At 37.5% G+C, this 123881-nt stretch overlaps 8 protein-coding genes across 11 annotated transcripts in view; 4 read left to right on the top strand and 4 right to left on the bottom strand.

Annotated features, from left to right (window-relative positions):
- The window catches only part of LOC121504476 (complement C1q-like protein 2), a 2783-nt gene extending 1723 nt beyond the window's left edge, over nt 1-1060 (bottom strand). The window contains exons 1-2 of the mRNA XM_041779277.1: nt 713-1060; nt 425-556 (exon numbers count right to left, since the gene is read on the bottom strand). Of these exons, the coding sequence (XP_041635211.1) occupies nt 425-556; nt 713-1013 (433 nt within the window). The 5' untranslated portion in view covers nt 1014-1060. The remainder of the gene's footprint in view (nt 1-424; nt 557-712) is intronic.
- Nucleotides 1061-3773: 2713 nt separating this feature from the next.
- LOC121504474 (complement C1q-like protein 2) lies at nt 3774-7304 on the bottom strand. 2 transcript variants are annotated; one of them, XM_041779275.1, is made up of 3 exons: nt 6895-7304; nt 4753-4884; nt 3774-4639 (listed from the first exon to the last, which is right to left on the bottom strand). In XM_041779275.1, exons 1-3 carry the CDS (start codon nt 7289-7291, stop codon nt 4383-4385), a joined length of 786 nt encoding a protein of 261 aa, XP_041635209.1. In that variant the 5' UTR covers nt 7292-7304; the 3' UTR covers nt 3774-4382. The 2 variants fall into 2 exon arrangements, with proteins under 2 accessions (XP_041635209.1, XP_041635207.1); XM_041779273.1 differs by having other exon boundaries at nt 3774-4663.
- A 1264-nt stretch (nt 7305-8568) lies between these two features.
- LOC121504308 lies at nt 8569-16197 on the bottom strand. Its single transcript, XM_041779021.1, has 5 exons — nt 16167-16197; nt 15135-15296; nt 10175-10327; nt 9871-9999; nt 8569-9703 (listed from the first exon to the last, which is right to left on the bottom strand). Exons 1-5 carry the CDS (start codon nt 16195-16197, stop codon nt 9423-9425), a joined length of 756 nt encoding a protein of 251 aa, XP_041634955.1. The 3' UTR covers nt 8569-9422.
- A 10230-nt stretch (nt 16198-26427) lies between these two features.
- On the top strand, nt 26428-33435 carry LOC121504309 (E3 ubiquitin-protein ligase TRIM21-like). Its single transcript, XM_041779022.1, has 9 exons — nt 26428-26695; nt 26789-27114; nt 27234-27329; nt 27441-27674; nt 27803-27950; nt 29589-29615; nt 29743-29807; nt 32778-32894; nt 33049-33435. The coding sequence occupies exons 1-9, from the start codon at nt 26428-26430 to the stop codon at nt 33433-33435; spliced, it is 1668 nt and encodes a 555-aa protein (XP_041634956.1).
- A 29729-nt stretch (nt 33436-63164) lies between these two features.
- LOC121504310 (E3 ubiquitin-protein ligase TRIM21-like) lies at nt 63165-68668 on the top strand. Its single transcript, XM_041779023.1, has 9 exons — nt 63165-63403; nt 63477-63822; nt 63915-64010; nt 64105-64338; nt 65536-65683; nt 65779-65805; nt 65914-65978; nt 66277-66393; nt 67986-68668. Exons 1-9 carry the CDS (start codon nt 63165-63167, stop codon nt 68385-68387), a joined length of 1674 nt encoding a protein of 557 aa, XP_041634957.1. The 3' UTR covers nt 68388-68668.
- Nucleotides 68669-72442: 3774 nt separating this feature from the next.
- On the top strand, nt 72443-81984 carry si:dkeyp-74b6.2 (cerebellin-1). The gene is made up of 4 exons (XM_041779882.1): nt 72443-72578; nt 77048-77790; nt 81075-81194; nt 81477-81984. Exons 2-4 carry the CDS (start codon nt 77485-77487, stop codon nt 81672-81674), a joined length of 624 nt encoding a protein of 207 aa, XP_041635816.1. The 5' UTR covers nt 72443-72578; nt 77048-77484; the 3' UTR covers nt 81675-81984.
- Nucleotides 81985-85970: 3986 nt separating this feature from the next.
- ripk3 (receptor-interacting serine-threonine kinase 3) lies at nt 85971-100851 on the bottom strand. The gene is made up of 13 exons (XM_041780185.1): nt 100684-100851; nt 97410-97573; nt 97171-97333; nt 95841-95996; nt 93753-93901; nt 93331-93380; nt 93067-93225; nt 91142-91224; nt 90965-91022; nt 90527-90588; nt 88659-88710; nt 88405-88574; nt 85971-88264 (listed from the first exon to the last, which is right to left on the bottom strand). The coding sequence occupies exons 2-13, from the start codon at nt 97565-97567 to the stop codon at nt 88028-88030; spliced, it is 1497 nt and encodes a 498-aa protein (XP_041636119.1). The 5' UTR covers nt 97568-97573; nt 100684-100851; the 3' UTR covers nt 85971-88027.
- A 2999-nt stretch (nt 100852-103850) lies between these two features.
- Nucleotides 103851-120442, top strand: khnyn (KH and NYN domain containing). Of its 3 annotated transcripts, none has more exons than XM_041779426.1 (9): nt 103851-104365; nt 106322-106577; nt 109028-109162; nt 112285-114101; nt 114236-114366; nt 115092-115188; nt 116567-116674; nt 116827-116928; nt 117045-120442. In XM_041779426.1, the coding sequence occupies exons 2-9, from the start codon at nt 106359-106361 to the stop codon at nt 117403-117405; spliced, it is 2970 nt and encodes a 989-aa protein (XP_041635360.1). In that variant the 5' UTR covers nt 103851-104365; nt 106322-106358; the 3' UTR covers nt 117406-120442. The 3 variants fall into 3 exon arrangements, with proteins under 3 accessions (XP_041635360.1, XP_041635361.1, XP_041635362.1); XM_041779427.1 differs by lacking the exon at nt 103851-104365 and adding an exon at nt 104420-104542; XM_041779428.1 differs by lacking the exon at nt 103851-104365 and adding an exon at nt 108332-108380 and having other exon boundaries at nt 106526-106577.
- The last annotated feature ends 3439 nt before the right edge of the window (nt 120443-123881 follow it).

Genomic DNA, 123881 nt, shown 5'->3' on the forward strand with positions numbered 1-123881 from the left:
AATAATAGCTGAGCACACTTTTCAGCTGTAGAATATGGTGACTGGTAGTCTGTATGCTAGTGCCAATGCTACTGATCCAGGATTTTTTTTATTTGCTCAAAGTTTCATCATACAGTCATGGACGAAAGTGGCACACCTGGAATTTTTCCAGAAAATACACTATTTCTCCCAGAAATTGTTGCAAATACAAATGTTTTTGGCATACATGTGTTTATTGTCTTTATGTACATTGGAACAACACAAAAAATCCAAAGAAAAAAGACAAAATTGACATAATTTTACAGAAAACTCAAAAAATTGGCTGCTGGACATGTTTCTGCCTCTGGAGAATTAGTTTCACATTTTAAAGAAGTTCAAGTCAAAGAAGTTAAAATTAAGTTGCAAATGTGGTGCAAAAGCAAGAATGTAGGTTACTAGGTTCTACCTGTGGTTGAATTGTAGGCGTTGCCGATGTTTGTAATTACTCTTTTGTAGATTAAAGTTGTGGCTGTGTCGAAAGGTCCGACCGCTGCATTCGGTGTTCCGGATGCTGCGCTGAACATCACCCTGGTATTTTCTGTTTGAAAAAAGATATAACAGCAACAAATGTGAGATATTTCTCTATTCCTGAATACATTTCAGTGTTGTTTGTTTTTAATGTTATATTGATAAAAGCCTAGAAACATTTGAAGCCACATTATTGGGTGAAGACACTAATAAAACCTGAGTTTACCTTTGTTCTTGAGCTCCAGGATCTTTGCCTCGCTGGCCTGTAGTCTATTCTCACTGTCCCTCAGCCTGGCCTCGCTGTTCTGTAGTCTATTCTCACTGTCCCTCAGCCTGGTGTCACTGTCCTGTAGCTTTGTCTCCATAGCGCTGAGTTTCTCTGACATGGCACCAAACTGTTTCAGGAGATCACACATGTCAGGACTACATCTCTCCACTACAGTCCCGATGGTGACATCCTGGGCTAAAGCGGCGCTGCAGAAGAGCAAAACAAGCCACATCATGATGAAATGAAGAGTCTCAGTCATCTGCTTATGATGATGATTTGATTCTTTCAACTGCTGGACTTATATTTGTTACCTGTAAATTTTTAACATCCTCTTTGAGTCAAGGATGATTATGTAAGAAGAAATCAATGCTAGATCTGTTTACAGGCTCTGAGTTAACCTTTGATAGAGCAGAGAAATGTTCACCTGTGCTTCATTAATCGTCTTCCTAGAAATCTTGTTGTAAATCCTGTCATGAATGAAATGATTCTTAAAGACACTACAGCTTATAATAATATAACAGCTGCTACTAATGACCTTGTCTACACAGAAATGAACCAAAGAAACATCAACAACATAAAGAAACATCCAGTCTCTGAGCAAACCAGGATTCAGTTCCCAGCAATGACATAACAGTCAATTCAACAATCATGTCCTCAAATGATCTCATCAACATCGTGTTTGGCCCTCATGTGCTTTCAAATTCTTACTTACAGAAAATGTTAAGTTGCATTACGCAGTGGTTCATGTTGGGTCATGGGCGTCATCTTTAAGGTACAAGTATGGAGATGATTTCATTTATTAAAGGGAATAACATCCAAACCTACCTGGCCTTATGTGAAAAAGTCATTGCCTCCTGATCCTAATAACTGGCTGTGCCACCCTGGGCAATTTTTGCCCTGTCTCTTACTTATTGTTGAATCATGAACTCTGACCTTCATTGAGCCAAGTGAGGCCGGCAGGTCTTTAGATGATGCTCTTGGCTCTTTATGGCCAATCTTAGGAAGGTTTACTGCTATTCCAAGTTTTCCCCCTGTGTGGATAATGGCTCTCACCTTAGAAAAGCCTTAAAAATGGCTGTTTAACCTTTCCAGATTTATAGATGTCGATGACTTTTTCTCATCTGTTCTTGATTTTTTTAGATGGCACCATGATTCTAAGATCTTTTTTAAACTGAATGCTGCTTTCCAAAAACTGTGGTTAATAACAGGTCATTCATGATTTATCAAGGAGGCAAGGACGCCCACAAGAAGGGATAAAGAAAAGAGCTTTCTGGAGCACGGTCAGACTGATCAGTGAAATCATAGTCCACTGTAAATAGATGTAAAATATAATAAAATAAATAAAGTAAAATAAAATATAATAAATAAATAAATATAATAAAATAAATATAGTAAAATAAATAAAGATAACTGAAAGAATGTTGTCATTTATTACTTTTTATTCAGTTCTGTCTGCCAGGAAAAAAAAACGTAAACATTTACATTAAAAATTGGAATCCATTCACATCCATTGTTCTCCCCTTCTTTATCAAATAAAGAGCAACTTTAACTTTTTTTAAATCAGTCTTAACAAAACCATGGGACCAGGCTTTTAAACAGTCAAACAAACACATTCATGAAAGAAGGCCTCTGTTGCAGTCTTCTGATGCTTTCAATATTTGTCTTTGATGCCATTAAATGCTATTTAATACTGTCTGTGATGTTTTAACTTACAAACTTAATGGAGCCATGGCCAAATCATATTCAAGTTAAAATCTGATGCAACACCAACACCAAAATGACTGTTTAGCAATGTTGCATAGAAATATCCAGGCAGATTTGTATTTGGAGACTCTACATCAGGGGTGTCAAAGTCCACATCAGGCCTATGGAACCGTTATAGCCAGCCAGCAAGATCACGTTTTTATTATAACTGGCCCACCGGGATGAAGTCTGCAGATTTCCTCCACTATGATGAAACTGTAAACTTAACCTTGATGATTTGAAATATCCCTGTTAAAACTTGAAAAAGTTAAATGATAAAATAATAAAAAGCCCAGAATGCAGGAAAAGAAATAATCTGCTGGAGGGAGTTTTATTTGTGTCTAGTAAATTTTTAACATCCCCTGTGAATCACGGATGATTATACAACGAAAAATAAATACAGCTAACCTTTGATATCCTGGAGGAAGGTAAATAACAGTGATCAGTTTTTTCCTCTGTCGCTGTTACGCAGATAGCTTATGAAGCTATAGTGCATAACAGATAAATGTGATATAGCTACAGTAACAGGTTGCTTTGTTCAATGCTCATACAATGCTTACTTTCCAATTTAACTGGATATGCTATTCCTGTTTTACTTAGTATTTTGCAAGATGCATTAGTATTTCATGTTTTACTTTGTCATTGAGTATCCTCCTGTAGTTTAAAGCTACAGTGTGTAATATTTATACTTGTAGCACTGAGCAGAATAAAGCTGGTAAAAAATGACTCACAAGTTATATGTAGGCCTATCAAAATAAGTGTTTAATCACCTGAATATATAAAAGTACTGATAATCAGCCTTTTTTCAAACATAGAGAGGGTCCCTCCCATACCATAGGCACTAATACAACCCCAAACCATCAGAAATGCAGGCTTTTGAGCATTGATAGCACACTGGATGGTCCTTTCCTTTTAAGTCCTCAGGACATGGTGTCAAAGGTTTTCTAAAATTCAAAATTTTGATTCATCTGACCACAGAACAGTTGTCCATTTTACCTCAGCCCATTTTAAATGAGCTCTCACAAGAAAATCATTTCAAATATGAGAAATGCCTGCAGAGCTCGGGACAACACCGACTCACATGCTGATCGTCAGACTGGAAGTCCTCAAGTGTTACCAAGCTTTTAAGATAAAGCTCAAGGAAGGACAGTAAGAAAATACTGACACATTTACTGGAAGTTTTTATCAAGAAAGTTTGGATTCCAGCCCAAAACAGCTCAAATAATGGCGTTAATGGAGTTTTCAACAAAGGCCAATAAAAACTCAGGCAGGCTTTCATGTTTTTTTTATTAAAAGTAAATTTAATTCATCCATAGTAAAAAATAAAATAAAATAAAAAACAAAAACAGGTTCATTGATAAAGGGAAATTTAGTTAAAAAAACACATAGATCTTGGTAAAATGGTGCTGGCTAAGGGGGGCCTGGGTAAAGAGACATAAGTGAAATAAGAAGAAATTCATTCAGCCACAAAGGAGAAGGCATGGTTGTTAAAGGCTTCCCCAGAAAACAGCAGAAAATCAGTGACAGTAACACGACGTCATTCATACAGTTATCTCACAATAACAAATCAGCACTTTAGCATGTCTTTAACACTGTTCTGTCACATAACTGTCTATTTTTTTAATAACGTAACGTCTTTTATCACAAACACACCAAAGAAAAACAAATAAATGACAAACAGTGATGGGCTTTGCTAGATCATGTAGCTTGAATACAATATAGAATAATGCACACAAATATCAATACATGCTTTAAAACATTTTTTTTGCCTTACCATTCAAATATTCATATTATTATTTTTAAGAACTTCCAAAATGTAGAGGCAATACATACATTTATGTAAGGACATTCATGTACGTAGGGGAGAACGACAGAGTGCTGATTCTCACATTTGAGTGACCAAAAATCCACTAAAAGTGGTACTGTAGTCTGATCCCCAAACCCACGTACTTGCAGCCAAACACACGTACACATGGTCTCCTGGTTGCAGCTGCAGAAACACAGAGTTTCCTCCATTATCATTACGATCAGGGCTTGATCCATGTTCACTTGTCACGACCATCAGCTGGGAGTTCTTGTAGAGTGACAGATATGCTCCATGTAGCCCTCCAGTATGATAGAAAATGTTGAAGTAGTAGACACCTGAAACAGGTGCAGTGAAGATACCTGTTTAAACAGCAGATGAGAGACTTTCAAGGTTTCAGAGTTTCACACAGAGGTCAGATTCATGAGCACAGACTTTTATTTAATTATACCTGTTGCTTTATTGTAGGCATTGCCGATGTTCTCAATCACCCTTCTGTAGATTAGTGTTGTATGTATGTTGAAAGGTCCAATGTCAATGCTTCCTTCTCCAATTGCTGCACTGAAAATCACCTTGGTTCCTTCTGTTTAGAAAAATAAACCAATAGAATTGATTTGTAAATAAGTAATTAAAAAAGTCTCAACTCATCTGATAAAATGACAGCATGTGGAGTTTTGTTGTTGATCTATGAAGGCATTCTGTTTTTCCCCACATTCTCTGTGTGTCATTTAGAGACACCTAGTGGTGTAAACATGTACTGCACTTTATTTCTAATTATTTGTTTGCCATAGGCAGTTCACTTAAGTCTCGCTTGCTGTTGAGAGCACATGCAGCAGTCTCCGACCACTTTTCAACCTTTTCTTACATGAAGGTCAAAGTCTGTGAGTACTATTGTGTATATATCATGTAACTTCACACTGCTGTGTAGATTTTGTAAATGCTACTTTTCGTTTTGTGTTCTTTTGTGCAGAATTGTTAAAGATGCTAACCGCAATTAGCATTTGCCTTTTAAAAACAATGTGAACCTTAATTTAGATGCTAGCTAGATCTGTGTGGCCAGATAGATTTACACTCCCTACCACAAGGGGCAGTGTGGCTGCTAATTACTGGGTGGTTGCCTCTCCCTCTGTCTTTTAGCTTCCTCTTCCTCCCTCACGGAGCCAACAGTGGTGTGTGTTGGCGTCTGACGTTGCATCTCTGCAGCACATGTCAGGTTTCACATTAAAGTATGCATGCTGTTATCCTGCCTGATTCATTAAGTTCCCTGTGCTTGGTGTTTACTCCGGTTTCGCTCCGTTGCAGCAGTGTGGTGTGACTGGGAGCTGGTCTGTCTCTTGGGGTCTATGTGGGCACGGTACGCTTCCTATGGGTAAGACACTAAGTTGTCTGTTTTGTTACCTTTAGCTGTTGATGGTCTGGTGCCGCTTGACGTGTCTACCCTGCTCTCTGGTACAAAACGTTCAATTGGTAGCTTTGGTTAATTTGTAAATTTTTCAGAATTAGATTCTGATTAGTTTACTGGTTTATTTTACAGTGTGCGGCCGTCATCTGCCGCTGCTTCTCAGTCACGCTGCTGTCTTGGCTCTTTGTTGGTTCTTTGTGGACTCCCTTTTATTGTACTCCCTAATGGCTATATTATTAGTGGATTGCCTGGGTTCTCATGCTCTGCTAATGAACTGTAGGTTCAGTGGTTCTACCCTCTCTGGTTAAAGCGTTGGGGGCTGATACTGCTTTGACAAACTGCCAAAGTGGGCTAGACGACGGTGTCTGGACCATGGACACTGGGCCGGCTGTTTCCGGGCCCTGGTATTATGATAGTGCAGACACTTATTTGATTAATCTGTTTAGCTTATTTTTTGTTTGTTATTTCTTCGTTGGATTATTATTAAGTTTGTTTTTCGATTGTATTTGACTTATTGTTTATACATTGTTTTTGGTTTCTAATTTTGATAATTTGTTGGTAAGTAACTGTTTCTTTTGGTTTGGGGTAAGGGTGTTTTACATTCTGTCTGTCATGGTAAGCCCCAGCCCTGTCCTTGTTTTCTTTTCTGGTAGGCCCCATACCACTGTTTATTCTTTGTTTAGTTTGCTACCCATTTTTAACTATAATTGTTTAATGAAGTATTTTAATATTTTGGAAATCACGCTCTCTGGCCCTGTGAATTTTATCATTCAAACTGTGTGTCTGTGTTATTGTTGGGTTGTATATTTATATCCTGGGGTGCGAGTCCCTATGTGTTGTTGTCTGGTACATTCCACTGCTCACCTTGCCACACCTGTATGGCTCTTATTTAAAGTTGTTTAATTTCGTATTTGACAACTGCAGGCTATATTGAGTTATTTTACCATGTATGTGTGCATTAGCACTTTGTGATGACATTATTTCACATTTTTCAGTGTAACAGAATACACGAAGAATCCACACTAAGGCCCTTAACACAGCTCTGGTTTCTTGGGCCTTTTGTCTACAGATATTTGCTATCTGCTAAGTTGTTTTGTTAAGCAAGAGCAGAATACATTCATTTTAAAAGAATTGTCTTGTTAGCTGTACGGCCAATTGCTGATGCATAATTGATCAGAATGCAATTTGTACCTTTGCTCATTAGGTCAAGAATCTGGTTTTCACTGTTGTTCAGTCTTTTTTCACTGTCCCGTAGCCTGGCCTCACTGTCCTGTAGCCTGGTCTCACTGTCCCGTAGCCTGGTCTCACTCTCCCGTAGCCTGGCCTCACTGTCCTGTAGCCTGGCCTCACTGTCCTGTAGCCTGGTCTCACTGTCCCGTAGCCTGGTCTCACTGTCCCGTAGCCTGGCCTCACTGTCCTCCAGCCTCCTTTCCATGGCTTTTACTTTTTCTGTCATGGCACCAAAGTCTCTCAGGAGGTCACACATATCTGGAAAGCATGATCTTGTTTCAACAGCGTTGGTATCATCCTGGGCTGAAGTCATTCCACTAAACAGCAAAAAGAAACCCCACAAAAAGACAGAAGTCATCACTGAAGTTGATTCAAGAACAGCTCACCTGAACAATAATGGAAATGATCTCTTATTCTTGGTTATATTCATGACTTTATGACAACCTGTTAATGTTAAACAGACCATCTGAAACGTGACTTTAATAGGTCCGAGTGTTATCAAGCTTTTAAGACAAAGCTCAAGGAAGCATATTAAAAAAAAATACTGGCACATTTACTGGAAGTCTTTATGAAACTTTGGCAGTCAGCAGTTTTGGATTTCAGCCCTAAACAGTTTAAAAAATGGTGATAATAGAGTTTTCAACAAAGGCCAAATAAAAAGCCAAGCAGGCTTTCATGTGTTTCGCACTGAGAGCCTTCTGTCTAGCCACTCTAGACCAATTGGTGGAGGGCTGTAGTGATGGTTGACCTTCTAAACTTTGCAGGATCTCTGGAGCTCAGTCAGAGTGACTATCAGGTTCTTTGTCAACTCTCTTACTAAGGCCTTCTCCCAGATTGCTCAGTTTGGATGGGTGACCAGCTCTTGGAAGAGTCCTGGTTGTGCCAAACTTCTTCCATTTGAGAATTATGGAGGCCGCTGTGCTCTTGGAAACCTTCAGCACAGCAGACATATTTTGTAGCCTTCCCCAGATCTGTGCCTTGCAACAATCCTGTCTCTGAGCTGAGGTTTTTGCTCTGATGTACACTGTCAGCTCTGAGGCCTCCTACAGAGAGGTGATTGCCTTTCCAAATCAATTTAATTCACCACAGGTGGACTCCAGTCAAGGTGCAGAATCATCTCAGTAGAGATCCAGAGAAATGGGGGGAACCGTTGCTAAATTTCAAGGGTTTGAATTCTTATGTGAATGTGATATTTCAGTTTTTTATTCTTAATTAATTTGCTACAAAATCTAAAAGACACTGTGTCATTATGGAGTACAGAGTGTGAATAATGTGAATATCTTTTATTTGGCTGTAGCGTCCGGAAACAACAAAACTGAAAAAAGTGAAAGGGGTCTGAATACTTTTTGAATGGACTGTACATAGTCAGCAGGAATATAGTGTAAAATGTGAGATGTGGAATTATTGATTAAAAAAGAACTTGAAAAGGCAACATAGGTGATTTCAGAAAAGATTTATTTGAGAAAATGCAGGAAATGCTCATATTTAATAATTGATAAAAGTATTATTATTCTGCAGTCTGTCTATGATTTATCTATGATATATTTTGATAATTCTACTGTTCACGTTTTAGATTGAAACAATATGCTTGAGCAAGGAAATATAAAGAGCTGGCTCTTCTAAAAAAATGTCCTTTCAGAGATATAAGATAAAAGTTGTGACATTTACATGATTGTCAGTCCTAATCAGTCTTCAAAACGAAGCTAAAATTAAATCACTGTCATTCACTGATTGTTTTACAAGGAGTCAGAAAAAACATTTTTCCATCCTAGCCACCGGATTATCCTTTATAACACACCATAAACACGTATTCATCATGTATTCATTCATTTGCATGAGATACAACACTTAATGTGAATTTCCTATGTGAACACATTGCATTAGTTCACTAGTTCACTTGATTTTATATTGCATAATCAACACAGCAGGAAGTGCTGTAATTTGCAAGTACAGCCTAAACAAAATAGAGAATGAGGTCAGAGGTCAAATCTGAAATAAAAATTTTGAATAGACCCATTTTTTTTAGTACACAGACATTAGCTCACTTTACTTTCATTAGCTTTAGCTAAAGCCAACATAGCTAAAGCTAATGGTAGCTATTTCATTAACAATAATACATAAGTCACTGTAGCCAAGTTAGCTTTAGCAACATGAGCTTTGGCAATTTAAGCTTTCGCACAAATTAATATCTATGTGTTTAGCAAACACATAGTTGTTAATTTGTGAGTTTAGCTTTAGCCTGTTAGCTCCATAGCGCCCCTATCTATGTAGGTTACACAGTTAACAGAGCTATGTAAGCTATGCTTGCTGTGTTCAAAAGTTTTCATGGAGGACAAACTTTTCTTCTGTAAGCAGACTGTTTACTCTGCTTTATTTAATGTTTTTATTTCAGTGCTGTGGGTCAGGTTTTTTACCTTTACCCTTTTTTAAAAGTACCTGAAAGTTGGCAGCATTTTTAGTTTATTTTAAGGAAAATAGTGAAATAATGCTCACATCTGAGTGACTAGAAACCCACTAAAAGTCGTACTAACTTCGTTTCTCCAAACATGTGAATTTGCTAACATTTGCACAAACACCTGGTCTCCCCGCTGCAGCCGCAGGAACGCTGCATTTCCTCCATTATCAGCACCGTCTGCACCAGTAACCTGATCATGGGTCATGACCACAGTTTGGGAGTTCTTGAACAGAGCCAGAAGCATCAGACGTGTTCCTTCAGCGTGAACGAAGAAGGTAAAGTAATAAACACCAGCAACAGGTGCAGTGAAAATACCTACGAATAACAGAAAATGATACACGTTAGCAAACGAAGCTCAAACATATAAAACACACAGACAAACTTTATTCTATATACTAATGTTCAGAGATACTGAATTTGGGGTTTTCATTAGCTGTAATGATCATCAAAACTAAACAGGGTCATGACTGATATGAGAGTACCTGTGGCTGAATTGTAGGCGTTGCCGATGTTTGTAATCACTACTGTGTATTTCAAAGTGGTGGCGGCGTTAAAAGGTCCAAAGGCTCCGGTCCCTCCTAATGCTGCACTGAAGATCACCTTGGTTCTTTCTGTACCAGTAAAACATTACAACAACATATTTGAGAATAAAGTCTGGAATCGTGATAAAAGGATGTAAGCATCCACCGTTTCTATGACATAGACATTGATTTCTGTCATTAACTTCAGAGAATTTGTTTGGTTTGCTTAAATAATCACACATAAAGGAAACAAACTTCACTTTACCTTTGTCCTGCAGTTCTGTGATCTGGTTTTGATTCTTCCTCACTGTATTTTTCAGGGCTTTGAGTTTCGCTGCCATGGCATCAAGCTCTCTCAGGAGCTCACACATGTCAGGATAGCATGGGTGTTTTTCCAGAGCGTTGCCTTCTTTCTGGGCTGAAATCACGCCAAAGAACAGCAAGACAGCACACAGACTTATGCAGTTCATGATGGAAGTTGATTCAGTCACTCTGATGAGTTCTGGTCTGTCTGCTTTTATATCATTTAATGAGGATGAGGGTTTTTTTTTTTTCATTTTTAACAGCCATTATAATGTCATGCAATGAATCCATTGTCAAACTCTTTCAACAGAACAGTAAGCAATAAGGAATTAATTCAATGGAAACCACATGTTATCATATGTTTGTTAAGGGTTAACCCAAGAAAATTAAACAGATGATATTTGTCCTCTCCTCCAGGGTGTCATGTGAAGCTCTGTCTGTTTATGATGACAGCAACCAGCTGTCGGTCATCAAATCTGACTGTGCCTTCATCCTGCTTAGTTGTTTTACCCTTCCACTTATTTAATAAATCAATAATGGTCAATATAATTTGGCTTTTTGGACAACAAAACTCTTTAATGTCGAAGTGAAACACATGTTGGCAGAGTAATGCCAATTAAACAAAAAAAAAAGTGATACAAAATAAGTGATTGTGTAAATATTCACCCCCTTTAAAGTGACTGGCCTCATTCAACAGAGGTCCAGCCAACTGGTGCTGGTAGTCTCAGAATTAGTGAAATGGGGATCACCTAAGTGCAGTTAATGTCTGTCAAGTGATTGTAGAATAAAGACACCTGTGTCTGGAAGGTCCACTCATTGGTTAATCAGTCTTCCTGGCTAGCATTGCACCATGAAAACAAAAGAACACTCCAAGCAACTCAGAGAAAAGGTTATGAAAAGCAAAGTCAGGGGATGGATACTTCTCCAAGCCTTTTTTATGGAATCAATCCATAAGGTACTTATACAACCAGGGAATCTTAGTATGAAGTTTAGGACATTAATTAAGACCATAAGAGAGGGATGGCACTTTGGTAGGTGGTACTGAAAAACAGTAGCATGGTGCAGCAAAATAAGTAAATGTAAAGTAGCTCATTTTTTCAGCACTTTCCTCAAAGTTATGAACATATTCATCAGCTTTGTTACTGGAAGTGTGTTTTCTGAAACACATCGACTCTCACTTCAATTACAATCTTATCAAAAACGTCTTCGTCAGAAGTTCCAGAACTTCTCTTCCTTGGAGTCTCCTCCATACTACTCCAAAAGTTATGAGAGTAAAACAGGTCTCGTGCACCAAAAGTTACGGTGAAAAAAGCATGTGGTACACACAGAAAGTTAAGGTGCAAGACAGCTTAGCGTACATCTATCAAAATGATAGTGAAATAGCTACCATTACTCTGAATGTAATGGTAGTCAAAGCATGTCTTATAGTACAAAAGTTCTGGTAGAAAAAGCTGGTCTCATACACTGAAAGGCATGGTAGTAGACGTGCATTTCATTTATCCATTAAAATAAAAGTAAAAAAAAAAAAAAAAAAACACCCATTACACTGAATGTCAGGGTTGTAAAAGCATGTCTCATTCACCAAATGTTCTGGTCATAAAAGCATGCAAACTAAACATAAAGTTATAGTAATAAACTTATCTCTGGCAATTAAAACTTAAGGGTAGTAAAAGCGTGTGTCATAAACCCCAAGATATGGTAATAAAAGCGTTTCTACAGCTCTGAAACTTCTGGTATTAAAAGTGGGTCTAATACAACAAAAGTTTTGGTAGTAAAAGCATGTCTACTAAACAGAAAGTTATGGTAGAAAAACTTAGAAAATGAAAATTATAGGATAGTGAAACTGTGTGTCATAAACTAAGGAAAAGCGTGGGTACTACTCTGAAACTTACAGTAGTGAGAGGAACTTTCGTACGCCAAAAGTTCTGATGGTAGAAACATGTTGTATACGTGGAAAGTAATGGGGGTAAAAGGCTTCTATAAAATCCATTAAAACGACAGTAAAATGGCTACCATTACTCTGAATGCATGATAGGAAAAGCATATCTCATAGTCCAAAAGTTATAGTAGCAAAAAGTTCCTCTCATACATCCAATGACATAGGAGTTAAAGTGTGTCCATTTTTGCCACTCTCCTTGCTTTTTCAACCTGTTCTTTTTTGTTTGTTTTTTTGCAGCTAATTTTTTGCAACTTTTCACCTATTTTTAAAAATTCCAACCTATTTTAGCCACTTTTAGCATTTTGCCATTTTTGTGTGAGGACCTTCACTTTAAACCGGAAGTCGGACGAGTGCTGCCATATCTCGTCTTCTAATACCGGAATTCCCTTGAACTGAACGTCTTCTTCGTTGTTTCTTCATGCATCACCGTCATAGTAATAGAGGCAGGTCTGCCACATGTGGAAATACAAGTAGACAAAATATATGCGAGATTTCGGACTAACAAGCACAAGGATTACATAACATTAATTCTAATAAATCAATTTATGATCCAAATCCAAGTATCACTGCACTGACTTAATATGCGGCGGGAGATTGGATGGCTGGTCGGTTGTCGATGTTGCCACCATGTTGCCAGAGGCAAGTCTGCTACGTCATTTAATACAGTAGACAAGGATTGTGCAAGTTTCCAAAATAAAAAGGTAAAATGACGAGATTACATGGATTTTAATGAATAACCCATGATAACCCATTTTTACCACTCACTGTCTTGTAACTGTAACACCTTTCTGATCCTTTGCACCCACTTTTTTCAATTTTTTGCCTTCTTAGCCCATTTTTCACAGCTTTTTTGCAACTTTAAGCCTATTTTTCGTCCAATTTTGTACTTCCAAACTATTTTAGCCATTTTTAGCTCTTTTTTTTTTTTTTTGACACTTTTAGTCTGTACTGTAACTGTACTTTCTTTGTATTTCTGAAAGTTGATAGCTTAAATAGTTGAAAATGTAGGATAGGCTTTTATAAGCAGTTTGCTTCTTCCTATGCCTGTTCAGTCATTACTCAACACATGATTATTGATTTTGTTTGAAATGTCTATACTGTGCAAAATGTTTGGAGTTGTTTTATGATTGAATAAACTAAACTAACTACTTTCCAACACTGGCCACCTTGGACTCATTTTTACCACTGTCTTGCAACTCTTAACATCTTTCTGCCACTTAACACCATTTGTTTGCATTTTTAACCTATATTTTCAGCTCCTTTTTCCATTTTCACTACTTTTTTTTTAACCAAGTTTTTCCCCTCCAAACCTATTTGAGCCACTTTTTGGCCATTTTGCCTTTTTTTTCACTTTAACTTTTTCTGCCATTTTCTTTGCAAATTTTGGCCCATTTCTGCCACATTTTTCCCAAGTTTTGCCACTTTAACCCATATTTGCTACTTGCAACCTTTTTTAGTCACCTTTTGGCCATTTCTGCCTCATTTTGCCATTGATAACCCATTTCTATCTTTCTTGCAATTAATGACACCTTTCTGCCACTTTTAACCCATTTTTGCCAGTTCAAATCTATTTTTACCATCTTGCCTACCTTTCTGGTCCATGCATTACTGTTTGTTGTTTCAAGCAGGTGTTGGATGGCGTATGGATAACTGCATCCTGTTTGAGGCAGATAATGGCCTGGATTATTGCTATATGTTTAAACAAGAGGTTGATCAGTGTGTAGTTTATGGCTTCTTTTTTACATCAAGATTTAACATGTTTTGGATTGTTTGGAACATCTTGTCAACTTTTTTGCACTTTAAAGCAGGTTTTGCAGATTTTTTTTTTCCTACCTTTAACCCATGTTGCCACCTCTTACCCATTTTTGCCACTTTTACACCTTTTTGCCTCCTTAAAGTACTTTAGCTTCTTGTTGCCATTATTTTGCTTCATCATGCTTTTTACCCCTCCAAACCCATTTTTACAACTTTTTTGCCACTTTAGAACAGGTTTTGCCAGTTACAACCCCCCCACCACCACCCACACACACACACACACACACACACACACATTGCAAATTTTTGCATCATTTCCCAATTGCTCACCTATTCACCGACAAAAACTTTCAGTTCACTTTATTTTATTATTATTATTTTTAATTAATTTATTTATTTTTTGCATTCTGACATCTGACATTGCTTCCTAAATGGACTAGGTCATCCATATTGTTATCACTTTGGTAATTCTGGGTAAAAAAGGGGGGGTTACATCTTGAAAAAGGCTATACTGTGCACAGCATTAATAGATAATATTCATTTTTGTTGCTCTGATTAGAGTGGTTATTATTCAGGCTAAGAATAAAACATGGTTATCACAACAATTTAACTTTTGGATGGACCATGACTTTGCTCCATTGGCCCCCATTTGGCAGGGCCCCAGAAAGCTCGCCCCTTCATCCCTCCATCCCACCTTGAACCTATCTATACCAGTGTGATATCTTTTCATGGAATCAATGGTTCAAACCCTGGTCGATGTCACCATCACATGACAACACAAATGTTTTTAGCCCTCAGGGGTTCCTTTAAAAACCAACTTAATTTGTTCCTTCGGGCAGAAATCAGCCACCTCACAAAAACTGCTGTTAAAATATGATACATATATTTTTTTTCCACTTTAAACGCATCAGTCTTCTAGAACTACTTCAGCCTGAAATATACATATCAAATAATAATGATATTTTGGAAATTTTAATCCTTTAAATGCCAGTACAGTTCAATAACCCCCCTGTTTTTTCATTGAAAAAAAACTAAAAAAATGAAATGATTTCCAAAATATAAATTTCAATAAATATTTGTTTATTTTTATTTTTAGGTCCTGAGATAGGATAATGATTGGCAGCCTAAAAGGCCTAAAATAAATAAATATCATAAATAAAATAGATAAATATTAATCAAAAGCTAAGCTAAAAAGGTGTGTCTTGAGCCTGCTCTTAAAAACATGAACGTTCTCTGCGGCCCTGAGGTCCTCTGGCAGGCTGTTCCAGGCGAGGGCCGTAGTTCTGGAAAGACGCCTCGCCGTGAGTGTGTGTCCTGACTTTGGGAATGACTAAGAGCCCGCTGCCAGAGGAGCGCAGGGTCCGCGAGGGTTCATAAGGTAAAAGCAGTTCTGAAAGATAAGAAGGCCCAAGATCATTAAGACATTTAAAAACCAGTAAAAGAACTTTAAAATTGATCCTAAAACACACGGGGAGCCAATGCAGTGATTCTAAAACCTGTGTAATGTGGGCCCACCCTCTGGTCTTAGTCAGGACATGTGCTGCTGAATTTTGGAGTAACTGTAGACCTGAAATATTCTTTTTGGGATGACCAGAGCGCAGGGCATTACAGTAGTCTATACGACTGGTGATAAAAGCATGCACCAGCGTCTCTGTGTTGGCAAGAGAGAGAGAATGGGGCGGACTCTGGTGATGTTCTTTAGATGATAAAAACCTATTTTTGTTACATTCTTAATGTGTGGAATAAAAGTCAGCTCAGAGTCAAAAATTACACCCAGGTTTTTCACCTGTGATGATGGATTAAAAGACAGTGCTTGTAGTTTGGGTAAAATTTTCTCTCTCAGGGCCTCAGGATCAGGTGTGTAAATGACCTAAGTCTCTAGTGCGTAAACAGGTCTTTTAAAGTGTTTGACCAGTGGTTCGGAAGGTGACATTGATGATAATAGGACACAGCTTGATGACTCAGTTATATTTAAATTCATTTGTACTGTGCACTCCACCCATGTCAATATGGTCATTAACTTAATAGATCAGTATTCAGTGACTGCCAAGACAACCAAGCCCAGGAAGACTTGCAGCTTAGGGTGTATTCACACCTCTGGCTAGTTTGCTTTGTTCCCATTCAGGGGCAAAAATGATACATTTGTTTCAGTTGTCACTTGGTTCGTTTGTGTTCACATGGCAAAAGTCTCTTGCAGTCCAAAGTTGTAAACAAATGCCACGTGCAATCCAGTTCGTCTCTCATCGGTCAGAAATCTTACCTGGAAGGCGGGGGAGTTTCCTTATCTTCATTCATTCATTCAGGTTCTTAACAGCTTTCCATGGGGAAAAACAACAGCCATGGAGCATCATCAGCGTGTGTGGCTAGTTTTTTTTTTTATAGCGTTCATCTGGCTAATGAACCAGTGTTCGCTAAATCAACAAAACATGCATTTTTTTCGACAGTCAAGAAAGTCTGGAAAATAATGTGCTGATGCACTTGTTAAGACAAAGAAGTGCTGCCTCACAGAGCCCACGACTCATTTCGCTCAGCTAGTTCTGTTGTTCTTCTTCTATTGTTTTAACTGAACAATTGGCAACCCGGTGCATGACTGCCCCCACGACTACAGTGTGTACTACAGTTATGAGTCAGCTGTGCCGGTTGCTTAGTGATTGTGTCCTCACTGCAAAGGAACCGCTACAGGGTTCGAGTGGAAGGGAGCCGAGACTACCCTATTTTGGCGATCTCGACCCGCTTGTTTTTTCCCGCATCCGAGTGCGATTGCTGTGTTCACATATGTCCAAATGAACCGGACATTGGGGGGGGCGCTCACTGTTTCGGAACAACTGCCCCAAACGAGCCAGGTGTGAATACACCCTTAAATTCAAAGCTGGCTGACAAACTAGAATGATGATAAACCTAAATCTAGAGTTTGCAGCAAAAAAGACCTCAAACTAATAGATTTATGTGTCTGCTGTTGATTTTGTGGAGAGATATTTATATCAAGAGGGTGGTGCTGCTGTTGCGACTGCTTTTGTTAAAGCCTATTAAACAACTCTTTCCTGAATTTCTGAGCACACTACGTCCATGACTAATTGTACTGGTTTAGATTATTTTATGTAGAAATCAGTTGCCTTTTACTTGATTTTTAACATTATCAACACCTTGGTTTTGTTTCTATCTTCTTTTTGGGTGCGTACTTGAACCCAAAAGCAACATAGAGTGGTTTGAATGATTCTAAATTTAAACCACAGCAAACAGTCTTGGCCAAACACTTCTCACAGACAAAAGTCAGAAAAGGTACTTCAAAATAAAGAGAGGGAGGAGCAGGGTGTCTGATGAGCTTTGCATTCCAACTGTAAAAAGAAGTGGATGATTGAATTCAGTCATATTTAGCTGAGACAAAACAGACACTGCTATTGTCAGAAGACTGGTGACACACCTGCCCAGTATTGTGCTGGACTTACAGTATTGCTTGGGTTATAAGAACACAGAGACAGAGAGCATTTATTGAGAGGGTGGTGCATGTCAACAGGTAAAGCAGGCAACTTCTTTGGGCCCCAGGCCAAAACCACTGTAGTGGGAAAATATGCAAAATTCGCAATGACAGTAGGAACCCCTCTAAGGAGGCCCCATCAGACATCTACTGTGTAAGATGAGCAAAGAAACTGCACAGTATTGTGCCATACAGACACTACTGCTTGGCTTACATGAGAATACAAGAGGCTTTATGTAGCATTCACCATGGCTGGACCCACTTGGTTGATTCCATTTGCTTTTGGTTAGTTTTACTGGTTTGAGCCTCCCCATAATGCAAGTGGGCACTACCAGAGGTGGTGCATGTCAACAAGTACAGCAGGTGACTGCTTTGGGCCCCAGGCCAGTAGGATACCTGTGAGGGCTGACAAACTTAAACCACTGTGGTGGGAAAAATGTACAAAATTTGCAATGACAGTAGGAAACCCCTCTAGGGGGGCCCCAACAGACATCAGTCACCCAGTATTTTGCTGAACAGACACTACTGCTTTGGTTACATGAGAACACAGGAGGCCCTATGCAGCTTTCATTCAGAGGGAACTGTGGCGTTGAATCTATCTGTGTCTTGACCTGGGCTTCCCCATAATGCAGGTGGGCACTACCAGAGGTGTTGCCTTTCACAACATAAAAAGCAGACAACTGCTTGGAGACCCAGGCCAGCTGGAGGCCTACACAAAACCAACGCAGTGGGAAAATGTACAAAAATTGCAAGGAGAAAAGTCAATGCAATTCACCTAAGTAAAATAAAGAAGCAATGCTCATCAAAGGCCCTGACCGGGAAGCGAACCAGTAACCGTCTTGCCACAACAGTGCTAACCCTGCGTCGCCGTGCAGCCCACATTTTATTCACTGTCAGTGTGTTGTAATAACCTATCCTATATTACATAAACACTCCGATTTAGCAAACTAGTCACAGCAGGGAATCTTCCTGCAATGTGATAGGAGGTGCATCTGCCAAGGCAAGAAAGAGATAAGATTACAGACTTGTTTTTTTCTTTTGCTATATCTTCCTGGTACACACCTAGAACAGTCGGACAAGTTTAAATGAGACAAATATATATGTATGTTTATAATATGATAAGCAATCATTTCTTTCCCCTTGTTCTATAAAATGTTTTGTAGTGTAGTAGCTGATTGTTAGTTTTGTAGCTAAATAAACTATTGCTGGCCTTGTTTTTCCCCTGCAACAATGTCCATGTTATTGGCATCCTGGATACATTTTAGCCCAAAAAAGGGGTGTAAATTCAGATTTTTGGCTAGATATCACAAAGTGTTAATTGTACACTGTAAATTTCAAACTACAAATACCAGAGCAAACTAGTCACAACTACAAATGAACAGATTAGACAAAGCATCCATATTGGGTGGCACCACTCCTTAAACTTCATGCTTTTTTCTTTAAATCACTGCAAGCAGTAGTCATCTCTTCAATGCAAAGTAAAGCTTTGATTGGTTCTGTCTGAGTGTTGACTGTAAGACAAAAGACACCATACTGAAAGCCTTTCCCATTACCACATTGCAGATTCCATGTGTATGATGTTGAAATAGTTATAATACTCTGTACCTGTAAAATACAGAGAAAGCCCCTGATGAACAGGGGATCATGAAGAATCCATCTGGGGAAAAACCTGGGGGTTTGAGGCCCTCCACAAATAAATACAGCAAGTATCACTGTTGAGGTCACTGGTAATTTGTAGTTCTCTGTCTCAGTACCCAGGTGAGCTCAACATTTTATAAAGTAGGACTAGAACATGTCTGCCACATTTAAAATTAATACAGATCTTTGTTGTGTTTTGCTGCTTTGGCTCAAACTGAACAACATAAACACATAATATGGACAGAAATCTCTATCTATGAAGGAGGAAGACACCGAGTAATGATTGATTACGAGTGGAAAATAGTCTGATTTTTCCGAGGTGGATCTAGTGCCAACAAGGAACTTTAATTTATCACTATGAAGTTCAAAGAAGTATGAGAACTAGGACTTGATTTCCTGTAACAATTCAGAGAAGGAGGTGGGTGGAGGCATAGGGTTAGGCTTGGTAGACAGGTAAAGCTAGGTGTGATTTGCATTTGATGTTAAATTTTAAGGAGAGAAGAACCAAAGGGAAGTAAAAAGATGCTAAAAAGAAGGGGGGAACCAGGACAGAGCCCTGGGGAACACCAGCAGAGACTGGGAAATGGTGGGAGTTTAACAATTTGTATTTGGAATAAGGTTTGATAGACAGGTAGAGCTGGGTGTCATCTGCATAGCAGTGAAATTTATGTTAATTTTTCATAGGAAAAGACCAAGGGGCAGTAAATGGTTAACAAACAGAAAGGGAACCAAGACAGAATCCTAGGGGAACACTGGAAGGGGCTGGTAAATTATGGAATATGAATAATTTGAATTTGGAGCAAGGTTAAATAAACAGGTAGAGATGGTTGTTATCTGAATAGCAATACATTTTGATGATAGGTTAATAAACAGAAGGGGAGCCACAGCAGAACCTTGCTTTTAAAAACTTATTATTGCTTTGCTTGGCATCATGTTGTTGACATTTTAAATAATAATTCTGTTTGTAGAGAGTCTTTGTGGGAATACGTCATACTCCACACAATAGACAATACATGCGGTAACTACTTATTAGGCACGAGAAAGAAACACCTGTAGTGAAAGGCTTTGTACATTTTGGTTAAGGCGAAGAGGAAGAACCAGATTTACTGGTTTTACGCTTTGACAGCTCTAACTCTGTGTGTTTGAGGTAGTCGATGTTTTGACAAGAGTTCCTTCAGTGCCTGACAGCACATCTGTAAAGGAGTATTCGTCTGGTAAACAACACAGGTAAGACATTATTTTTTTAAGGCAGCCAGTCCAGAATGTAAGACACAAAGTATGAACTCAAGCACTGAAAGCCTCTATGTCTTGATAGTCTGACTTTACTTGGTGTGTGTGTCACTTATGTAGTTTTCACAAAAGAAGGGTAAAGCAGACAAATCTGAAATACAAGTAAAATGTGCCAAAAGACAAATAATGTCATATTTTTTTGTTGGTGCCAATTGTACTTTTTACTACTTGTACTCTTGCTTTTCCTTAATATAACGTACGATTGTTTTTCACCATAGCCTAACACGCCCTCAAATGTGACTGTATCTATTATAATGTCTAGCACGTGATCGACACTTTGAACTTCAGTTGACGTTTAGTCCGGGCTAGACATCCTAACTTCTCTTTTCTGCTTCATAAAAGATCATGACTGAATTTAACCTTCAAATTTGACTTGTAGTTTTCACTTGAGTCAAGTTTCACTTTAGGACATGCCTTCTTTAAAGTCTTCCTTCTTTGCAGATTACCTCTGCAGAATATCTTTTAACTTCACTCATCTGTGGGGCCGATCTGATTTCACTTGAACAGCAACATTCCTTCAACTTGCGTCAAGTTTTATCTCAGCAAACCATCCAGGCTTTAAAGCACCAACATGTCAATACTCATAGATTGCAATACTCAGAGTGCCCAAAATTTCAAGATACCAACATTTTAACTCCGATACTGATACCAAGTTTAGTATCACGATGCTGAATACTAAGACAATACTTGTGGCAACTCAGGTTTAAATGCTTGATCACAGATTTGATCTGTAACATCTTGTCCATCATTTAATGGCATTTAAAATTTAGCTTTTAGCCTCATTGACTGAGCAGAGGACCAAATGTTGCCCCTCTAGTGCCAGTGCCCCACCACTGACATAAAGTAAGCTGTGTAAAATCATTGCACCTGCAGTTTATTAAAGCTTTTTACCTCCGCCAAGGAGGTTATGTGATCGGGTGGGTTTGTTCGTTTGTTTGTTTGTCTGTTAGCAACATAACTCAAAAAGTCATGGACCAATTTTCATGAAATTTTCATGAAATGTCAGAAATGGTATAAGGAAGAACTGATTAGATTTTGGGACTGATCCAGATCACCGTCTGGATCCAGGAATGTTTTTAAAGGATTCTTCACTATTGGGAGATAGGTCTAATGGCAGAGGTCTGCACTCTCTGAGCTTGTCTATGTAAAGCACATAGCTTCCCTGTTATTGTTTTTGGGGTAACATACTGATGAATTATAAATTATGAATCTGTCCTGCAACCAACCATAATTTTATCAACATGTGATTTTCATTATAACCACATTTCATTAACCCAATCACATCGTCTTATACTTAACCGGGAGTATTATGTTACTGTGGGCACTGTTATTAATCATCATTAATTAGAAATCATCAATCATTGCAGCTTTAAAACATGTGTTGGTAATGTGCTTGCCATGTTTTTTTATGCAGGGTGGGCATGATACTGGTGTGTCACTACTACGTTGAAGTTATGTTGATCATGTGGCACAATTTAGCAGCTAATTATATCCCACTACTAGCGGGCTAACCCGGTAGCTTACGTGCTGACCTTGTACTCCTTTGCGAGGTCTGAAGGTCTGTCATTGCTTGGCGAGGTTTGAAGTATTTCTTCCCTTGAACAACACTGTTTTGTATTCATTGCACACAGGCTTGGTTAAGTCACGTGCAGGAAAATGCATTATTAAAAGTAGACCAAACTAATTGAGAGGATAATTACACCATAATTAAAGTCATCATTTACTGCATCATTAACAACTTTTGTTAATTGGTTTAGTACTATCAGAACCTGTTTTGGTTCTTCTCTGAGAGTGAAGACAACAAACCATTCTGGAAAAAGGTTAGTCATCTAAAGGAGTCACAACTACTTTTACGATGACCTACATTATGGAGGGCATTGTTGTATGCATATTTCATATCAAATCGGTGACCTAGTTTATATTGATGGTAAATAAGACAGAGGAAAACATGTGAGATTGTTTGAAAGAAAGCACTGTAATTATAAGAAACAGTTATGAAGTTTGTCATTTTTAATGTCCTAATTTAATGTTTTTGTCTACAAGGCTGGTATTGTAATGTAAAATAAAACTGGTATATTTAGAAAGTATTCAGCTCCCATTCACCTGTTTCAGTTATGTTGCAGCCTGATACTAGAGTAAAAAATAAATCCTTTTAATTCTCATTTATCTACACTCAGTACCCCAACATGACGAAGTGAAAACAGATACTTTTTTTGGATATGTTGTGGAAATAAAAAACGAAAAATCACATAACCATAAGTATTCAGACACATAGCAATAACGTTTGAAATTTAGCTCAATATATAAATATATATTATATATATACAGTTGAAACCAGAAGTTTACATACACTATATAAAAAGGCACATAAATTTTTTTTTCTCACCGTCTAACATTAAATCAGATTAAACTTTTCCTGTTTTTGGTCAATTAGGATTACCAAAATTATTTCTATTTGCTAAATACCAGAATAATGAGAAAATGATTTTTTTAGACAATTTTTTATTATTTTCTTGAGAGTCAGAAGTTTACATACACTAAGATTACTATGCCTTTAAACAATTTGGGAAAGCGCAGATGATGATGTCATGTCTTTGGAAGCCTCTGATAGGTTTATTGACAACATCTGAGTTAATTAGAGGCACACCTGTGGATGTATTTTAAGGCACACCTGAAACACACTGCTTCTTTGTGTAGCATCATGGGAAAATCAAAAGAAATCAGCCAAGATATCAGGAAGAGAATTGTGGACTTGCACAAGTCTGGTTCATCCTTGGGTGCAATTTCCAGATGCCTGAAGGTGCCACGTTCATCTGTTCAAACAATTATATGCAAGTATAAACACCATGGGAATGTCCAGCCATCATACCGCTCAGGAAGGAGACGGGTTCTGTGTCCCAGAGATGAACGTGCTTTGGTCTGAAAAGTGCATCTCAACCCAAGAACAAAAGCAAAAGACCTTGTGAAGACGCTGGCTGAAGCTGGTAAGAGTGTGTCATTATCAACAAACGAGTCCTGTACAGACATGGGCTGAAAGGCCACTCTCCCAGGAAGAAGCCATTACTCCAAAAGAAACATCAAAAAGCTAGATTACAGTTTGCAAATGCACACAGGGACAAAGACCTTAATTTTTGGAGACATGTTCTGTGGTCTGACGAAACTAAAATTGAACTTTTTGGCCATAATGACCATCGTTACATTTGGAGAAAAAAGGGGGAAGCTTGCAAGCCTGAGAACAACATCCCAACTGTGAAACATGGGGGTGGCAGTATCATGTTGTGGGGTTGTTTTGCTGCAGGAGGGACTGGTGCACTTCACAAAATAGATGGCATCATGAGGAAAGAACATTATGTGGAAACACTGAAGTAACATCTCAAGACATCAGCCAGGAAGTTAAAGCTTGGGCGCAAATGGGTTTTCCAAATGGACAATGACCCTAAGCACACTGCCAAACTGGTTACAAAGTGGCTTGAGGATAATGAAGTCAGTGTTTTGGAGTGGCCATCACAAAGCCCTGATCTCAATCCCATTGAAAATTTATGGGCAGAGCTGAAAAGGCATGTGCGAGCAAGGCGGCCTACAAACTTGGCTCAGTTACACCAGTTCTGCCAGGAGGAATGACCCAAAATTCCTGCAAACTATTGTGAGAAGCTTGTGGAAGAATATCCAAAACATTTGACCCAAGTCATACAGTTTAAAGGCAATGCTACCAAATACTAATGAAATGTATGTAAACTTCTGACTCTCAAGAAAATAATAAAAAATTGTCTAAAAAAATCATTTTCTCATTATTCTGGTATTTAGCAAATAGAAATAATTTTGGTAATCCTAATTGACCAAAAACAGGAAAAGTTTAATCTGATTTAATGTTAGACAGTGAGAAAAAAAAGTTTATTTGCCTTTTTATATAGTGTATGTAAACTTCTGGTTTCAACTGTATATATATATATACACATATATATATATATATATATATATATATATATATATATATATATATATATAAAATTCATCATTGTTTATTAATGCCAATTCTGTTGAACAGCAACATTCCTTCAACTTGCGTCAAAGTTTAATCTCAGCAAATCATCGAGGTCCTAGAACAGTTCAATTAAGTAAAGTGATAATTCAAAAAGCCCTCAGGGTAATGCATTCAATTGGTTGCTTCTGGAAAGTATGTTCATACGTCCTAAAAACACTCAATTTAAAGCACCGACATGTGGAATCCCATAGACTGAGAGTGCCCAAAATTTCTTTTGCATTTGGGTGGAATGTGCATAAATCTACAATGAACAAAAAAATATGAAACTGACAGAAATCAAATGGTTTTAATAGAATATTAAATACTGAGAGTAAAATTTTGTAGAAGGTGAGAACCTGAAGGTGTCTGTTGTCTGTTTAGGCTCTCAAGGAAGTCAATTATTAAAATCAGCTCAAATTATAACCGCACCATAATTAAAGTTGTTAACAGCAGAGTCATTAACGCCTTTGATTAACTGGTTTTGTGATATCAAAAGCCAAATATATCAAACCATTCTGGAAAAAAGTGAATCATCTGAAAGGATGACGACGACTCTAACGATGACCAACATTAGTCCTTTTTTATTGACCTAATTTAATATAGTTGTCTATAAAGCTGGTGTTGTAAATATATTAAATGACCAGTGCATTTAGGAAGTATTCAGCTACCGCTCACTTATTTCATTTTTGTAACATTGCAGCCTGATACTGTAGTCACAAAAAAAAGGCTTTTACTCTCCAGTTCTCTCTCTCTGTCTGTAATAAATGTTTCAATAATAAACTGTTATAAACTGTTATATTTATATTTTTAATTGACATCTTAAAAAAATAAACATCAATTTCATCATTTTTTATAAATGCCAACTCTTTTCCATCTGTATAAAAATATCTCAGATGTTTATAGTTTGTTTCAAGTAAAATGAAAAAGACAAAATAACAGGAAGATTTTTTTTTTTCGCAAGTCTATTCCTCAAGTCTATTATATTCATTACATATTTGTTGTAATTTTGTGTATGTGTGTGTGTGTGTGTATGTGTGTGGGTGTGTGTGGGGTGGGGGTGGGTGTGCGTGGGTGTGTGGGTGTGTGGGTGGGTGTGTGTGTGTGTGTACTTTTTCTTTGGAAACTGGATTATGTTTGAGCTTCCTGAAAAAAAAATTACATTAAAAAAATTACCTGCTTTAAATAAAATAAATATCTCGTCTAGAATAAAGTGTGATAAAATGAAGCAATTTTTAGTAAATTTACAAAATAAGTTCTGTTGCCTGTGGCATTTAAACTGGCATTTAAAGGGCTAAATCAATTGAAATGATTGAATTTTCTTTTTTTTAAACACAACTAAAGCTGATGAAAAGATAAGAGTCTGTTATAGTGGAAAACACCCATTTATTTTGATTTTTTTTTTTTTTGGCATTTTTTATGATTTTTTTGGTCACTTAACAGTTCATAAGGAACTTTTTGTCACTGAGGCCTGAGTGCTGACGTAGATGTTTTTTCATTTCTATCAATGATAAATTGGCCTTCTTCAAGGAAATAAAACACCTGTTGGCCCTTCTGAATGATTTCCTAATTGTAATTGTAGACCCTCACAAATCAGTTCACCCAAATTAGCGAATATAACTGCTGAAGCTGTTGTTATTCAATACAATTCAATTTAATTCAAAACTTTATTACAGACTCTAGGTCCAGAGAATAAAAATGAACAAAAACAAAACAAAACAATACAAAACACATAAAAAGGACAGAACAATACATGCAATTTGTTATTGTTGTGTCCGTCCCATGTATTTTGGAACCCAATCAAATAGTTTGTTAGCCTTTCAAAACAAACTAAAAGAAGATTTCAGTAATTAATGTCAACATTTAATGTTGGCAATTTAAAGTGTCATCTGCATACAATGGCATTTGTAATGTTATTAAGTATTATTTCTTTCATGAATATTTTATTGAACTTATTTACCAATCCTTGAAACTTGCATAATCATGAAGTTTTCTCGTCTCTATTTTTAATGTTATATTATTTGGTTCCTATCCTGATAAAGTGAAGACAATTTTGCGTATGAGTGTGAGTCAAAACTGTTCTTTTCTTTCATCAGAAACATGTCCCTCACACTGTCTGAGGAGCAATTTCGATGCAGCATCTGTCTGGACATCTTCAAAAACCCAGTCTCCATCCCATGTGGCCACAACTTCTGCTTTGGATGCATCAAACGCTTCTGGGCTACCAGACATAGGTCTGAGTGTCCACTCTGCAAGGAGGCTTTCAGAAACTGTCCAGAGCTCCGGATCAACTTCATGTTAAAAGAAATCACCGAAGAATTCAAGAAGTCAGTTGTAGTTAACATTTTTCAATCTAGACTCTTCTACCATGCTCGAGTTAAATTAACTTGACTGGTTTTTTTTTTTTTTTAAAGATCTCTAAAGGGCAAACCAAATTACAAGATACCACCACGAAAGAGACCAATCCCGAAAAAGCCATCCTTGTCCAATGAAGTTCCCTGTGACATCTGCCAGGACAACCAGGTAATGGCGGTCAAGTCGTGCCTCGTCTGCAGGAAGTCTTACTGTGAAGTTCACCTGATGCCTCATTTGAGGGATCAAGTGATGTTGAAGCACACACTGACAGATCCGGCCACCTTCATCATGACTCACCTCTGCAAAAATCACAACATGCTCCTGGAAATGTTCTGCGAGAGCGAGCAGGTGCCTGTGTGCATGAAGTGTACAGAGAGGGAGCACAGACACCACAAGATCGTTTCTCTGGAGAAGGAGACGAGGAAGATCAGGGTGAGGGAAAGACGCTATTTAATTGGTTGATTCTGATCTATGTGTTCTGCCTTTTACAGACAAATTACTAGAACCTTTTCTTACAGTGTTTCTTAGTAATCTCTGTCCAACTTTTTCAGTCTCAAATGAGGAACATCAACGCGGAGTTTGAACAAGAGATCCACGCCAGACTCAGAAAGTTTGACGAGATCAAGGCTTCAATGGACTTGGGCAAGGTTTGTGATTTTATTTCTTTAAAGGTATAATATGCAGCATTATAACAGGAATATACACTGTATAGACATTTACTTTACATAATAACTATAAGAGACATATGCACTCCACAGGTAAATAAAGAGAGAGAGATACAGAAGAGTGTTCAGGTTGCAACCATGGCGATGAGCGCCATAGAAACAAACCAGGCTATGCTCACCAAGCGCATCGAGGAGAAGCAGAAAGCAAGTGAGAGATCAGCAGAGGGGTTTCTCAAAGAGCTGGAGCAGGAGATCAATGAGCTGCAGATTAGATGCACTGAGCTGCAGCAGCTGGAGCACACGGAGGAGCCTCTTCATCTTATACAGGTACAATAGTGATCAGGTGCTGAGTGTGCTAAATCTATACTTACTTCTATTATGTAAATACACCTACAATTTCAGGTCAATATGTGCTAACGAGGGACTTGTACTGCTGTTAACCTGTTTTGATTCAGAGTTTCTCATCACTGACCACTCCAATGGGAAAAAGGGATTGGTCAGGGGTCAGACTCCACTCAGAAGATTATCTTGGGATAGTTCGGACAGCTTTCTCCAAGCTGGTGGAGGTCTGCCATGAACTGGAAAAGAAGCTGTCTGCAGACGGTCAGTAAAGCAAGTGTGGATGATGCTGCATTTTTACGATAAGCCCCTCGAAGATGCTTTAAGACAGTGTTACTCAACCCTGCTCAACCAAAGTGCCAAACTGTTGGAAAAAAAAAAAACCTTTACAAGAGTCACAATCTAAGTGGTGAAAAGTGGCAAAAATGTCTTGAAGAAGCATTAAAAATAAGTTTAAGGGGGCAAAAATGGTCCAAAAGTGGCAAAAACATGGAAAAAAATGAGAGAAAAGTGACTAAAATGGGCAAAAGAGTGGCAAAATAGGGCAAAAAAGGAAACAAGTTGTTTTTAATTTAATTTAAAGGTAGATGAGATGAGCAAAAACCTGTGAAAAAGGGCAAGAAAGGGATTAAAAGTGGCTAAAAGAAGTTTCAGAAATGGGCAAAAAAGAGGAAACAAGTGGTATTTATTGGCAAAAGGTAGCTTATATTGGCAAAAAGTGGTGAAAAATGCTGGAAAGAGGCAAAAATGGGACAAAAGTGTCAAAAATGGGGGGAAAAAGTGTATGAAAGAAGTGGCAAAAATGGGCAAAAAAAATGGGGAAAAAGGGGTACCTAATGGCTTAAATGGGCAAAAAGTGGCAAAAAAATGTGAAAAGGGGCAAAATGGGGAAAAAGTGGCAAAACAAGTGGTAAAAATAGGCAAAAAAGTAGGGAAAAGGTGTTTTTTAATAGCAAAGGTAGCTCAATTGGGTGAAAAGTGGCACAAAATGGTGTAAAAGGGCAAAAATGGGATAAATGTGGCAAAAATGTGAAAAATATGTTTGACAATTAAAGCTTTCTGTATAAGTCTAGGAATCAAACTGATTAATGTAATTAACTTCTGAGGTCAAAGTTTCCCTTTTCCAAGGTTTTCTGGGGGAATAATATTTGAAATTAAGACATAAAAGAGCCACAAATAATCACAAAAGAGCCCCATGAGGCTCCAGAGCCACACATTGAGTAACACTGCTTTAACAGAAGATTAATCCAACAGTGCTCCAAAAGTATACCCAAAAACCCTAATTATTACCCACGCCAATGAAATCGGCAGGGGGTTATGTAAAGGGTTGCGTATCTTTGTTCGTTTCTTTGTTTGTTTGTATGTGTACAAGATAACTCGAGAACGGAAAGTCGGATCTTCACCAAACTTTCAGGGAATATTGGGATAGTGACAGGGAAGAATTGATCAGATTTTGGTGATGATCGGTGCACCCATTCGGTTTTTGTCGGACTTCGAAATTTTGAACACCATAGTAATCAATGGGAGTGTAAGTTCCTCGGCGCTGCTTAGGCGTGGGTCTGCCGCCTCAGACGACCATTCTAGTTACAAATGACTTAGTTACTACAGAAGCTCTAATAGGACATGCATTGATAGTTTTTCTTCAGCTTTCTTTTTTCTCAGCATAACACGGCTCTATGTTGTCATAATGGGTACATTTGAGATATTTTCTCAAGGTCTCAAGAAATTAACTTGATACTGTATGAAAACCAGTGTTGTTAACCCCAATTACAAGATAATATGTTAAAATCTTGAGAAAATAACAGACATACACGGTTTCACAGTACAATTGAGTTAAATAAAATTAATGGATATTAAACTGAATAACCATCTGACAAAGTGTGTTTTTCTTTTCTTTCATAGAAGTCAACCAGCTCACTCTATATGCAGGTATGTGTCTGAATATGAGGTTTATTTATCACTTTAAATCTTGCAAATTTGAACTTAGTTAGCTGATGTCTGTGATGTAGGTGAAGAATGCTAAATATCTCATCTGTTCATTTCTTTTTGTTTCCAGTTGATATAACTCTGGATCCTGCAACTGCTGCCGGCTGGCTGATTCTGACCCCCAATGGAAAAAAGGTAAAGTATGACTACCACAACACTATGGTCTCTAGTCTAGGTTTTCTCTTTAAATCCTTTCATAACTGATATTTATATTACAATGATGCTGTGTACTGTATCCATATGCAGATGACACCATCTTTACCTCTGCTAAGGAGGTTATGTGATCGTCAGGGTTTGTTACTTAGTTTGTTTGTTTGTAAGTTTGTTAGCAACATATCTCAAAAAGTTATGGACGGATTTTGATGAAATTTTCAGGAAGAGCCAGAAATGGCATGAGGAAGAACTGATTAGATTTTGGGACTGATCTGGATCACCCTCTGGATCCAGGAATTTTTTTTAAAGGATTCATTACTATCGGGAGATAGGGCTAATGGTGGAGGTCTGCGCTCTCCAAGGGCTTTTCTAGTTTATTTCTTGGAACAAGAACCCTCTAGATGCCCCTTTGCTTTATCCTGTACATAAATAATGTGTATTTTACAATGCCATGGTGAATTATTTCTTCATACCCAGTTGACACCATCTTATATTTCTTGAAACAAGACCCCTCTAGTTGACCCATTTCTCGATGTTTTTACTCCTGACATACTGTTTTTGTATACGGTCATGGTGTATTATTTGGTGTATTACTTCTACATACCCAGATGACACCATCTTTTATTTTTCCCCAAAAAACATCCCCTTCAGGTTACCCTGTGGCTCCATGTTTACCTCCTTAACCCCTTAAAGCCTATTGTATCATATTTGATACATACTTTTATGATCCCTTTATCTGGTCAATATGCTCAATAAATTACTAAAAAACAAACTTCTGAATACTAAAAACACCTATTGAATGAAATTAGATACAAAAAATATATATGTTAAATTTTATGGAAATTTGGATTTTGTGGAATTTCAGTAGAAAGTTAAAGAAACCTTTCAGTTACAAAAAAAAAGAGAATTTTCTGGCTCTTATCTGTGTTTTCAGACTTTAAGAGGTTAAATATTAAACATGTGTCCATATGCAGATGACACCATTGTATTTTCCACAAACACAACTGATAAAAATGACTCTTTCATTGCCCTTTTACTCTGTCCTGAATCAATGGTTTTTTTAACATTGTATAAGTGAAATATCTGTTTATATGCAGATGACACCACCTTATATTTCCTGAAACAAGATCACTCTTGATAAGCCTTTTCTTTATGCTATTAATCCTTCCACAAGTAATGTTTATTCGACATTGTTCTGGTGTAGTATTTGTTCATACCCAGATGACACCATCTTTTATTTTCACAAAAAAAATTCCCCATCAGGTTACCCTCTGGCTTCCTGTTTTACTCCTCAAATATTATAAATCTGTTTGTATGCAGATGACATCGTCGTATTTTCCACAAACAAAACTATTTAAAACTATATAAATATTACTTTTATCGACCTTTTACGCCATCCTTAAATATACTCTTAACATAAATAATGTTTATCGTTTTTAACTGTTGTGGTTTGGTAGTTTACACAGTTAACCCATCCCATATTTTTACAAACATAACCTCTTCAGATCAGCCTTTAATACTCCTTTTTATGCCTTTGATATGTGTTTCATACATCTCTGAAATGTCATATCTGTTCATATGCAGATGACACTCTTATATTTTCACAAAAATTAACCTTATAGATGACCCTCGAGTTTCCTTTGTTATTCTTTTCATTGATTGTAGTCATTATCATGTTGGAGTGTAATACTTTATATAGATGGTGCCACATTATATTTTCTCAAGTATGACACTTTGAGACCCTCTTTTGGTTCTCCTTTTCACTCCTTATATAAATCAACAGCTGTGCAGTGTACAAGCACATGGCCCCTCTAGATGCCCTTTTTTCTTCTTACATCAGTAATATTTACATAAAAAGCATAATATCTGTTGATATGCAGATGACGCCATATTATATATTTCAATAGCATTACCCTTTTGAAAGACCATTGTAATGCCCACTAATTTAAATCTTAATATTGACTGAGAAAAGTTTAAATAAGTGGATTTTACAGCACAAGGGCATAATTGCAGATGCTTATTGTTCTGGTTATATTTGAAAGAGAAATGTAATGTTATCAAACATTCTCTTACATATCTAAGAATTGGTTTAGACAGCATTTTGGCCTCTGTATACAGTCAAATAAATTTTTTCCTCTAATGTATAAAAAGTCTTAAACTGATCGCTTTGCCTCCAAGCAAGAAAAACCCATTATGTAATCCATCATGCTGTCCAAAGGCAGTGGTAACATACCAGTGGTAACACCTGACAGCTATCGCATTCATCACTGTGAGTTAGATAAAGATGTTGAAGGAAACATGCTGGCCTCTTTGTGTATACAATGCCCTCAAGTTGCCAAGTCATCCTTTCAAAAAATCCCAGTGATACCTGATCCTATGTTATTTTGACTTTAAAAGTTCCTCATGCCACCCCAAAGACAATGCCTTTTTCATTAAAAAATGACCCGCAACACAGCGTGATGTTTCAGACTTTAAAGCATCATTAGCTTATATAAACAGTCATATGAATGACTCTATTAGTGTTTTGTTGTCTTAATGGTTTTATTGAAATAGTTGTCTCAGGTCATTTATTTTATTCAACATCTTTGGTAAATACAGACAGAACAGTTCAAGTTATATAGGCCTAAGACTTCAATTTTAGTCTCCATTGCACCAAAAAAAGTGATATTAATTAAGTAGTTTTCACTAGTATCATATCAAAGTTTAAAAACAAGGTATGGCAACCCTGGGATTGAAAGTAGTAAGATTTTCTTGGTAAATGAAGACTGATTAACTCACCAGTCTTGGCAAGAAGTCTACCATAGAAAATGTCTTTGAATAGGCAAAGAATTTGGTGAATTGAACAAACACAAATAACACAATGCTGATGAGTGACAGTAACTTGGCAATTATGGACACTGAGTGAGCAAGGCCTCTTGTTTTTGACAGTGCTCATTGTATGAAAACCCACAGGTCAGCCTCGGCTGCCAGAAACTGTCCCTCCCAGACGATCCTCGAAGGTTTGACTCGTGCGTCTCTGTTCTGGGAAAGCAGAGCTTCACCTCCGGAAGAAGCTACTGGGAGGTTCAGGTAGGAATTCTCCCCACCCAGCGGGGTGTGGCAACTTACCAAAGAAGTGAACATCACAGTCTATCGCTGCCACCACTGCACTTTTAAGGAACAGCTGTTAAAGGTTGGTATCACTAATTTGTTGGTCTAATCCGTGTTTTTTCTTGTGTTTCAGGTTGGTGATAAAACCGACTGGGATCTTGGCGTGGCGAAGGAGTCCATCAACAGGAAGGGGGCCATCACAGTGCGTCCCGACAGCGGTTACTGGGCGATCTGTCGGAGGAAAGGCGGCAGTCTCAGCGCCTGCGCCGGCCCCTCCGTCACCCTCCACCTCCAGGAACTCCCTAACAAAGTGGGCGTGTTCCTGGACTACGACGCAGGGTCTGTGTCCTTCTACGACGCTGAAGCAAAGACTCACATCTACACCTACAGCGGATGTTCCTTCTCTGAGCCTGTCTACCCATATTTAAACCCCTGTCTCCATGATAATGGCAAAAACACTGCCCCGCTGGTTATCTGTCCAGTGGAGGTTGAGTTCCCTGATGGGGCCGCAATATTTTAAACAGGAGACTCTGGGATCTGTCTCTAAATATCGAGCACTATAAGACAGTTTTACATGTATTCACTCCATGCACCAGTCTTTATGGTTAATCCAGCTTTGAATCTAGCCGGTCACTGATTATGAATGTGCACATTCACAGCTGTTCCACCAGGTTTTCTTTGACCCATCTTTGATTTCTAACCACTGTATCAGAACAGTTATGAAGGATTTTCTCAAAAGATTCACTTTCAGCTTCACAACCTTCAGAGCACTGGTAGTAAAAGTTATAAGAAGGGAGAGTCTGACAGATTGTAAATACATTTTTGAACATTTTAAATGATCTGTGGCCTTTTACACCAACTCTACTTTAAGTTTGGGTGGTATGTTCACCATAAACCCTTCGTTAACACTGAAATATTTCACTTAAGTTGTATCACTTTTTGGTTACCACACAAGGTTAATACAGAGCTCAACAGTGTGTTTCTGGAAATCTCGTTAAATTTCTAGAAAGTGGATTAGATTATTAGATTAATGTTGAACCATCCTAGGTGGATTTACCGCGGAATATCAGCAACTGTTTCAGAGTTGGTGAGTGTTTGCTGCATAACAGCTGCGGCATGTGTGCACGCTGGCTGAAATACCAGGTACATGTACATACGCTGGTATTTTTGGAGGGTGTCTTGCCTTTATTTGGACAGGACAGTTGAAGAAAGAAAGGAAGTACAGAGCGAGAGAGTGGGGGAAAATGTGCACCAAATCTGGCCAAGACGGGAAATCGATCCTACAACCAGAGCATCAAAGGCTACATCTTCTGTATTTGGGTGACTAATCTACCAACTGAGCTAAACCGACGCCTTTTCTTCGTATTTTTTTACCTCAAAAAATGTCCATTAGGTTTGGAAAAAATTGAAAATATCATTCTGTAATAATGAAGTGGATGCAATTTTTCAAATCCCTTATCCAAAAGTAAAAAAAAAAAAAAAAAAACATCTTGCGTTCGGACTTTGCACACTGAGTCAATTTTTTTTTTTGGAAGTGTTTTTTTTTTTAATCTCTAATCAAAAAAAAAAAAATCTTACATTCAAACTTTGCACACTAAGTCCATTATTTTTCAATGCATTTTTTTTTAATCCCTAATCCCCCCCCCCCAAAAAAAAAACATCCTGCGTTCAAACTTTGCATATTGAGTCAACTATTTCTGTCTGCTTTTTTTCAGATCCCCAATCCAAAAAAAAGAAGAAGAAGAAAAAAAAAAAAAACGTCTAGCATTTGAACTGAGTTTGCTATTTTTGGATGCACTTTTACGGATTCCCAATCCAAAAAAACACGATGCATTTGAACTTGCACACTGAGTTTGTTGTGTTTTTATTTGCATGCACCGTAGAATGTGGTGAATTGTTTCGTACTGCATTGAAAATAAGCAGTGAAGAGGAGCTCCTTGAAAAACACTGGATCCGTCCAGACAGGGAGCTTCATAGGGCACCAGCTCGTACATCAATGCTGTGCTGAGTTGAAGACATGGAGAGCAGCTTTTTGATTCAGTCTCTGTTCAAACTTCTGCCTGGATCTTTTTATTTCCATGGTTGATAGACACATAAATCAAAACACAGTGTTTAAAGTAAAGTTATGGTGTGAGAGAGAAGGGGGGTAAGCGAGGGAGAGAATCCCCATCTTAATGAATTGGACTGATGAGAAAATTTGCATAAAATAGAACCTGTTCCAAAAAAAAAAAAAAAACAATGACAGACCAGAGTTTTGAATTAGTGTGCAAACATGATCAGAATATAATGAACTTGTCTTTTTTTAACATGCTAAAAATTCAGAGGAAAAATCAAGTCAGCGTGCAAAGGCCTTTACTCCACAGGAACGCGAAACCAGGCTTTTACTTTGAAAAGCATGAACTGAACATATTCAACCAACGTGGACATACATATCTGCTAAAACAATATGACGCGCTCCTGTCTTCAGAAAAAAAAAGCCTTCGTCAGCTCCTTCATCAGGATCAGTTTCTACCAAAGTGAGGCCTCTGACCCCATTTTTTTTTTGTGTGTGGGGACTTCCTGGTAAATTTAGGGAACATTGCATCTACACCCAACAGCACAACTTATGTAGGCGTCAAGCTAATGATTCACACCTGACATGAATCTTAATCAGATCGCATGACTCACATCCTCCTAAGTGAGTGGCCCAATTACACTGCCAGATTTCCACTCTCTTCCTCAGCTCTGCCCTAAATCAGCACTGCACTCTCGCTTTCGACCCTCCTCCACCCCAGCATCCACCTGTAGGTTATCTCATCACTCCTCAAATTCTGCTTGTAAATAAATCTGTGAGGAATGAAGTCGGGGAGCATAGCTAATTTAATCCCTAAACACATGTACGTTCTATACTTATTGCATTTTATTTAATATTTGTCTCTCTTGATAAGGCTTTATGTCTGTAGTCATCTGTATTAGAGCTGTTAAAGTTGAAAATAAGCAGTCAGCAACACCTCTGAAAGGGCATTTATAATTTTGAAATATGTGACTTTCCATAAGGTATTTTTACGACTAAGTTTAAACCTTATATGCTTGGAAAAATATTGTTTTCACAGAAATATCTTACACTCATTTAAAAAGTGGCACCATGGGTTAATTTTGCATTTATTTCATTACAGCACATCTTTTTTAGGGCTAGAGTATCAGTTTTTATCACAGTTTTATTTTCCTTGTAATATAAGTGTACTGATCTGATTTATCTCTGCATTTTTGAAGAAAAGGGAAATTTCAATAAGAAAAGACTCATTTTCTGAGGATGTAATGTACAAAAACTGTCAATACTCTTGTAAATATGAATACAATAAACATGTTAAAATAATGGTCAAGCTTTCATATCAGATTTTTATGAAAATATGTGCCTTGTTTTCACATTTAGAGAGTTTTCACATGAAATATACAAGCAGCCACTAGAGGGCTCTAAAGGCAGAGATTAGAAGGCAGTGATGCTTGTGTTTGGCTCGCTGCAGCAGTGACGTTATTTGGCTTCATGCTTTATCTGGAGTCTCCTTTAATCAATTCGGCCACCAGGGGGCGCCTGATATTCACAGAAACATGAAATAATCAGAGACCTAGAGCATGAAGCTGTGTGGCTGCATTCCCTCTCACTCTGCCTTGAGTTTAAAGCCCTGCTAGTGTCTGCACACAAACCGGTTCTCCAGCGTTTTAACACACTGGTGCCCTTTGATTCATCTCGCTGTCTGGTACTCACCGAAGACAAAGCCTCACTTGTCAACACATCAGAGATATGCAGCATGTTGGGTTAGATGCTTCAGTGACAGGTCTGTTGATGGTTTTCTTCTGGTTCCCATGTTCCACGCTCCTCATGCAGGTAATCCAGGTCGCTTTAGTCCATTCTGCTCATCCTGTCTCATGAAGTCGACAGGGATCAGCTCACTGTCAACATATTTTTGGGGCAGGTTGTGATAAATTTGGACAAATGTAGGCTGTGTTTGGACAAGCCTTTGAAACAGGAAAAGGCCTCAGGAGACTCTGAACTGGGATGCATCAACTACGTCCCGACTGGCCAGGAAAAGAGTCCAGACTGGCATCACTGATGAAAGAGTTTGTGTTGTACCGGAGCTGTTCAGGTTCAAAGCACAGACATACAGAACTATAAATATGCTCCCTTTTTAGCCAGTCTATCCAAGAACCTCCAGAGAGGACGGTGACAACAGGAACTGGTCCACACATCATTATCACAATGTCCACAGTAGCCTACATAAAGAAGTGGTACAGACTCAAAGACTGAGATTCATGCATCACTGTCTCAGTTAATCTGCACTAAAGGAAGAAGGGGAAGATTACTGGAGAATTCACTCCAAGTTCAAACAAATTTAAAAAGAATATTTGAAAACTGTCAACATTTCCCAAAGACAGTTTCTGAAATTCTTCACACTTTTAGATATGTCCAAAATTTCCAGAAAATTCCTGGGGAAAAAAAGTCAGGCATATATTTCTAAAAATTTACTAAAAAATTTGAAAACATTTTTTAAATTTCCTAAGATAGAAAAATGGCAAACAAAGGTTTGCTTTAACAAGTTTGAAAGTGCAGAATATCAAAGGAAAATTCCCTGAAAGTTTAGACAAAATGTATAAAAAAAACAAGATTTTTGACAAAACCTCAAGAATTTCCCAAAGACAGTTTATGAATTTTCCCAACACTTTCCACTAGAAAAGTCCAGTTTGCTGGAAAAAAAAAAAAAAAATCTTTAAAAAAATCAGACATATGATTGGTCATATGTTTTCTTACATTTCCTGGGATTCCAGAAACTTCTAACAAAGCTCTGCTTTAACAGGTTTGAAAGTGCAGAATGAAATTCCCAACACTTTTCCACTTGAAGTTCCCATATTTCCTGAAAATTCCTCAAAAACGGAAAAAAAGATGAGACACATTTCTGAAAATCTATCTCAAAAAATTGTGGAGATATTTAGATTTCCTGAGATTCCAAAAAATTCTTTCAAAGGTTCCTGAAATCTCAAATGTTATTAAAGAAAATCGTCTCAAAATTACAATTTACTTTTCCAACAATTCTTCAAAGAATAAAATAAAATAAAAATAAGTTTCATTTTTTTGGTGGTTTAAGATTATTCTCAAGGAAAAGTTCCAAAATATTCAGAGAAAAGCAATGGCTTATTTTCCGTAGTTACCAGCATGGGCGTAACACAGGGGGGAAAAGGCTACTGATTACCCGGGCCCACTGTATGGAGGGGCCCTTGAAAAGCCTGCAGTGAAAAGTGTGTTTTTATTTAATTTTTCTTAGTAATTAGTGTCGTTATTGAATCAAAAGTGATTAAATGAATCAGTCAGCGAACTGAAATTAGTATCAGACACAGTAAAATAAAATACTGGGGCCCCCTGCTCCTCCCTTTAAAAATCTCCAAATGGTGTCGTCCAGCGCTGCGAAATAATGCAAGTAAATTTAATCCAACCATAGTAAAAATATAAATGGGGAAATTATGGTTCAAAATACATTAAAATGCATAAGCATTGTTAAAATGAAGCAGCATTTGTTGCTTGGCTAGCTGGTTAAGGGGGGCCCTGTGTAATGTTATTTCTGGGAGCCCAAAATCCCTAGCTACACCCCTGGTTGCTACACATTTACAAAAACATTTCTAGTAAAAGTGTCAAATGAAAATAAAAATTAAATGTATAATTAGAATTTTACAACAAAAGTTTTCCAGAAGTGCAAAAGTGTGTGGATATTAATGTCAATTTTCCCTAAAAGTGTCACAAATTTTCAGTGAAAGTTTAAAGGTATTGTCAAGGAAAATCGTCCGATATTTCTTATGTCAGATCATGGAAGTTTTTCTTTTTTTTTTTTTTACAAGAGTTGGTGGAAAAAATTCAGGGGGAAATTTTCATAACATATACTGAACATATTCTGAATATTTGAACATTTTCAACACAAGTAACAGTTAAATGAAAGAAAAATGGAAATTTCAAGTGAAACTTGAATGAAAGTTTATGTGAGCCAAAACCTTTAATTACGACAATTTCTGAAAGACATTTGAAACATTCAAAAACTTTAGCTAAATGAGTATTTTTTTTACATTCTACAAAAATAAAAACAAAAATCCAAAGATGTCTGAATATTTTCAACAAATTTTCTGAAAGTGTCCCATAAATTTCCACTGAAGTTTCAAGGACATCTTTAGAGTTTCTAACAGAAATTTTCAGTGTATTCCTGATAAAGTAACCAAAAATTTCAAATGAAAATTTCCCCCAAAATAACTTAAAAACCACAACTACAACAACTGGAAATTCATGAAGAATTTTTTGATGTATGTTCCCAGGGACTTTCAAAAGTTTACAACTGAATTTTTCCAAACCACTTGCCAAACCACTTTGGTCTGACAGGTTGTTCAACATCCCATCAAGCATCTTTGCTTCACTGTGCACTTGTTACATAAGGTATTAGATAAGATCCATAAACAGCTGGATTAAAGCCAGGATGAGAATAATGTTTCTCTGAAATCAGTGCCACCTTTCACCCTTCACCTTCCTCCAGCATGTTTGAATGTCTTTTGCTCACCTAGAGTGAGATGTTGGCACGTAAAGTGACACTATGAAACAAACGTCCTCTTAAAGCGCTGATTCTGTACAAATGGCACCAAGACATTTCAAAAGAAAAAGCTGGCAAGTATCTGTGCTAACACATTTAAATACCAAAGAATTATCAGGTCACACTTAATAAGAATTGAAAACAAAGAAACTGCGAACAAAATCCTCAGATTACAAGCCTGAACTATTTCTGTTGTGTAACCACAATTCCAAAAAAGTTGGGTCACTGTGTAAAATGTAAATAAAGACAGAATGCAATGATTGTCAAATCTCATAAACCCATATTTTAGTCACAATAGAGCATAAACAACACAGTTGAAAGTCAGACATTTTACCATTCCATGAAAAATATTAGCTCATTTTGAATTTGATGACGGCAACAAATCTCAAAAAGTTGGGACTGGGCAACAAAACTGGCAACAGTTTAGACACATGACTGGATATAACAGGAGCATTTTAGGGAGTAAGAGTAAGAAATGCTCCTCAGTGTAAAACTGTGAGGACTTTGAATATCTCACCATCAACAGCACATAATATATTCAAAATATTCAGAGAATCTGTAGAAATCTCTGTGCACAAGTGACAAGGCTGAAGGTCGAGACTGGATGCTTATGTTTTGTTTTGTTTTTTTGGCCCTAGCACTGCACTTAAAAGCTGGCATGATTTTGTACTGGAAATCACTGCTCAGGCTCAGAGACACTTCCAGAAATCACTGTCTGTCTACACAGTTGGGAGTGCAATCCACAAACTGAGTTAAAGCTGTATGATTCAAAGAAGAGGCCGTATGTGAACACAGTCCAGGAACGCTGCTGTCTTCTTCGGACCAAAGCTCATTTCAAATGGACTTAAAAATTTTAATGGAAAACTGTTCTGTGGTCATACAAATTTGACACTGTCAACCACAACATTCTTCTGTCCAAACTGTCATCTTTACATTTCTCTAAAAACACGGTTGATTGGTTCAAGTCCTACCTTCTAAATAGAGAGCAGTGTGTAAAAGTTGACAGACAAACATCATCCTTTTTAAAAAACACTATGGGTATCTCCCAAGGGTCAATTCTTGGCCCTTTGCTTTTTAGTCTTTTATAAATGATATGCCCAAAACGTGTCCAGACATTGGTATCCAGCTCTATGCTGATGATGCAGTCATCTAAGCTCTTGCTAAGTCACCTACCAAGGCAGCAGAGATCTTGACTGACCACATCTATGGAGTCCAACAGTGGCTGGAACTCAATCGTCTTGTTTTAAATCTAAATAAGACTGTGTTCATGTGCTTCACCATAAGGAAATGGTGTCCACTCAAAAGTTTTTGTGTTAAGTTAAAGACTAAAAAAATACAAGAAGTTGATGAATTCAAATTCTTGGGAGTAATTTTAGATCCACAGCTCAGGTTTGACAAATGTGAAGAAAATCACTAAATCAGTAAAGAGCAACATAAATTGTTTTAAATTAATTAGGCAGTACATACCAACTCAGGCAGCTCAGATATTTATGCACTCCATGATCTTCTCTCATTTCTCATATTGTATGAAAGTTTGGGCTCAGGGTTCATCTTCAACAATCAGAAATCTTTCATCCTTGTACAATAAAGCCCTAAAAATCATGGGGAAAAACTCCCATCTGTTGGCATCACTGCCACATTTTGAAAAAATACAATTTACTGAGCTTTGAGAGCTTCATGCGCCTCTCTTTCCTTAAATTAGTTTTTAAATGTATGAATAATCTTGCCCCTGACCCTTATCCAAATTTGTTCAAAGACAGAACAGCAGCAGAGTAACAAGAAGCACAGTGAACGGAAACTGTAACATACAAAAACGTAGGTCAACATTTGGACAGTCAGCTTCCTCTGTTAAAGGCAGTAAACTCCTGAATTCATTACCAACTGAAATCAAATTAATCACAGATTTAAGATCCTTCACTACAAAGGTCAAATCCTGAGGGCACCTGCCCCTCCCTTTGAAAATGTCTAAATGGTGTCATCCAGTGCTTTGAAATAATGCAAGTAAATTTAATCCAACCATAGTAAAAATATTACTCATAAATGGGGAAATTATGGTTCAAAAATACATTAAAATGCATAAGCATTTGTAAAAATGACACATTTGTTGCTTGGCTAGCTGGTTAAGGGGGGCCCTGTGTAATGTTATTTCTGGAAGCCCATAATCCCTAGCTACACCCCTGGTTACTACACATTTACAAAAACATTTCTAGTAAAAGTGTCAAATGAAAATAAAAATAAAATGTATAATTAGAATTTTACAACAAAAGTTTTCCAGAAGTGCAAAAGTGTGTGGATATTAATGTCAATTTTCCCTAAAAGTGTCACAAATTTTCAGTGAAAGTTTAAAGGTATTGTCAAGGAAAATCGTCCGATATTTCTTATGTCAGATTATGGAAGGTTTTTTTTTTTTTTTTACAGGAGTTGGTGGAAAAAAAGTTAGGGGGATATTTTCATAACATATACTGAACATATTCTGAATATTTGAACATTTTCAAGACAAGTAACAGTTAAATGAAAGAAAAATGGAAATTCCCAGTGAAACTTGAATGAAAGTTTATGTGAGCCAAAACCTTTAATTACGACAATTTCTGAAAGACATTTGAAAAATTCAAAAACTTTAGCTTAATGAGTATTTTTTACATTCTACAAAAAAAAAAAAAAAAAAAAATCCAAAGATGCCTGAATATTTTCAACAAATTTTCTGAAAGTGTCCCATAAATTTCCACTGAAGTTTCAAGGACATCTTTAGAGTTTCTAACAGAAATTTTCAGTGTATTCCTGATAAAGTAACCAAAAATTTCAAATGAAAATTTCCCCCAAAATAACTTAAAAACCACAACTACAACAACTGGAAATTCATGAAGAATTTTTGATGTATGTTCCCAGGGACTTTCAAAAGTTTACAACTGATTTTTTCCAAACCACTTTGGTCTGACAGGTTGTTCAACATCCCATCAGGCATCTTTGCTTCACTGTGCACTTGTTACATAAGGTATTAGATAAGCTGCATAAACAGCTGGATTAAAGCCAGGATGAGAATACTGTTTCTCTGAAATCAGTGCCACCTTTCACCCTTCACCTTCCTCCAGCATGTTTGAATGTCTTTTGCTCACCTAGAGTGAGATGTTGGCACGTAAAGTGACACTATGAAACAAACGTCCTCTTAAAGCGCTGATTCTGTACAAATGGCACCAAGACATTTCAAAAGAAAAAGCTGGCAAGTATCTGTGCTAACACATTTAACTACCAAAGAATTATCAGGTCACACTTAATAAGAATTGAAAACAAAGAAACTGCGAACAAAATCCTCAGATTACAAGCCTGAACTGTTTCTGTTGTGTAACCACAATTCCAAAAAAGTTGGGTCACTGTGTAAAATGTAAATAAAGACAGAATGCAATGATTGTCAAATCTCATAAACCCATATTTTAGTCACAATAGAGCATAAACAACACAGTTGAAAGTCAGACATTTTACCATTCCATGAAAAATATTAGCTCATTTTGAATTTGATGACAGCAACAATTCTAAAAAAAAGGTTGGGACTGGGCAACAAAACTGGCAACAGTTTAGACACATGACTGGATATAACAGGAGCATTTTAGGGAGTAAGAGTAAGAAATGCTCCTCAGTGTAAAACTGTGAGGACTTTGAATATCTCACCATCAACAGCACATAATATATTCAAAATATTCAGAGAATCTGTAGAAATCTCTGTGTACAAGTGACAAGGCTGAAGGTCGAGACTGGATGCTTATGTTTTTTTGTTTGTTTGGTTTTTGTTTTGGCTATAGTACTGCACTTAAAAGCTGGCATGATTTTGTACTGGAAATCACTGCCCGGGCTCAGAGACACTTCCAGAAATCACTGTCTACACAGTTGGGAGTGCAATCCAAAAACTGAGTTAAAGCTGTATGATACAAAGAAGAGGCCGTATGTGAACACAGTCCAGGAACGCTGCTGTCTTCTTCGGACCAAAGCTCATTTAAAATGGACTTAAAATTTTAATGGAAAACTGTTCTGTGGTCATACAAATTAAAATTTGAAATTCTTTTTGGAAAACACAGATGCTGTGTCCTGCGGACAAAAGAGGAGTGAGACCATCTAGTCTCTGATGGTATGGGGGTGCAGCAGTGTCTATAGCATTGGCAGCATACACATCTGGAAATACGCTATCAATGCTGAGAAATAGATGAGGTTTTAGAGCAACATATCCACCCATCCAGACGTCTCTTTCAGGGAAGGCCTTGCATATTTCAGCAAGACAATGCTTAACCACATCTATCATAACAGCATGGCTTCACAATAGAGGAGTCCAGGTGCTGAACTGGCCTGCCTGCAATCCAGACCTTTCACCAATAGAAAGCATGAAAACAAAAATTCTAACAAAGACAACGGAGGACTGTTGAGCAGCTAGAATCCTACATCAGACAAGAATGGGACAACATTTCTCCCCCAAAACTCCAGCAATTGGTCTTCTCACTTCTCTGAAGTTCACAGATTGTGCTTAAGAGAAGACTAACATGGCCTTGTCCCAACTTTTTTGAGATGGGTTACTGGAATCAAATTCAAAATGAGCTAATATTTTACATGAAATGGTAAAATGTCTCAGTTTCAACATTTGATATGTCGTTTCTGTTCTATTGTGAATAAGATATGGGTTTATATGGTTTGAAAGTAATTGCTTTCTGTTTGTACTTTCATTTTACATAGCGCCCCAACTTTTTTGGAATTAGGGTTGTATAAAGTTGTAATTTAACCGTGTGTTTTGTTCAAGTTTAAATGTTTGATTTATAACATATTATTTGCACTTTGATGTAGATGTGTGTTATTGACCTGTACACCAAATCCTGCCATTTAATAATAAATCTATACAGAAGGAAAACTGAAGCTACATGGTTTAGATTTAAAGCTCATGCTGTTGTTTTCTGCTGCTCGAACACCCAAAGGTGTACAGAAATAGCACACATCACTGTTTCGGTGGGACAGGTTGTTCAAGACAACATCAAACATCTTTTCCGGTGTTTAATGGTTACATAAGGTTCTGAATAAGAGTGTTTAGCAGTTGGTGTAAGGCCAGCTGGAGCACATTGTTACCTATTATTCCAGCCACTTAACTTCTCGTCAAACCAATCTTACCTGATTATAGTGACAAATCCTTGGTGCTTTTACCAAGTGTTAGCTGTAGCTGCCCTAAAAATGAAGCACTGCAAAGTGCTGTCTCAACTCTAGTTCACTCCTAAGTTCCGAGATAAATAGGACGCCTCCTGGCAAATAGGTACATCATCAGTTCTTTGTGAAATTCCTCAAGCTCTGTCAGGTTACACAGGGAATCAGCATAAGCAGCCATTTTCAAGTCCAGCCACATTCTCTATTGGATTGAGGTTTGGGCTTTGACTCAGCTACTCCAGAACGTTCACCTTGTTGACTTTAAACCATTTCTGTGCAGCTTTGGCTGCATGCTTTGGGTCATTGTCTTGTTGGAAAATAAATCTTCTCCTAAGCCGTACTTCTCATGAATACTGTATAAGTTTGTCCTCCAGGATTTTTCTACATTATGCTGTATTCATTTTACCCTCTACCTTTACCAGCCTTCCAGAGCTGCTGAGAAGCATCCCCACAGCATGACACTGCTACTACTATGCTTCACAGTGGGGATGGTGTGTTTGTTGTCATAGAGTCTTATCTGATGGCCTAAAAGCTCCATTTTGGTCTCATCAGACCAAAGAACTTTCTTCCACTTGACCACAGAGTCTCCCACATGTCTTTTGGTGAACTCTAGTCCAGATCTAATCTGAGTTCTCTTCAACAGTGTCTTTCTCTTTGCCACTCTCCCATAATACTTTCGCAACAGTTGTTGTCTGCAGAGTCTCTCCCATCTCAGCTGCTGAAGCTTGTAACTCCTTCAGAGTAGTCATAGATGTCTTGGTGTCCTCTCTCACTAGTCTCCTTCTTGCACGCTTACTTAGTTTGTGAGGACGGTCTGATCTAGGCAGATTTACACACATGACGTATTCCTTCCATTTCTTCATGTTTGATTTAGCTGAACTGTGGGTAATGTTCAGTGCCTTGGATTTTTTTGTCTCCATCCCCTGACTTATACTTTCAATAACCTTTTCTCTTTTATTTCATGGCGTAATGGTAGCCAGGAACACTGATTAATCAGTGACTGGTTGAGTGTCTTTATACTTAGATGTGGTGAATATCTATGCAGTGACTTTTTTTACCTGATATATTTTTATTTAATTGACACTGATTTGTAGAAATCTGTTTTCACTTTTACATTAACCTCCTAAGGCCTGCGTTTTTGTTTGTTATGCATCTTTTGTTTCACTCGCTTATTTAGGATCAGTAGGACCTGATAATTATAAAACATAAGCCCTGTCTTTGAACAGGAAATAGTTTTTACCTAAATATGATGTCTGCATATGCAGACAACAGGCTCATCTTACCATACAACACACAACATTTATTTATTTATTTTTCATTTTGCATGTGTAGGACCTGTTGATAGAGGGGCGATCAGTCAGTAAGGCCAAATGTGAGGTGAAATTTTCACAAAAAAATTCTGGAGGTCTTGGAAAATTACCTTTAAATGATGAGTGGCCCAAAACATTAAAATCCCTCTAAATTCCCCCCAAAAAACCTTCAAAAATGTCCAAAAATGTCCTCAAAAATTCCTGAAACATTTCAGTTACGTTTTCTGGAAAAAGCCTTAATATAATCATGAAATTTTCAGCAAAAATTCAGTGAAAGTTCTTGAAAATTTTCATGCAAATTCCCCAAAATTTCCAAGCAAATTTCACTTAAAATACTAATCAAATTCCCCTGAATTAACAAATAAATTCTGCCTAAATTCAGTGAAAAATTTTGTGCAAAAATTCCCCAGATCATACAAACCAAGTTCCTTAAAAAAAACATAAAATTTCAGGCAAATTTGAAGGAAATTCCATGAACAAATTTTCAATCAAATTCCAAGAACTTAAAAAAAAAATGAAAATTTAAAATTTTCTCCATTAGCTCTCTAAAAAATCTCAAAGATCGCTTCAAAAATTTCCCAAATGTTTTCAATCATTCCCCCAACATTTCAGTAAATTTTTCTGGGAAATAAAAGATTTTCACCTAAATTTGTAGCACCACAGTACCAGGATAGAAACTACATTTTCAAACCAACCCCAAGAAAATTTTGGAAAATTTCTAAGTAAATTCTGGAAACATTCTGACCAAATTACTTAAACTCTCATGAAATTTTAGTTCAATCTTTTAAAAAAATGTAACAGCAGGATTTATTACTATATTGTAGGAAAGCCAAGATGTAACAGTGTCCTCATATGTGCACACAGGGACTCACGAGGTTTAAGGGTTTTTTAATTTTGTCAAAAAAGCCAAATTGTATGGACTAGATTGATTTATCAAATCAGTAAAAGAGGAAAACAACCAAGGGGGTGAGTACTTTTTATTGGCGCTGTCGTTTGGACACTGGTGGCAGGTCGAGTCTCGATCCTGGAGCTGTTTGGTGCATGTCTTCTTCCACTCTCTCTCCCCGTTTCCTGTTTCTCCTCAGCTGTCTCATCCACTAAAGGCAAAAAGCACCTACTCCATGTGAAATCCATTTCACAACATGGAAAACAGTATGGCTGTCAATCCTAATCACTAAAATCTGATTTTTCTGAACCAGCAGTCCATGAACAAAAGTGTTATAGTTTGAGAAACATGTCTCTAAAGGAGTCGATGACTCCCTCTCCTCATGACCTCAACGGGACAGATAAGGACAATCTGTTAAGGACAATCTGATAAGAACGTCCTGTTCTGCTGACCTGATTTTCTTGTGAAATGTTCAGTTCAAACACTTGTGTGTGACAAAGACAGGCATCATTGCACAATAGTGAGGATGATACGTCTGCATTGTTAACAAAGGTTTCAGCTGTCAAGGTGTTGTTTCAGTAAGAGCGTTCTCTTCATGACATTGTGAAACGCCTTTTCATGGCTTTGCTTGAACAAAGAAGCGTCTCACTGGCTGAGAATGTGTGAGAATTGATTCTCAGGCTGTCATATGAAAAAGTACTTGTTTGCTCTGACAGGTGCTTGCGTTTTTTGGCAGATGTCATTTGCAACTTCAGAAACATCAGAACTCAATGTTCAATTGCTGCCAAGGAATTCATACCTGTTCACTGTTTACATGTACCATATTTATCAGTTTTATCTTCCTCACATCGAGTTTCTTTTTTTTATCTGTGCTGATTAATGCTTTTCTATGACGGAGTATATGGGTCAAATAAAAGAAGACGTCAAAGTCAAAATATGTAAAAATGTCATATATTTGTATGAAAAAATAAGTTTTCATTTGACAAGATTGATGTCATCCATTCAGAAGATGTCTGCTGGTGATTACCAAGGTTAGTCTGGTTCCTGAGCCTGTCACTTCCACTACTAAAAACTTGGTGATGTCTTCCTAGGCTGCCTATAAGGGGGATAAAGGGGAGAGCATTCTGGGGCCCAGCCAAATTAGGGACTCATGCAGGTTAACAAAATCATGGTCCACTGTAAAGTTAAACTGTGATAACTATATTTTATTCTTAACCTGAAAAATGACCTCTCCTATCAAAGCAAAACAAAAAGAAAATTTAATTTATTTATGCTGTAGTACAAATATGGCCTTTCAAAATGTAAAGCTTTTTTTCTTGATACAGATGCTGACAATGTAGATGGGCATATTGAACTAAACTATTTAGAAAATAATGTCAGACTTTAAAACTAAGCTATGATGTGCACAAACATCAGGATGCCAGAAAATAAAGCAAAAGAAAAACTATGGAGAATTTTTACATAGTTGTGAAAAGAGGCAAAAAATCAAGGGAAAAGTTGCAAAAATGGGTGATAACTGGCAAAAAAAAATCATCCAAAAATGGCCAAAAAGTGGCAAAATTGGTGATAACTTGCAAAAAAAAAGTTAAAAAATTGTGAAAACATATGTTCGAATTGGCAAAAAAGTGCAAAAATGGCCCAAAAAAACCCCAAAATTTTAAAAAATATGTTCAAACGAGATAAATGTAGCAAAACTATGTCAAATATGGGCAAAAATTGGCAAACAGAAGTGGCAAAAAGGATAAAAAGTTGTGAAAGTGGGTAAAAAGCTGCAAAAATGTGTTTAACGTGACAAAAAAGTGGCAAAATGGGCAAAAAGAAGTAGCAAAAATGAGTGTAAATTGGCAAAATGGGATAAAATGGGTGCTGTTTTCTTAATCCCTCTATTGTTTTTTTTTTTCTTTTTGTGTCCCACTTTTCCACAGTTGTGACATTAGTCATTGACAGACCTGCAGTCTTTGGCAGGGTAATTTTTTTCCACCGCATCTGTAGCATTCTCTGATGTACAGCTGGGGCTTTGGTTGTGTGTCGCTGACCGTGTTCACCAACTCTGCCACTTCACTAAAGTCAATATTTTTAGTTTGTTTAAACTAACAAGATGAAAGTGTAAATTTACAGAATTAAAAGTGCAATAGAAGACAGTCGTAATTCAACAAGATTATTTGTGAAATCAAACAGACTCATATTTATTTTTTAAACAACAAAGGAAAAGTTGAGCTCACAGATTAATGATAAGAAATTAAATACTAAGATGATAACTGTTATGACTCAAAGGTTAAATTTTCCATTATAAAAGTTGCAAAAGATCATTAGAGAAAACATAGTTATTCAACAAGATTAATACTGCAAAGTTAATTGGTGGGTATATTTTATCATTTGTGTTGAAAATTAAGATACATTTTATCATTCATATTGTAAAAGAGAAAACATTTATTTGAGAAATGCTGTGATTTTACAGAATTATAAGTTTTAAGATCTAGCAAGATATTAGCAAGATAAAGGTTACTTAAAGTCAACAAAGGTTTTGTATTTGTTGACTGAAGTCCTAAATTACAAACAAAACTTTGATGATTTAGAAGATTGTTGAATTTAATCTTTTTTTTCTCTATAATACTCTGTCAGAATCTGTGCCTCAGTAAAGCAACTTTCATTTAAGACTGGGTCACAGCTGACATCTGCCAAAGGCTGAGCCCTACAGAGGAAAAATACACCCACATTTTCATGTCACCAAACTCCTGCCAAACAAACCAAGCTAAAGTCCACTCCTTAACCTCGTCACAAGTTGTCTTGCAGGTTTTTTCTTGCACATAAAAAGTTGGAACGACAGTATTTGTACAACTCGGTCAATCATGAGACACGTGAGGGAATATTTTCCTTAAGAATGTGTTTGTACTTTGAAGGCATGTGAGGGTAGCTTCATGTCCCAGTTGTTAAACTGCATTACAGTTTTTCAAGCTCATTGTAACCACTCCTGAATCGTCCACGCTGAACACCAGGTTTTGTTGTAGTGCATTCACATGAGATAGGCAAAGTCTATGATAGCAGAAGCAGGCATTTCCTTCATGTAGCCTATCCCACACGTACTGTTAACCAGAGTTTACATTAGACCACATGGGCCAAAGCGTTATATTTTAATTATTACATTTTTATAACCAGTAGTAGGCTGTCCATGATCAATAAACAAGCAAACAACCACCCCTAGCTCTCCCAGTACACATTGAGGCCTCATCTTTCACCCGTGCATAACACCATTATCACTCTAAATGACAGACATGCCAGTTCGCACAGGAGTAGTATCACCCATGGACCTATGTGTGCACTTAAATATGGTCAGTAATTTCCCCTGGAATTTACTCCTCAAATTACAGACATGATCGATTCACAAGGGATTGAAAACAGAGACCAACAGCACAATTCTTACAAATTACCAGACGCCCTTAGGTGATACTAACTCTGTGCGAATCGGGCTAAAGAAAATAAAATGATAGAAATCAATTTTCAAAATTCTTTACAATATCCAAAAACAAGCAGCCAAAAAACAAAACCTGTTGTAAACTTCAATGTGCAGTCTAATCAGCAATCTAAAGCCATATTCGCATGGGATTAGTTTTACCCAGGTACCTATAACTAGTTGTAGTAATGGAACAGGATGTCTGCATTTTTAATCCCATGTGAATCGATCATGTCTGTAATTTAGGACTATACCCTATTATAATAAAGACCAGTGTTCATCATTAATGTTTTAAAAAAGACCATACCCTATTATACAAGGCCAGGATAATCATCAATATTATAATAAAGACCATACCCTATTATACAAGGCCAGGATAATCATCAATATTATAATAAAGACCATACCCTATTATACTAGGCCAGGATTAATCATCAATATTATAATAAGACCATACCCTATTATACTAGGCCAGGATTAAGGATCAGGTCTGAGTTTATCCTCCAACACTCTAAAACTTTTTCCCTAAACAGATAGAAGCCTTCAGTCTAAATCACCAACACGCCAGCGCGAGTGTGTGTCCGTATATGTGTGTGAGTGTCATGTTTATGTGTGTCATACAGCATCAAAGCCCTTGGCACTGTGTAAAAATGCACAAATGGATGAAGAGACCAGCAACTTTTCAGTTGTTTTGGGGGAAATTTGAGGCTTGTATGTGCCAAAAACACCTCTCTGTAACAAGTCTAAATCATAAGGCCTAACTGACAAGCACTTTCAGAGTGAGGCATAAGTTGTGACACTGATAAATTCAACCTGCCATCGTGGCTAGTTAGAGTCACGCTGCTACCCGCCACGGCCGAAATCCACCCGCATTTGGCTAGTTGGCGGGTGTAAATGTCAAGCCCTGGTTAGGTTGCTGGACACAATACAAGGAGATCAATTTGTCAGAGTAAATCAGTGGCTTTGAGGTGTTCCTGTTAATATGACAGGCTAACGTGTAACAACCAGATTTGTGGCTTTAGGTTTTGACATTTACTGACAGCTGGGAGCTGAATTTGAAGGGTGGACCTATAAGAAGTGTTACAGGTTTGTGTCATTTAGTCAAAGGCAGCCTTCAGGTAAATTAGGTCAGAGACATGTCGGCTGTAAGGCCTGCGAGGTTCAGCACCTAGTTCTCGTAAACTCCCAAAGCCATAATTATGAAAACTCTGTCACAACACTAAGCATTATACAGAGTGCTGCTCCAAGGCTTTAACAAAAACAACATTTGATACTCAGAGCAAGCAGGCTATTAAAGTCTGATGGTAGATGGTGGTCACGGGCACAAGATGTGTCAATTACAGTATGTGCTCCCGAAATTTATTCTTGTGGTGTTTTTGTTGTCTTTTGCTACAAAAAAAAAAACAAAAAACAAAAAACACTATTTCACTGTAATCACGTGTTTAAGGTATGAAAAAGATGCCACCTTGTTTACTTTGACATGCTAAAGGCCATGAAGAAGCGCTGGAATCTGATCTGATCAAACGTGAGAAAGCACAGCAGTGTCACTTACCATCTGAGTGAAGAATGTGGCTGTATGGCTTCAAGGATGTACAGATAGTGTTTTACTGAAAAAAGCTCTGGTACAATCACGTGTTTGGTTGACCTGGTTCTAGATTTGTTGAGTTACAGTTTTCTTGTTTTGTCTTCTCACGTATCCTGGTAAAGTATTTCAGACTAGACAGTATACCCTCAGACAGAGAATCAGGTCAAATCGACAAACACTGAGGTGTTGCAGGCCATAATGTCTTAGAGTAAAACTGGTGCATCTAGAAAAATGGAAAATCATTTCAAAATCACTTTCTTCCAGTCATTTTTTCAAAAATCAAAACTCGTCATTTACCAGTGACATTTTGCAATAACCCACACCAAATCTTTTTTCCTTTAGGTAAAACAATCTGTTTTTTTTCCTAGAGTCCAATGGAATTGTTTTACCAAATTTGAAGAATTGCATCAAGGAACTCCTTTTCTAACATGTTAACAAGCACTGGATTTATGAACAGATAAGTATAGACAGAACAGAAGGGCATGTGCACCAAGAACTCAGTGTGTTGACAAATTAGTAGTCTCATCTACGTCTCTGAAAGAAAGGTGTAAGCAGACTATTAAGATTCATCAAAATAATATAAAAGCTGATTAAATAGAGTGAATTTATTTAGAATGAATAATCCAAAAGATAATATAGGCAGCCAAGGTAAGCGAGAGGCTCTGCAGCAGTTTAGTCACACACAACATGAGTCACTAAATCTATTTCACAAACAACCGGAAGGCTGCGTAGGCGTGTCTGTCCGCTCGTGTATATGTGTGGGAGAATATGAATCATTATCTGTGTTTACTACGTGGGCTTCAGTGCTGCACATAGTCATGATTACCAACCAGATCTGAAATTAGATCACAATGAAGATGTGGATCAGATCTGTCACTTTATTTCAGGGGTGGAAGTACAATGAAAGTAGTGGGGGTAAAAACTCATGAGTTTAAAAATGGGGTCATTTAAAGGTTAATTCCACGAAAATATCACTGAATTTAATAATTTCAATAGCCTTTCATTCATCAGAAACAACACAAACTTAAATTAATCATTTAAAGAAAGGGTCTCAAGGTTGTAAGTAAGACAAGTGCCTCTACTGCTACTCTCAGTTCAGACAGTGAGGCCTGTGTCCACAGCTGACATTTTTTTTGCTCTAGCAGTGCTAATTTTTTAGCAATAAAAACCTCCATTTATAGAGCACATTCCAAAATCAAAGTTACACAGTGGTTTACAAGGGCGGCAGTCCAAAACCAATGGATTCCAGCATTTTAGTTTGGAACAACAGCAGGCTGACCTCTGTCACTTCTCCCTCACTGGTGAATCAGAATCAAGAAGAGGCGGGACTTACAACACCAACTTTGTCAAAAGAAGTGGTGAAGGAGAAACTGATCTGTCTTGTCTTTTTTGAGGGGAGCATCTTAAGTCTGCTGCAAATCCCAAGACAGGATCTTTTTACTTTCTTTTCATGTTTTCTTGTTAATTTTCTTTGCATAAAGGAAAATATTAGGAACATAAATCTGTGTAAGCTACTGATAAGACTGAGGAAAACAGAAATCTACTGTCATAACCAGGCAGTGATCAAAGCTGGTGAGAAGTGCTCTGAAACTGAGATTAGTGGCACTGCAAGCAAGGTCACCCGTAAGGGGGGATAAAGGGGAGAGATTTCTGGGGCCCAGCCAAACTGGGGGGTCCAAAGAGGTCAGAAAAATCCTGGTTCAGTGTAAAATAAAATCTGTGATAAACACATTTTATATTTAACCTGAATAATAACCACCTTTTATCAAAACAACAAAAAAAAAGAATTGTATGCTGTAGTACAATATAGCATGTTCAAGATTTAAACACATTTTTCTTAAAACAGAATTACCTTTTAATTTTTAACATTAACAATATGGACGTGCACACTGAACTAAACCATTAGGAAAGTAATGCTGGACTTCCTAGCTAACCCGTGATCTGCACAAATGTTAGGATCGTGGGCAATAAAGTAGAAGGAATTGTTATAGCTTTAAGGAAAAAACAATTGAATGGTTGGAGAATGAATTGGCAAACTGGCAAAAAATGGCTTAAAAGTGGGAAAACTGTCAGAACAAAGTGGTAAATAGTGGTGAAAGAGTGGCAAAAATGGGTTAGAAGTGGCAAAAATTGGAGTTTAAAATGGTGAACAAGGTTAAACTGTGGCAAAAATTGGTTAAAAGTCGTAAAAAATGGCAAAGGGTGGCAAAAAATTGATTGAAGAAAGGAAAAAATGGAAAATGGGCTGTAAAAATGGTTTAAAAACGGTTTAAAAAGTAGTAGAAATGAGCAATTAGTGGCTAGAGTAGGTTAAAGTGATTAAAAAATAAGCAAAAATAAATGGTTAAACACAGTGTTAAAATTTGTCGATTAAAACTATGACTAAAAATGTTCAATGATAGCCTTTTTTTCCATGACAATAATTAGACTAAGACTAACAAAAAAAGAACTTTGATGACTGAAACTAAGAAAAACTAAGTTCAGTTTTTGTCAAGATGACTAAAACTAGACTAAAATGTTATGTTGTTTATGTTGGACATTAAAAATCTGTGATATTTCTCTACTGTGGGTAAATCTGTCAACAAACAATGCAGCTGTAGCTATTCTGCCTCTCAGCTGTAGAAAGCAGGGATCCCAGGTTTGGCAGAGTGCAGAGAACATACTACCAGGATTTGGTACTAGATTTGGGCAAGAAAATAAATGCGTGGACTAAAAGTACAGACTAAAATGTGAGGGCTTTTTATGGACTTAAAGGAGACTTCATTTAAATGCCTTTTCAGGACTCAACTGGAAGGAAAGTGTAAATGATCAACATTTTGACCATCAAAATAACAGTGCCATGATTCATAAAGCCCTAAAGAATAAAGAAAAAAAATTAAAGCTGGAAATAGCAGCACAAATGCCACTTATTTGCACAGTTGTCTGCTCTATCTCAAGGTCTGATCATACCAGCATCTTCCCTCTCTGATGCAGGTAGCGTTGGTCTTGTCTCAACCAGAGGTTGGAACAAGTGGTGGAACAAGTGGTAGCCAGGGCCAACCAGTACCAACATCTCAAAAAAGTTGGGACAGGACAACCAAAGGAGTAATGGAAAAAGGGAAGTGGTATAAATGAAAGCAGCTTGAGGAGCATTTTGTCATGAATTAGGTTATTTGGAAACAGGTCAGTTATATGAATGGGTATAAAAGAAGCATTTTAGAGAGGCAGAGTCTCTCGGAAGTAAAGGTGGGCAGAGGTTCAGAAAAACTGTGTCTAAAAAATGTGGAACAACCTCTTGATCTTTGGGCCTTCACGTGGCAGTGGATTAAAAACAGACATAATTCTGTTCCGGAAATCACTGCACTGGACTCAGGAAAACTTCTAGAAATCGTTGTCTGTCAACACAGTTCACTGTGCTTTCCCAAATGCAAAATAACGCTGTCTCGTGCAAAGAAGAATCCATATGTGAACTTGATGCCGAAACACCACCATCATCTCTGGGTCAAAGCTCATTTAAACTGGACTGAGGCAAAATGGAAAACTGTTCTGTGGTCACATGAATTAAAATGGAAATTTTCTGTGGAAACCACAGATGCAGTGTCCTGTAGAAATAACAGGAGAGGGACTATCCAGCCTGTTATCAGTGCACAGCTCAAAAGCCTGCAACTTTGATGGTATGGGGTTGCATCAGTGCCTGTGGTGTGGGCAGCTTACATCTGGAAAGGCACTATCAATGCTGAAAAGTAGATAAAGGTTTTGGAGCAACATATGCTCCCACTCAGATGTCTCCTTCATGGAAGGCCATGACTATTTCAACAAGACAGTCGTATCCATTACAACAGCATGGCTTCACAATATAAGAGTCTGGATGCTGAACTGGCCTGCCTGCAGTCCAGACCTTTCACTGATAGAAAAAAACATTTGGTGCATCTTAAAAAAAAAAAAAATTTGACAAAGACAACCCAGGACTGTTTAGCGGCTAGAATCCTACACCAGGGGATGCTACACAATGATTAACCCAACTTTTTTGAGATGTATTGCTACTATCAAATTTATAATGAGCTAATATTTCTTAATGAAATGGTAAAATGTCTCAGTTCAACATCTAAATTGTTATTTATGTTCTGTTGTGAATAAAATGTGGGTTTATGAGACTGAAAGTCATTGCATTCTGTTTTTATTTACATTCTACACAGCGACCCAACTTTTGGAAGTGTGATTGTAAATTGTAAATTGTATTTTTCCAAAAGGACAGCATGCAAAGAGGCAATCATCCAACTGACTCAGTAAGTTAGAGATACAAAGAGAAATATTCTGTCTACGTCTTTTTCTGTCATATCTTACATTCATTCAAAGATAAATGTCCTCTTTGATGTGCGACTGTTCCTGATGTCAGTGTTTTCTTTGTACATTCTTGGAAACGAAAACCTGGAACTTTGAGAAACTTGTCTGACATCCTTGAGAAATTAGGACGACATCAGAGTGTCGTCTCGCTGGAAGAAAAACATTCAACACACAAAAACACTTCAGTCTTTTCTTCAAATGTTTGACGTTAGGATCTTTCATTCAAGCTTAGCAAAGCAGCCCACACACGTTTGTCATTTCATTTGTGGGACAAGGTGCACAAAAGTCAACATTCCAAACTTATCACTGTTTGTGCATTTTTTCATGGTTTGGTATCACTGTTCAATCAACTTCAGCTGCAGAAATGAATGGACGGCTTTTAAATAAAAAAAAACCTGAAGGACCTTAAGGTAATTTATCAGAAAACTGTTGGACCTAACTGTTGTTCATTTGAAAGAGTAAGATCTTGAGTTCATACCAAGAGCTGATTTTCATTCTCTGGCTGTTGAGGTTGGCAAAGACACAAAACTTTTGGGCAACAATTATTGTAGGTTTCACTTCATTGGAAAGAAGAATAGATCTTTTGCATAACAAATCCATTATGAAATAGCATTTATTTTAACACAAAGTTGCCCATCTATTGCAAGTATCCCGATGAAAGGATCGAATAAAGATTTTTTTTTTACTTCATATCATTGCAGTCCAAGGCTGGATTGTGGCACTCAGTGTCTTGCATTAACCATGCTGGCTGTACTAAAACATTTTAGTACCATGAATAGGAAGTAAGACGCTAAAGTTCGGTTACAGTTGCATCTACACCAGTTACACCAGATCTACTTGGATAGGTGCAGATGTATCTATCCAAATTGAGCTATTTATTTTAAAATGTTTGAAAAAAGCTAATCGATTCAACAATATTCCTACTTACATGCAGATTCTGCATGACTTATATTTCATTTTCATAACAGGTGTATGAATGTGAGGTAAACACAATGTCAACAGCACAGTGAATCTTTACAGATGGGATGACTGTGACATACAGCACAGTATCATCAGCATACAGTGCAAAACAACGACGATGTAAAGAGTGTTTCAAAAAGTACAGTATCATAGTGCGACTACTAATGAAACTTAAGCAACTATAACCTTACATAACACAAGAGCTGCTATTCATTTTCTGACTGATAAGGTTGACACGGTACAGAAGTTTGGTGTTGTCTTTGAAAGAACAAATCCCTAAAAAGAAAGGTATTATTTTTACACAAAGTTGCCCATCTTTTGTAAGCATGCTGAAAAAACACCAGTGCAAAGAAAATGAAAAAGAAAAAAAAATTGAAATGACAAAAGACTTGAAATGAATAACAGTTGTATATTGGTCTAGGTCTTGCTCAGAGAAAAAAAATGAGCCATTGAAAAGAAGCTTGTTGTTAGCCCTTAAAAAGCTAATTGATTCAACAATATTCCTACTTACATGGAGATTCTGCATAACTTATATTTTATTTACATGACAAGTGCAATGAATCTGACATAAACAATATGTCTTCAGCATTAAGAGTGAATCTTTACAGGTGTGATGGATGTTGCATAAAGCAGAGTCATCTGCATACAGTGTGGCATTAGGTAGACTGCTTTTTTTGTTCTATGCACTGCTGCCCTGAACAGGCAATAAGACATTCAAATGAGTTGGTTTTCCTACCCACATTTTTCAGCAGTGTAACCTAAAGTTGCAACAGCTTCAGGGCCAGCAAGCTGGCAACCACTAAAAGAATGTTGACTAATATAACTTTCTATGCTTCATAAATGATGGATGTTTCATCTCACATGCACATTTGTACAAATTAATGTAAATAATGTGAAGTGTAACTGAGACACTATTGCATATTTTATCATTTTGATCATGTTTCAGCATTCTAGCATCCTTGCACACCACGCAACTATACCATCGTTCCACACAGACTTGACCATACTGGTTGAAATACGTAACATGAGCTTGTACATATTTAGATATTGAATTCTACATTTTTCTTTATTTTGTGTTTAATTCGTGTTCATTGAGAGCAAAGCTTATCTGAGTTTAATTCCTGGTTGCACACTTGCCCATTCAAACTGATTCATTTTGGAAGAAACAAAACTTTAGCATCTATAACGTTTCATTACACAAGAGCTGCTATTCATTCTCTGGTTGATAAGGTTGGCACAGTGCAGAAGGTTTTTGAAAAACAAGCTGTACAGGTTTGTCTTTATAGGAAAAAGAGAAGGAAAAAAATGGATGGAATTTGTACTATCAAAGACAACACACATCTTTCGTAAAGACTCCAATGAAAGTATTAAAGAATTACAAATAATGCTTACATTATTTATGTATGCAATCTGGGACATTTGAAAAGAACAGCTTCAGTGAATGTGATATAAACACAGTGTCATCAGCATATTATCATCAGCATGAAGTGCAAAATATTGAAGTTTTAATGGGTGTGACAAAAAGCAGTTTAATTTACATGTAGTGACAACTTACAGGTGCAATAGATTAAATATGAAGAACAGTATCATCTGCATATTGTATGACTTCTTACAGATGCAATGAACTTAAAGCACAGTGTCATCAGCATAGCGTGTTACTTATCACAGGTCTGAAGACTACTTGGAGCACAGAATTACCTGCATATTATGTGACTTCTTATAGGTGCAATGAATCATACTAGGGGTACAGTGTCATCAGCATACAGTGTTTACTATACAAGGCAGTTGCCCCCAGTACCAGAGAGTGAGGACACCTGCTGCCACCACAGGGTGGTTTAAGGGTAGGGTGTTGCACAAAGTATCATGTAGAATTTTAATTTAAAGTTTTTGTACACATTACCACATTACTTCAATTTGAGCACAAATCTCAATCAATAGCTATGATTTTATTTTAAATCAACTAATTTTATGGAGTTTTGGACAATAATAGATCAGATATATACCACTTTAAGTATGTTAAACTTGTCTTTTCTTTTCTTTTCTTTTTTTTTTTTTGGTAAGCATACTGTAACAGTTTTAGCCAAAACTATTAAAAACTAGTAAAACCTACCAGAAAATTTTGCCACTTCCATTCTGACTGGGCGACTTAGATCTGCAGTCTAAGTAGTGTTTCTCTCTGAGGTTCTGGGTCTTGTAAACTCTATGTGTTGTATTCTGAAGTTGAGACTCGGTTTTATTCCACAGCGACCCCATATGGCAGACACCCTTCCTAACTTTCACCATACGTATCAACACAAATATGCTGTCACATCTCAAAAAATTTGAATATCATGGAAAAAGTTGCGATTTAATTAATGAAAATCTGTGATTTAATTCAAAATGTTCAACTTCCATGTAATCTAGATTAATATCATATGGCCTACAGCTCATGAAAATCTAAATTCACTATCTCAAAATGTTACAATATCACAAAACACCACTCAAAAAAAGTAATACAGAAATGTTAACCTTTGAGAAAATGATGTCCATGGTGCATTTCCCGAGGTTCTCTATAGGGTTCAGGTGAGACCAGATCCCACACAGTAACACCATGGTCAGCAGACCAGTTTCTGGTAGTTTTGGTTTCAATGTGGGCAGGTGCCAACTATTTTGAGACAGCTGATTTTTAATTTTCATGAACTGTGAGACACAATCATCAAGATTAAAACAAAAACTTCTTGAGATATTTAACTTTGAATGAGATGAATCTAGAATACATGGGAGGTTAACTTTTTGAATTAAATCACAGCAAAACAAGAACTTTTTTGTGATATTGGAATTTTTTCAAGATGTACTTGTATATTAAGAAAACAAGAAAGAAGAAGGAAAAAGGGGAATGCCGGAGAAGCCAAGGGCAAGACATGACCCAACATTTCTCTTGTCTTTGTTTGAGTAGTTACGATGTCTGTTGTAGATTCTCTGTTAGGCCTTTTTACTTTTAAGTCCTTGTGTGAAACTTTCAAAGTAGGGCAAACAGCCCAAATAATTTTATTCAGCCTTGTTGAGCTTAAGGTAGAGGTAATCATCGTGCATTTAGTTAAACAGAAACTTTTTGGAGTTTGCTATAGAAAGTAAATTAGGTAAAGTTTTTGATTGTAATTATTCAATTAAAGGATATGACATAACAATGAATGGCTCACAGCATGTGTACAAGATGAGGAAACTTAGCAGTGATTTCCCGTATGTTGCCTGAATATCCAGTTATACTTTAAGATCAAACTGCCTCAAACCCAACCCTCCCACCTCTGCACGTTGCTTCATCTGTGGCTGGCAGTGATTCATGACAGTCGAATGCCAAAGACCGGAAATACAAGATCGTAGGTGCAGAAAAAAAGCAGGTCTAAACATTAGAGGAGGAGGAGTTAGACGGTCATCAGTCACTCTTTTGTTGTTGTTAGTCAGAGGAGTATTTAAACGCTGTACCTGTGGGAATGAAGAAGGTATGCATGACCACACAAACAGGTAGGCTGGGTTTAACTTTACTATCATAACACAAAGATGTAATACTAAAAGTTATAATATCTACTTTGATTTAGCTAGTTTCTTTAATTAATCAATGTGGAGGAATTATACAATTTTAGTTTTTTCATACTTAGGTCAGAACTTTCTTTGGTTGGTTGTCAGTCATTTGCTGTTTTTATTGATAGCAAAATGAGTGACATTCATTTATTTTGTTTCACGTTTTCATGTTGTTCAAAATTGCACACCATTTGTGTAGCTTTATATTAATTTGCTTAAATGTGCATGGTACAAATAAGTAAAAACAACGCTTGTGCATTTTAGATGTATTTTTGTTTCCATAGCAGCTCTAGAAAATTTGTCAGATTGTGAGAAGTAGGAATATCTAAAATGACATAATACACCATGGCCCTTTTTGATATAAACTTTTTCTGCATCATTTCTCTTATTTACATTCAAAGTCTGCTTTAACCACAACCTGTTAGTGCTGTAGAAGAGATTTGAACCATTTTTTGGTGTCTGTTTTTCTGCTTGTGTGAGTGTTTGTGATTTAAAAAAAAAAAAATGGCAGCATTCCTAGATAACAATAGAAACAAAATATTGTTAATATTTTTTCCAACTTCTTTTGCATCAATTTTTAAATCAGGATCAGACCTGACAGTAAATTAAATATTATTTAATTTTCAAGACTTTAACCTCTTTAATGCCAGTGTGAGTGCATAATCCATGATGTTTGTAAAACAAAACCCACCCAAAAAAATTTATAAAAAAAAAAAAAAAAACAACTATATATTAAGATTTTGTAAATTGCTACAATCATGGTGTAAGTAGACAAACATGGATGCTAAGCGAAAAAAATTTAATTTTTTTTCTGGCTTTAATTTCTTTATTATCATTAGACCTAATCATAACTTTCAAATATTGATTGGATTATAAATTTAACCCTTTAAATGCCAGTTTAAGTGTAAAAGACATAACTATTTTGTAAAGTAAAAAGCACAAATGTGTAATATTCTCATACAGTACATGCGAAATAACATAACAACTTAGATTTTATTTATTTATGCGCATTTTTGTATTTCAAGATTGTACTAAATTGCTACAGTATTACTCTTATAGAAATCCAGGGAGGAAAGCATGCAATTTCCGCTCACGGCAGCTATGAAAAAATGGCTGACATCAAGTGATAAAAAGGAAAAACTGCAAATTTAAAGAAGAAGAAAGGACTCCAGAATAAAAGCCTAATATCATATTATGCATGGGTTTTTTTTTAACTGCAATGGCTGGAGGATCAAAAATTGTAATTATTAATGAGACATTTTTGGTCACAAACACCCTCCGAGTATACATAAAGTGTACAGAGTGTACTTATTGACCTGTTACTGGTTCTGGAACTTAAATTGGAATTGAAATTTCAAAATTCTAGCAAAACATAATTAATCTTGTTGGCATTAACAAGGCCAAAATGATCCAAAATAAATAAAAAAAAATCACAAAACGGCCTCAACACCCTCTAGGGGTTAAAAATAGTGATAAATATCAAAAATGTCTTTTATTATTCATTTTTAGTACTCTTATTTGTTTGCCATTTTGAACTAATCAGTATAAAGCAAAGGTATGAAATTGCTTGTGGGCCTAATGCTCCTTACCAAAATCCTAAAATATGGTTGTCATAGGTAGGGGTAAGGATTATGCTAACTTTTTAAGCAATGTCATTTTCAAATTAGATACTAGATGATTTACTTTTGGAAATTATTGAAAATAGCAGGAAAACAGGTGCATGTGGTCTCTCTTGGTTGAAAATGTCAGTGAAGATTATTACATTTCCGTGCTTTTCGATACCACTTCACCATTTTGAAACTTGGGGAGTTTTGACAACCTCATAATACAATTATATTGCCAAAGTTTTTGCAAATTTAGGCTGAGTGTAGGAGTTTTTCTGCATTTTTGATCATTAAAAGCAAAAATTGCCCAGTATAAAGTGTCTTGGACTTGTTGCAGTGGTATCAAGAAGGTTAAAAAAATCTGTCGATTTTTACTAGAATCACATCAAAGTTTGCAGTAATAAGGGAATGACACAGAGATATATATTGTGTGCCACCTATTTGCTCCAATACAAGATATGGATTTATGTCCCAGCCTTATATTTTGGTATTTTGTAGACATTTTGTTAACAAGAGAAGAGGTGTTTCAAGATATTTTGTTTACTTGCCATTATTGCTCCTGGCTAAGTAGGGAAAGGCCCTCATATCACTCCTCTAAATTGCTTGAACTGCTCATGGCAGTTAGTCATCACTGTTTTATAATCCTGGGAAACTTTCTCTGTCTCTATTATGACTCAGCAGAAACAAATCATTCTAAAGCTATGAGTAATATAGTTTTTCTGTGTTGATTTCTATCTTCCATCAACTAAACCCTACTCTGCTGACTTGTTTTAACTCAATTGCGTTCTTTTTTCAGATAGAAACATGAACACCTTGTCGTTTGAGGGGCAGCTCAGATGCTGCATCTGTCTGGACACCTACACCGACCCCGTCTCCATCCCCTGTGGACACAACTTCTGCCTGGACTGCATCGAAGGATTCTGGGACACGAAGGAGCAGTCGCAGTGTCCGCTGTGCAAAGAGACATTCAGCAGACGTCCTGAGCTCCGCATCAACCGAGAATTTGCAGTTGTTGTTGAAATATATAAAAGGTCTGCCTCCTTGTTCAGTAGATGCATGTTTCGTACGAAAAAAGTGAAACATTTTAGAGTTAACGCAGTTATTTTTAACCCAAAGGTCCGTGACACCAACTCCAGAGGATGACGGCAAATATTTTGGCGTAGAGGAAGTTCCCTGTGACGTCTGCCACGGAGACAAGGCAACGTCAGTGAAGTCGTGCCTCGTGTGCCAGGCATCTTACTGCGAACTTCACCTCACATCACACCAGAGGGACGCAGCACTGCAGAGGCACCGTCTGACAGATCCCGCCACTTTCTCAGCCAGCCACCTCTGCAGGAAGCACAACAAGCCGCTCACCAAATTCTGCAGGAAGGACCAGATGCCTGTCTGTGAAGAATGCGAGGAGAGAGACCACAAACGCCACAATGTTGTCATCATGGAGAAGGCAAGCAAAAGGTTCAAGGTAAGGGGACATGCTTTTCTGCCTCCTTTCTTCGATAGAATATTTTAAGAACATAAGATCATCTAGATCTTTATTTGTTTGGACTTTTTCAGGCTCAGCTGAGGGGAACGAAAACTGACATTCAGCAGATGATCCAGGCAAGACTGAGAAAAATGGAGCAAATTAAAAACTCAGTGGATCTCGGCTATGTAAGACTCATTTTTCCAATGAATTCATAAAGGACATGATTTGTAATTTCTGTTTCATGTGTGACTTTACACAATTTGTCGTTTCATTCAACAGAAAATCAAAGAGAGAGAGATACTCCGCAGCGCAAAGGCCTGCTCAATGCTCATCGCCGCTGTTGAAAGACAACAGGCCAGTTTGATGGAGGAGCTGGCGGAGAGGCAGCAGGAGGCCGAGAGAAGAGCGGAGGAGCTGCTGGGCGAGCTGGACCAGGAAATCACAGAGCTGCAGACAAGGAGCAGAGAGCTGCAGCACCTAGAGCACACTAAGAACCCTCTGCACATCCTGCAGGTAAACAAACCCGAACCAGATTTCATTTGCAGGTGTCATTTCACCTAAACACGAACCCCCTAACCCCTAACCAAGGCCGCCCATAAGGGGTGTGCTTTCTGGGGCCCAGGCAAATGGGGGGCCCAATGCAGGTTAGCAAAATCACAGTCCACTGTAAAGTTAATCTAGGATGGCCATATTTTAAACTTAACCTGGTTAATAATAACTCTTATCAAAGCAAAAAAAAAAAAATTAAGAATTTCATTTATTTATGCTGCAGTAAAATTTTTCAGAATGTAAACCATTTTTTCTGAAAATACAATTACTTTTTTATTGGTAATGTAAACAATTTAAATATTTTTTTAAAACTAAAACAAAAAATTAATTGCAAAAAATGGCAAACAATGGGTTTGAGCGACAAATAAGGGTTAAAATTGAAAAAAAAAAAGGGATGAAAACTATGGCAGAAAGGGGTTTCAGACTGGCAAAAACGGGTTGTAAAAATGCAAAAATGGGTGGAGGAAATGCTGAAAAGTGTTTAAAATATGGCAAAAATAGCTTTAAGAGGAAAAAATGGGTTAACAGTAGATAAAAAAATTGTTAAAATTGACATAAATTGGTTAAAAGTGGCAAAAACTGAAGAAAAGGTGGTGAAAAAATTGTAAAGAACTGCAAATTGGGAGGAAAAAAATTTAGAAAATCTGTAAAAAGTGGAAAAAGTTGTGAAAAGGGGTTGAATAGTGGCAGAAAGAGGCCAAAATCACTGCAAAGAAGTGGCAAAATTGATGGTGGACTTGGTAAGAGAGGTAAAAAAGTGGCAAAAAAAAACTTAAAAAGGCAAAAATGGGTTAACAGTGGTAAAAAAGTGGTAAAAATGGTTTAAAGATTGGCATAAATGGGTGAAAGAGGCAAAATGGGGATAAAAGCAGCAAAAATGTGTCATATAAATGCAAAAAGAGGCAAAATGGTGGGGAAAATGGTGAAAAGGGGTTAAAAAGTGGCACGGAGAAATGATTTCAACATCAGAACCCAACAATAGCTGGACACTCTTTCAGCTCCAGAATGAAGTAGCTATTGATGATTCATCACACATGCATTTTTACCATCAATAAGTCATGACTGGGGAGGGCCCATTGGGTTTTTCAGGGTGCCGGCCAGCTCTGTGAGCAGGTTTGTAACAGCTGTACTCATGAGAACCCTGTATCTTTTCTATTTTAGAGTTTTCCATCTTTAAGCAGACTCCCTGCTACTCGAGAGTGGTCTGAGGTCACTGTGCACGCAGATAACTACATGGAAACAGTCAGCAGAGCCGTCTATAAGCTAGTGGACGTCTGCCAGGAACTTGCAAACAAAGTTTCTGCAGAAGGTCGGTAATCTTTGGGCAGATTCACGTCACAGATTCATAAAATTATCATGAAAATCATGCAGGAAAGTAAACGTCCTCTCTCTTTTTTATTGCAGAATCTGACAAGATGCATCAGTATGCAGGTGAGCTAACAATCATGCATCCATATTTTTTATTTAATTACATATTTCAACCTTGATTTGTTGCTGTTTGACTCCCTGACTCACTGGTTTCTGTCTTTGTTTCTGTAGTTGACGTCACTCTGGATCCTGAGACGGCTTCAGGCTGGCTGACCTTATCTGCAGATAAAAAGAAGGTACTGTCACATTGTTCCTTTTCAATGTGTGAATGTCTAAAACTAAAATTAAAATCAGGGAGGGGTTTGACATTTAAGACTACGGAGGATGTTTGTGGTATGCAGGGACTGTTTGTGTAACAGCTAGCGCTTTAACTGTGTTTGATTTGAGTTATTGCCAAAAAATGTGTAGTTCTCACATCGTAATAGGACAGGGTGTGGTTGTGTAAAGCATGTGAGAATGATATGAAAATAGGCTATAAATGAAGCTAGAAATACTCTTAAAGTTAATAATACTGATATTTCTGCTGGTTTATAGGTGAGCAGTCAGAAGAAGAAGGACCCAGTCACTGATAATCCTCGGAGGTTTGACGCCTGCGTCTGCGTGTTGGGGAAACAAAGCTTCAGATCTGGGAGATGCTACTGGGAAGTTCAGGTAATAAGCAATCCTTAAAGCTAGCTTTTTACTTTGACCCTAGTGTCCTGAAAGGCAACAAAACCATGAATACCAGTAATATTCCAGTAAGGAATATGAAAGTTTGTGCAAACAACTAGATAAATATAGATAAATAAAGATAAATATATTGTCACTTTCAGGCGGAAACCTTGTATCTCCCCTTTTCTGATTTTTCCCCCCATAAATTTGTGCATTTGATCATTCTTGTCATCTGTAAGTAGGTTATACAAATCACTGGCATCAGGTCAAAACCTTATACCTCCAAAATCCCCACTTTTAGGGAATGAAGAAAACACTTTTTTTCCCAATAATTTAACACCCTTTGGAGCTGTTGACACTCTTATCGGTTCAAAATTTGTTAAATAATTTTAAAAATTAATTAAATTAAAAAACACTTACCAATGTGAAAGTTGACTAGTATCAGTTATTTATAAAAAAAAAATGATAATAATAAAATCAAAAATGTAGAGAGGAATGAAAAAGCACTCTATCTTTCAAATAATTTAACACTCTATATCTTTTTGACACTTTCTATCAGTTTAAAATTTGGTATATAAATTAATTAATTACATATAAAAACACTTACAGATGTGAAGGGTGACCAGTAGCACTGATTCATGAAAAATAAATAAATAAATAAAAATCGTGAAAAATGGAGATAGGAATAAAAAAACACTGTATTATTCAAATGTTCTATAGTCTTAATTTTAATGGTTAAAAATTAAAAATAAAAACATAATTATTATTAAAATTAATTGCTCAAATTAAATCAAAAACAATGACAGATGTGAAGGGTTGCCAGTAGCACTTATTTATGAAAACAACAAAATAAAATTATGAAAATGGAGATAGGAATGAAAAAAGCTGTATTTTTCCCAATAATTTAACACTCTTTGGAGCTTTTTGACACTTTTCATCGATTTAAAATTTGTTAAATAACTTCTAAAAAATTAATTAAATTAAAAAACACTGTAAAGGGTTACCAGTGGCACTCATTTATGAGGGGGAAGACATTTTTAAAAATTAAAATTGTGAAAAATGGAGATATGAATGGAAAAACACTGTATTTTCCTAATTATTTCACACTCTATGGATCTTTCTGACAAATTAATTAATTAATTAAATTAATAAATATAAATAATAAGTTAAATTAAATCAAAAACACTGACAGGTGTGAAGGGTGACCAGTAGCACCGATTTATGAGAAAAATAAAGTAAAATCATGAAAAATGGAGATACAAGGTTTTGATTCCAGTGAAATGCCTTATAAGAGCCACTAAAAAGTTTTAAAAAGATTGTGTGTCAAAACCCCGTCTCTTGTCTGGATTGGAATTACTATGAAAAAGCTGAAACTCTTATGTCCATTTTTTGCTAGTCCTGAATTTGTAGATTAAAATTCAATAAAATCAAACATATTAATCTATATCAAGTTAGCATACAGTTAGCGCAAACTCATGACTAATGTCATCTGAAAGAGGACAGGTCTATTAGAAAACTATAAGATAAGCACCAGTCAAGCATCAGTAGGTAATTACCACCTGTCTGACTGTATTCTCCTTTCTGTGTTTCAGGTTGGTGATAAAACCGACTGGGATCTCGGCGTGGCGAGGCAGTCCATCAACAGGAAGGGTGCCATCACGGTGTGTCCCAACAGCGGTTACTGGGCGATCTGTCGAAGGAAAGGCGGCAGTCTCAGCGCCTGCGCCGGCCCCTCCGTCCCCCTCCATCTCCAGGAAACCCCTAACAAAGTTGGCATATTCCTGGACTACGAGGCGGGGTCTGTGTCCTTCTACGATGCCGAAACAAAGACTCACATCCACACCTACAGCGGATGTTCCTTCTCTGAGCCTCTATACCCGTATCTTAACCCCTGTGTTCAAATCAATGGCAAAAACAGCACCCCCCTGATAATCTGCCCTCTTACAGACGTGGTTAGAGAGGATCAGGACATCCCCATAGAGTCAGATGTTTAAATGACATGAAGGAAGATTTTCTTTGTCTTTTTTAAGATTAAGATCATTTTTAACCTATTTTGGTTTGAGTACATTTATTTTACTGTAGTAGTATTTAATCAACGCTGGCCTGCAGCAGGCTGAAACATGAAGATATTTGTTTGTATGTTACAGCCAAAATCTGAAAACAGTGATTGTTTGTTTTAATAGAAGGGATTTTTATGAAGTGGTAGCAAACTTCTGCTTATGTTTATCAAATGCTTTGGTGTTGAGGAAGGAACTGTGACATTTGAATAATGAAGTCTGAGATGTACAAATGTGAAACAAAAAATAAACCAAATGTATTTTTTTAAAAGTGAAATCGTGTCACTTTTGCAAATACTTTTTTAGCCATTCTTGTTCATTTAGAAGCTAACACACATTTTATGATTACCATTAAAACTGATGTTTAAATTTCACCATTAACACCCATGTGCTCTTCACGGTACAAGAGTCCGGGTGCTGAACTGGCCTGCCTGCAGTCCACACCTTCCACCAACAAAAAAAAAAACTGTCACATCATAAAAAAAAAATCTGGCAAGAAAACAGAGCCAGGACTGTTGAGCAGCTGTAATTCCACATCAGACAAGAATGGGACAACATTCCTCTCCCAAAACTCCAGTAACTGGTCTCCAGGCATTTACAGACTGATGTTAAAAGAAAAAGGGATGCTACATAGTAAACATGGCCCTGTCAGTACATTTTTGAGATGTGTTGCTGCCATCAAATTCAATATGAGCTAATATTTTTCAACATCTGATATACCATTTATGTTTTATTGTGAAAAAATATATAGTTTTAGGAGGTTTTACAATCATTACATTCTGTTTTGATTTACATTTTACACAGCACCCCAACTTTTTCAAGTTGGGATTGCATACCATTAAGTAAACAAATCTTCTGGATGGCTGGTTTAATTGTGAAGACTCCTAACTCAATGAAAGACAAGAGGCACCCACTCTCACAAAGGGTAAACAATATGATGGTTAGCATTCAAGCTGGAAGGTAATAAATGATCATAAGTCAGTTAAGATGGATAAAAGACAGTCAATATTGGGTTTACTGGTGTGGATTCAATCATTGAAGTCCCCAGTAGTCACACGAGTGCCAGGCTCAATGAAAATGCTGCCGCACGAGATTCAAAGGCATCAATCGCCTCAATGGGAAGGCACAACGGCTAACTTCCAGAGGAAAAACAAGTAAGAGGCAATGATTTATGTTTAAAAAGTTATTTAACTTTTGATAAACTGTGTCACTTCTTGTCATGTATGACAGCACCGTTGTGGATGGCATTTCAACGATCACATTCAGAGAAAAACTGTCACACAGCCACCATTCTCTGCTGCTGCAGTGGGTCCTTTGGTTTTTCTTCACCGCTCTAAAAACGGTAGCTCGTCCATGCAGTGCTTCCCGGCAGCGAAGAAGAATCAAATTCCGGTTTATAGTGCTAACATTTAGCATTGCTAACTGAAGCAAAATATAAAGCTAAACCAAACCGTATCAGATTGGTGCACAAACTCGTGAACTCGCTGGTACCAGTACCTGCATTTTAAGCAGTATCAGATGTATTTCTGATACTGGCATCAGAATTGGAACAACCCTACTTTAAAACCCATTTCTGCTGTTTTTCACCCCTTAAAGCCACTTTGCCACTGTTTTACCACTTAAAGTACAAATTTGCCACTTCTTTTGGCCATTTATATCCCATTTTTGCCACCATTTGGCCACTTTTAACCAATTTTTGCTGCTTTTTGTCCATTTGGCCACTTCCATTCATTTTTTTTCCACTTTGTGTCCACTTGTGACAATGTTCTGCCACTTCTAACCCAATTTTGATGCATTTTGTCAACTTTTGCCACTTTTGACCAATTGTTGCTGCATTCTCCAAAATTTTGCCACTTTATTCAGCCAGTTTGAACCCATTTTTGCAACTTTTTGTCTAGTTTTGCCAATTAAAACAAATCTTTTGCCACTTTCTCCTTGACTTTTTGCCTCTTCTCAGAATTACGTAAATATAATACATTAAAGTTTCTCAGCTTCTGTTTTATATTCTACTACCCGGACTTTGTGTACATCGCAGCTTAGCTTTTAAGTATGATATTGACATTAAAACAAGTATGACATTACTTTACAAATAGTTAGTTCAATACACCCATTTACTGATAACAGCACAAGTCAAAAGGTAATTCTGTTTAAAGAAAAATGACTTATGTTTTGAAAAAAAGCTGAATTTCTACTACAGCATATAGAATTTTTTTTTTTTTTTTTGCTTTGATAAGAGTGATTTTATTCAAGTTAAAAATAAAATATGATTATCACAGTTTAACTTTACAGTGGGCTATGATTTTGCAGACCGTTATGGATCCCCAGTTTGGCTGGGCCCCGTAAAGCTCCCCTACTTACCCCCCTTATGGCTGGCCTTGATCACTGAGGAGGTGGGCAGTGCGACTCACAGACTTTGTTTCTGTTGACTTCACAACAAAGGCAACGTTTATCTGCCATGTATTTGACCATTTTAAATTGAAGGAACCTTGCAACAAAGGATTCGAGCTAATAAGAACTGACCTACTTCTACTTCAAGTTGACCCTGAAGAAGACAGCAAAGATGAATCATAAAGGCAGCCATTCAGCCTCACAAGCCCATTTCTTGTTTTTCGATGACTCCATTAATTATGATTTTCTTTGACTCCTTTAAGCTCTCCATTTTGTTTGACAAATACTTCCTTACTGTTTGTGTTGAACACAAAAGCCACACATTCTTTTTGCATAAGTGGATCAAGACAAACATTTGATCACTCACCAGGCTTCAGATTTAAATTCCCATGCCTAATTTGGTTTGTGCTTGGAAGTACCAGAGCCTCCGCCCTACACAAAAATATTTTCTACCGTATTCGACAATACACTTCTGACAAAAATAAGACAGCCTGTGTGATTACGATATGTAAATGTTACATTTTTCTTCTGCGTAAGCCTATTTAAAATCCAATGTTCATTCGTACGTGTACACAGACACAGCTGTTGACACGGTGCGCTGCCATGACCTATATCTTTCTCATGTCATGCACCACACCTCTTTGGTTTTTGGTAAGTGTAAACAAAGCATGCTTGTAAAGACAGCTTTATTGATTCCACCTCTATACCAGTAAACAGACCTGCTCTACAGAAATGTCTGGGTCCCTTAAGATCCAGTAAACTGGCCCTACCCGGATACCAATCATAGTATCGACACATGCATACTGGATCTGGAGCTTTAGCGCCAGCCCCACGGTTAGCATTCACCTTCTTGGCTCAGCTCCAATCAGCTTTGGAGTGGATTCAAAAATGTATTGCTGCAGGTTTTGGCAGCAGATTTTACATATAGTTGAAGCTTTGAAGAAGTTGTGGCAGAGCCTTTGGGATGTGTACGTCTGCTAGAAAAGAGAGGGTCAGAGGAAGAGTGGCCGGGGAGCAATAAGGATAAAGAAATGGGAGATATATGGAAGCTACAACATTCTCAGATGCTTCCATATAATCCAAATTGAAAGTGATTTCTATGACCTGGGCATTTTTTGTCTTTCAAACCAAACCTGCCAAATGTTTCCTTCACCTGTCCAATATTTTCAAGTCGTTGGTTCTTAGGGTGAGGTCCAGATTTACCTGATTCATGACTTCAGACTGACGTAAGTCCAAATTTAATAGGCACTCCTGTTGATTTCCTTTCACAAATGCAAAATGATTCGTTTTATATACAGAATTTTGTACAAATTAGAGTACTTGCAAGAAAGTTTTGGCTTTTTGGAGTGACTTTGCTCCGCTGCATTTTTTTTTTTTTTAAATAAATTGTTACTTTGAGCCTTTTTATTTGTAATAAAAAGATATAGAGCAGTTTGTGATGCCGTCTTTCAGTTCTGCCATCTTTTGTGTCAAGCAAGGTAAGAGACGAGGAGAAGGAGGGAGGGGAAACTGGTCCAGTAGGGGGTCGAGGAGCTGTGAGAACAGAAGGGCTGTGATGCTCGTGATGTGATTAAACGTCTGCTAGAACGCAGGGGTCTGGAACACAGAGATCGTAATAGAGAAAGAGATGGGGAAAAGAAAAGGAGCGGAGCGGAGCTGAAGCTAACGGTGAAACCAGGAGGCTTGAACTTCACTGAAGAAATTTTGGACTTTTATCACAGAGACGAGTAAGAGTCAAAGGTAGGTGTTTTTGGAACATAACACAATATTTGTCTCTATTTTTCTTCAAATTTAATCACGTCTTTTTGTTGTGTGGTGCACTGTTTTGGCCCTTTTTACCAACTAACTTTGCACATTAATGCAAGATTTCCATCATATATCATAGCAATCTTCCAATTTTCTTATAAAACTTACCTGAATTGCTTGAATCCTTAGCTTAATACTGATAGTTTGTGATGACTGTCCACTCATTAAATGCTTGAGCTTGTATCGTCATATCTGTATTTATAGGGTGTTTATTTATAGTGTCTGTGTGTAAAGGAATGCAAGTGCAATGAAAAAGCTTCAATTGGAAAGGTACAGGGGAGAAAGTGGGGGAGTGTTTGCCCACAGATGGCCTCTCCATGGAGGGATTGTGATAGTCTACTGCCCCCTCCCCCTCTCAAGTCCAGCTGGCATTACTCATATGGGACTCTTCCTGGCCAAAACATTACCTCATCAATTTTTCTCTTACTTAATTTCTCCTGCCAGAAAATCCTTTTCCTCCAAATGTTCATAGCTATGTCCTCCACCATCCCACTCCTTTCAGAACAGCTTCTTTTCCCTCTTTCTTGCACTTCGCTAAAGTGGCGAACACAAATATTTTTGGCGGGAGAACATTTTGTGAGTCCTTTTAATGTTATAGAAATTATGCATGAAAAGATCCAGCCAAATATTTTGGTTTACATGGTTATCAAATAAACAGACAACTAAGCTAAAACAACAGAGCCAACACCAGAATGAAAAGAGGTTTAAAGGATCATTTTCAGCTTGATTATTTGGAAATGTTCCTCTCTAATGGAGGGAAGAATTCCAGTTTCCTCCCATTATTAAATCAGTGGCTTTATCTCACATATTTCTTTAATTGAAAATAAAATAAAGCAGGTATATTCATGCAAGTACAGTCCTGTGGGAAAAGTATGCCCCTTTCTTATTTCTTATATTTTGCATATTTGTCACATATAAATGTTTCAGATCATCAACTACATCTTAGTGTTAGACAAAGATAACCTGAGTAAATAAAAAATGCAGTTTTTAAATTATTTCATTTATTAATGGAAAAAAAAGCCATCCAAACCTACCTGGTCTTACGTGAAATAGTCATTAAGAAACAACGCCACTGATATCTATCAGGTTGTACAAAGCCATATCTTAGGATTTGGGACTCAGCATTCACTATAGCTGCGTTTCCATTACCTCACAATTGTGCAAAATCTAAAAACCTGGTAACTGAAACAAGGGAATTTCAAAAAATTTCTCAAATTTCACTAAAAAGTTTTTACGCTCTCATGAGGAGGTTTTTCAGATGCTTCAAAATAGAAATATATCACAAAAGTGCAATGGAAACACTTTTTCAGCATTTACATGCCACAGGACATGACGTACGGTATCATATGACCAGTCCACTCCGAGACAACATGGGGCGTTACGTGCGGACAGAAGAATAGACCAAGACTTTTCTTAACATCATACTCCTACCTTCATTCTTGGCTTTTGCCACACATACAGACTTTGCCATCATCCATTGACTTCGTCATTCGTTCAAAATTTTCAAGGCAACCGCTGTAGATGTAATCATAACCGTACCAACATGCATCAGGTTTTGAGCATCCAGCTTCCCTGCAGTGGAGTCTCGTAAGATGAGATTTTACGAGAATTTGGAGGTTCATGCCCAAAACTCCCTTCAATGAAAACACATTCAAAGCGCAAATGTACTTAGTCAAAATTAAGAAGTATCGCTTTTATTTTACGAAATACTGTAATGAAACCTAGCTATTGAGTGCCATTATCCACAAATGGAGAATACTTGCAACAGTAATGAACCTTCGCAGGATCGGTCGGCCTACCAAAATTACTCCCAGAACAACATCTAAAGACCTGCAGGCCTCACTGGCCTCAGTTAAGGTCAGAGTCCATGATTCAACAATAAGAAAGAGACTGGGCAAAACTAGCATCCATGGGAGAGTTCCAAGGCCAAAACCACTGCTGACCAAAAAGAACACAAAGGCTCATCTATGATCCCCAAGACTTTTGGGCAAATACTCGGAGGACTAACAACACGAAAGTTGTTCTTTTTGGAAGATGGCGCCCGATACATCTGGAGTAAAACAAACAGCATGAACAGTATACCAACAGTCAAAAATGGTGGTTGCTGCTGCAGGATCTCCACCACTTGCTGCTATTGATGAACCATGAATTCTGCTCTCCAACAGAAAATCCTGAAGGAGAATATCCGGCCATCAGTTTCTGGAAAGACTAAAATGAATATGCCTGCAACAAGAAAAAAAAACGTAAAACTCATTTGCCAGCTTTTTAGGGCTTTTGGGACATTTAGCTCTGTGATTGTGCTTTGCACAAGTGTTTTGCCCCTTTATGAGTCAAAACAGCCCCAGGTAAACTGGTTTCAAGCTAAGTCAGTGAATCAGGCAGGCCAACAACAGCAACAACGTGTGAGTCTAGGCACGTTCTCACCAGTGAATTTATCACCATGAAACCGGAGATTCAACGTGCCTCGTTTTATTGGGGCCAAACTTAACCTCGCTTTTGTTCACCTGTCAGTCCTGTAATTAGAGCTCAGCCAGGTCAACTGTGTATTGTAAGGCTTGCATACTCACTCTTCAGTGATGGTGCAAAGTTCCAGAAATCGTCAGACCTTAGATTTGTCCATGTCTCACGAATGTTTAGAGATAAGCCAACTAGCTAGCTTAGCTAACATGCTAACTAGCTAACAGGCTGTTTTCTCTGATTTATTCGCCAGTGTTGATTTTTAAGTGAGTCTGTAGGCAATGATAATAAAAAAAACTTGATTATCTTGACTCAGTTGCAAAAAAGATGGGACACAGTAAAAATGTAAGTTCAAGCAAAATGCAATGGTCTACAAATCTCACAAATCCACATTTTATTTACAGTAGAGCATAAACAACAGATGTTGAAACTGAGACATTTTACCATTTTATTAATAAAAAACATTCATTCATGAGGAATTTGATGGCAGTAGCACATCTCAAAAAAGTAGGGACGAGACAACAAAAGGCTGGAAAAGTGTGGTACAAATGAAAAGCAGCTGGATGAGCATTTTGCGACTTATTAGGTTAATTGACAAGTCAGTAACATTTAAAAATTGTGGAGCAATTTCAGAAAAAGTATTTTCAGTGTAAACTTGTAAAGACTTTGAATATCTCACCATCTACATGTATTATCAGGTGGCATTGTTTTTAAAACAGACCTGATTCTGTATTGGAAATTACTGTATGGGCTCAGGAACACTTCCAGAAATCTTAGTCCGTCAACACAGTTCACCTCTATCGACAAATGCAAGGTAAAGCTGTGTCACGCAAAGAAGTCATATATGAACACCAGAAGTGCTGCTCTCCCCTCTGCGTCAAAGCTCATGTAAAATGGACTGAGGCAGAATGGAAAACTGTTCTGTGGTCAGATGAATTACAATTTTTGAAGTCATTTTGGAAACTAAGGACGACATGAAAAGGAGAGGAACCCTGCAGTTTGATATCTAGATTCAACAAGGTTCACCATCAATGCCGGCACTTTGGGTTAGGAAGCTCCACAGGACACATTGCTAGCCTGTTCAACTTTACAGGTCACAGAGTAATAATTACAGTAGATGACTCACTATTGTGATCATAGGTCACAGACATGCTTTTGTCTCTGCACACTCTGAGGGACCTAAACTAGACCTACATACACATATTTGACCTACAATTAAAACAGAATATTGGGAAATTATGGTGTTAAAGCATTTTAATTTTTTTTTTTAAATGCTAAAATTTTGGTACACCATGCACCACTAGTCCTGATAGTTCTCCAAACACAAATTCCAAACTGCTGATTGGCTGAAAATGGACAAAATTGGTCTTTCCTCCATGGCTACAGGTAGTTTCTATCCATCTGTAAAGAATTGGCTTGTTGTGTTGAGTCAAGGAATCATCATCAGAATTTTTTTCAGATCTATAGGCCTCAAGTTGAAATGAGATGTCAGTGAAGTCAAGAGCGTTATGAAGACAAAAATATCCCTTTTTAATATAAAAATATGAATATCATCAATGCAGTACACCCTGGCAAGGTGCAAATAACGGAGCTAAAGTACTTCCAGTGTTAGGATACAAAGAAAAAACTTTTCACTTTCTATTTTTGTGAAGCATTTAAGTATTTGATGCTGGCTTGGGGTTGTTTTTCTTTTACTACACTTTTTTAAAGGCAGAGGCAAACATGCATATAATATTCCACATAAATGAACATACACACAAAAAATAAATGTGCAACCACATTTAAAGCTATGTAGGTGAATGTTTCTTGACTTTAACTGCTAATTTTTCCAGTCTACGTTCTTTGCACCACTATGGAAATGTCATAAAGTAGCAGTCATGACATGGTACTTAAATTTATGAATTATATGCAAGGTCTTCATGTTTTTGTGTCTTGTCATTTCACAGTCCAAACAGGCCTGAAGCCCTGTCTGCTCCTGAGCCAGTTTGGATTTCTGTGTCAGTGCTCAGCTGGCAGACTGCCCCTCTCACCATCAGGTGAGAAACTGGATAACATCAACCTGTGCTGTCTGAACAAGGACTTCCTGTCTGCTGCAATGGGAAGCTACCATATTGGTGCCAACAAGCAGTCTTGACTGGAAAGACTCAATCTCCACCCTGAGCTGGGATCTTCCAGATACATTAAATTTCCCAAGATTTACAAGAAAGCCTTGGCTGAAGACTTTATTTGAGGGGAAAGTATGATCTCATTGCCAAAGTAAGGTGTGCAAAAAAAAGTGGACAGAGTCTCTGTGAGGATTTGTGGCCGCCATACAGTCACTGCACTTGGGGTAAAACCTTCAACAAAGCCTGAAAGACCCCACAGTTCATTCTGATTTGGAGCTATGCCCTGTCCATCTCCTCCCTGTTTACCCTTCTCTTCTCCTCAATCTGTTGTTTTTCTTGGACTGCTTCTTCTGGTGCTTTGGGGTCCCCCAGAGATCAGTTGCCAGAATGACACAGAGCCAATCGTGTTGGAGGGGAAGTGTCTTGTGGTCTGCGACTCTACCCCGTCAGCCGAGCCATCGGGTAACGCTCTGGGGATGTCGGTGAGGTCAGGGACTGGTAGGGTGGCGTTTTCAGCCATTCGTAACACCAACCATGAACCGTCAGAGATGAGCAACCGCACCATGACCATCTATTTTGACCAGGTTGGTTTTAGTTACATTTAAAGATGACAATCTAAGAAGCAATATGTGTGATAATATCTCCTTCATGGTTATTTATATGCATACATTTGTCTAATGTAAGAAAATGCATGTCATTGTACCAAAAATCTTTCTTTTTAAGTAAGAAATGCTGTGGGCTGTGAAGTTACTTGCAATAAGGTTGAATTAGCCACGAGCTAAGAGACTAGCAGTGCCTCTTTAAAAGCTTTTCTCCCTTATTTTGTCATAAACATGGTTTTAAAGGACTCATTGATGTACTTTTTTGACGGTAACACAAGATACTTGTGTCTCACTGAAAGGTGCTAACCAATGGGCCACAAAAAGTCAGCCTTTCACTGGGGTTGTCATGTGGAAACCCCCCTTCACTGGTGTTTCATTCATTCATTATTTTACCTACCTTATCACATGGCCATCACAGCCCAAACAGCATCGCCACCTTAAACAGAGCCATGCTCCCTACATGCAAGCTCCAGGTAGTGCCATACTGATACTACCTACCCCTGCCCGACTCAAAGTTGCTACCAGAAAAGGATAACGACTCCTGGCGTCAACATCTCAAATAAAATAAAACTGCAATAAAGAATCCAAGACAGTCTGGCTGCAAACTGATGATCTCAGACAACCCCTCTTTAGACCACTATGGTGAGAAAGTGCATCTATCAGAGCGGAAATACTTTCAGAAAAATAATTGGGACTAAGCTTCTGGTTGGGTTTTCAGTTGAGGAAAGGGCTAGCATACAGAAAGTTAAAAGTCGAAAACCTAACATGCAAATTTTTTTTTCTAAAACGTTTGATAAAGCAAACAGTCTGCTAACAGGAAAAAGCTTGTCTGCCATGACACCACTCTAATGCAGCTAATGTAGCTAAGGGAAAAGTTTACAAAGCTATGCTAGCTATGTAGCTTACATACCTAATGTAGTTAATGTATCAAAATAAATGCTAACATAACTACAAAAGATACCTAACTAGCTACGTAACAACATTTATAGCCAATGAAGCTATAGTTGCTATATAAATGACATAGAGAATGTAGCTTAATAGCAAATGTTGCTCAAGCACATGAAGCTACATTAGCTACATAAGTTATCCAGGAAGTATAGCTCCTAGGTAAATCCAAAGCTCACAAAGCTACATTAGCCAGGTAATGAACGCAAGGTATGTAGCTAAAAAACTAACATAGCTCAAGCAAATGAAGCTATTTTAGCTTTGTTAGCTACCTAGGGAATGTTGCTATGTAGCTAAATGTAAAACTGGTCATGCTACATTAGCTACATAAACTATGTAAGAAATGTAGCTACATAACTAACATTGCTTAATCTTAAGTTAATGAAGCTATGTTAGCTATGTAAACCAAGAAAGGAATGTCAGTACAAAACTAAGGTAGCTAAAGCAAATGAAGCTAGGCTATCTACATAAGCAACCTAGGTAACATAGGTATGCAGCAAATGAAAAGGTAAAGAAGCGACATTATCTACCAAGGGAATGTAGCTACATAATAATGTAGCTAAATCTAAAGTTAATGAAGCTATATAAGCTACAACACTAAGGTAGCTATAGCAAATGAAGCTATTTTACCTACGTAAGCTACCTACGTAACAGAGATACGTAGCTAATTCTAAGTTAAAGAAGCTATATTAACTACCTAGGGAATAAAGCTACAAAATAATGCAGCTAAATCTAAAGTTAATAGCTACGTTAGCTATGTAAAGCACAAAGGGAATTTAGCTGCATAACTAAGCTAGCTAAAGCAAATGAAGCTACATTAGCTATGTCAGATTTTGCTGTTTGCTTGAGCTTGTTCTGTTTTAGATAAGTTAGGCTGACAGTGCATCGCTGTAGCTCCATTAGCTTTAGCTGAAGCTATCCTAGCTGCATTGGCTTACGTCTCATGTAGTAACATGAACTACATAGCTAGCTTTGTTAGCTTTAGAAAAATTTAGGAAAGCTAAAGCAAGCCACCCTTCACCTGATGATTTAGAAAATGGGTCTGTAAATAAACGAAACTCTGATTAGACATCGGCCCTTTTTTCTGTTTAATTTATGAAATGTTGCTTCGTCCGTAATGAAATATGGTTATTTCATGAATAGCCTTTGGTTATGAAAAAAGTTGAATTTGAAACAAAAAATGGAAAAATTGCTCTGGCAAATCATGTCCTCTCTGTTCTGGCAGAAGAGGTGTTTCACAATAGTGGTCTGCAAGAGGGGCTATCTGTGATCCATGGTCTGCAGTCAGACTCCTCTAAACATAAAAACCCAGAAAGACACAGAGAACAGATTGAAGTGAGAGCTTAGCAAGAGGATGGAGAACATAGACAAACCTTAACCCTAGCCCTCACTGATGCTCTACCTCCCAGTACTCCTTCATTTTCAGAGAGACAGAGAAAAGGAAAGTTAAGCCATACGAGGGGCCTCTATGAAAACGGAGGTGAATGTTTTATAAATACATGGATGATTAACAATGTTATTATTTAACTTGGTTAGCATGGTAGAGTGCTAAGATTGTCTTATGAAAAGTTAAAAAAGTCCAGCAAAGGCCAAAAGGAGAGTAATGAGATATGCAGTAATCAATCAGAATCAAAATATTGGACAAGTGAGTAACACTAAGACCTGCTGGTGGTGCTGTGAAAAATGTAGAGGATCTCAAAGTTATACCAGCTCATCACTGAAGAGACACGAATGGGTATACCAATTTCTGCATCGATCTATCCAACAGTTGATGAAATTTTTCCATTTAAAGCAGCAGTGAGAGCTGCCACACAGTGGAAAAATACTTACACTGGCTGCTGTCATTAATTCCTTTGGAAAGTCCAAGGTGAAATTACCCAGCAGTCATTTATACATTCTCGGTCAATACAATCAGAAAGCAGGCTACGCAATCAGAGGAAGAGTTTCATAAGCAAGCATGATGTCAGTCATTTCCAGCACATGAGTCACCATCATAGATCAAAGCTCCGGTCTCATTAATTAGGCTACATTTGGCACAAATTAAAATGAGTTTATGTTTCAGTACAACCGTATGGTGCAACAGCATTAATTAAAGATGATGAGCTGTCCAACCAAAGGACAAATTTATGGCACGTACACAAGTACACTGTGTCCGGTATGTGGGTTCCGGTATCTAGAAACAACTGTTCTGAGAAGTCGAGCGTCCAATTAGAAAATATTTTTAATAAAATGTCCCAAAATTTGATAAAACATTAGCAAACCAACTCAGAATTTGGTTGTACCATAACTAATCCATTTTTGTCTCTTTTTTTTCCTTTTAGATTCTAGTAAATGTTGGCAGCCATTTTGATCCAGCGAGGAGTATCTTTGTGGCCCCAAGGAAAGGAGTCTACAGTTTCAGCTTTCACGTTGTCAAAGTTTACAATCGGCAGACAATACAAGTAAGAACAGCTGTCTGAAAAAGCAGTTTGGCATTTTGGAAATACAACAAAATCCCATTATTTAAATCTAAAGATTAAAACCTTCTAAGTAAAGATTTAAAGACTCATATACTGAGTCTAGAATTGTAACTCTGTTGGTCAAGGAAGCTGTTTCCCATATTGTCCTCATGTTGTTCCAAATACATCACAAATACTGATCAAATTATACCTTTTGGGATATTATTTCTAAGGAAATATCTCCCTCAGTTTCTTCTTATCTCATTCTTTTCCCTCATCTCTCAGGTGAGTTTGGTTCTCAACGGCTGGCCAGTGATTTCAGCCTTCGCAGGCGATCAGGATGTGACGAGGGAAGCTGCCACCAATGCTGGACTGGTGATAATGGAGAGAGGGGACAAGGCTTACCTCAAACTGGAGAGGGGGAATCTCATGGGTGGATGGAAATACTCCACCTTTTCTGGGTTTCTCGTGTTCCCCTTGTAGGTCCAGGTGAGGTAGGATGGGATCTTACTGAAGATAATGCAAATAAAGATTGTATTATTCCACATACATTTGGAAAGTCAGTGTAGTTGAATCAAACTGGTTTGATGCATTCAATTTATTCTGCACCAAATAATCCTGAATGTATTGTACATTTCCATCAATTCTCTCTGGCTCAGTGTTGTCTGACTACTGTAATGTGTTTATGCTTGCTAGCACCAGGTTTCAGCCTTTAGGAGGATTGTGGTTTTAATTTAATGCACGAAAAACAGAGATGCAAATCTTTGAGTCAATAAAGAAACCATGGTGTCCATTCTCTGCCTCTGATTTTAGCTAGCTGTCTTTTGGACTGAATATGAAAATGGACAGACTGCCTGAGACTCCTCCTATTGGATTGAAATACCGCCAACAAACTGCAAATTAGGACCAAAAGTTTTTACAGTAGGAATCAGCTGGAAGAGCGACATTATTAATGCCACTTGGGCTATCAAAAATACAGATTTACTACAAAACCAGACAATTTAAAGCTTTCTGAAGAACCTGTACAGTTCATCAAAAATTTTTCTCAGAGACTGACGAGAACTTTATCGAGGGAAATACTGGCACTTTGATGGCCTCCAGACAACCGCTAGTAGCCTTTACTTCATACATGTGTTATTAATCCTCAGATTCAAGCAGACGGTTGTTCTGAAAATAGTTTGTGTCCCTGCTGTGGGTTCAGATCTGCACTGGGGTTGATTTAGGCTTACACTGTACAGATTCTGACCAAACAAGTCAGGTACTGTATCAGATACTGTATCCTCCACTAAAGGCTGCACAAGAACCGCATGAGTATCAAAGAAATTAGAAGTCTTATTTAAAAAAATGTTGTATATACATCCTGTGTGAGTTTATCCTCGTCACAGCGGCAGTGCGTCTCTCTGCGGTGGATCCGGTGGCAGATGGAGGATTGGCAGCGAGTGAAGAGATCCAGAGCCAGAAGCCTGCAGAGTTCACACTGGACCGTCACATCTGATCAGTGTCAACACCCCGGTGCTCAGCAGAAGCCTGTGTAAGCACTCCGCAGATTCATGTCTGAAGTACAGAACAATGTGAAGGCTTTCATTCAAGAAGCAGATGAATAGCAAAACTGATCACAGAGCATAATTAAGACAAACAGGGGTTTTTTTAACAACAGAGTCTTTCATATATATTTAAACTCTACCCACAGCTGTGCAAATGAATTGGATATGATTATTAATACATTTTTAGCTGATAAATTGGTGATTTGATTGGATTGAATAGAGGCAGACAAGCAGGCAGAAGTCAATGAAAGACACCACAGCTGAATAGAAAAGCAGTACTGCCACCTGCAGTCAAGGCTCATGAAGTGACACACCTAAAGGACAGTAACAGAAATGGCATAAAACATGTCACCAAGCTCATTAGGATGTAAAACTGCAGCAAGGGTAGGAGTTTGGGTGTTGTATTTAATTTGATGCAAAAGAGGCAAGGCCAATAAATATGGGACACCTGTATCAGAACTTAATGGCAATTTCAGAAATATTTTATTCATCTTTCCATAATTCTATTGAAAAAAATCATCACTCTCAACATTAAAGTCAAAAAGTTGTGAAAATTTCACAGGATGATCTTTTAAAGTCTTGCTTTGACTCAATTAAAAATAATCAGATTCAGATTTATTTAAAAAAAAATCACAAAGAAACAGAACAAGATCATCATTACTAATTAAGTTCATAAATTTCAGCATTGGTAAAAACTTGATCTACTGCCTGGTGTTTAAATAACTGCAATGTATCAAATTGCTAAATAGTGAAAGTGCATTGGTGGGTCAAGAAAAAGGTTGGGGTTACTTTCTATGGTAGGTAGAATCAGAGTAGAGTTTTATTGCCAAGTACATTTTCACATATACAGAATCTGACTTGGTGTTTGGTGCAAAACAGATAACAGAGGAAGAATAAAAAAGAGGCTAATAAAAAAATACTAAGAGGCTAGAAAGTTAGATTATTTTACAAAAATTCAGAAGCAAAAAATACAATATATACATGATGAAAGTATGTAGAAAATACAGGGTGAGGGCTGGAGTACTGCTCGTGATGCTGACAACAGAGGGGGAGAAACTTTATTATAGAAAAATACATTAGCAAAATTGAATATAAAATACAATATATACAAGGCAAAAGTATATAAAAAGTATTGGGTGAGGGCCGGAGTACTGGTCATGATGCTGACAACAGAGGGGGAGGAACTTTGATTATTTTAGAAAAATATAGTAGCAAAATTGAATATAAAATACAACATATACAGCAAACATGCAAACACTAAGAAACTGGAGACGAGAGCCTAAATGACTCATAATGGAGAGAAAGAGACACAGAGAGGCCGTGATGTGTCCATTAGAGTCAGTTGCTTTGAATAATGACTCAAATTGTTAAAAGCACAAGAACTTTTTTTGTAAAAATGTGGATATTTTGAAGGCTTTTTGTCACAGAATGATTGTTTTTTTAACTTTTCGGTCCAGAGGAGATGGGAGAATGCGTTTTACAAAACAAAATCCCTTAACCATTAATGTTTACTGTGTTTAATACATAAATTAAACTAAAAAAATTTATCCAGGTGACATTACTGCAGCACATATATTCTTAAAGCCCAGGTTGTCCTGAAGAAAAGGATGTTTAGAGCTTAACTATGCACCACAGGGTTGATGTCTTTAAAAAAGGTGAGATACAATGGCTAGAAAATAGCCGAGGGCTCAGAGGGTTAAGAACCACAGACAGAATGGAAGCTGAAAAGGTATTGACAAACACACTGACACATTGGTTTTTGGTGTTTCTAAATGTTTTTGGACAATCTCAGTAATCAGTATGCTAGATTTTTCTTTTGAATTCTTTGGATTCCTTTATTCAAGAAAACAAGCAATAAATCTCAAATATACATACACCACGTTCCACATTATTGTGCAAATGACGTTTTTCTCTGATTTTCTAAATATCAATGCAAATGACAGTCATAATATTTTTCAAGTCATCAACAGTTAGAGTATAATTCAAATGATTTTGAACAAACTTCATAATGATAACTATTATTTTTTTTAAAATAAAACCTCAAAATGCACTTTTCCACATGTTCCACATTATTAAGCAGGCCACAGGTTTCAGCAATATGGGAAAGAAAAAGGATCTTTCTGCATAATGAGGAAGGTCTCTGATGGACAATTACATTAGATTAAGAGAGCAGATGCTAAAATTCCATTATAAAGCAGCAAACAAGTATTTGAAGCTGCTGGATCCTCTGGAGTCCCACCAACCTCAAGGTGTAGGATCCTCCAGAGGCTTGCAGTCCTGTATAAACCTACTATTCAGCCACCCCTAACCAATGCTCACAAGCAGAAATGGTTGCAGTGGCCCCAGAGATACATGAAGACTCATTTTCAAACAGTCTTGTTGACTGATGAGTGCCATGCAACCCTGGATGGTACAGATGGAGGAGTAGTGGATGGTTGGTGGATGGCCACCATGTCCCAATGAGGCCGGGACGTCAACAACGAGGGGGCGGAGTCATGTTTGGGCTGGAATCATGAGGAGAGAGCTGATAGGCCCCTTTAGGGTCCCTGAAGGTGTGAAAATGACCTCGGCAAAGTATATAGAGTTTCTGACTGACCACTTTCTTCCATAGTACAAAAAGAAGAACTGTGCCTTCTGTAGTAAAATTTTCTTCAAGCATGACAATGCACCATCTCATGCTGCAAAGAATCCCTCTGTGTCATTGGCTGCTATGGGCATAAAAGGAGAGAAACTCATGGTGTGGCCCCCATCCTCCCCTGACCTCAACCCTACTGAGAGCATTTGGAGCATCCTCAAGCTAAAGATCTATGAGGGTGGGAGGCAGTTCACATCAAAACAGCAGCTCTGGGAGGATATTCTGACATCCTGCAAAAAAATTCTAGCAGAAACTCTCCAAAAACTCACAAGTTCAATGGATGCAAGAATAGTGAGGGTGATATCAAAGAAGGGCTCCTATGTTAAGATGGAACTTGTCCTGTTAAGATGTTTTTGATTGAAATAGCTTTAATTTCAGTAAATATGACCCCCTGATGCTGCAATTTCTACAAATGACCATTTTCAGTTCTTTACAACCTATAAAATGTTTTAAAAAGCTGTTGTGCTTAATAATGTGGAACAGTGCATTTTGAGGTTTTTATTTTTTTTTTAATAATTTTTGTCATTATGAAGTTTGTTCAAAAACATTTGAATTATGCTCTAATGGCTGATGACTTGAAAAATATTCTGACTGTCATTTGCATTAATATTTAGGAAAATCAGAGAAAAATATCATTTGCATAATAATGTGGAATGTGGTGTAGTATATTTTACATCAGTGGTTCCCAACATTTTTCCTTGGAGCTCTTTACTTATAACTAAAAAAAGCTGAGCCCATTGTGACCCATACAAAATTTAAAGTGATACACTTGTAAAAAAAATCAACATACATTTTTAAGAGGTCCCCAACTGCAGGCTTGGAACCATTGTTTTACATTACATATCACTCCTACAAAAAGAATTCAAGAAGCCAACATTTTCACAGCAGTACCGTTGCATCAACTGCAAAACTTGAGATGCAATGTGCATCAGGTTATTCACATTATATTCAAGACTGTCACATGCAGATGAGACATATAAGTGTAAGTTAATGATGTCTATATCTCTGCTTGCATTTCCTGAGATCATAGCTATACTGACACTTAAGATTAAAATCTACCAAACAATACAAAATGCATTAAGAAAAAACAAGATTCAGTCTTAAAAAAAAAAAAAGAAGAAGCCTATTAAGTAAATATTTAGGCCAAATCATTGTTTGCTGGAGTTGTTTTGAGGAAATGTACATTTTTGACATCTTTACATTTATGAAAGAAACAGAAACAATATTCATAAACATACGAGACAACAAAACAAACTGTTTAGATTAATAGTCAATCTGTTTTATGGCAGTTTTTGGCATCTGATGGTGACCTGGCACTGCCGCTGTGGATATTTGTTGACCACAGTCGGTATAAAAGCAAAACCATATGAACAGACTTGGCTGACTTTCACACTGCTGACACAGCAAAACAGAGGTGTGAGGTTTGGCTCATTGGTTTTCAATGTACAAAAAAAAAAGGCAATAAATTAAGGTTGTAAAAAATACCAGAACTCTATACTAAAAGTCTGCATGCTAATATTTACAAAATGATTAAAAAAAGAACATTTAAATTACAAAATGGAGCTACACAGTCACACACTCACCCTAATCCTAACCCCAAAGAGTATTTATCACAGAACACAAGCTTACTGTTGTGTAAAAATGATAAAACCAGTCAAAGAGAACTGTAAAAATAAATAAGAGAACTCAGAATGTGATTGGGATTCCCCTTGAGAGGAAGTTCTTCAAGAACTGCTGATCTACACTGAGTGATGAAATCCTGAAAAAGTACCACATAAAAAGAGAGGATGCTATGGTAAGAGTATTTTTTGGAACCAGTGAGTTTAGATTTCACTTCTGCTTATGTTTAGTGCATCATTCAAAGCTACAATTATATGCTGTTTCAGGGGTTTAAAGGCTTTTGTGAGGAGCTTTCAGTAGAGATTGTAGTGAGGATCCAGTATAACTTCTGATGAAACTCCTTCACATTCTAAGAGAGAGAGGAAAACATTCCTTTCCTTGGTTTATGACACGTTTGAGGAAATACACCCAAAAGGGACATTAGCAGACTCCAAAATTCGCCACACCTCTGGGATTTGTTTGCGTAAAAGACTATCTCAAACTTAGGGGTCACTATCCAAATCAGTTCAAACCAAGGACACTATCACACCTTCAACCTCTAGGACTATAAACCTCTCACAACTGCCCCTTTGAGGAGGGAATGTGTCACCTTCCCACCAGTGCCAACTGCAGAACATCCAGACGGTCATAAATTCCTCTCTAGTATCTCGACCGCATGGACTTTAAATCCCAAAAGTAAGGTATTGGCCTTTAAAAATAAAGAAAAGTTCAGTTCAAAATTCCTCAAGGTGTCTTACTTCCTCTTAGAGCTATTCAGTTAATTTGACTAGAATACTCTTAATTATTATGTAATCAAACCATTTCATGAAACATCAAAAATTAGAGCTTTTTTTAGATAAAGAGTCTGGGAAACAACTTGAAAAAGAATGTCATTATTAAAGCTAATGTTTCAGCTTCAGAGCACATGTGGGTGGGTTGGGTGTCCACTGCCCGTCTTTAGCCTCTAGCCCCTGCAAAGTCCATGCACACCCCTGGGCTCTCTGGTGAATCCTATAACCATGAAAAAGTTCCTTCAGCCCAAAATTGCTGAATGCAACTCAGCTTCCTATCCCGTCCCATCTGCTTCTTGGTTCTGTCGGCAGAGAGTTGACACTTGAGGGCGCTGTCGGGTGCCGTCTCCTCCCTTGAGGATCTGTGGCTTGAGGAGCTGTGGTGTTGATGTGCATGGTGTTGTTGCTGCCATACTGGATGCCTGTCGCGTTGCTCATCTTGATGTGAAATTCAGGTGGAGGCGGGGTGGGATAGCAGAACAGGCTGGGGATTGAACACTGATGCTGGAGATAAAAACAAGAATAAAAGGTGAGAAAAAATGTAGAAAGATAAGAAATAATGCTGTATTAATGTGAATTATCCTTAAGCATGAAGATGAAATAATCATGTCTGACAATAGAGAAATGTCTAAAAACAAACTCACAAAGTACTGTGATAACAAGCTCCTAGTTCTTCTGTGAGTGGGGTGCATAGTGGTAGGGGACGGTTGTGGAGACAGGATAGGGTAAACAGATGATTTTTTCATATTGTGGTCCATGAATGAGCGACCCGTGTCAACCTCACTCACACTAGCTGGTTGACGTGAAGGTGAATCTAAAAAGAAAATGCATTTTATGAGAATGTTCAGACCAGTTCTTTTGTGGTTTCTATGCAGCCATAAAAAAACTTCCTGTTTACCTTTGAATCTAGGCACATGTCTCTGGTTTGAAATCGAACCACCAGCCATTTCCTGGAACAAAACAGAGTATAAGCTGTAATGTAAAACAACATAAAGACTTCAGTACATTGCAAGTTTGCAGATTTGTTGTGATTAATAGGAAACCAATGGTCTGTATTGTGTTTCAGTACCCTTAACATTACAGTGGCTTTAATAGTCACTACCATCATGTATAGGGATGTACATCAACAGACTTAAAAAACAGGTTATACAAATTGACTAAATAACTGAGTCTAGTATAACCCAAGGAAATAAAATTAACAAAAATGCAAGTCCTGCAACCTCACATTTTTTTCCCCACTGGTGCTGAGATTAGCAGAGGTTGTTCAGACTATCTAGCATAGACTGCATCTGTTACACTGATTGGCGGTCAGGTGAGCCCCCAGAAAATCTTTGCTTAGCACCTCATGTAGGCTTGGGCCGGCACTGGTGGCGCCACTGGGACCCTGTCTGCTCTAACGTTGTCAAAATTAGATATACGGTATATTTTAAAACCATGATTACAAACATAACATATCAGGGCCAGCCTAAAAGAGGAAAAAATGAAGCTAATCTGTTCATTTCTGTGCAAAAAGATACAACTTGGGGAAAAATGGAACATTTTTGATATTGTAAAGTCGTGTATTTGCAAGAAATCAAACTTAGTCTAAAATGTTTGAGATTAACAAGAAAAATTGTGATATTTCCAAATTTAAAAAGTCTTAAATTCTTATGATAGCAACTGAAATTTTTTTTTTTAATTTGTAGTTTTAACAACAGTGTAAAGTAAAAAAAAATACAAGAAACCAAACTGAAAACAGTGGTTGTATTATTGACTTTAGAGGCTCAAAATTTCTAAGTTTTGGTTCACATACATTTCTAAGTCAAGGATCTTTTTTTCTCCTAAATTATTGACTTTACAACTTCCAAATTTTAGTTTTTTTATCGAAAATTAACACATCCTCTTCATTTATTTTTTCCAGAGCGGGCCTTATACACATTGTAATAACAGGTAGTCTTTACATAAATCTTGTGTCAAGAATGAGTGTATGAAGGCCTTGAAAACTATTAAAACTGATGTTTAATTTTTCCAAGTTGGTCATTGGGGGGCTTAGCTTTTCTTAGATATGAGTCTGGGGCCAAAAGGAGAGAAAAGTTGGGAACCATTGGTCTAATTGAAAGAAGAAGTACACAAACCCTGCTTTTACATACAAGATGGACTGTGGAAGTCTAAACAGGAGAATTCCTTTTACTGTACTTTAGGCAAATTGAGTTAAGAGCCAAATTGCCCATCTCTGCTACAATCACTTTATTGTGAAATGCTTATTGAGCTAGATGAAGTTATGTACTTCTTCCAGAGTGAAGATAGTGACAATATGTAGAAAACTTTCTGTTATTTTGTCGATTCCAATTTAGACGTGTGTGTAATGTTGAATTTTTGGTGTCATCTGGCCACACAAGAACTCAAATTTATCAACATTGCCTTATGCTGATGTTTTTGTTGTTTTTTTTTTTACAATAGCATCTAAGATCAACTTCTTCAACTCTTAACAGCATTCACTGATAAATTACAATCTAAGTTAACAGATTAAAGCCTGCTTTATACTTCTGTGTCACATCTACACGGTTCTGACCACTTCCTGTCTTCTCAGTCTTTCACTGATTGTCCAAACTTTTTGTTCCTTCTCCAGACTTTAATATGTGCTGAGTTCAACAGCCTGTCATAGAGAAATTCCCCTATTGCAGCAAGAGATAATGCCTGTAATATTACTTTGTGGTCGCAAAAAAACCCACACCACATTAGCGGCACATTTTAAAGAAAAATAATCTCTTAAAGATGGGGTCATACCTGTACAGGTGGGTGTCCAGTTGGCACACTATCGTAAAGGCTTGCTTTTACCCTGGACCTCACTGAAAGACAGGAAAATTGAATAAATTGAATAACAGTTTTTGTTGTTTTAATGAACCTAGCATTAGTTCATGCAGGACACAGTAGTCATACACACAGCTGTAATCAGCTGACGGCCAGCTGATCCTAATTATCACCTCAGCCAAACACAGCTCTTTCAACACAGCGCTGTATGTATATTAAATATGACGTACTTCTCACTAACGCTGATGCACCATGCTGCTGTTGGTGCTGCAGCTGGCAAAGCTTAACCTCCTCCACCCCAGCCTTCTCCTTCATAGCATAAAGCTTGCACATAAAAAGCATCTGTACATTGACGAATAACAAAGATTTTTTTCTTTTTAAATTGGAGATCATATTAAAGAAAAAGAAACTGACCTGAAGCCTCTGTGAAATAAAGCTGCTTTATTACTTCTCCTTCTTCCTCCTGTTGACTCTTAAAAGAGGAAAAAAATGAGTGGGTTAGAGCCAGGTCAGAGAGGAAAATCTGCAGAACTGTGTCAAATTTTACAACATCCCAGCATGACTCAAGTGTCCATGAAGAGATTTTCTTACCAGTTTCTTTAGCACTTGATGGACGACATCAACAATTTCACGCTTGTGCATTTTAAACAAGTCTTCTGTCACAGTTGTGCACTCTACAAAAGATATAGTTAGATAAATAAGTAATGTTATGGATTATGAAATGATACTATGACATGAAAACTTGTTCCTCCAAGTTGGACCCCTGAAATGGCTCAAAATGGCACAATTTTGGCTTTTTTTTTTCAAAATGGCAGATTTTCTGTTGGAGTTGGAGAAATGGTCCCTTTTAGGTTTTTTGTGGATCCCTTCCTGACTCATCCTAAACACTTCAAAAGGTTTCAGGACAACCCCAAATTAACAAAAAATAACAATCAGACCTACTATAAATAAGGTAATGTAGCCTATTTCTGACATGACTGTCCCCATTCTACCTTGATTATTTACAGTAATGGCTCTGCTGTGTGCACAGTGGCATGGTTTAAAATTTGTACCTAATATTGATATATAATATAAAAAAATACAAAAGTATTCTTCCTCATTTTACTCTTATGACTAAATACCCCCCTTAAACTACATAATGCACTTTTAAAGAAAAGTTTAGAGCTAACACTTTAACCCCTACAGGGGAATTCAGTTTATTTCAAGACAGTCTTGCTGCAGACCATTCATCAAAACCATTCATCTGAGACGTTGCATGTCTCAGAACATAAAAAAACTTTCAAAATAAAGTTGGATTAAACTTCCATTTAGAGTTACAGTTAGGCTTAAGGTAACTGTTGTAACATCAAAGGTTTAAAGCTTAAAACCTGACCTACAAAACCTGATTACGAAATGTTTACTAATGCAGAGTAAACAATCTGCTTACAGGAAAAGCGCTCATCCTCCATGAGAATATTCCAGGGCAGCAAGCATAGCGCACATAGCTCTGCTAGCTGCATAAGCTACATAGCTAATGGAGCAATGTAGCTAATGGAGCCAAAGCTAAGATCACATCGCACCTACATAAGCAACATATATAAGTTATCTTTAGCTACATTTGCCATAGCTCACATTGCTAAAGCTAACTTATCTATAAATAATGTAGCTATGTTGTTAATGTAGCTCACAAGCTTACAAAGCAGCTACATAAGCGACATATATCTAAGTTATCTGTGTAGCAAAGTTAGCTTTTGCTACATTTGCTATGGCTCACATTGCTAAAGCTAACTTACCTATAGATAATGTAGCTACATAGCTAGTGTGGCTAAAGCTAAGCTCAAAAAGCTGCTATTTAAGCTATGTAGGTATGGTATTTGCATAGCTATGGTAGTTTTAGCTACGTTGGCTAAAACTTACTTTGCTAAAGCTAACTTAGCTACTTTGGCTTATGTAGTAATGTTAACTACATAGCTAGCATACTGTGTTAGCTCAAGCTAATGAAGCTAGCCAGCATTAGTGTAACTACTTCTAAACCTGGTCTATACATAATTTAATCCCAGATTAGGCCTCTGATTTATGTTCTGTTTTATTTATGAAATAATTTTTCACCTATAATGTTTGCTGTGTGGTTATGTCATTAATGTAACTGTCAGACTTTGTTGTACTGTCAAATTACAGCACTCCCTTTCTGAGATATAAGGTGTCTCAGATGAATGGTCTCTGAGCGTGGCCTTCAGAGATACACAGTCTGTAGCCAGACCCCTTGTGTTTTCTTTGTAAAAGGTTAACAATATAAGAGCAAAGCTTGTTTTTGGTAATTAATTTCTCAAGCAGGAAAGAAAAATGAATGAAACTGTGAATTGGGTTTGGTGTGAATAAAATTTAGAGATTTTCTTTCAAGGCCTGATCACCCATCTAAGGTTGTTGAGATATTTTAAGCTGTAGTGGACAAAAGGGCCTCACAGTAGCCCTTCATTATCAAACTAGTAGGTTTGACAACTCTCCCCTGTAGTAACATTGTTTTTTAAAGGTCTCACCATAGGAGGAGGGTCTGAGTTTGTGATTTCCTTCCCAGCATTTCTCCATGAGAGCCATCAGCCCTTCCAAACCGGCAAGCCCTGAAAATCTCCTGATCTCGTCAAGCGATGGACGTTGTCCATCTGGGATTAGGAGGCGGACTATGGAGGATGTGACATCTATGAGAGAGGAAGCACATTGAGAGTGGACAATGAAAAAAAAAAGGAACACAATAAAGAAGCAAAAATAAGAGGGGATAGATAAAAATATATGACGTCTCTTACTTTCGTATGGTTTTTTCCATGTGACAATGGACCATAGGAGTATGCCATAACTGAAAGAGAAGACAGGGAGACACTTTTATTGACTGAGTCATAAATGTGTTCATGTAAAACCTTGATAGCCTGTTATTGCATATGCAAACTGCAACCAGACTAAATTGTCAGAAATGTTTGTGCAACATTTGGAGTCCTGGTGCATTGGTTATTAGATGAGGAAGTCACGTGACTTTCTAGAAGTTTGATGAAGTCCAGTAAATGCTTACTTCCCTCACTGTTTAGTTCACCTTCCTAAAAAAGATAAAGTTTAAGCTAAATTTACCTGAGTATAGTCATATAAAACTTATCCATCCTAATGATTGTTATCATTATTTATTTAAGATCATAACAACTCAATTATCCGTTTTCTGCTTCAGTTAGTTTTCTACCTGTAGATGTCAGAGGCACATGTAGGTTTGTACGAAACGTCAAACGCCTCCGGTGGCATATAAGGAAGTGTCCCTCCTTCCTGCTCAGTGTCCTTTGAGGAAAGCCGTGTGTTGCTGTGATAAAACCTGGAAAGGCCAAAATCTGTAAGCTGCAGAGAAAGGGGAGGGAAATTAGCAAAAAGAGGAAGGACAGGTTTGGTTTAGAACAAGTTGCATTTCCCTGATTTAAGCTTAGTCATTCTGTTTTAGTGGTTCACTAATTCTCAAGTTACATTATCAAGGGGGAAACAACTGACCATAGTCTGTTAACAAGCTAACATGCTATAATGTTGTATTGTTGCTCTCATAAACCCATATCTTATTTACAATAGAACTAAACAACATGTAAGATGTAACCACTGGGACATTTTACCATTTCAAGAAAAATATTAGCTCATTCTGAATTTGATGGCACCAATATATCTCAAAAAAGTAGGGATGGGCAATAAAAAGCTGACAAGTGGTACTAAAAAACAGCTTAAGGAGCATTACGCAACTAATTTCATCCATTGGCAACGGGTCAGTAACATGACTGGGTATAAAAGTGGCATTTTAGAGAGAGGCAGAGTCCTTCAGAGGTAAAGATGGGCAAAGGTTTATCAATCTGCCACAAACTGCATCTAAAACTTGTCAAACCATTTCAGGAAATATGCTCCCATCCAGACGGCATCTCTTTCAGAGAAGGCCTTGTATATTCCAGCAGGACGATGCTAAACCACATATAGCAGCCATCACAACAGCATGGCTTCACAATAGAAGAGTCCGGGTGCTAAACTGGCCTGAATGCAGTCCAGACCTTTCACCACTGGAAAACATTTGGTGCGTCATAAAACAAAGAAATCCATTTAAGAATACCCAGGACTGTTGGTTAGCAAGAACCTTACATCAGACATGAATGGGACAACATTCCTCCCTACAGCGTTGTTAAAAAGAGAGGGGATGCTAAACAATGCTAAATATCGCCCATCCCAACTTTTTTGAGATGTGTTGCTGACATTATGTTCAAAATGATCTAATATTTTTTATGAAACAGTCAAGTGTCTCAGTTTCAACATCTGATATGTTGTTTATGCTCTATATTGAAAAAATATGGGTTTATGGGATTTGATTTTTATATTTGTTTTTTATTTATTTTTTGCACAGCACTCAAACCTTTTTGGAATTGGTGTCCAAAAGTGAACTGAATCCAAAGGTAAATACTTATTCAACCATTTTTCATCATAATAAAACAATGGTAAGCCCTTAAGTTCCAATCAAATTACAGCTATTGTTAGCAACCGTTTACCTACTTCATACTACTGTTAGCTAGGAAGCTGCTAGGCTAGTTTCATCGTTTTAGTAGTTTTACCTTATACAAAAGAGGTTTTAATGTGCAGCTTTCAAAAAAAAAATCACTTTAAAATCCAGTAGATGTACTAGCTGATAGCTTAGCCTAAAGTTATGAAGTGCATGTATCCTAGCGTTAGCTGTTGGTTAGGTAGCTAACAGTTAGCACAAGCTTAAGTGAAACGTGGTTATTTTTCTAATTTTTACCCACGCAGATGAAATCGGCAGGGGGTTCCGTATCTTTGTTTGTTTGTTTCTTTGTGTGTGTACAAGATAACTCGAGAACATAAAGTCGGATCTTCACCAAACTTTCAGGGAATATTGGGATAGTGACAGGGAAGAATCGAATAGATTTTGGTGATGATCCACGCACCCGTTTGGTTTTTCTCAGACTTCGAAATTTTCAACACTACAGTAATCAATGGGAGCGCGAGTTCCTCGGTGGCGCTGCTTAGGCGTGGGTCTGCCGCCTCAGACAACCATTCTAGTCTTGTCTTTGTCTTTTAAATTACTTACTCATTCAGAATTTGTAAATTGTTGATAACTGTCGGTTAGCTTACATTTGCACAACTTAAAAGTCAGAAAATCATAGCAAAGCAGCAAAACAGTATTAGCTATCCACGCTGGGCATGATTTATGAGGAAAATGGTTCCTTCTGTGAATCTGGATTGACTATTTTGACTGTTATCACTGCAGTCCCCCCCAAAAATGTCTTGGACTCACCTTGGCATTGAGAGAGGGGTCTAGCAGCACATTACTGGGCTTCAAGTCAAGGTGGAGCATTGGAGGGGACAGGCTGTGGAGGAAGTTTATACCCAGAGCCACTTGGTGAGCCAGTCTGAAAACCAACGGCCAGGGAAGAAATCCAGGTAAGGTTTTCTGTTGGGAGATTGTTTGCATAGTTACAGATCTCTAGGTTAAATAGCTGTTCATAATCTACTTACTTTATACACAAAGGAAACACAGAACAAGTAGGAAGCAATTCCCTACTTTATGTGAGCTGTTGTAGGCACGCAAATCCACAGTCCTGTCCCCAGACTGCAGTGTTGTGAGCAAATACCAACATCAGCATGCTAGCAAATGATTAGGCGTCATACTGATGTTCATTGGTATAGCGTTAGAAATTACGCTTCAGCCAAATAGGAGTTCACTTTTACTTTTTATCACTTAACAAATCATATTGGAAAGTATTCAGCCCCTCTTCATTTTTTCAGTTTTGTTATGTCGCAGCCTGATGCTACAGTCATTTAAATTCATTTTTTTTCCCTCATTAATCTAATCTCAGTACCCCATAATGACAAAGTGAAAACAGAATTTCAGACATTTTTGTAAATTCATTAAAAAGAAAAAACTAAATTATCACCTTGACATAAGTATTCAGACCCTTCTCTCAGTATTTTGTTGAAGCGCCTTTGGCAATTGGCATTTGCACACCTGGATTGGGGGATTTTCTGCCATTCTTCTTTGCAAATCCTCTCAAGTTCAGTCAGATTGGCTAGCCACTGTCAGTGGACCGCCATTTTCAGGTCTCTCCAGAGATGTTCAAAAGGTTTCAAGTCAGGGCTCTGGCTGGGCCACTCTAGGACACCCACAGAATATTTATGTCACTGTGATATTTCAGTTTTTTATTTTCAATAAATTCAGCAAAAATGTCTAAAATGTAGTGTTTTACATTCTCAGTATTGGGTACTGACTGTAGCTTAATGGGAATAAAAAGTGTTTTTTTTACTGCAACATATCAAAATTGAAAAACGTGAAGGGCGTCTAAACAAAATGATAGGGTAAGAAATGCAAAAAGGGGGTAAAAGGGGCAAGAAATGGTGAAAAGCGGTTCAAAAGTGACAAAAATTGCACATAAACTTGAACATCAGAACCCAATAGCAGCTCGAAACACTGCAGCTTCAAAATGAAGCTTTAGCCAGAACATTGGCACCAATGCTACTGATCCAGCACAGATGTGTTGATATCATCGTTAAATCACAGCTGGGGAGGGCCTGGGTTTTTCAGAGCCTGCCAATTCTGTGGGAAGACCTGTCCACTACCTGTTAGTTACCTGTAGAAAAGCAAGTGATCCTCTATCCATTAGCTCCATGACCAGACCAAGCTGTATCGATGATGGGCGAAAAGGCAGTTGACCCTTGAAGACCCCGAGGACTTGAATCACATGCGGACTGCGCCCCCTGGACATCATGTCGATCTCTCGCAGTACAGCTTTACTGTAAGAGCTTTTTTTTGAGTAATCCTCAAAGTGTTTTTGATTAAAGTAAGCAAAAACCCTTGATAACTACTCACCTGTCATGGAAACGTAGCAGTTTAACAGCCACATTGGAGCACCACCGCCGATGCCTGGCTTTGTAGACATGCCCAAATCCCCCAGAGTCAAGCTCCACCCAGTCCTCCAGGCTGGACGCTTCAATAAACCTTGTGGGAGGACAGCTGGACAGTGCCATAGTTCACTGGAGAGGGAAACCATCAGTGACAATTCAACTATTATTGGTGCCGGTTATCAAATATTTAATTCTATGTAAATTATCTTAAGACAAGTGTAATCATAGACCTCCATTGACTGATTTTCTCTCCCAAGGGGCAGCAAAAAAAAAAAAGAAAGAAAAAACACCACTAGCGCATAAACATTTAGCTTAGTAAAAGAAAACCTGCAAAGTCAATAGCTTTATCTGCTTATATACACATTTGAGAGTAAAGGAGAACACTCAAAGTACAGTATTAAATTTTTTTAAGGCTCTGTTTTTGGTCTCGACCCACTTAAAGGGGAAATATTTAACTTTTGATACAACTTTAGTAATATACAATTTAATACAATTGTATTTATTTATAGTCGGGTTGTTGTCTGAAAAGCCTTCTGAGTTGAACATTTATTAGAGAGCAGAGAAAGACCAAAATCAGGAGTTATGGACAATAGATTTGAAAATGATGTTAATGAAGGAAAAAGGTGGAAATGTTGCCTAACCCAAGATACTTGAACTCCTTCACTTGGAGCAAAGACTAACTCCCCAGTGAAGCAATCCACCGTGGCCTCAGACTTGGAGGGGCTTATTTTAATACCAGCCAGATTGCACTCAGCTGACAGAGGCAACAGAAGCAAAATTAGGCAGAGAGTGTTTTTAAAAAGGTTTAAAAGTGGCAAAAACCAGCAGGAAAGATGGTAGAAACATTTTGATGTGGCAGAATGGCTTAAAAGTCGCTGAAATGGTGGTGAAATGAGATTTTAAGAATAGCAGAAAAAAGGTAAAAGTGACAAAACTGGCAGAACATGGCAAAAATGGGTTAAGAATATGGCAAATTTAAGCAGAAAAACATGTTGAAAATGGGTTATAAGTTGCAAAAATGAGTCTATAGAGGGTACAGTCAAAAAGTGGAAAAAAATGGGAAGAAAGGGTGATGGAAAGAGATGGAAAGAGTTTAAAAGCAGAAAAAATTACTTGTAAGTTGGAGAAATGACTGGAAAAGGTGAAGAAATTAGATTTTAAAAGCAGTCAATATGGGTAAAGAGTTGCAAAAAAAAGCTTCTAAAGTGGCTATAAAGGTGATTAAATGTGATTAAATGTGATTTTTAAGTAGCAAAATGAGTAATAACTGGCGAAAAATGTGTTTGAAGTAGCAAAAATAGGTGAAACATGTCAAAGTGCAGCATAAAACATGGTGAAAATTGGGTTTCAAGAGGAAAACATTTGTTCAAAGTGGCAAAAAAAGGGTAAAAAAAAAAAGTGATGAATAAGGGGGTTAATAGTGGCAAGAATTGGTCAGCAGTGGCAACATTGAATGGAAAGTGGAAAATATGAGCAGAGAGGTGGTAAAATTGGATTTTAAAAGTAGCAAAAATGGGTTTAATGTGGCTAAAATGTGAGGGAAATCCTTTAAAATTAGTGCAAAATCAGTGAAAAATGGCAACAAAAAAAATATTGTGGCAAAAATGGTTCAAAGTTGATAAAAGTGGTAAAAAGTGGCACAAATATATAATTTAAACATCAGAACCCAACTGAAAAGGCTTCTGAATTGAACATTCATTAGAGAGCAGAGAAAGACCAAAATCAGGAGTTATGGACAATAGATTCGAAAATGATTTTAATCTATTAAATGACGCTGGCTCCAGGGCTACTGGTCCATAAAAACACTCTGGAGCTCCTTCACTCCGAGTAAACAGTTGGGTAATCATTTACAGAGGTATTTATATCATCCCCTCATTATTGTTGTGATGTAATGCTTGTCTTAAACTGTTTGCCAGCTCCTTGAAATACTTTTGTCCCTGGCTTTCCTGTAATCGATTAACTTTAGTTTCAGTTTGCCACACCTTCATGCCTTGTACGCACCGCTTTCTTTTCAATCCCTTCATCTTACCATTAACTCCCTCTAAAAGTCACCTGTGCCTTCTTCCTCATTTATCTCAGAAAGGTTCAAGACTGCTTTTAACCTTAGCCACTAAGATGTTTAGAAAACACATATTTTAATGAATAAATTATTGAATTAAAAAAAGGAATTCTGGTTTTGATGCTGTTGTCTAAGATAAAAACTCCAGCTCCAGTCACAAGAAACATGCCTTAAATCCAAAACAAGTAAAAAATATTTAGATTTCTAAAGAAGGAGCTTTGAATTATGGTCATTTCAATGTATTCGTTATTTTCAGATCAATTCCTATTTGTTTAAAACCATCCCATAATTAAATGATATTTTAAGCACAAAAAAATTAAGATTGCACTTCATTTTTATGTGGTTAAGGCAATGCCAGGAAGTCAATATATTAGTTAATGTGGTTTCAGATAGCAGAAACAATTAAAAATGATTGTGTTTAATAACTATTTGCTCAAAATCCTTAAATGAATGGTTTGGTTGCATCCCATGTAAGAGGGTGAAACAGGTTCAGGCTGTCTTTGGTAATAAAGGCATAAAAAGCTAAAAAATATATATCAAAAATAAAGAAATAAATGGTATTCAAAGTTTCCGTTGGCTATGATTTTAATTTGGATTTGCTAAGTCTCAGGTCAGCTGACAGAAACAATAAAGATTTTTCGTTTATAAAGTGGATATAAATAGAATTATTCTCACATTTGTTCTCTGTCCATTTCAGGAAGTGAAGAAAGGTTATTGCAGGCTCTCCCAAAGTAATACATTTAACAACTCTTACTACACGTAAGCTCTTAAACAAAACATGAGTTTATTTTCAAAGAATTTTCCCTGTATAGCTTTGTATTTCATGCAGGGGCCTGTACATTACAAGATTTACAAGCTAGAAAGGGAAATTCAACTTAACACTACTGGAAACCACACTGTTTTTGTTGTTTTAACTACATTTCAAAAGCCAGAAAGCCCAGGAGTGGACAAAACATCTCTGAAGCATTCTAAAAACGTTGTGTAATAACCCTTTAAGATGAATATAATACCTGATTTTAATAGTAGAAAAGTCTTATTTAGTCTTATTAGACATACAAGCTTCATAAAAAAGGGCATTATTAAAACATCATCTGCAGTAAAGTAGATCTAAGTCATGAAACTTTCCCAATGAATTGAGACTCACTAAACACTATCAAGAACTTGAACTGAGAAAACTCACCGTTGAGAATAAGCACTTCTTCCTTGTAATTAAAGCATGTGAAGTCAAAGGTATGTCCAACTCTTCTGCCTTATTCAGTGAAAATCGGCCTACAAGGAGGTCAGCTCTTTCATCTAAACAGCAGTGGGAGGAAGTGAAACTGCTCGTCTAACACTTCTGGCTATAGGACAGCCCATTTGTATCAACAAAGGCAAGAGAGTGTGTGACAAGGTTTCCTTTTTTGTTCTTTTATGTTGTTTTTTTGTTTTTTTTTTCTTTTTTTTAGCTGAATCATTTTTCACAGCTTGGACCATTCTTGTTTGATATATTTGTTTATTTAAGTGGTTGCGGTTTATTTTGAAGGTGATAATTCTTCCATACTTTTTTATTTTAGCCTAGAATAATTGCAGAATAATCGTTGTATTATTGTTACAGTTGGCCACATATACCATATTATGTCATAATGTCTCATATTGTGAAGTAAAGCGTTTTCATTCATACTGGATCATATTCCATACACCTACATACTGTGTGGTTTTATATTGTACTGTATTGTTACATAATATTCCATATCAAAATTTGTTATGCATATGGTACCTTTTATAAAATATAGTGCATCATAACATATAGTTTCATATCATATTATATCATATTGTATTGTATTGTTATATCTTAGAGCTTTATGTGACATATCTTGTGAATAGAATAAAAGTAAAATAATTGGAAAAAAATGGGAAAAAAATACCCAAAAAAATAATTAATAGGACAAAATTTGCCAAAAAATAGAATAATTAAAAAAAAATAAAAAATAAAATAAAATAAAATAAAATAATTGGACAAACAAAATAAATAAATGAAAAATGAATAAGTTGGCAAACAAAAAATAAACAAATAAATAAAATAATTGGGCAAACAAATAAATCAAATAAAACAGGAAATAATTGAACAAACAAAAAACTAAATAAAAAATTAAATAATCAGACATATTTAGACAAACAAAAAAATGAAAAAGAAATAATTGGTAGGATGTTTCTTTTAATGTGTCCTGATGTATTGTGATTTTTTTTTTGTAACATATATTGCATCGTAACACTTTTAAATGTAACATATTGTACTGTGAGATATGGTATTGTACTGTATCATATCATAATGTAAAATGGTGTATTATATCGTAAAATAGGTATATTGTGTATCTCGTATCATGTGTATCTAATAGTATAATGTAACATATATTGTATGGTAACATATTTTAACAGATACAATTTTCTTTTAACATAACCTGATGTAACATTACATATTTTAATCTAAAATAACCCATTCAATAATATCATATTTTACTGTATCACATACCAATATCTCAGAGCCTTATATGCCATATCATATTGAGTTGCAGCATATTGTAATGTATCGTAGCATATCAAATCGAATTGCAACAAAAGCCAACATATTGTACTGTGACATACTGTATCATGCTTGATGGTAGATTGCACAGTAACGTATACTTTATCGTTTGGTATATATCTAGTAGCATTATGTAACGAATGTTATTGTATTAGAACTTCACCTATTGTAATGTAACATACCGAATCGTACCATGTCATATATCATATCTCAGCACCATGTGGGACATATCATATTGTATTGTAACGTGTCATTATGTATCGTTAAGCATTGTCACGTATTGTAACCTGTTCTCATATTGAATCTTAACATAAGGAAATGTAGCACATTGTTCTATACAGTATCTACCATATTGTAATGTAATATAATATATTGCATTGTAACATATATTATATCATAAGATATCATTATGTAATATATAATATTGTGTGGTAATGTATTGTAACATCATATTGTATTGCAACATAACATATCTGAACCAAACATTACCGATTGAATATATTCATATCCTTATATTGTATCATATGGTATTTCACGTTTTGAATTGTAGTGTTTCATATCATAACGTTACATGTTGTATTATATCGTAACCTTTTGTATCATATTGTCTCTAATAGTAGAGTATAATATCACATCAGACTATATTTTGTGGTTTTATGTTGCATATAATTTAATATCATATTGTCATGCATTCTAACACTGTATTGTATCATACCGTATCATTTCACGTTGTGTCGTATCCTATCATAATGCAACCTAGAATAGTTCAGCACATTATAATATAACGTAACATAATGTATCATGTTGTATAGCATTGTACCGTATCTTATCTCTTAGTATTATGTACTGTTTTATCGTGAACTGCCTTATCTTTAATGTCTTCAGTTTATTCATTTATAAAATGCATGATTTTTTATTACATAGTGGAACAAAAGACAGAACTGAATAACACTAAGAATTTGGGGGAAAAGTTTATTTTGTAATTTTTGTAAAATTTTCTTGTTTGTTTTGATCATTAACAAATAGGCAGATAAAGACAACGATGATTAACAACCCACTCCAGCCAAACATAGCAAGGAAACTTGTGGTTTACCAAGAATTGAATAAAGACGGCATTAAACCAGATTTGTCAAGATTGGAAATTGCTCTCAGATTGTCAAAAATATTCTCACCTCTGTTTCTTTAAATGTTAATATAAATTCTGCCAGCTGAGGGCGTAGTCTTAAAATGAATTACAGTAAATGAGTGGTTTACATGAACTCGCTGAATAATCACAAACTCATATTGCACAATGTAAACTAAGCCTGGCTACTTTACCCATTGAGGAGATTATTTTCTTATTTCCTGTGTCCTTAAACAACCAGGTTCAGATCAAGTGCATCTAGAGGTGCATTCTTTTAAAATCAAGTCTTAAATACGGCAAAAGACTGTTATCAGAGTTCTGAAGCTTTAAGTGAAGAGAAACGGAAGGCACTATTTTATGAGGCGGATTTATACGTTTTGGCAAATAAGTCAATTTATTTGTTACACTGCGAAAGCAAGTGAAAAGATGAATGGAAGTGTCCACCTGGGCTTCCGTAGAATACAACTACATATATTTAGCAGGCATAATATTCGAGACTGAGACAAGGAATCTAAAGGGTTAAAAACCAGTCAAAGTCTCAATTCCAATGTGGTTGTCAACCATGGGTTAACAAGAAAAGGAAGGAGAGGAAAAACCCGCTCCTGACGTAACTGGAAATCCCCTTTATCTTCTGTTTGACTCCGGCACAAGCGTAATAAATATTTATGAAATATTTCATTTAAAACCAAAAATATTTTTGCGTATAACTATGTGTATGAGAAATGTTATTTATTTAGACTTAAGAAAAGGCATAAATGAAAGATGGGAGTGTTGGGAGACGCTTTATAACAGTAAAAAAGACTGCAGTCACATTACGACACTCTAAGATTGTTCCCGGGATAGATTTTACCAGCCAGAGACATACAGAAGTAAATGATGGAATATTCGACGGTCTTGTTTGGTTTCGGTTTTGTCTTCGGAGTTTCCACCATCGTGTTACGATGTCCAGATACAGCTAATACTTCCTCATCCGCCTCGCCTCCTCGCACCAGCAAAGTTGGTTCGTTTCACCTTTTGGGGAGCGATTATTGGCAACAGAACCGCATGTTTTTGTGAACTTTGGACCAATTTGTTGGCCCTACTTGTTATTGTTTTATTGCGGAAGAGCTGACGCGAGCGGGGCTGCCTCTCTGACAGCAGGGAAACGAAACTTTGAAGGCGAAAAGCGATCAACCTCACGTAAGAAACAACACAGAAACAACATTATTCCTACATACAGTGTTCTGACTTTGTTTACAACTTGGGTGAGCGCTTCTCTGCTCTTTTGGTGCCTAAAAGATCGGTTTGATAGGACCATCTACATAAAAGTGAACGTACCATAATACTGCCAGGTTATCAGGCCATATTTTCGAGCTGGTAAGGGGCTTTTTGAGGTTTTTGTGTCGTAAGGCTGATAAACGTTGTCCGACAGAAGGTGTAACAGTTATAAATGGGTTAATGTGTTAGTAGGGGAGACCGGGGAAGGTTTTAACACTTCGAACGTTTCAGAGACAACACCGACGAAGTTAATAGCCTTTATTTTAACTTTCCTCCTTTTTACCCTCAAATTTAATTACAAATATAACATGTTCAGTGCTTTGATACTTTTGGATTATTGTTACAACTCATATCACACATTGAAACTGAAAAAAATACATGAAAAATACTAGCTTATTTTGGTTTGATCTGAAAAAAGCAGGGAAAGGACCATGTTTACCATTGTGTAGCATCCTCTCCACTTTTAACAACAGTCTGTAAACATCTGTGAAGGGGGGAGGAATGTTGTCCCATTTCTGTCTGATGTAGCATGTAGCCGCTTGACAGTCCTATGAGGTTTTCCCTGAAAGAGACCTCTGGATGGGTGCATATGTTGCTCTAAAACAGGGGTGTCAAACTCAAGGCCCGGGGGCCAAATCCGGCCCATGGTGCAATTATACCCACCCACCTGCCCACCATATCAAATGATATTTTTATCAGAACTGGCCCACCAGTATGAGGTCTGCAGATTTCCTCCAGAATAAAAATGTAAACTTAACCTTGATGATTTATAATATACTTGCTGAGTCATAACAATTAGAGTAAGTAAACTGTAAAAATAATTTCATAAAAGTCGAGAACGTGGGGAAGAAATTAGTGTTTTCTCTATATTTTCAATTTTGCGTTTCACAGTTATGACTAAAGGTTATGGACTTGACTTTTTATTTCATATTTTAACCTTTTCATCTCATATTTTTACCTTTTAGATTCATAATTTTACCTTAAATCCTATTTTGACCTTTTTAAAGTCATGATTTTCATTTTTATCTCATGTTTTGACCTTTTCCAACTCCTAATTTTGACAATTATCTTGTTTTTTTTACTTTTAAAACTAGTGACTTTTAACATTGTTTCACATTTTGACTTTTAAAACTCATGAATTTGAAACTTAATCCCATATTTTGACATTTTAAACTCACGATTTCGATATTTATCTCAAATTTTGATGCTAAAATCATGGTTTTGAATTTTATCTCAGTTTTGCTGACCATTTTAACTCCTAACTTTGACTTTTAGCTCATTTGTTGACCTGTAAAACTCATGATTTTGACTTTTATATCATATTTTGACTTAAAAATCATGGTTTCAATATTCTATCTCATATTTTATTTTTTAAAAATGTTATTTTGATCTTAAATGTCATGTTTTTACCTTTAAAAGTAGTAAGTTTGACTTTTAATCTCAGATTTTGAGTTTTTAACTTATCATGTTGACCTTTTAATCTCAAAATCATTTAGGTTGACAGTCAGTGGTTAAATATTGAACTCTGTTAGGCCCTCAGATTAGACCCAAATTCAGAATCCGGCCCCTGCTGTGCATTAATAGTCCCTTTTCAGATGTGTAAGCTGCCCACACCATAGGCACTAATGCACCCCCATACCATCATAGATGCAGGCTTTTGAACTGTGCACTGATAACAAGCTGGATGGTCCCTCTCTGTTTAAGTCTGCAGGACACGGCATTTGTGGTTTCCAAAAAGAATTTAAATTTTTGAGTCATTTGACCACAGAACGGTTTTCCATTTTGCTTCAGTTCATTTTAAATGAGGTTTGGCCTAGAGAAGACCTTTAAAACATTTTATGATTGTCTACAATAGTTTGTATTTTTTTTCTTCCACAGTATGTCCAGCTCTCAGACACCAGTTTAAGAACAAATCATGGATGGTGAGAGAAGCGATGGAGGAGGAGAGGCTGAGGTGGAGGATGAATTCGCATGCCCAGGGGTTCTTCGGGGATCTCTGACAGCCCTGCACGGTACTGTGGAGCGGATATTTGGTGTGACGTTTGGGATCGGTGCGAATGATTCATCACAGGGCAACGACGGGCAGATATGGCTGAAACTGCTGGGGCGAAGAGACAATGTGACAGCTGCAAAAGTAAGGCATGATATTTTTTAGATGTAATTAAAGCATATCACTTATGTACCCTAACCTTCCCTACTCCACACTTACATTTTAGGGTGCATTCTTTCTTTTTCTTTGTTTTTTTTATCAATATAATAAATCCTGAGTTTAAACCGTTTCATACCACATGTCATACCATCATGTTACTCTGATTATGTAAAGAGTCAGTCTACATTTCACTCTGATAAAAGGTCAGTGTACCTTTATGATGACTCATTAAGGAGTCTTTAATTGAGTTTTGATTTGAAACCATTGAATTCCTTCCAAGTATGCTGACTCATGCTCTTGCTGATAACACAATGACTTAACAACATAAAAACTGACATGAACTGAAACTCAATGTTCTACCTGTCTAGCAGCTTAGAGCAACATGTGACAACATGATAAAATCTCTTTCCCTATGACTGTAAAGTCTATGAGTTTGCTTGTGCCTCAAATAGCATATATACTCACTGACCACTTTATTATACCTTTTCAGCTGCTTATTACAGCAAATATCAAGTCAGCCTGGCAGCAATGAAAGCATTTAGGCATGTAGACATGGGAAAGATGATTAGCTGAAGTTGGGACTAAACTAAACAAATTGTTTTAAATGAAGGAGTTGATTCAAAAAGCTAGATCTCTAACTTTGTATGTCACTTGCTAGAAATCCAAACTTAGCCAGTTTCAAATGCATACACTTTTCTTGGTAAGCTATGTTCAGTGCCATAGTATAGTTTTGTCAACTTTATAAAGTTATCATGGTCAACATAATTTGGCATTTTGACAAAAATACATCTTTAATGTCAAATTGAAAACAGATTTCTACAAAGTAATGTCAATTAAACAAAGTATGTATTTATAATAAGTTTCGGCATAAATATTCACCTCCTTCAAGTCAGTATTTAGTAGAGTCACCTTTGACTGCAATCACAGCCCTTAGTCCGTGATGATAGGTCTCAGTCAGGCTTCCGCATCTGGACTCTGCAATTTTCCTCCATTCTTCTCTGCAAAACTGCAGAGACTCACTTTGTTGTCTTTGAACCATTTCTGTGTAGGTTTCGCCCTCTGCTTTTGGCCATTGTCTTGCTGGAAAATAAATTGTCTCCTAAGCCGTGGTTATCTTGCAGACAGAGTAAGATTAACATCCAAGATCTTCCTATATTCTGCCACATTTATTTTACCCTCTACCTTTACAAGCCTTCCAGGGCTGGCTGCTGAGAAGCATCCCCACAGCATGATGCTGCCACCACTGTACTACACAGTGGGGATGGTGTGTTTGTGGTGATGTGCAGTGTTTAGTGCCTGCCAAACATAGCGCCTTGTCTCATGGCCAGAAAGCACCATTTTGATCTCATCAGACCAAAGAAATTTCTTCCGTTTGACCACAGAGCTTCCCACACCTTTGCCTGAGCTAGCAGCTGTCTCTTTGCCATGCTTCCATAAAGCGTTTACAGGTGAAAAACCCAGACTCACTCTCATCTCAGCTGCTGAAGCCTGTAACTCCTTCAGAGTAGTCAGAGGTGTTTTGGTGTCCTCTCTCACTAGTCTCCGTCTTGCACAGTCACCCAGTTTGTGAGCCACCCTGAGCCAGGCAGATTTACACATTTCTTCCATTTCTTGATGGATTTAACTGAACTCTGTGGGATGTTCAGTGCCTTGGAAGTGTTTTTGTATCCGTCCCCTGACTCATACTTCTCAATAACCTTTTCTCAGAGTTGGACTGTTCTTTTGTCTTCATGGTGTAGTGGTAGCCAGGAATCCTGATTAACCAGTGACTCAACCTTCCAGACACAGGTGCCTTTACACTACAGTCACTTGAGAGACATTCAGTGCACATGTTTTAGTTTTAGTTTAATTGACATTACTTTGTAGAAATCTGTTTTCACTTTGACCTTAAAAAGTCTTTTTTTGACTGTTTTTTTTTTGTCAAATAAAAGTCAAATTATGTTGACCATGATTGATTTATAAAATCAATAAAAGGGTTAAAGATCCATGGGAGTGAATACTTTTTATAGGCACTGTTTCTGTCTCATCACCCACTGAGGTCTTTGTTTATTTGTTTGTAAGGGCATGGAGCAAAAAATACATTGAAACATTGCAAGGAACAAGTGCTAAGCTGCAAAGACTGGACTAAAGTACTCCCTTCTCTTGATTCTGTTTTTAAGCAAAGCTGCAGAGACTTATATGAGCTGGAGTCTGTTTTTACTCTTCTTAGCCCTTTTTGATCTAAAAATGGCCATGGAGTTATTTTCTGGGCTGGATAGCGACGTCATTAATTTGGTTATGTAAGATTTGAGGCTTAGATTTGCATCCAAAATAACACCAGACTTGTCACCTAGAGTTTTATCTATATTCTATATTCTAATTTCAATCTTGACCACATTTAGTGCTGTGTTTTCATAAAAATGGCAGCAGTAATACCATGTTTTTCTGTCTTTCAGTTATTTGTGAAAGGAGTTGTGAACCAGGAGGAACAGCAGGAGGTTTCCTACCCCGAGGTTCTTCACTGTGTCTTCTGTGGGGCCAAAGGGCTGTTCATGGACTGCCTGATTAAAAGCACTTCTGCACAGATAATGGTGAGTGTTTCATATAAGATCTCTCATTTAGCTTTATGTTTCCAATGCAAACACAGTAACATTTTGGCCAAATAGCATCATCATGAGTAAGCATGTCCAGTGCCGTGAAAAAGTTATTACTCCCCTTGCTGAATCATGAATTAACTGTGATCAACCACAGTTTTGTGAAAGCTGAGTTCAGTTTCACGAGCCACACCCAGCTGATCACTGCCAGAGGTGTTGAATCCGCAAATCCCTTAAATAGAACCTGTCTATCAAAGTGAAGTAGGTTACAAGGTCTCAAAAAGCAACGCATCATGACGCCATCTAAAGAAATCATTCTGGAAAGGTTGCAAAGCCCTTTCTAAGGATTTGGGACTCCAGGGAGCCATGGTGACAGCCATTATCCACAAATGGAGAAAACTTGAAACGGTGTCGAACCTTGCTAGGATTGACTGGCCTACCAAAATGACTCCAAGAGCGCATCAAGGACTCACCCAGGAGGTCTCAAAAAACTCAGAACAAATCTTAAGACCTGCTGGGCTCACTGACTCATTTAAGGCCTGTGTTCGTGATTTCAACAATAAGAAAGAGACTGTGTGAAAATAGCATCCATTTGAGACCAGTGGTCATATGTAAAAACCCTTCCTTTGACAGTGTAAGTAATTTCACCTTGCTATTTCCCCTATTTCATATCTTCCCCATTATTCATTCCCCTGTATGTGGAAAACAGTGCCTCTCCAGATTTTAACATAACCTATATATATTGAAATTACATTGGCCTTGAACTATTTTGATATTTTAATGTCTCAGAGGAGGACAGTTGAGTTTGAAATCCGTTTGGATTATAAAAAGAAAATACTCAGATGACACCACAATCATGGCGTTGCCATACTGAGGCCGAAGTTAGGGAGTTTTTTTTAAGTAAAAACAATTTGACTCGAAAGCTTTGAGCTATGACTCAAAAAATGATGTGTATCTTGGTGCAATAGCAGCTCTGCAATCACATCTTTCCCTCCCTCATTTCAGCTCTTACTTACCTCCTCACATTTTACAAACAACTGATAGAGACGCGGGCCTTCTTGAAAACGCATTTTCAAAAAGTTAAAGTCAGAGTCCAGGCATTTTAATATATGCAAACACATAACAAGTCAAGTGGAAATGAAACAAGATGTGTTTGTTTACTTCATGTCATGGCACAGAGATGTACAACCAGATTTTGATGTACATTTTTTTTCATGAGGCCATACATAAGCTGTAAAATTAAAATGAATCATTTATTTAAAAAGATGTCATTACAGGTTGCACTTTGGGGTTGAAAAGTGAATCTAAAACTGTAAAATCCATGAAATCTGGGCCAATCTCAGATAATTTCTAACTTCTCTTTTTCTTTTCCTGACATTTCTTTTACTGCTAATACAACAGCTGACTCACTGAACTCGTCATCCACTTCAGTCATTGTACAATCCCTTAGCAGCACAAACAAACTGCCAAGTAATTCTTATTTTTCTCTTTTAGACCAATGATGCAATAGCACAAATGACAAATAACTTTTATGCCTTGTGACCACTTTATTAATTTTTCAGGAAACTACATTATTAGTCAATAACTGTACTGTATCATCAGTATAGAAGTATGTCTCCTCCCTTATGAAGTAACAACGGCATCTTTATGTAACATTGTTTGTGACCAATGGGATATTTTTTTTTTACTTATACTTACGTTGGATTATTTGTTAGAAAGCATATATTCAACTCAGGAAAATTTTGACAGCTTTACCATTCTTTTATTTTTAGCTAACACTGCTAAGGAATTCATTTTTGTTGTGTAAATGACCTCTAAGAAAAGTAGCCTCATAACTAGTAAAGAGACATAGAAATGTATTTATTAGGGTTTTCAAGATTAATAGCATTAATTTGGATAAACTACTCTCTACTTTTTTATTGCGATTAATCGCTTGCTTTATTGTCCCTACCAGAATACAGCACTTTGGTCAACTGTGGTTGTTTTTAAAGTGCTTAACAAATAAAGTTGGATTGGATTGGATACTTTGATTAAGCCGCTGCAGAGTCTCCCTGTAGCGACAGTGATTTGAAATAAGTCCAACACTGCCCTTTCGATTCTTATTTTACTTTCACAAAAACTCAAAGAAAGCTCAGCAAAAAAAATCGAAAGGCACCTGATCCTTCTGTTATCAGTTACCTTTTTTACTGTTTGCTTATTTCTTTGTCAATCCATTTTAAGTTCTTTTTTCCACTGTAAGTTCATGTTAAAATCTTAAGTCTACCTACAAAAGCAGGACTGTATCTAACCAGTAAGTCAAAAATGACAAAAACCGTGGTAGATGGAAAGTAGTCGAACTCTTAGATGCATCAAAAAGGGTGTGATGAATCGCAGTTAACCACAGAAATCCTGAGATCATCGGGATTAAAATTTTAATGGTTTGACAGCCCTAGTATTTATTTGATTAGCAAATTTCAAAAAACATCAAACAGAATGTATAATGTTGTCAGATAGTCTCAATGGACAGCGAAACATTGTTCATATCCAATTATTAATATCATGGATGCATAAAAAATAAGTCTTATTGTAAAACTGGGATATTTTTGTAATGGCTTAACAAATACTTTCACCTCCATGGCCACATTCATGCTTTTTTATAACTGCAGAAAAAATTTAAGCCCTTTTGCTTGAATGAATTATGCCAATTTGGTTGGCCATAGTCAAGCTCAACGCACGTCAACGGCTCTTTAGTCTGGACCTTTTCACACCTGGTGATATGCCCAAAGACCGCCAGGCCCTTGGGACATCCACAGCATGACTTGTGGTAACCCTTCTACCCAACCCAACGGTACCCTAGGCAGTGCTTATTTGTCACATCCACCCCTTCCCCACCCCTAAGGTGCGGACTTTGTTGTTTTTTATTCAACAGATTATTTTCCAATGCCCCTGGTAATATGCAAGGACATCCAGAGCATGACCTGGGACCACTCCTGCATTCCAGGTTACCAACCCCAAGCATTACTTCAGCCTCAATTTTTGGCCCAAACATGCCTTGAAGTTCTGCTTAGTACTGTATGTTATTGTCTTAAAATATTTTGTTTTGGAGACTGACATCATTCTGTTTCTTCAACCCAAATCAGGTTGGCTCCCCAGGCTTCCTGCTCATATCAGGTCTTGCTGAGCCAGTGGTACGGGCCTACTCCCTCGTCATGGATCTGGTGGAGAGATATGAAGGCACTCAGTCCAGACGCTCTGAGACTGGTGATCGAGGCCCCGGCGAGTCTTTAGACTCACGCCGAGCTTTTAAAATCCTTGTAGAGCAATGGGAAGATAGGCACATCCTGGATCTTTTGGTCCTACCGGGGTCAGTGAAGGAAATTCTGCTGGATTTGGTGAAAGACTCTGGGCTTGGATCTAACTCCAGTTTAGCAGGTAGAGATGGATATGCAAGGGCAGGATCAGTTGGGGATTCTGAGAGTACATGGGACAGAACTTCTGGTCGGTGGGTTGAAGGAACTACTGCACGTTTGTGGAAAGACTCAGCATCCAGGAACTCCCACCTCCAGCCTGAAGGCACTCGTGGTAGGGCAGAAGGTGCTGAGGAGAGACTCACACATTCTCCACAAGAAGTTGGAGAAGAAGAGGGGCTGGAGCAGGTGGCAGTTGTAGGAAACAAGGTGAAAGAGGTACTTAGGGAAGAGGAAGGAGCAAAGATACAGTTGACAGCAGAAAATAAAGAGTTCTGGCTTCTTTTGAAGTTCTTCACAGCCATGGGATACACTGAGGATGTTGTGAAACAAGTCCTTGCACAAACAGGACCCAAAGAAGCCTCACAGATACTGGATTTGGTGCAACAAGAACAGGATCGCAGTGACCGGGAGAAGATGATTCAGCATGGCCAAGTCATCAAAGATCAAAACAATGTTATGCTGAATGTCAGGGAGGGGAACCGGCCTTGTGAGACCGAGCACAGAGAAGATGAAGAACTGGCAGCAGTAGGGGATAATTCAGTTGGTAGCACTGAAAAGGCAGAAGGTATTCACAGTGAAGACAGGAATGGAACAATGGAAGAAACAGGACTCCTTGATGGAGTGGCTAGTGCAGAAGAAAAAGAGGATTCGGAAGAAGACTTTGTCCTGGGAGTATTGAAGAAAGCAGCAGCTAGTTGTGGATACATGGAGCAGAATGTAGCCAAACTCTACAACATGTTGCCTGAAGGATCGACCCACCAGCTGCTCCTGGAGCTTCAGAGGGAGGAGACCAGAGAACTGGCAGCTCTACGTGAAGGACCAAGAGAAATGGATGATGTGGTGCCAGAGAAAGACGTCCCAAACGTTCGACCAGCAGAGGACAAAGCACTTGAACAAAATAGGCTGTTCAAACCTGAAAAGACTGATTCTGATGAAAGAGGATGGGTTGATTTGCCGAATCCTAATGTTGGAGGGCAAGATTTCTTGACTTGGCAGCCCCTCCCCAATCAATACAGCTCGCAACCAAAGCAGCACCAGCCTCCACAGTCACAAACTCCTCACCAGATCATCCTGCCTGACGTCAAAGGGCCGCCCATGTCTACTTACTCTTCTTCATCATTAGGTCCACCACTTGCCAATTTCCAAACCAACAAACAACATGGCCAAGCCAACTACAGACCCAATCCCTACACACCTAAACAGAACCATCCCAACCATGACAACACCTTTAACCCAAAGCCCCAATTTTCTACGTCTTTCAAACGAGGGCATCAAGCACATCAGCCCCCTACTTTCACAAGAACTGACTCTTTCCCAAACAGAGTGAAAGAAAGACAGGGCATCATGGCTCCTTCCTCAGTGGTTGTGACAGGGGAGCAGCGTTTCCTGGAAGGGCTGCAGACAAGCTTCAACCTTAAGTTAACAGACAAACCTGGAGATCCAAAGCTGAGGACCATCATCATTGATGGGAGTAATGTGGCTATGAGGTGGGAACTGCATAAAAGAATTATGAACAACCTCTTATATATTATTTTTTTAATACTTTATGGATTTGTATTATGGGTTTTTTTGGGATTTCATGAAAGTTGGTATTAAACTATGTGTCCACTGTTCCCGGCAGTCATGGACTTGGTATTTTCTTCTCCTGCCGGGGGATCGCTTTGGCCGTACAGCACTTTTGGGACCGAGGCCATCGACACATCAGCGCCCTCCTACCCCAGTGGAGACAAAAGAGTGACCCCAGGGTCAAAGGTAACAACCCATGTTCATTTGAGCAATTTGGTTTGTTGGTGAATAGCCAGGAATTTCTCAAAGCTGTACTATTGGCTGTCCAGCCCCCCAAAATGACCACTTCACTATCAAATAACCCAAATAATAATTTTCATTGCGGGTCCAGAAGTGGAGGACAGCCATAAGAAATGAAGAGGAATGGAGGGAAGTTAGTACTTTAGAACTCTAGACCACTTTGTGGAGCTTTGTGTGACAACCACTCATCCAGACTTAAAACAGAGGCTTTGTCAATTCCTGCCTGAGGCTGTTTCTCTGTGAGCTTTTAAAACTTTTTATTTCTTTAATATTTCACTACATTAAGGACCCAAAAGTAACTAAATTTTTAAGAATGTTGTTGTTTTTCACACTTTGAAAGCTTGGCATTGTCAACAGCTTACCCATGGCCTTTTTGGTAGCATTTCTCAATGCAAAAATCTCTTCTAGCCCCCATTGGGAGGACCTACAAACTACCTTTTTCTTTTTAATTTTCATATGCATGATAATGAGTTATCTATTACTTCTCACTCTTATAAATGCTTTGGTGCCATAGTTGCAGGATTCCACTGTGTTTTTAATCTCATGCTCCTCTTACTGCACACACGTGTCTTGTTAATGTTTCATTTTGAGGCATGTTGAGGAAATGTGGCAATATTTTGATTCACTGTTAGTACAGACTAAACATGGTTTTGTTTGTTCTTTTATTTCAGAGAAGCACTATCTCACTGAGCTGCAGAATCTTGGGTTGGTCTCCTACACACCCTCCAGAGAGGTCCAAGGCAAGAGGATCAGCTCGTATGATGACAGGTAGACAGACTCTGTCACCTTACCAGAAATATTAAAGGAACTCCTTTGTTTATATTTTATTTTTCAGCAGGTAACAATGGATGCCTTTGGTTATGAGAAAAATCAGTGCAGTAGCATATTTTAAATCATTGGGATTTTATCATTTGTTGTTTTAGAAAGCCTTTTTTTGCTATCTGGCTTATAATGTCACGGGGTCCGTGGATGCACAAACTATTTTGGCGTTTACCATACCAAGCAGTACTCAATCCAACCGGCCCACCTGGTGGAAACTGGTAGATATAAGAAGGGGCCACCAAGGAGAAAAGGTCAGGAACCACTGCTGTGATTGATAGTTTCACTTTTAGCAATTTGCATATTTGTTATTGTGTTCACAGAAAATACATTAGGATTCCCGTTGATATTACTAGTATTTTTTAAATATGTGAGTATTTATTATTTTTGTGATCGATTTGGCAGTTTTGGTACTGAATGATATGTGTATATAGAAAGGGAGGTAAGATAAGATTGGTAGGCGGTTGGTTTTTTACCAGGAAGGCATGAAGCCAGGAACATGCCATGAGAGGAACTCAATAACTCAAAAGAAATAATCGTCAAGTACATTTTTAAAGAAGTATAAAGATGTTTCAGTGGCTACTTTCTCACAGGCAAATCTAAATAATTTTTGACTCTGATGAAGACACAGACTGTGCTTTCAGACAGACATGGATCCGGTTCTGGCTCTGGCACCATTCTGGAGTCTTTGAACCTTGGTGCTTGCTGGTGAAAACAGTCTGAGTTCACACCATTAAAATCAGAACCAAAGTGGGAGGACGCTGCTCCGTGTTACTCAGGCAGAAGCCAACACAACGCTGGCAAAATGGCAGAATGTATTGATGATCTGTTATTGCTATGCTATCTTTATTTTCTATTTAGTATTATTGATTATTTGTTTTGGTGTTAAGGTGAACCCAGCCCTTGCCATCTCTTCTGCAAGTTCAGCTTTTCCTTGTACTACTCTCCAGCTTCACCTGGAATTCAGTCGATGCCCAGATCAAATATCTTGCCTCCTCAGCAGACCACCTGTTCTCCATTGTCTGCTCCTCTTCACAACCTAGAATATGACACGCCCACTGATGATGTCACCAACTATTTTTGTTATTCTAGCTGAGAACCACCTTTTCAGGTTCTGGACCAATCTTTTTTGGTTTAAATGTACCAACCAGTTCAAAATTAGGTTTGGGAATTGGAGCCGGCTCAGACCCCTGCTGGTCTTAAAGGCCTAAATCCATGGAAACAGCTCAAAACAATGTCATAAACATGATGATAAAATCTAAGTGTTTGGCACTGCCACTATCCTTCTAAGATTTTAGTTTCTGAAATATTGTTTTTATTTTTACAGGTTTATGCTGCAGCTTGCACAGAAGACAGACGGAGTCATCGTAACAAACGACAACCTGAGAGACCTCTCAGATGAGACCCCTGTGTGGAGAGACATCATCAAGAAGAGGTAAAGCCAGCCAGCCTTTCTTAATGTTCAATCAAGAGTATGTTGTATGAGCCGGATTTGTATGGGCTCTAAAATCTGGAAATATCCTTTTACTTACTTTATTTTGGATTAAAAAGTTCTGAATTTACATTGGTCTTGTACTTTCTTCACAGACTTCTTCAGTACACATTTGTTGGGGATCACTTCATGGTGCCGGACGACCCTTTGGGCAGAGGAGGGCCTCACCTCGATGACTTCCTACGCTCAGACCACAGGTATTTCAGTCACAATGCACAAGCCTAGATATATTCAGAGATTTATGTTTTAATAAGGAATAAATATAAAAAGTAATGTGTTTGTTCCCTAAATTAAATTCTTTGTTTCTGCTCAGGACTCCTAACCCAGGAAACCACTCCTTTGCCGGCTTAGCCACGGCTTTCCCTTCCTCCAGACCTCGACCATCCCAAACAGAGGTCCTGAACTTCCGTGACCGAACACTAGGGGGAGCTATGGATGTGACACAGGGAGGGAATCGGGGTAGAGGGAGAGGAAGAGGACAGCCTGGAGCTCCAAGCCCTGAACTGGTTTACAGAGCAGACAGGAGTCTAGAGGAGACAGCCAGCCTGAGAGAGCAGCTCTGTCAGGTTTTTGTGGGTCAGGACAGCATGGTGGCGCTAGTGCTGCAGAGCCACCCGACAGAGACAGACATCAACGTGCTGTCAGAGCTGATCTTACAGCAGCAGATGGACTAGACATCTTTTTAGTCTTAATGTTTTTATTGAAGTGAAATCTGACTTTTTTGTGCTGAATTTTCAACCACTTTAAGTGACCTATCAATGCAGCTTCAACAAATAACACTTAACATTGGTGCGCTACGCTCAGACATCACTGTTTATTTCCTTTTTAGTGATAATTCTGCACACTGACAACAGTTGAATATTTGAAGAAAGACATAATTTGAAAGTATTTTTTTAAATTAGATTTACCTATCCTTTGATGCTACTGTGGATAAAGTCGGCCTTTTGTGGATTTTTAAAACTTGAGCTTTAAGAATCTTCAACATGGACTGGACTTGTTTTCCTTTTATCAGCTGACCAGATATTGTACATTAAACAGTTTGGTAATTATGTTTACATGTTGATAAAGACCAAGTAATCTTGCCTCCTTCTTTACCCTAATAACTCAGAATTTACATGGCAGCTCTAGTCTACAACCAAAAGTCCAAAAAAGTTGGCACGCTGTGTAAAATGTGAAGAAAAACTGAGTACAATGATTTGCAAATGTAATAAATCCACTTTTTATTCACAAATGAACATAAAGAAAGTATCTGATGATGAAAGTGAGACATTTTACCATTCCATTAAAATATCAGCTTTTTGAATTTGATGACAATACATTTCAAAGTAGGGACAGGGCCATATTTAACATTACATTCCCTGCTGGTGTTTTTGGAGAGGAATGTTGTCCCATTCTTCTCTGATGTAGAATTCTAGCTGCTCAACAGTCCTTTGCCAAATTTGTACTTTTATGATGCTCCAAATGTTTTCTATTGGTGAAGGTTCTCGACTGCAAGTAAGCCAGTTCAGCAACCATACTCTATTATTGTGAAGCCACATTGTTGTGATGGATGTGGTATGTGGTTTAGGATTTTCTTGCAGTAATCGTCAAGGCCTTCCCTGAAAGAGACATTGTCTGGATGGGTGCATATGTTGCACCAAAAAATTTTACATACACGTTTCAGCATTGATAGCGCCTTTCGAGATGTGTAAGCTGCCCACGTCATAGGCATTAATGCACCCCCATACCATGACAGATGCAGGCTTTTGAACTGTGAGCTTATAACAAGCTGGATGGTCCCTCTACACTTTAGTTCGAAGGACACCTTGTTCGTGGTTTCTGAAAAGAATTTCAAGTTTCAATTCATCTGATCACAGAACAGTTTTCCATTTTGAGTTTTGTCCCAGGGAAGATGGCAGCGTTTCTGGATTGTGTTCACATATGGCTTCTTCTTTGCATGAAAAAGCTCTAACTTGTATTCGTGCATGGTACGGTAAACTGTGTTGACAGACAAGGATTTCTTGAAGCGTTCCTGAGCCAGTGCAATAATTTCCAGTACAGAATCATGCCTGTTTTTAATGCTGTTCCACCTAAGGGCCAGAAGATAATGAGCATCCAGTATTGACCTTTGGCCTCGTGTCTTGCTCACAGAAATGTCTCCAGATTGTATTAACCTTTTGATGGTATTTTGTTCTGTAGATGGTGGGATATTCAAAGTTTACATTGAGGAACACTTTTCTGAAATTGCTCCACAATTTTTAGAACCAGTTATTCACAGATTGATTAACCTCAGCCCAGCTTTACTTTGGAGAGACTCCTTTTGTACCCAGTCATGTTACTGACCTGTTGCCAATATCACCTATACTTTTTCAGTCTGTTGTTGCCCCCTTCCAGCTTTTTGAGATATGTTGCTGCCATGAAATTCAAAATGAGCTAATATTTTTCAAGAAATGGTGAAATGTCAACATCTCATATGTTGTTTATGTTTATGTGTTTATGTTAATAAAATATGGGTTTATGAGATTTGGAAATCAATGCATTCCTTTATGTGTTGAAAATTTACATGGTGCCCCAATTTTTTTGGACTTTGGGATGCAAGAATCAGGAAAAATCATTTGTACAATTTTGTGGAATAATAGCCTTTTGAGTTAAATAACACATAGTGACCAAGACGAGAGCTAGTGTGAACATTTAACCACATCTTAGCTAAATAAACTGACATATTTTGACACAATAACATTCAAAAAGAGGATTTTTCCTCACTAAAACGATGTAAGATAGTTAGTAAACAGTAATGTTGGCTAGGAATGATACCCAGATCTTTGATTTAAGACATATTATCTGCCAAACTTCCCTAACATTCCCATTAATCTCCACTGTAATTTGTTTTCATGCTAAATAGCAATATTAGCATGCTAACAGATTAAACTAAGATAGCATGATAAACGTACCTGCTAAAGAACAAGCTAGCACTCTCAGTTCTTATGTTAGCCGTTTTTAGCGTTTAGCTCAAGCAGTGACAAATTTTCTAGCTTATCTTTAATTTGCTAGCGTGTTAACCTTTTTCTCACTTCTTTTAACTTGAGTAAAGACGTGCTTTAAGATACCATTTAAACAATCTTCTGTGTTTAAAATTATTTATCATATTTTTCATCATGCAGCAGTGCTAATTAGCTTGGACTTGACTGTTTACAACATCAGCACACAGGCTCATGTTGTGTTGTCCTTTGAGTAAATACAGTAACATCCAACAAAATAGCATAAATGGGCCATTGTTACACTAAAGCAATATAAGAAAGTCGTTTTTCCTGTTATAGATAATTTTGCTTTAATTACAAGTTGTATAGCTTTCTGAAATAAATGAATAAGAGATAAATAGGATGGTTGGGTAATAACTAAGATGGTTTGGTTGTTTTTCTACCACCAGCTGTTGGCAGAAGTATCATGTTGCCTCAGAATACCAGTCCTTACAATATCTTCTTCTTCTCTAGGTTAATGGGTCCTTACAATATGTTTTAGCTTTGTGTTTTTAATTTATTTTACTGCATCTGACCAGACATTAGCTGTGAGCTGAAGAACTTAAGTTGGGATCCTTGCCAATCCAGAGTAATTTAATTATGAATATTGTTCACAAATTGTGACATTTATTTTTCTTATTTGCATTGTTTTTATCTGTACATTTTAAGCTTAATATAGAGCTCACTGTATGTGTCTGCATTAAAATATTTCTTGACTTAATTGGAAAAAAGTTATTGTTGTTCTTTAGAGGGTTTTCTCCCCTAGCTGTATCTTATTTTAAAACTTGAGGTTGTGTTTCTCTCAGATTATCCTAGGAAGAACTTGAAGAACTACAAATGAGATATTGACATTATACTGTCACTAATTTTTCAAACAAACTCTCCAGGCTGGTATTATTAGATATAAGTTCTGCCTTTGACACAGTTGACCATACTGTAAAAAAATCCAACTTAATTAATGCTGAGTGAACAAATGTTAATTTATTGGGTGCATTTTTGGTAACTGAACTAGTTGACACACAATAAGTCTAGTGTCTTAAACCACTTTAATGTTTATCAGTAGAACTGTAAGTATGAATTTTGCAGTCAAACGAACAAAATACAACAGTTATAAAGGGATGTTACTAATTGATTTATAAGGCAGGTATTAAAACAAGCTCAAACTTCGAATGTGCATTAAGTCCATTTTAATGGGGAAAATGTCAGAAAAGGGATATTGTCCACCAGAGGTCACTGTCTACCATCATTTGTCTGGAAAAGTGTTGCTGCAAACTCTAATTCAATCAGTTCAGTGCATTAGTGCTTGCATGCAGAACAAAGGGTCTCTGGTAAGTACAGTGCTAATTTTTTCTGCTGCAGTGAAGGTTCCCAAGAGCACAGTGGCCTCTATAATTCTAAAATGGAAGAAGTTTGGCACAACGGGACTCTTCCAAGAGTTGGTCGACCAACCACACTGAGAAATCAGGGGTGATGAGCCTTAATAAGAAAGGTGACCAAGAACCCAATGGTTGGTCTGACTGAGCTCCTGTGTGGAGATGGAAAAAAGTTCCAGAAGGACAACCATCAATGCAACCCTCCACTGATCTGGGCTTTATGACAGAGTGGCCTGACAGAGCCTTTTGGAGTTTGCAAAAGAAGCACCTGAAGGACTCTCAGACTGTGAGAAACAAGATTCTCAGGTCTAATGAAGCCAAGATTGAACTGTTTGGCCTCGATTCTAAATGTCATGTCTGGAGGAAACCATGCACTGCTCATCACCTGCCTGATACTATCCCAGCAGTGAAGCATGGTGATGGCAGCATCATGCTGTGGGGGTTGTTTTTCAGCAGCAGGGATGGGGAGACAGGTCAGGGTTGAAGCAAACAGCCAAGACAACACAGGGGCAACTCTGTGAATGTCCTAGAGCGGCCCAGCCAGAGCCCTGACTTGAACCACATCGAACATCTCAGAAGAGACCTGAAAATGGCGGTCCACCAACAGTCCCAATCCAACTAGACTGAGCTTGAGAGGATTTGCAGAGTGGCAGAAAATCCCCCAATCCAGGTGTGCAAAGCTTGTTCAGACATATTCAAAAAGACTTAAGGTTAGCCACTCGGCCATAAAGCCTAGATCAGGTGTGTCCAAACTTTTTCCACTGAGGGGCCGCATACAGAAATATGTAAGGATGGTGGGGCCAGTTCATCTTCCTTGCCTTGAGGATATTTAAAAACAATAAAACCAATGTAATATACTCAGATATGCCAAGTTATTGAGCATGCCTAAATGGTTAACGACTGACAAGGTAAACAGACAATCATTTTCAGGATTTTGGGAGGCCAATCAGATTTCAGGGGGCCCTATTTGGGTCTGGCTACCACTAACTCCGCCCCTGAAATGTTACTGGAAGTTCTTTTTGCTGCAATAATCCATCAGGGAGTTATAAATCAAGATATTGTTATGATATTAGTTGCAAATCGGTTCACTCTGTACAGTGTTGTCCCAAATCAGTCACAAAAAGAACATGACTACATTTTTGTCAAAATGTTTGTTTACAGAATTGAAATGGTAGCACTGCTTTGCACTGAAACTACAAAGTTCAATACAGTCAAGCACAATCTTCATGTTCAAATGTGGGCCATGTTTCATTTCATATCAAGAATTTGCAGAGGGCCGGCCAAAAATGGACCACAGGCCGCATTTGGCCCCCATGCCATAGTTTGGACACCCCTGGCCTAGATCCTTAATTTGCAGAGATTTCTAAAATTCTGTTTTCACTTTGTCATCATGGGGTACTGAGTGTAGATTAATAATAAAAAAAAATAATTTAAATGACTATAGCATCAGGTTGCAACATAATAAAATTGAAAAGTGAGGAGGGTCTGAATACTTTCTTAATGCACTATGTTTACTACACAATAGAAAATAATAACAACACAACATGACTCTCTAAATGTAGGAGGCCCTAATTTCTTTTAGGACTTCACATACGCCTTTACTTTCCGAGAATAGATTCTTATTCAACTGGTTTGGTTGGTTTGGAGCAATAGTTAAAAGAGACAGTACATCTATTTTCAGAACTTCCTAAATGGCACACAGGTTATTTTCACATGAGGCTGAAATGGGCTTGCCCACATTGTTGCATTCAGCATGTCTGGTGACGTCTGATTCACCTCTGAATGAATTCTAAAGTGAGGCAGTACAGTGGGCGTTGGCTGCAGGTCTGTTCCGTCCTTTTGAAATCAGATTGATTTGTGCAGATTTTTTAGCCATGGAGAATAAAAAGGAGTATGGCATCACATACACTTAGACTGTGGGGGCAAATGCAAAATTCATGAGACAGGGATTTCATTTTCTACTGATATCCCTTACAGTTGACTGTAGAATATCCAGCAGGGATGAAATTTTATGAACAGTCTTATTGCAAAACTGGTATGGCTAGGTGCTTGATTCTAAACAGCTGTGGTGGCAACGGGTCTGATTGAAATGCCTGAATTCAATAATGAACACGTGTGGCCAAATACTTATGTCCAAATTATGCAGGTTGAAAGGTTGTATCTCTGGACCTCAGCAGAAATGCATTATGTTGTTACAAAAGTGCAAAACTGACGACACAGTCCACCTTTCAACATGCAGGATATGACAGACATACACAACCTCCATCTGGCACTAAAACCTGCTGCACCGACCTCACAACAGCATGTGATTGTTTGCTGAAGTTGTAAAATTATATGTTTGGCTATATAGGAAAATATAGTTACACTCATAAACATGTTTGATCTGGAAAAAACAAATAAGGCAGGCACACGGAAGAGATAGATGTAAAGATAGTATCTGCAGTTTGTTGAGCTGCAGATACAGTAATAGGTAAAACAATGCCAAGCAAAGACATCTAGCATTAACATTCAGATTATGTCTAACTATATAGCCCCAGAGGGCTGGCTTCAAACTTCAACACCAAAACTTTAAACCACAGGCCCAAAATGTGCAAAGTTTGCAATGACAGTAGGAAACCTCCCTAGAGGGGCCCCGCCTGACAGCAGTCATGTAAAACTTGATGTATAGAAATGATCAGTGTTGTCACTAATATTTATCTGTTATTTATTTTTGCAATATTTAGCCTATTAGCATTTAGCAAAACAAGCTTGGTTAAAATGAAACATAACATTTATAAGTAG

Source organism: Cheilinus undulatus, linkage group 22 (assembly GCF_018320785.1).
Source record: "Cheilinus undulatus linkage group 22, ASM1832078v1, whole genome shotgun sequence".
NCBI classification, from domain to species: Eukaryota; Metazoa; Chordata; class Actinopteri; order Labriformes; family Labridae; genus Cheilinus; species Cheilinus undulatus.

What these genes read in the sequence shown, in the direction of transcription:
- LOC121504474 (XM_041779273.1), bottom strand. Translation starts at nt 7,291, where the DNA reads ATGACTTCTGTCTTTTTGTGGGGTTTCTTTTTGCTGTTTAGTGGAATG. An exon ending in TCTTGACCTAATGAGCAAAG is followed by an intron (nt 4,885 to 6,894) that starts GTACAAATTGCA and finishes TTTTCTAAACAG; the next exon opens with AAGGAACCAAGGTGATTTTC. An exon ending in TGCCTACAATAAAGCAACAG is followed by an intron (nt 4,664 to 4,752) that starts GTATAATTAAAT and finishes CTGTTTAAACAG; the next exon opens with GTATCTTCACTGCACCTGTT.
- LOC121504308 (XM_041779021.1), bottom strand. Translation starts at nt 16,197, where the DNA reads ATGAAGATAAGGAAACTCCCCCGCCTTCCAG. An exon ending in ACCTCAGGGCCGCAGAGAAC is followed by an intron (nt 10,328 to 15,134) that starts GTTCATGTTTTT and finishes GCGTGATTTCAG; the next exon opens with CCCAGAAAGAAGGCAACGCT. An exon ending in CGCCTACAATTCAGCCACAG is followed by an intron (nt 9,704 to 9,870) that starts GTACTCTCATAT and finishes TGTTATTCGTAG; the next exon opens with GTATTTTCACTGCACCTGTT.
- LOC121504309 (XM_041779022.1), top strand. Translation starts at nt 26,428, where the DNA reads ATGTCCCTCACACTGTCTGAGGAGCAATTTCGATGCAGCATCTGTCTG. An exon ending in AGGAGACGAGGAAGATCAGG is followed by an intron (nt 27,115 to 27,233) that starts GTGAGGGAAAGA and finishes CAACTTTTTCAG; the next exon opens with TCTCAAATGAGGAACATCAA. An exon ending in TGACCCCCAATGGAAAAAAG is followed by an intron (nt 29,808 to 32,777) that starts GTAAAGTATGAC and finishes GAAAACCCACAG; the next exon opens with GTCAGCCTCGGCTGCCAGAA.
- LOC121504310 (XM_041779023.1), top strand. Translation starts at nt 63,165, where the DNA reads ATGAACACCTTGTCGTTTGAGGGGCAGCTCAGATGCTGCATCTGTCTG. An exon ending in TATAAAAGGTCTGCCTCCTT is followed by an intron (nt 63,404 to 63,476) that starts GTTCAGTAGATG and finishes TTTAACCCAAAG; the next exon opens with GTCCGTGACACCAACTCCAG. An exon ending in GATGCTACTGGGAAGTTCAG is followed by an intron (nt 66,394 to 67,985) that starts GTAATAAGCAAT and finishes TCTGTGTTTCAG; the next exon opens with GTTGGTGATAAAACCGACTG.
- si:dkeyp-74b6.2 (XM_041779882.1), top strand. Translation starts at nt 77,485, where the DNA reads ATGCCCTGTCCATCTCCTCCCTGTTTACCCTTCTCTTCTCCTCAATCT. An exon ending in TGACCATCTATTTTGACCAG is followed by an intron (nt 77,791 to 81,074) that starts GTTGGTTTTAGT and finishes TTTTCCTTTTAG; the next exon opens with ATTCTAGTAAATGTTGGCAG. An exon ending in ACAATCGGCAGACAATACAA is followed by an intron (nt 81,195 to 81,476) that starts GTAAGAACAGCT and finishes CTCATCTCTCAG; the next exon opens with GTGAGTTTGGTTCTCAACGG.
- ripk3 (XM_041780185.1), bottom strand. Translation starts at nt 97,567, where the DNA reads ATGGCACTGTCCAGCTGTCCTCCCACAAGGTTTATTGAAGCGTCCAGC. An exon ending in ACTCAGACCCTCCTCCTATG is followed by an intron (nt 91,225 to 93,066) that starts GTGAGACCTTTA and finishes TATCTTTTGTAG; the next exon opens with AGTGCACAACTGTGACAGAA. An exon ending in TTATTTCACAGAGGCTTCAG is followed by an intron (nt 90,589 to 90,964) that starts GTCAGTTTCTTT and finishes CCTGTCTTTCAG; the next exon opens with TGAGGTCCAGGGTAAAAGCA.
- khnyn (XM_041779426.1), top strand. Translation starts at nt 106,359, where the DNA reads ATGGATGGTGAGAGAAGCGATGGAGGAGGAGAGGCTGAGGTGGAGGAT. An exon ending in GGGAGTAATGTGGCTATGAG is followed by an intron (nt 114,102 to 114,235) that starts GTGGGAACTGCA and finishes TGTTCCCGGCAG; the next exon opens with TCATGGACTTGGTATTTTCT. An exon ending in ATCAGCTCGTATGATGACAG is followed by an intron (nt 115,189 to 116,566) that starts GTAGACAGACTC and finishes TTATTTTTACAG; the next exon opens with GTTTATGCTGCAGCTTGCAC.